This window comes from Trichomycterus rosablanca, chromosome 23, assembly GCF_030014385.1.
Source record: "Trichomycterus rosablanca isolate fTriRos1 chromosome 23, fTriRos1.hap1, whole genome shotgun sequence".
Classification (NCBI taxonomy): Eukaryota; Metazoa; Chordata; class Actinopteri; order Siluriformes; family Trichomycteridae; genus Trichomycterus; species Trichomycterus rosablanca.
In genome coordinates this window covers 766,580-870,000 of record NC_086010.1, presented here as the reverse complement: position 1 = coordinate 870,000, position 103,421 = coordinate 766,580, and the positions used below count along the sequence as shown (strand labels likewise).

The 103,421-nt window shown below is 39.9% G+C and overlaps 4 protein-coding genes across 11 annotated transcripts; 2 read left to right on the top strand and 2 right to left on the bottom strand.

The window, feature by feature from the left end:
* The first annotated feature begins 4,979 nt into the window (after positions 1 to 4,979).
* si:ch211-225p5.8 (uncharacterized protein LOC555567 homolog) lies at positions 4,980 to 18,147 on the top strand. 3 transcript variants are annotated; one of them, XR_010007393.1, is made up of 6 exons: positions 4,980 to 5,141; positions 13,731 to 13,897; positions 14,292 to 14,529; positions 15,375 to 15,534; positions 15,631 to 15,730; positions 17,935 to 18,147. XR_010007393.1 is itself a non-coding variant. In XM_062985448.1 (5 exons), the coding sequence occupies exons 1-5, from the start codon at positions 4,985 to 4,987 to the stop codon at positions 15,674 to 15,676; spliced, it is 768 nt and encodes a 255-aa protein (XP_062841518.1). In that variant the 5' UTR covers positions 4,980 to 4,984; the 3' UTR covers positions 15,677 to 16,322. The 3 variants fall into 3 exon arrangements, 2 of the variants coding, with proteins under 2 accessions (XP_062841518.1, XP_062841519.1); XM_062985448.1 differs by lacking the exon at positions 17,935 to 18,147 and having other exon boundaries at positions 15,631 to 16,322; XM_062985449.1 differs by lacking the exons at positions 4,980 to 5,141; positions 17,935 to 18,147 and adding an exon at positions 12,202 to 12,461 and having other exon boundaries at positions 15,631 to 16,322.
* Positions 18,148 to 59,320: 41,173 nt separating this feature from the next.
* LOC134300887 (uncharacterized) lies at positions 59,321 to 100,313 on the top strand. 6 transcript variants are annotated; one of them, XR_010007381.1, is made up of 5 exons: positions 59,321 to 59,448; positions 62,452 to 62,589; positions 63,444 to 63,811; positions 64,621 to 64,670; positions 65,149 to 65,429. XR_010007381.1 is itself a non-coding variant. In XM_062985345.1 (4 exons), the coding sequence occupies exon 1, from the start codon at positions 61,248 to 61,250 to the stop codon at positions 62,397 to 62,399; it is 1,152 nt and encodes a 383-aa protein (XP_062841415.1). In that variant the 5' UTR covers positions 61,158 to 61,247; the 3' UTR covers positions 62,400 to 62,589; positions 63,444 to 63,811; positions 64,621 to 64,670; positions 100,066 to 100,313. The 6 variants fall into 6 exon arrangements, 4 of the variants coding, with proteins under 4 accessions (XP_062841415.1, XP_062841416.1, XP_062841414.1 ...); XR_010007380.1 differs by lacking the exon at positions 62,452 to 62,589; XM_062985345.1 differs by lacking the exons at positions 59,321 to 59,448; positions 65,149 to 65,429 and adding an exon at positions 100,066 to 100,313 and having other exon boundaries at positions 61,158 to 62,589.
* LOC134300890 (apoptosis-associated speck-like protein containing a CARD) lies at positions 67,296 to 76,969 on the bottom strand. The gene is made up of 3 exons (XM_062985349.1): positions 76,949 to 76,969; positions 68,117 to 68,147; positions 67,296 to 67,880 (listed from the first exon to the last, which is right to left on the bottom strand). The coding sequence occupies exons 2-3, from the start codon at positions 68,145 to 68,147 to the stop codon at positions 67,603 to 67,605; spliced, it is 309 nt and encodes a 102-aa protein (XP_062841419.1). The 5' UTR covers positions 76,949 to 76,969; the 3' UTR covers positions 67,296 to 67,602.
* LOC134300888 (uncharacterized) lies at positions 87,566 to 102,186 on the bottom strand. Its single transcript, XM_062985348.1, has 7 exons — positions 102,137 to 102,186; positions 94,140 to 94,161; positions 93,634 to 93,902; positions 90,282 to 90,303; positions 89,775 to 90,043; positions 88,089 to 88,110; positions 87,566 to 87,845 (listed from the first exon to the last, which is right to left on the bottom strand). The coding sequence occupies exons 2-7, from the start codon at positions 94,159 to 94,161 to the stop codon at positions 87,619 to 87,621; spliced, it is 831 nt and encodes a 276-aa protein (XP_062841418.1). The 5' UTR covers positions 102,137 to 102,186; the 3' UTR covers positions 87,566 to 87,618.
* Positions 102,187 to 103,421: the final 1,235 nt, after the last annotated feature.

Sequence of the window (103,421 nt, the reverse complement as noted above, 5' to 3'; positions counted from 1 at the left end):
TCTTCACACAATCCGTAACACACCTGAGATCATAAAATTAATTGTTGTACAGTATTTAGTTGTTTGCAGTTTATTCCTTCATGCTAACACGTCGTTTTTTAACACTTTTATATTATTGAAGTCAGAATCAGCAGCACAAGAAGAGAGAATAAATACAAACAACAGCAGTGTTCAAATTCATTCAGAAATATAATTCGTTTTCAATAAATTAACTTCAAAGAACATTCTACAACTTCTGTTTTACACCTTTATAGCAGTGGCACAAATTTTGGACCAAAATCTAAAAATTTGGGGCGTTCGAATCTCAGCTCTGCTATCGGCCAGTCGGGCACATACACGACTGATGATCGGCCTGTTTATGGGTGGAAGTGCTAAGCGCTTCTTTTCCCATGCACCAGAGTTCATATGGAGATCCGTATAGCGCGTATAGAGTCACACAGTATCCCCCGTCTCTGTGCAGCGCCATTGATCGCACAGCAGAGGGCATAACTGCTGCAGTTATGAGGAATCCCCTCCCGGAGTTACACCCTCCTCATAACTGCAGCAGTTACGCCCTCTGCTTGACGATCAATGGCGCTGCACGGAGACGGATAACAGAGATCAGTTTAACAGTTTGATCAGTCACGACCCTCAAGATATGACTAAACTGAAGAAACAAACTGCTGCTAAGGGCTCACCCAGAATCCACCAACAGGAGGAGAGCAGAGGAAAACAAATGTGTGGAACACTGTGACTTCATGATACGAAATATAAAAGTGTTTTATTTAATCTGCTATAAATAAACGTTTGGTACTGTTAGCTTAAGTGCTATTAAACTCTGTAAGCGCATATTAGTGCTAAAATACTAAAACAAATAATAAAATACTTTAATATTTAAATACTTCATAAAGAATTTCAAGCAAAAAGTAATATATTATTTAACATGTAAATTTCACTCATTTAAGTTCATGATTTGGTACAAATTACGGCCTGATCCTGGCCGTGGTGGGACTGGAGCCTGTACCGAACACACTAGCCGTTGGGCAGTGCACGTCCATACCCACCAATCCACCTACTAAAATGTTTTCAGGATGTGAGCGGTAACCAGAGGAAGCACATGCACAGTTAAACAGGAGACGAGACTTAAACCCAAAAGGCTGAAGCTGGGCAGCATCCACCCTCCCTGCCCTCCCTGCCCTCACTGCCACCTCACACGCTCGTGTTTTTTGGACCGCGGGCTCCGTGCTCGCCCCCGGCTGACGTCTCTGCTCCGAACTTCGCACGCCACCTCGTAGATTCCGTCCCCGTCCTCGTCCCTCTCGTCCTCGCCCGTTTCGCTCGGCTCGTCCTCCTCGGGCGGCCGGGGCCGACTCGGGCCCCTCCTCGTCCTTAACCGGTCGACGAACTCGACGTCCAGGTCGCGCTCCGCCGCCGCCTGCAGATCCCTGTAGAGCTCGACGGCCAGGGAGGCTCCGGCGAGGAGACATTCGGGTTCGACACCGCTCATCAGCTCACGGGCGACGCAGTGCACCAGAGAGCCGCAGTACAACCTGGACTCCACCGAAACACAGCGAGAACAGACAAGATCAGATAAAATCTCATGACCAAGTGACTGAGTGTGTGTAGAAACAGGAAGTGTGTGTAGAAACAGGAAGTGTGTGTACCAGGATAGTTCTGGTTCAGGTACTGGATTATTCAGCAGCTGGTTCAGGATGTAAGCGTCCTTCAAACATCTCTGCCACTGACTGTAGGCGTGAGCTAACTCCAGACTCAAAATCTTTTTCCCCTTACGAGAGCGCAGACCCTCCAGCCTCCCGATCACCGTTCCTGCCTCTACAGCCGGGAACAGAGAATCAAAACAGAACCACCGGAGATAAAGAGCTTCATCAGGCTCAAGCCACGTCATGCTAGTGCATGCTAGTCTGGTCTTTCCCACACAGCAGACTGGAAGCCAATTGATTTTGTCTGCTTAACCAATTCTGCCTGCTAATGCCAAGTTCACACTACACGACGTCACAAAAACACACGCGAGAAGTGACGAGGGGTTTAATGATACCACGTCCAAAATTGCACGTCAACAAGTAGCAAAAGATCAAAGTTTGTGTGCTGATGTGCAGCGTAAAATCAAGGAGTGGATTTGGCAACGTGACCAGCAGGGATTGTTCTATAGTGAGTTGGAGGTTAATAAATATTGTTTTGCAATGCAGCGTGGGTGTTTTGTAGAGAACAATCAGGTCAGAAATACTGTAAAGCTTGTGTGAGTGCTGATGTATTCTGATATAAACTATATTACAGCCCTGTACCACCTTATTACACTCCTCCCCTGCATTTCCCCTCACACCGTATCTTCATTCTCATTGGCTATTTGACACAGCACTCATTGCCAGTCGGGCAACTCAGATCCAGATATCTGACATGCTAGAAATCTCGCTTCGGTCTCCAAGCCGCTCGGATCGAGTTGTTGAGTAGTTCACACACAGCGATTGAGAGCCGAGTTTCGATCGCCGAGCGAACGCCGAGTTGCTCCCGAGCCGGCAAATCTAGCGCCGACCAGTCGCCGAGCGAAAATCTGGTAAAACATTGTGTCGTGTGAACCAGGCATATGGACCCCCCAGTAGACCAGTAGCAGAGCCAATATTCCAACCCGTGAGTTTAGAATCTGGATGTACCGGTCAGTACCTATCTCAGTACGATGTTCTCTGCGCAGCTGCCCATAGACCAGGACGATCAGTAACGCCCAGAAGGTTTCAGCTCCAGGTTCAGGCTGCGCGTGCTGGAGCCAGAAGCTGGTGACGTACACGGCGAGCTGCAGATGTTCAGGAATGAGAAGAAACTCCGGGAGTGGAGAAACACGCAGAGCTTCCAACAGGACGTGCAGGCGCGAACAGTGAGGGGACTAGAACAGAACACCACCAAACATGTTAGTCTTTATTACTCCAGTGCAACAGAGGGCAACCTTGAGTCAAATCCTACTTTTATATATGAGAGGCATGATTGTGATGGTGCTCGAGATTTCAATCATTTTTCTGACCTCTCTGTGCCCATATAAATATGGTTACAAAGCATATGGAACAGTGAACTCTAACCAGGGTCAGAAAGAAAACCCAAACTGTTCTTTTATTCTGAGCTCAGGAGGTCTGATGTGTTCCAGGAACCAGCTAATAAAAAAAAGCAGCTGGAACGTTGGTGACATTGTCCACAGCCGAGCAAGCTTTACATGGCTGTGGGCTTCAAGCCTGTGGTGCGACACAGTAAAACCACAATTCTGCTTTTTAACAAACTGTAGTTGAACGTAATGTGCTGTTTTCAGTACAGAAGCGTCTTTATGGAGCAGGACTGTGGTCATTTCCTCTGACCACAACATACTCAGACAGGAAGTCTATTTTATTTTCTAACAAAGACGTGTGTGTTTCAGTCCTTCAGTGACAAAAACATCAGAAAACTGCATTTTTAAATCTCAGGACTGCCATGAGATGAATCTCCATTACACGTGTAGACTGAGTGTGTGTACATTTATAACTCTAGCTTCATATAATGATAAACACACTGTATTTTTCTCTGGAAATTATATTAATAAAATTCAAGGATGTGGTATGTAGGTGAGTGGTAGAGAAGTGGTTAAACAGCAGTCCTGGGGCGCCCAGGTGGAGCGGGATATTACGCTAGGTCACCAGCGCTGAGATTCTGAAAACCTCGGTTCAAACCTTGGCTCTGCTACCAGTCGACTGGGCACCATCTAGCGGGCACAATTGACAGTGCCTGAAGCAGACACAAATTTTCCACCATGTCTGCTGGGTGGGATGACCGGACTATGTGGGTGGGGTCTTCAAATGCTGTGCAAGGACCCTGGTTAGTAGACCGAGACGCCTGTGTAGAAGCGCGTGCGTAAAGAAGGGGTCCGTTAGGACTGCACACGGGTCGGAGGGCACGTAAGCAGCAATATACCTCCCTCGAACGCACCTCTACACTAGTCGGAAGAAAAATGGAGAAAATGCAGAAATAAATGTTTAAAAGCAGTCGCTCTGGGCTTTAAATCTGACCTTATAGGGTTCAAATCCTGTTGCTAAGCTGCCACTGTTGGGCGCTTGGGCTCCTTGATCCTAAATTCATTTAATTTAATTTTCATCAACCGCTTTATACTGGGAAACACCAAGCGCAAGCCCCCCCCCCCATACATCCAGACATAGCTAAATATATTGATGTGTAGACAAAGAGCTTGTTGATAATTTGAAAGCGGACCTCAGTGGAGGTGGGCGAGCGTAATAGACCGCTATACCACCCAGGAGCACAATACTACAGTACCACAGTATAGGTGTGTATGATAATTCTACTTCTATTTTCCAATGGATAGATTTCATGGTGACCTCAACACCCTTGCTGGTCAAGAAGGGCTCAACCGGACATGTCAGTCACATTGATTTCAATGCATATAATTCATTACATGTAATAAATGATGAAGTAACTCTAGTTAAACTAATAAATAAATTGTACTGTGTATGAAAGTAAAAACTGTAATGAAGTCGACCGCTCTACCTCCCACAGTGTCTCCAGGTAAAGGTCCGATCCAGCACATCTCGGTAACACGGCAGGAACCATAAAGCACGCCAGCTTCGTTCCTTGGCGGTCATATTCCTCAACTTCATACTGATGATTGTACTTTGAATTCCGACTCCTCGTGCACAGCAGAACTCCGTACTTCACTTGACGGATGAGCCAGGACGCCTCGCTGCTGCTGCTGAGTGTAAAATCCTCCACCTGAAAGCGCACCGTGACTCTCCGAAACGTCAGGACGTCGATGATCGAGGAGCTTAATTCTCCCTCTGCGAAAGGTTCCAGCATCCAGTCTGGTAGGTTCTGTAAGGAACCTGGAGGTCTGATCTGAGGTTCTACGCTTATAAAGAACTGCTCTATGGAGCTGGAACGCTGGAGTCGGTACTTCTGCATTCCCCGGTGTATTTTTTTCTGAATGCTGTCGTTTGGCTTTTTCCTGCTCAGAAGGGCGGCGATGGCTCGTTTTGGACCATTAAAACGTGACAACCATTTTAATAAGCCATCCATTTTGGCGTGTCTTCCAGGCGTCGTTGAGAACTCGGCCCAGGTGGGAAACGTGTTCTTATCTAGGCTGCAGAGGTTACTGTCTCCCAAGATGGTCGCAAAAAGAGGTAGAAGATTCCTATTCATGCGGTTATAAAAAGTACATACATTTAAATAACCGTAGCATTTGGTGGGAATGTAAGGTTCTGTAGAACATCTACGCGCTACACGGCTTACATTCTTCCACTGGAAGTAATCGATGGGCAGAACACCACCTCTGATGGGTAAAATGTAGAAATAACTGTTGTTTGATAAAACAGGACAGTTCCAGTCGTTGGCCAGAGCAGCCAGTTCCCAATCCGCCTCGGTGAGACACTGAATAAACAGCACTTTGAGTTTGTACAGGATCTGTTTGAAGACTTTTTTAATGAGGACCGGTAGCATTTCTCCCGGCCGGCCCCTGGTCAGAGCGACGGCCTTCCTTATTCTTTTTGTGAATGTTTTTTCTGTCTTGTGTATTTTTCTGTCACTCAGATAATTCCCTCCATCCAGAACAACGTACGGCTCTATACTGCACACCTCCAGGTTTTTAAAGAACTGCTTAACAATGTCCTCAAACGCAGCGTAATCTCCTCCATATTTCTGGTCCAGCGGAGATTTTAAGTAAAGCTGGATGCACAGGCCGTATCCATCGATAATGAGCCTGCTTTCTCTAAAGTTACGTCCCCTTATAAAAGCTCTGTTGCTCTCAATAAAGCCTGCGAGTCCTTCCACTCCCATTACAAACACTGACTGGCCCTTTAAAAAAACAATGAAAACATTGTGAAATAATGGACATTTATATTTATACAAAAATCTGAAACTGGCCGTTTTAAACCCATGAAACATAAAATAACACTAAAATGAATAACTAGGTAAATAGGCTCTTTAGTTTTATTCAGCAGGCTTAAAATGTACTTACTCTGAAGAATACCCAGTTTGTATATTATTTGGGTGTTATTGCTGATCTTGGTATAGTGATCACTGTTACACCTGCTCCTATGTGTGCATTCAAACTAGCCCTGTTTATATGCCGCCATCTGCACTTTAAAAAGCTCGGTCACGCTATCCGCACTTAAAGTTTTACTGCGCGTCTAAACTGTATTATACAGTAGCCGAAGCGTTGAAGACAGAAAAGCTGCTGTTTACAGATTAATAAACATAATCTACCGTATTCTGATGCACGAAATCCACTACATTAAACACGAGCATTCATTCTGTTATTAATGAAATACATTTCAGATGTTTTTACTGTGAGTAAAGTGTCTATTTAATTGTGTACAGAACGCTCTTTGACGTCCAATAAAATGAACAAATCAAATTGTTATCAAGTGCCACCCATACAGTCATGAAGAACACTTACTCTAGTACTCATGGTGTGATTTTGGGACAATTTTACTGTAGGATATTGGAGTAATGTGGTAACAAACTTGAGTAAAGTGTCTATTTGGTCGTGTACAGACCCCTTTTTGAAGATCAACAAAATTAATAAATTAAATTGTTATCAAATTCCACCCATACTGTCATGAAGAACACTTAGTCTAGTACTCATGGTGTGATTTTGGGACAATTTTACTGTAGGAATTTGAAATAATGGCATAGAAAACTTATGTAAAATGTCAATTTGGTGGTGTTTACATTTTAAGTCCAATAAAATTAACAAATCAAATTGTTATCAAGTTCCACCCATACAGTCATGAAGAACACTTAGTCTAGTACTCATGGTGTGATTTGAAGACAATTTTACTGTAGGAATCTGGTTTAATGTGATGGCAAACTTATGTAAAGTGTAAAATTACACCAAAAGAACCACGATGAACACTTATTGTAGAGTAATCGGATGGCAAACCTATGTAAAGTGTCTGTTTGTGTTAACACCACATTTTGAAGTACAAATAAAATAAGCAAATCAAATTGTAATTAAATGCCACCACTACATTCATAAAGAAAATTTACTCTTGTATTTATGTTGTGATATTGAGACAATTTTACTGCTAAATTTGGAGTAATGGCATCACAAATTTGCATAATTGGTTTTGTATAGACCTGGGGGTCCAAAGTGTTAATTATCTGAACATGGTGATCAAGCCTTAACAAATAATGAAATAATTTTAATACGACATGCTTTTAATAGTATATTACTTAAAGTAGTACGTGTGTAAATAATAAATAAATAATTTATTCTTGTAACCGTTGACATTCAAGGATTAATGTAATTTTGTCAGAAACTAATTACAAGTTTGCCATCCCATTATATCAAATTTCTACAGTAAAATTATCCCAAAGTCTAAACATATAAGTACTGGACTAAGTGTACTTCATGAATCTAGAGGTGGCATTTGATAAACATTTGATTTTCTTTTTGTATTGATCTTCAAATAGTGGTTTAAAAACAACCAAATAGACACATTACATAAATTTGCCACCCCATTATTTTAAATTCCTACAGTTAAATTGTCCCAAAATCACATGATGAGTACTAGACTAAGTGTTCTTCATGGTCATTGGGGTGGCATTCAATAACAATGTGATTTGCTTATTAGACTTTAAAATGTGGTCTTAACACAACCAAATAGACACTCCAAATTCCTACAGTAAAATTGTCTCATAATTATAATTATAGTACAAGAGTAAGTGTTCTTCATGATCAGAGTGGATTTGCTAAATGTATTGATCTTCAAATAATGGTCTTAGCACAACTGAATTGACATTTTACACAAGTTTGCCATTCCATTATTTCAAATTCCTACAGTAAAAATTTCCCCAAATCACACCATGAGTACTAGAGTAAGTGTTCTTCATGACTGTATGGGTGGCACTTGATAACAATTTGATTTGTTTATGTTATTAATCTTCAAAGACAGGTCTGTACACAACCAAATAGACACTTTACTCAAGTTTGTTACTACATTAATTCAAATTTGTACAGTAAAATTGTCCCAAAATCACACCATGAGTACTAGACTAAGTGTTCTTCATGACTGTATGGGTGGCACTTGATAACAATTTGATTTGTTAATTTTATTGGACTTTAAATATAGTGTAAACTCAACCGAATTGACATTTTACATAAGTTTGCCATCCCATTATTTTAAATTTGTACAGTAAAATTGTCCCAAAATCACACCATGAGTACTAGTGTAATTGTTCTTCATGACTGTATGGGTGGCACTTGATAACAATTTGATTTGTTTATGTTATTAATCTTCAAAGACAGGTCTGTACACAACCAAATAGACACTTTACTCAAGTTTGTTACTACATTAATTCAAATTTGTACAGTAAAATTGTCCCAAAATCACACCATGAGTACTAGACTAAGTCTTCTTCATGACTGTATGGGTGGCACTTGATAACAATTTGATTTGTTAATTTTATTGGACTTTAAATATAGTGTAAACTCAACCGAATTGACATTTTACATAAGTTTGCCATCCCATTATTTTAAATTTGTACAGTAAAATTGTCCCAAAATCACACCATGAGTACTAGAGTAAGTGTTCTTCATGACTGTATGGGTGGCACTTGATAACAATTTGATTTGTTTATGTTATTAATCTTCAAAGACAGGTCTGTACACAACCAAATAGACACTTTACTCAAGTTTGTTACTACATTAATTCAAATTTGTACAGTAAAATTGTCCCAAAATCACACCATGAGTACTAGACTAAGTCTTCTTCATGACTGTATGGGTGGCACTTGATAACAATTTGATTTGTTAATTTTATTGGACTTTAAATATAGTGTAAACTCAACCGAATTGACATTTTACATAAGTTTGCCATCCCATTATTTTAAATTTGTACAGTAAAATTGTCCCAAAATCACACCATGAGTACTAGAGTAATTGTTCTTCATGACTGTATGGGTGGCACTTGATAACAATTTGATTTGTTAATTTCATTGTATTGATCTTAAAATAGCGGTCTGTACACAAACAAATACACACTTTTTTTATAAAAGAGGTCTGAATTTCTAACTTTTTAGATTGCTCTATACATAGATTGTAACACACTTTTGTTTCTGTTACACTTTATGTGCATCAGAACTCGGTAGTAATGTATATTAAGCTGTAAAGAGATGATTTCATCTTCGCAGCTGTATTACCGTATAATACGGTTTAGACGCGCAGTAAAAAATGAAGCGCAGATAGCGTGACCGAGCTTTTTTAAAGTGCAGATGGCGTGACCGGTCTCTAACCGTGCATTCAAACTCGCCCTGTTTATATGGGCATGAAAAAAATCACCAGATTTAGATATCATTATTAATAAAGAAGCCATACCAAGAAATTACAAGACAACTAATGAATCATCTGTATTTCTGTATTGGAAGAAGTCATTCGGATTGAGTGACGAAACGTATCTCTACAACAAACTAGTGTCCAGATGAACTGATTCAACTTTGTGGATCTGTATTTCTATTTAGATTTGTTTAAAAAAATCAACAATAAAGTTAATAATAGTCATTGCAAACTTAAACTTAAAGCTTAAGCCAAAAATTCAGTTATAGAAACAGAAGAGTTGCAGAAGTGATGAAAATTCCAGCTCCACCATGGACTACATGTCACATGTAAGTGTGTAATCCATTAATTTCAACTGTTAATATAATTTCACAGATTAATAATAGTGCACGTTCTACAAAATGAATAAACTATTTAAAAAGAAAGTAAAGTTTTAATATTTGCAAATAAAATAAACATAATAATGTTGAATTCTGAAATCTTTACCTTAACCGCATCTATACTGAGTTTTCCCGTGTGTTCTGTTTATTTAAGATTGTAAATATTCCGTCCCAAATTGGGTTCTAATTGCTTACTAGCACCCTACATCAGTACAGAAGCCCACGGTCAGAGTGCTACTATAACAAGGCTGCAGTGGAGAAGTTAATTTGGAACGCACCCGGTGAGGAGCTCTTCGGGTTGGACTTGGAAAATGAAACTGATCAGCTCAGAGGAAAGCGGAAGTCAAGTCAACTTTATTTATATTTATATAGCTCTCTTTACAATAGACATTGTCTCAAAGCAACTTTACAGAATTCAGGACCAACAGACACAAAAACCCCTGTTGAGCAGGTCAAGGGTGACAGTGGCAGGAAAAACTCCCTTATAATTACAGGAAGAACTTTGAGAGGAACCAGACTCAGCAGGGACCCCCGTCCTTCTCGGGTGGCCTGGAAACTTTAAACATATAGGATTTACACAGATCATACAAACACAGAATTAAAATGAACTAAAAGTTATAACTAGCAATAATTAAATAAATAAATAATAGAGTTATTATTCAGTCTAGTCTGTAATAAAGTCTGTAGTGAGTTCTTGACATTCTTGGTGCAAACACGCCAGGACCCGTCACATCCGGCAGGAGCAGCATTGTTGGCACGGCAGTCTCGAATTAATTTCTTAACCTCGGGCGGGTAACCAGGTTTCCATCAGAACCAAAGTCACATTAAATCACTTTATTGTTCCAGGATTCAATAAAACATTTTTATAAATGCTGTAATTCGATTTTAATTTATTTATTATTTGATGATTTCATGTTGGCTTTATTACATTTACATTAAAACTGGTTTTGTTGTTTTTGGAATAATGGTTCCTTCAAGAGCACCATGATTTTACTCAAACCTGAATAACGTTTTTGCAAATGTGTTTATCAATAATATTTGTTAGATTTGTCTGTCAGAATTGTCTGTTATTACAGTTATATTTATATACCATTAAATGTAGTTATTTAATTCTCCCTTTATTGTTCTGGCATGAATATAATTCAAGTAGATTTTGATTTGTTATCAGCCCTCAGTAAATATAGATAGACAGACAGACAGACAGGTAGATGTAGTGAATGCACAACAATATACGGTGTGCAAAAATGTTATGTAAAAATAGTGCATCTGGCATAATAATAGAAGCAGTAGTTTATTCTTATAAATAATATATACAGATATGTAGGTATAAATACAGATAAAGATATCATTATAGTATAAATATATACAATATACAATATATTAATTATAGGTATAGGTATATACAGTACTAGCAATAATTTACATTGTTTTATATATAAAGATAAATATTAAATATAAAAATATATATCAGATATAGGTATGAATTAGTATAATAGTGGTAATATACAGATAATATCAATAATAATAATAGATTAATTTAGATTATAAGTGATACATACATATAGGTAAAGGTATGTAGGCTTGGATATGATGATAAAAATGTGTGTCCTAGTTTGAGTTTAGTTAGTTTAACATTCGTGCTGCCGTGTGGTGTTAAACAGTCTGACTGCCTGGGGTACAAAAGACTTTCTCAGCCTGTCTGTTGAACAGGACAGACAGACAGTTTATCACTGAACACACTCCTCTATCTGGTGATGGTGCTGTTCAGAGGGTGCTGTGTGTGTGTGTGTGTGTGTGTGTGTGTGTGTGTGTGTGTGTAATAGTCAGTGATGCAGATTTCACAAGATTTCAGTGATAAATTTAAGAACGTTTTCATGTTAAGTGGGGTTTTCTACAGATCTTCTGGGTCATATTCTAGATCTGAGTGATTTTTAGGTGTCTCCTCTAACCCTGTTCCGCACCCTGTGCTTCCATGTAGCGCTGGACCAACCACAACCCTCAGAGCAGGGTCACTAAACACATGGTTTGACTAATCTAGATGTGATCGCCTGCACAGAGCCCTGAGCTCAACCCTATTAAATATCTTTGGGATAAATGGGATGTTAATTGTGAGCCAGGACTATTCTTCCTTCATTTATTTTTAATAGGCACAAACAAGCTACAAAATTTTAGCCACAAGGGGCAGAGCAACTCCACATCAAATCTCATAGTTTTGATGTCCAACTCATGGTCAGGTGTCCACATACTTTTGGCAACATAGTGTACCAAAGACAAACAAAATTAAATAAAAACATCTCTGAAAAAAAAAAAAAGTAAACGTATAAAAGATAAGTGAATGTAAATTACGTGATGGTTCCAGTTCAGTGAAAAATCTCAACCTCTCATGTTACGTCTTGATCCCACAGCTAGATGGTGTCACATGAACAAGCTAAACTTAGTTCTCATAAACACACTCCCAGTACAGGGACACACACACACTCCCAGTACAGGGACACACACTCCAGTACAGGGACACACACACACTCCCAGTACAGGGACACACACTCCCAGTACAGGGACACACACTCCCAGAGAACTGCACTGAATTTACTGGAACTTTACTGGAACTTTCACTGACTGTGTGGATTTCTTAAGAAAGAACCCTGAAGGCAGGTCCAGTCCTGCAGAGCTGAGAAGTGCACAAGAGTCAACAAGATTTAAAGTTTGTATTTAATAATTTAAAGCTTTTTTGATAATGACACTGCCGGTCAGAGCACTTCTCACTGTCTGGATCATTGTTATGGTCGGTAAGTTTGCACATTTCACTTCAGTCCTGTATAACCGCTCCTGTAGAGGGTAAATAAACTCTTGTAGGATTTTGGAAGTCTGTTATCATGTATTAGACTTTTTGTGGTGCTCTTGTGCTTTTGTAAGAGTCTCATTTATTCTGGTTTGCATCACTAACCAAGAAAACAATCATCTGAAAGAAAAAAATCACGACTAGTTTGGAACACGATCGTTGTTTAGCTAGAGGAGATTATACAGGTAGAAACTGAGCTCCTGGAAGCCATATTAAAAATAGCAAGTTATTATTTCAGCTATTCCAGAACAAGCTGTATTTGTTTTACATGTAGAAGTTTCTTCTAAATTCTTGGATTATAATTTGCTTCATCACATTTTATAAATAATGGGTTGGATTTTGGGTTGATTCACTCGAGCTAAAGTCAGAATATGATTGGATGAATGTTTTACCAGCTTTTACTGACTGGCTCTTTTTCTTCTATAGTATTTTTAATGTCTTACCTGAGTTATAACCAGTGCCCCTTCTCTTGTTAGCTTAATTTAAAAGTACTTTATGGTCTAATTCAAAAGTTTACATACACCTGAAGTGAATTGCAGTATTATTATTAGTAGTAGCAGTAGTACTATTATTATTATTATTAGCAGTAGTAGTAGATTATTAACAGCTGTTTTTAATCTTGCCAGTGTTTACAATTCCTGCAATGTTCACTTATTTACAATGCATGACTTTAACTGCAATTTCTTACATATATTTTTCTATATTGTTCTTTTTCTTGTTTATATTTTTATATACATATATAAGCCTGTTTATTATATACAGTTTTGTAAGCCAGTGACTCAAATCAATTCTTCAGATGTTAAATGAAGCATTTAAATTGGGCCTCTAAAAGTCCTGACCTCAACCCCATCAAGAATATGACGACTGTACTGAAACGACTCCAGATTCAGTGGTCAAAGACTCGAGTTGGACAGACTCCTGATGTGAGCTGCAACATCTAATCCATTATTACTGGTTTTGTCTGCAGAATTTATCTGAATAAAGTCCTAAATTAGCAGTTACAGCTGCGTGTCCTCCAGTCCTAATTCAGTCATGTTATATTCTGCCATGTCCTTGTGTGTCTGAGGCGTAATGGTGACGAGATACAGGTACGATCATGATCAGGGCGTGGTCAGGGTGCAGTCAGAGCACTTGATGTAACAAGGCATCTTCCTTTATAATTCCCACAACATTTACAATGATGAGATGATTTGTGTCTCTCCGTGTCTCTCTGTAGCGTGGCAGTGCCAGGCCGGCTGTGCCGATGTGGACTCCATGACCGAGGCGGTGGCGGGTAACGACTTCATGCTGGGGTGTATCTCCTGCAAACGACGAGCGGAAGTGAACGCCGCTGCCACAGTGGACTGGCACTTTAAACCTTCTGGAGAAAATGATTCCTACCACGTGAGTGCTAATGGATCAGCTTATAACCAATATGCAGTTAGCATGATGCAAACTGGTTATCAAACCCCGGATCCCAGCGGTAGTGGGCTAGTGTACTTTACAATCGCAACAGCTGAGCGGCTAATTCTTCTAGCTGCACGATTAAATCAATCAAACGTCACAGTTTCGGCCTCGTAGGTTTAGTGCACAGCCAAGGAAGCAAACTGAACACCAACACTAACACATGCTAACTGATTTTCCTTCTGGAGGACTGGGGTTCGATTCCTCACTCAGTTCTTTTTGAATTCCGGCCTTGGGGATCGATAAAAGAATTTTATCTTAATGTGAGAACATGGTTCACATGTAGTTTTCTGAATGTTCATTACTATCTGATATTGATCTGAACGTTCTGCAGATTTTCCGGTATGATTATCCAGATGCTAACCCCCTGCACGAGGACTTTAAGTCTCGACTGGACTGGGCTGGAACTGAAGGAACGGCTGATATTCAGATCGGAGCCATTTACATCCGTAACGTCACCTTTAACGACTCCGGCACTTACACCTGTACGTTCCATCGTACTCTCTACATATCGTTCGGAGAGCAACAGGTTACCATCCAAAAAACAGTGGAGCTCACAGTCCTGGCCATAGGTAAGGTTAACATTTATTTACTATCATTATTTTATGGATTTTCCGGTGGCACCGTCCCTGATCTGATCACGGAGACCCGGATCACCACACACCCTCTCCGCCACGTGTCCGGTCCAGTGTTTGGTTTGCACATAGAACCGTATGAGACATGCTAAGCTCCATAAGCCGCACCCCCACAATATTGACCAAATATTGCAGGATTAGCAGGAGGAGACTTTTGAACCTGTATGTTGTGTGTCAGCACGGGCGGCACGGTGGCTAAGTGGGTAGCACTGTCACCTCACAGCAAGAAGGTCTTCAGTTCAATCCCCAGATGGGGTGGTCCAGGTCCTTTCTGCTCTGGTTTCCTCCCACAGTCCAAAAATGTGCAGTTAGGCTAATTGGAGACACTGAATTGTCCTATAGGTACCGGCCGCTAGGATAATAAACCAGTGCATTGTAGTGCCGGTCCCAAGCCCGGATAAATAGGGAGGGTCGTGTCAGGAAGGGCATCCGGCGTAAAAACTGTGCCAAGTCGGCGACTCCTAACGAGTCCTAATAGATCAAGAGATGTGGTCAACACGTTAGACTATCGTGTTCTGCAATTTTATTAAAAACTAAATTTAATTTAAAGTCCGTTCCACAAGTATCAGGATGGGAGATGCTGAAAAGCTCTGTACGGACCTCAGAGTGTCAGGAACGTTACTGCGGTGTCTCAGGATCACCTGAATTCACTCTGAGTAATGATTATAAACGTATCACTGTCAGCAGGACATGGGTCTGGACTACCAGTCACACTAGTCCTACTTATATGGGCACAGAAAAGTCACATAAATGGTACCAACTTCTTCTCTTTGATCCTGCAGCAAACCGTGAGTTGACAGCGGTGATTTCGGAGATCATGATGTACGTGCTGATCGTGGGGCTGCAGCTCTGGATGATCGGGGTTCTGGTCTACTGCTACAAAAAGATCTACGCTGAGAACGAAGCTCGTGAGGCCAGAAAAGCTCTACGGGACAAAAAGAAGTAACAAACTTTCCTTGTTCCTGATTATTTCCCTCTCCTCTGGTCTCTGGCGCTGCGTTCTTGACCTGTTTTCTTTCATCTGTTCTTATTTTTCAGACTTATCGACCCAATGGACTCGTGTGATGGAGTTCACATGGAGTAGCTGCAGTTTTCATCATTATTCTTATACATTATAATTTACTGCAGTTTTATAAAGGTCAGGAGCTCCAAATCTTATATTTATCCAACACAAATTCCATAAAGGTTTGGACATGAGTTAAATATTAATCACTTAATAGATCTTTTACTTTAAGAGTTAAATCATTCTGGAGGAAGAGATCTGGGGGGGTTTCTCAGTATCTCATGAATGCATTATTGTTATGGGGATTTTTTCATGACATTTATGGGTGGGATGATGGAACACAGTCGTGTCCCTTTGAGAGGTCTTTCTTTAGGACTATTCTTCTGTAGAAGTTCATAACGAACTCGTTTCTAATGTGTCTAATGTTTGTTTGACTCTACACCACGTGTCGTCTAACACTAAATACTTATGATTGTGCAAATCTAGTAGTGGACACCAGTAGTGGACACTGACTCTCCGTGATGGACCTCAAATGATGTCCAGTAGAGGGCAGCTTCTATCTTCAGCTCTACATGTATGGGCACAGAGAAGTCACCAGCGTATTCAGTTCTTATCAGTAATGAGGAATTAGGAACGTTCTGCACCACCAGATCAATCATATCAGCTGCTGTTTGTAAATTCTCACTCTGATTTGTAGAAAAGACACAATAAACTTATTTTTTAGAAATTTTTGATCTTTATTTATTTTGGACAAAGATGCTTGTGTTCCAATTTAAAGTAACATTTACTCATGAGTCTGTCGCACACAAAAAGTACAATTTAATACAAAGATTTTTCACATGATTCACAAATTTATTCATAGTGTTTAATCGATGCATCCAGAGGAGTCTGGGGAATAGATTCTTAAATGACATCAATTATAATATTTTTTGTTTACTATATTTTCCCAGATTAATGTATGTTCAGACTCATGAGGAAGAATCTGCAGTTTAACACAGATTTCAAGAGTCAGCTTGGAGATCTTTCATCAGGTGTGACTGTTCCAACAACAGGATCTCATACAGCTTAGCTTTTCCTGAATCTCCAGCTGCCCTCATAGGGCCTGTCAATAAAGCTCTCATTTTTCCCTGAGATGTGCTCTTCACCTGGATTTCACTGTATTCCTCATCATTAATGACCTTTAAACGTAGGAGCTGGTCCAGGATGGCATCCATACCACTTGCTCTCTGGATGAGCATGGCCTGATGCTTATCAATGAATTCAGCTTCTGCAACACAACAGATTTTTATTAGCACTTCTGGAGAGCGTGAATCTCTGTTACTGAGCCCATGTGCTCCTTTAAATTGTAAATAAAAATCATATCTGGAATCATGAACTGATGAAGTGTTTGAGAAAGTAAAATTTTGTGATGCAAAATTAATTATAGTGAATAAGTAAGAATAAGTAACAGAATAAGTAACTCCCTAAACCACTGCTTTGTAAACTTGGTCCCCACAATTTGCAGATGAAGCCTTCAATGCACTTGAAAAAGATCCTGATCGTAGTGGCCTAGCAAAGATTTAAAAGCCTTAAAATTGGTTCATTGATGAGAAGAGTTTGCTTTAAAATTTATTAAAGTTAAATGTTCCTTTTTGCTAATCAGTTGAGTTTTTGCTTGTGATGCCAACATGCTGAAATAAATCTTTATTTACCCCGTCGAGAAGATTTGGCTGTTCGATCCATCTGCAAAATAAAAAACAATCAATTCAATAATTTTTAATACGTTACCAACAAACATACTGCAAACATAAACATTTGCAAATAAATGAAACAATTCCAGGAATGCACTGGAACAGCAGGTTCACTTTATAAGTGGGTGTGACTGGAGTAGTTGGTACTCACCATTGCCTGGGCATCCATGAGCTGAAAATAAAAAACAGAACAAAATGATTTTATTTCCTTTTGTTTTTTGGCAGCTCTTGATTGTTTAAAATGTTTTAAATATACACAAAAAACTGTAACCAGATGAGTTTTTTATCTAAATATTTATAGCTTTATTTGATTAACACATTTTAGAGGGCCTTAGAGAGTGTTGTTCCTCAATCACAAAAGCAGAGGTTACAGCTGTGCTTGGTTATACTAATGTATGGTACATTACATTGGTTGTTGGTTAAATGTTGGTTGTGTGTATACATATAAGAAACCACTGGTGCAATAAAGCTTTATGGAGTTTCACTCAAAGTGAAAATGAAAGAAAATACACCATAACAGCATGTGTAAAATACTAAATACTAACTTTTTAAAAGTAAAATACTCAATGATTTTGTTAAAATACTTACAGTTTTTATGCTGATTTGCAGTTAGATTGGAGAAGAACCCACAGGAGAACCCAAAGTTCGTGCTTGTCTGAAAATCTATCAGAAGAAGACGCACAGAGAGAACGTTTCCTCCCCCACACGGAAATATGTTACCTGTAATTACCTGTAAGGTGATATATTATTATAACATACATGTATCATCTGGATATGTGTAATATATGTAGATATACTGTATGTTCATAACATACATGAAATACCCACAATAAAATGTGTATCTACACATTAAAAAAAAATCTATAGGATAAATGTTTATATTTGCACTGAAACAACAGGTTCACTTTATAAGTGGGTGTGACTGGAGTAGTTGGTGGAGATTTTTTATATGATATGTTGTATTCATATATGCCAGCATAAATATTGAATTTATATATGCAATTTTATTAACGTAACATATACTGTATATATAGTGAGGAAAATAAGTATTTGATCCACTGCCGATTTTGCAAGTTTTCCCACCTACAAAGAATGAAGAGGCCTGTAATTTTTATCGTAGGAACACTTCAACTGTGAGAGACAGAATCTAAAAAAAAATCCAGATAATCCCATTGTATGATTTTTAAATAATTAATTTGCATTTTATTGCATAAAATAAGTATTTGATCACCTACCAACCAGCAAGAATTCTGGTTCTTACAGACCTGTTAGTTTTACTTTAAGAAGCTCCTCCTATTCTGCACTCATTACCTGTATTTATTGCACCTGTTTGAACTCGTAACCTGTATAAAAGACACCTGTCCACACACTCAATCGATCACACTCCAACCTCTCCACCACGGCCAAGACCAAAGAGCTGTCTAAGGACACCAGGGACAGAACTGTAGACCTGCACAGGGCTGGGATGGGCTACAGGACAATAGCAAGCAGCTTGGTGAGATATTAGAAAATGGAAGAAACACAAGATGACTGTCAATCTTCCTTGGTCTGCTGCTCCATGCAAGATCTCACCTCGTGGGGTAAGGATGATCCTGAGACAGGTCAGGAATCAGCCCAGAACCACATGGGAGGACCTGGTCAATGACCTGAAGAGAGCTGGGACCACAGTCTCAAAGATTACCGTTAGTAACACACTACTCCACCATGAATTAAAATCCTGCAGGGCACGCAAGGTCCCTCTGCTCACGGCAGCACATGTCCAGGCACGTTTGAAGATCACCAATGACCATCTGGATGATCCAGAGGAGGCATGGGAGAAGGTCATGTGGTCAGATGAGACCAAAATAGAGCTTTTTGGTATCAACTCTACTCGCTGTGTTTGGAGGAAGAAGATGGATGAGTACAACCGTCCCAACCGTGAAGCATGGGGGTGGAAACATCATACTTTGGGGGTGCTTTTCTGCAAAGGGGACAGGACGACTGCACCGTATTGACGGTAGGATGGGGTCATGTATAGCGAGATTTTGGCCAACAACCTCCTTCCCTCAGTAAGAGCACTGAAGATGGGGCGTGGCTGGGTCTTTCAGCATGACAATGACCCAAAAACACACAGCCAGGGCAAGGAAGGAGTGGCTCCGTAAGAAGCATTTCAAGGTCCTGGAGTGGCCTAGCCAGTCTCCAGACCTGAACCCAATAGAAAATCTTTGGAGGAAGCTGAAACTCAATATTCCCCAGCGACAGCCCCGAAACCTGAAAGATCTGGAGAAGATCTGTATGGAGGAGTGGGCCAAAATCCCTGCTGCAGTGTGTGCAAACATGGTCAAGAACTACAGGAAACGTCTGACCTCTGTAAAGGTTTCTGTACCAAATATTAAGTTCTGTTTTTCCATTGTATCAAATACTTATTTTATGCAATAAAATGCAAATTAATTATTTAAAAATCATACAATGTGATTTTCTGGATTTTTTTTTTAGATTCTGTCTCTCACAGTTGAAGTGTAACTACGATAAAAATTACAGGCCTCTTCATTCTTTGTAGGTGGGAAAACTTGCAAAATCAGCAGTGTATCAAATACTTATTTTCCTCACTATATATATATAGTGTATATAGGCTGTATGCCAACATATGATTTATGTACATGTTTTATATAATGTTGTGTAATATCCATATTGTAGGAACACACATAACATGTAGTTATAAAACCTGATTTAAAGCAATATATACTTGAAAATATATTTAAGTCTGCGCTACAGTAGGACACATCCACACCGGTTTTGGTTTCTTCAGGTGAATCCCTTTCTGCTTCCTCCTGCACATCATTGGTCTCCTATAAAATGCTTCGAGCAATGTTCAGATACTGTTGGAAAATTGTTTTGCACTTCATTTACAGGAATGATTTACACTTTGTGTAGATGTTTGCATTTCTGTAATCTGTTTCAGAAAGAATTTAACAAAATGACTGTGTTTAGTTTTTAATAAACATTATAGGCTCAGTCTCCAGTTCTTCAAGAATTATCCACACAAGACCTAAAAAATAAAAGCATTGTATACATTTAGGAGTGCACCATGGCTACAGGGTTCAGTTAGCAGGTGATATAATGTCACTCTTGATGAATTCTGTTAAAATTGTGAAGAATCAGGGTGAGCCATTTATATGGATACACCTAAATAAAATGGGAATGGTTGGTGATATTAACTTCCTGTTTGTGGCACATTAGTATATGGGAGGGGGAAAACTTTTCAAGATGTGTGGTGACCATGGCGGCTATTTTGAAGTCGGCCATTTTGGATCCAACTTTAGTTTTTTCAATGGGAAGAGGGTCATGTGACACATCAAACTTATTGAGAATTTCACAAGAAAAACAATGGTGTGTTTGGTTTTAACGTAACTTTATTCTTTCATGAGTTATTTACAAGCTTCTCTTGGTTTACAGCCATTGACATGTCGCAGAGGTTAACACGTGAGGAGCGGATAGAAATTGTGTTGATGTCTGGTGAACGCAGTACCCGGGTCATTGCAGCAGATTTCAATGCAAGACACCCTACGAGACCACCCATCTCCCATGCTACAGTTAGCAAACTGCTTGCCAAGTTTCGTGAAACTGGTTCAGTGTTGGATTTGCCAAAATGTGGACGCATGAAAACTGTCACTAATGAAGAAACATCAGTGGCTGTCCTAGCTTCATTCAGCAAGAGCCCACAGCGTAGCACTCGCCGCATGTCACTGGAGAGTGGCATCAGTCGAACATCCCTTCGGCGGATATTAGCTACTCACAAATGGCACCCTTACAAACTCCAGCTGCTGCGGCATCTCAACGAGGATGACCCAGATTGGCGCACTGAATTTGCAGAATGGGCAAAACAAAAATTGGAAGAGGAACCTCAGTTTACACAGAACATTTTGTTCAGTGATGAGGCAAACTTTTATGTGAATGGTGAAGTTAACAAACAAAACCACCGCTATTGGTCTGACAGTAACCCACATTGGATAGATCCCTCCAAGACTGTTGGAACACAAAAATTGATGGTATGGCGTGGTATATGGGGTACAAAGATAGTGGGGCCATTCTTCATCAATGGAAACCTCAAGGCCACTGGATATTTGAAATTGCTACATGATGATGTGTTTCCCTCTTTATGCACTGAAGCTGGCACGTTCCCTGAGTTTTTCCAGCAAGATGGTGCACCACCACATTATGGGTGTCAGGTCCGAGCATTCCTAGATGAACGGTTTCCTGGAAAGTGGATTGGTCGTCGTGGGCCAGTTGAATGGCCCCCGAGGTCTCCCGATCTGACCCCCTTAGACTTTTATCTTTGGGGTCATCTGAAGGCAATTGTCTATGCTGTGAAGATACGAGATGTGCAGCACCTGAAACTACGGATACTGGAAGCCCGTGCTAGCATTTCTTCTGCAGTGTTGCTATCAGTGTGTGAAGAGTGGGAGAAGAGGGTTGCATTGACAATCCAACACAATGGGCAGCACTTTGAACACATTTTATAAGTGGTCAGAAACTTGTAAATAACTCATGAAAGAATAAAGTTACGTTAAAACCAAGCACACCATTGTTTTTCTGGTGAAATTCTCAATAAGTTTGATGTGTCCCATGACCCTCTTCCCATTGAAAAAACTAAAGTTGGATCCAAAATGGCCGACTTCAAAATGGCCGCCATGGTCACCACCCATCTTGAAAAGTTTTCCCCCTCCCATATACTAATGTGCCACAAACAGGAAGTTAATATCACCAACCATTCCCATTTTATTTAGGTGTATCCATATAAATGGCCCACCCTGTATAATTGAATATAGGTGACATCTAATGTAAATATTGAACACAGACATGACATGGAGCTATATCTCTGACCCACTGCAGTCCCTGGGCAGTGTGAGCTTGTGAACCACAATTGGTTTGGTGGCTGATATGATCAGTTCAGGCGTTGAAACGCACATGTAAGTTTTTAAGTGCTGATTTTATCCAGATTGATAGACCATTATAAAGCCCCACTGATCAACAATTTTTTATAAATTATTCATTATTGGTGGGATGATGGAATACAGTCGTGTCCCTTTGAGATGTCTTTCATTAGGACTATTCTTCTCTAGAAGTTCATAACGAACTCGTTTCTAATGTGTCTAATGTTCGTTTGACTCTACATCACGTGTCGTCTAACACTAAATACTTATGATTGTACAAATCTAGTTGTGGACACCAGTAATAGGCAGCAGAAGTGAGCAGCAGTAGTGGACGCTGACTCTCTGTGATGGACCTCAAAATATCCAGTAGAGGGCAGCAGCACCATAAAATTTGGGACTGGACCAGAAAAACATCACAACATCTGCAGCAAGAAGTGGAACCTGGCTCAGATAAGGCCTTCTATCTTCAGCTCTACATGTATGGGCACAGAGAAGTCACCACTGTATTCAGTTCTTATCAGTAATGAGGAATTAGGAACGTTCTGCACCACCAGATCAATCATAAAAGCTGCTGTTTGTAAATTCTCACCCTGATTTATAGAAAAGACACAATAAACTTATTTTTTAGAAATTTGTGAATATTTATTTAAAGACGGTTGCTTGCCTGGTATTTGATTATTTGGATAAAAGCTTCTGCTAAATGCCATAAATAGTAACTGGTACCTTTGGTAAAAATTGCAAAAAATGTTTATTTAAATTTCATCTTTAAATCAAGTAAATCCATTTAAAAATTCTAAAAATACTTTTAAACAAAATCAGGCAATTGAAGCTGTTATATTAGTGTTTAGAGCATCCATGATCTCCTGTTTCACTGAAGTACAGTGGTGTTCAAAAAAATAGCAGTGATTTAAAAAAAGCGAATTATGCACAAAATCATTATAATAACTTTTATTTCCATAAATGCAAATGCACTGAAAATACTACACTTTCAATTCTAAATCAAAACATTAACAAAATTTAGTCAGTTTGTGTTCATCCTTTACAGAAAATTAAGAAAAATGAATATTAGGCTGTTCAAAATAATAGCAGTGCAGCATTTTTCTTTAAAAACTTAAAAAATTTATCTATAACATGAAAAAATGTTTGAGGTTTCACTTTACTTTAAATGACTGAACTAATATTTAGTGGCATAACAATTGTTTCCGAGATCTGTGTTGCATGGAGTCGACCAACTTCTGGCACCTCTGAACAGGTATTCCAGTCCAGGATGATTAGACGACATTCCACAGTTCTTCTGCAATTTTGGGTTTTGCCTAAAAAAACACAATTTAGATATCAGCCCACAAGTTCTCTCTGGGATTGAGGTCAGGGGATTGTGCTGGTCACTCTATTACCTCAATCTTGTTTGTCTGTAACCAAGATGTTTTGGGTCATTGTCATGTTGAAACACCCATTTTAAGGACATTTCTTCTTCGACATAGGGCAACATGATCTCCTCAAGTATTCTGATATATTTAAACTGATCCATGATCCCTCGTATGTGATAAATAGGCGTAACACCATGGTATGAAAAACATCCCCATATCATCATTTTGTACCACCATGCTTTACTGTCTTCACAGTGAACTCTGGCTTGAATTCAGTGCTCGAGGGTCGTCTGACATACTGTCTACGGCCACTAGACCCAAAAAGAACAATTTTGCTTTCACCAGTCCACAAAATGTTGAGCCATTTCTCTTTGGGCCAGTCAATGTGTTCCTTGGCAAATTTGAACCCATTCAGGACACGTCTTTATCTTAACAACGGGACTTTGCAAGGAATTCTTGCTGGTAAATTGGCTTCATTTAATCATCTTCTGTACTCACTGGGAACTTCAGATGTTCCTTGATCTTTCTGGATGTGATCATTGGCTGAGTATTTGCCATTTTGGCTATTCTTCGATCCTTTCGAACAGTAGTTCCACGCTTCCCTCCGCATCTTTCAGGTTTACTTACTACTATACTTTACTATACTTTCCCAAAAATTTATTTTCAGGATCACATGACATGAGGAAGAATCTGCTGTTTAACGCAGAATTCCAGAGGCAGTATGGAGATCTTCCATCAGGTATGGCTGCTCCTTCATCAGGATCTTGTACAGCTTAGCTTTTCCCTGATACTCCAGCTGCCCTCATAGGATACTCAAATAAAGCTCTCATTTTTTGTTGTTCTCTCCACCCGGATGTTACTGTATGCCTCATAGTTAATGACCCTTAAACCCAGGAGCTGGTCCAGGACGGCGTCCACACCACAGGCTCTCTGGATGAGTTGGTGCTGATTCTGATCTATAAAAGCAGCTTCTGCAACACAACAGATTCTCATGAGTACATGTGAAAGAGAAAATCTCCAGTACTGCGCCCCCTTGTGCTCATTTGAAATGCAAATATAAATCCTGGCTCAGTAAAATGTCCTGTAGTTTATTAAAATCACCCAGAACTTTTAAGTCTCTGCAGAACTGATGAAGAAATGGAGAAAATCAGAGTTTGTGCTTGTGATGCCAACATGCTGAAATAAATGAGAAAAATTCAATCTTTATTTACCCTGTCGAACAGATCCATCTGCTTGATCCAACTGCAAAATGAGAAACAATCAATTTAATCATTTTTAATACGTTACCAATCCATATACTGTACAAACCTAAATATTTGAATAAAAATGAAACAATTCCAGGAATGCACTGGAACAGCAGCTTCACTTTAGAAGTGGGTGTGCATGACTGGAGTAGTTGGTGCTCACCGGTTCCTGGCGATCCATGAGCTGAAAATAAGAAGCAGAACAAAATTAATTTATTTCCCTTTTTCGTTTTTATTGGGAGCTCTTGATTGTTCAGGTCAAAATTTGTAATGAGATTTTATATATTTATTGTTTTATTGATTAACACATTTTAGTGGCCTGGGCCTTACAGAATGTTATTCCTGTCCCACCTCAATCACAAAATCAGAGAATATTGCTGTACTAGTGAAACTATTAAAACATTAGAATTTATTTGAGATACATTTCTTCTTTTTGGATGTTTGTTAAATGTTGGTTATGTCTAAGAATGAATGGGATAAACAGTGAGCCTTTACAGACTTCTAAACATATTTGAAGTTTTTTACTGCTCTGGTTTACATTTATTATCATGTTCATAATTGATTTACTTAACTTATATAATAATGAGTTTGAATAAAAAACCACCCATCTAATAGTTTGCTTGACGTTCGGCATTCCGATTCATCTCACGCAAAAATACTCAAAATACTCAAAATACTCAAAATACTCAAAATACTCACTCAGTTTAAAGTTGTGTAGATGGATGAAAACAAGTAAACGCGCTCCAATCCAATTTTATATAATAAACAGGTTTAAATGAGTTTATTTGAGGAAAAACTCAACAAAGCGAACCGACCAGAATGTAAAAGCTCTGACCGCTGCTTCAGCTTTAGGGAGCGTCGTAAAACTACCGGAACACAAACCCTTAATGACCCATGAAGGTAACTACATCCATTTAAGTTTTCTACTATTTCATTTCATAATGTCAAACCGACTGATAAACACACAAATACATCTTCCTCACATACTACAAAACCTAGATTTTACAATATGTATCATTTCCTCAAAAAATAAGTTTTGTTTTACGAAGGAAGGATTTATCTGTAAATTGTATTGCTAAAGACTTTAATGTATTTGTTTGTTCATCCTCTGAAGGATGGTTCTTTTATTTGAAGCCTCTTTCACTGAGTGTAGAAGAACCACTGCTGTGAGTTTTACTCAAAGTGAAAATGAAAGAAAAAACTATCACAACAGTCTGTGTAAAATACTAACATTTAAAAAGCAACATGCTCAATGTTCTTGTTTAAATACTTAAAGTTTTTATGCTGATTTGCAGTTAGATTGGAGAAGAACCCACCGGAGAACCCAAAGTTCGGAAATCTATCAGAAGGAGCACAGAGACGTTTCCTATTAACTCTTTTACATCAGGTTTATATAAATGATAGGATTTCAGTTTCTTTTCTGTAATCTGTTCAACTAAAATACAATTAAAGTAAAACTTTACCAATATTTTCTTCAGGTGTGGCTCTGTGTCCTGAAGCCACAGTAAATAAGCGGGCTGCTTCTTCAGGTCGAATCCCTTTCTGCTTCTTCCTGCACATCATTGGTCTCCTATAAAACGCTTCGAGCACTGTTCAAAGTACTTCAGATAATGTTGTAAAATTGTGTTACACTTCATTTACAGGAACGATTTACACTTGTGTAGATGTTTGCATTTCTGTAATCTGTTTTAGGATGCATTTTTAAAAAATGACTATGTTGACTTGGATGAGCGGCGAAACGTTTCTCTACAACAAACTTGTGTCCAGATGAACTGATTCAACTTTGTGGACTTGTGTACCTGGATTATTGAGCATGCATCAAGAGACTGTATGTGTAGTTTTTAATAAACATTATAGGCTCAGTCGCCAGTTCTTCAGGACTTATCTTTACAAGCCCTAAAAAATAAAAGCATTGTATACATTTAGGAGTGTACCATGGCTACAGGGTTCAGTTCAGTTAGCAGGTGATATGATGCCACTCTTGAGGAATTCTGTTAAAATCGAGAAGAATTCTGTTCAAAATGTAGAAATGTATACACTTTCAGCTTACATGTCACGACTGACCCTCTTCAGTCCAGCTGTGGGCAGCTGTGAGCTTGTGATTTTCCTTTATAATTTCACCCAGAAACTTGTTTTAATAATAAGTGGTGACTATGTTCTGTCAGTCCAGACGTTGGGAAACCCACGTTGTAAGAGCCAGTAAAGCCAGTTTTAGGTTTTAGGTGTTGGTTTTATCCAGATTAACAGGCCATCATAAAGCCACACTGATAAATTAATTTTTCGGAGTGTCTATTTGCACCCGGGTACACATAGCATTCCCCACACAGTACAGCTATTCGTACCCCAAAAAGAAAAAGAGCAAACAAACTCAACTGCGCATGTCTACCAACGACTGCTCTGCTGTAGGGCGGAGTTGCAGAAAAAGCGCCACTTTGAAAGTTTGAACACTTCCAACAAAAGCTCTTTGGAATTATCAGTGTCACCACTGCTAATTTAAATGTACTTTTTTTCATGTGTGACAAGCCTCATTGTCACAAAGCAGCTTAACAGAAATAAGGGTTCAAGCAAAAGGATAGCTAAAAAGCTTAGTCTTATTATTAGACAGTTACACAAAGGTGTGAATGGTATATATTTCTCTTTATATTAGGGTACAAACAAATACATCACTTTTTACACATGGATGTATAAATTGCTGTTTGCTTCAGGTTGTATATTTTTCAGTTTCACACCAGTATATAAACACTATACATGGACATGCTAAAGGTCAAGAGATAGCAGTAAATTGATCATGAAGTGGCATTACCTGGGGACGACTTGGGAATGCCCAAGTTGTGAGGTATTATCTTGTAAGTAAGGCTGACCACTGGCCAGTGTGCTCATGGCAAGGCGATGCGAATTTTTACATTTCATTTACATTTTCAGCATTTAGCAGACGCTTTTATCCAAAGCGACTTACACAGTGAGCGGAACACAATGAGCAATTGAGGGTTAAGGGCCTTGCTCAGGGACCCAACAGTGGCAACTTGGTGGTGGCGGGGCTTGAACCGGCAACCTTCTGTTTACTAGTCCAGTACCTTAACCACTGAGCTATCACTGGCCCGAATTAATGGAGTTTGAGTGAGGCAAGATTGTGGGTACCAGACGGGTGGTAGGTCCCAGTGTCACATGTACTGGGAATATGTCATAGAGGGACCAGAGATCCTGCACCTACAAATACTGACCCCTCCAGATATTTCCGTCCACTTGTGGAACCAATGCCTGCTGCACTTAGCCAGGCTAAAGGAGTACCTAACATGATACTAGTTCCTGTACCAAGACTTTTTTTACATTTACATTTACACTTTTGGCATGTCAGTATATATTGCTATTTTACACCTGAGTGTAGATAATGTATAATGTAAATAATACAATCTGAAAATATTACACAATCTGAAAATAATATAAAAAATAGCGCAATTATTTGTAATCTTGTGATATTTACACCTGGGTGTAAATAGTATAAATTGCTGTTTACACCAGGGTGCAAATAGCATCTGCCTTAATTTTATTGTCTGTTGATTACTACCTAAATTTTATAATACTTAACTATCCAAAAAGGTCAGCGACCACTGTAAAATAAGGCCTTCTATCTTCAGCTCTACATGTATGGGCACAGAGAAGTCACCAGCGTATTCAGTTCTTATCAGTAATGATGAATTAGGAACGTTCTGCACCACCAACTCAATCATAAAAACTGTTGTTTGTAAATTCTCACTCTGATTTATAGAAAAGACACAATAAACTTTTTTTTTTTTTTTTAGTAATTCTTGATCTTTATTTATTTTGAACAAAGATGCGTGTGTTCCAATTTAAAGTAACATTTCTTTTTATCATTAAGGAAAATGCTGCATCCCTTCTTCTTTAAGAATATTTTTCTATTTCATTCCCTGCCTCCCTTTCTTGCCATTGGTATCTATACTCTGTGTATTTATTGCAGTTAAATAAGATCTTCTTGGACGTGACATACATTACATAACCCATTGCATTTCCCTATTAACCGTAGTGTGCTATTAAGACCTGTGTGACCCATCCTTAATCTACTATATACAATCTCTTCCCTTCTGTTGAGACCTATTGATGTTGTCATTTTCCCCCCATACCCTCTCTTGAATTGAATAATAGACCATCCTGTTGGCAGAGCTCACAGTTCCGTGGGAGGAGGGTATGGAGGCTGCCAACGAGCGGAAGCGTTCCAAGTATGCAGACCTTGCTGAAAACTGCAGGGAGGCTGGCTGGAAGGCCATTACGTGCCCCGTCGAGGTGGGATGTAGGGGCTTTGTCGGGTCTTCAACTGTTCGCCTGCTCCGCGACATGGGATGCACGGGAGCAGAGGGTCGAAAAGCAGTTAAAGAATTGGCTGAGGAGGCAGAGAAGGGCAGCTTTTGGCTGTGGCTAAGGAGGAGGCAGACAAGTTGGGGGCCAAATAACATCTAGGGCATCAGCAGGGGGTGGCAGTGAGAGATCACTGTCATCGCTCCGCCACCAGGAGATGTACTGGGGTTAAAGGAGCGAAACATCCATGACTGGTGGTCCCCAGCTGATGACCCGGTCATGCCCAGAGAGGTGTCCAAAGGCACCTGCACTAAAGGCACCGGTGGAGGTGCGTCAGGCAGAAATGCCCAGCAGGCAAACCATCAGCCTGTATTCTCGTAAGCTCAACCTGGAGGTATCCAGTGACTACTGTGAAAGGGCAGTTGGCATCCAGGGAAGACTGGAGGACAGCCAGGAGAGACTGGATGACTGCAGGAAAGTCTGCATTAGGGGTGGCAGGCTAGTTACCTTACCCACCGGTCCTTAACGGGACACCTATAACAAACTACAAAGATGAACAAAGGAAAACAACCCGATGGCCCTCCGAGAGGCGGGGTGGAAGAAGGGCCAAACCAGACTGACTTCTTGGCAAAGACTGGAACGGATATAGGAAATGATTCTAAGATTATGAGAAGATGCAGGTGTGGATGGGAGAAGGTGACCACTTTTAGGGGTTTAAGGATTCACCAGGGGAAGAAGAAGTGTGAAGGAGAAGGCCAGCAGCAACATTGCACTGCAACTGCAGGTCAGACAAGAGGAGCCCAAAGCCAGGTCGCTAACCACAGTGCTGAGGGTTCCAACGTTGCCAAGGGAAGGCAGGCGGAGGACATAGGAGGGCCCGTGGTGGACACTTATCCCATAGAGGGTGTCGCAGAGGAGAGCACCCCTGGAAGATCTTCCAACCCAAGCTGTCAAGAGCCAGGCCAAAGGACAGATAGGAAAGAACCTGGGCGGAAGCAGCCAGTCAAATGGCCTAAAGCAAACGAGGTGGCAGTTTGGCAGCAGCTTGACAAGGAACTCAGCATCATATTAGAGCATGCTCTGCGTGGCCAGGTGGAAACCAAGCTAAACCGCATGGGAGACATCCTGTACGAGGAGTGCAGAGGCAGGTTCGGAGTAGTGCCAGCAAAACAGAGCAGGGGCCCAAAGCAGAAGGGAAGGAGGGAGAGAGAGATCGAGGAATTGGTAAAGAGGCGGCGCCAGCTTCGAAAGCAGTGGAGGAAGGCAAGTCATGAGGAGAAGGAGGGCCTAAAGCCACTGTGGGAAGAGGTGAAAAAGAACCTTGCCAGCCTGCGGAGGGCAGAGCGCATCAGAAAACGCAGAAGGCGGAAAGAGAAGGAGAGGAGCAGCTTCTACAAAGATCCCTTCAAGCATGCGAGACAGCTCCTGGAGGACAAGAGAAGCGGGAAGTTGGAAATCACGCAGCCGGAGCTAGAGAGTTACATCAAAGAGCAGTACAGTGATCCAGCAAAGTCAACTCCTCTGGGTTCACCAGGTTATGTTCCTCGCCCAGCCCCCCCATCCTTTCTGTTCAATGCGGCTCTCCCAAAACTCAGTGAGGTAGCAGAAGTCATCCGGAAAGCGAGAGCAGCCTCAGCCCCAGGCCCCAATGGGATACCTTACAAACTGTACAAGTACTGCCCAGGGGTCCAGAGACATCTGTGGAACCTTTTGAGAGTGGCCTGGAAGAACCAAATCATCCCTTCAGAGTGGCAACGAGCGGTGTCAGTTTTCATCCCAAAGGAGGCGAACTCCACCACCATTAGCCAGTTCAGGAGTATCGCGCTCCTGAATGTCGAAGGGAAGATCTTCTTCTCCATCTTGGCCAAGAGGTTGACTACCTATCTTACAAGCAATGGGTACATTGACACCAGCTGCCAGAAGGCAGGCGTGCCAGGCTTCCCAGGGTGCGTGGAACACTCTGCAGTCATATGGGAGCAGATCCAAAGAGCAAAAAGAGAGAAAGGTGACCTACATGTGGTGTGGCTAGACCTTGCCAATGCGTATGGGTCTGTTCCCCACCAACTAATCGATTATGCTTTGGACTTCTTTTATATCCCTGTCTGCATTCGTGCCCTGGTAGCCAAGTACTTCGAAGACCTCAGGATGTGTTGCACCCATCAGGACCTCACCACAGGCTGGCAACAGCTGGAAGTAGGCATTGCCATGGGATGCTCAATCTCGCCCATCCTGTTTGTTGTAGCCTTTGAGATCATCCTAATGGGGGCAAGGAAGATGGTCGGAGGAATAAAGCTACCATCAGGCCAAAGGCTACCACCAGTGAGAAGCTATATGGATGACATCACCACCATTCTTCAAACAGCAGCATGTACATCGAGACTGCTAAAGAGGATCAACGAGCTTCTAGGGTGGGCGAGGATGAAGATCAAACCTGCCAAATCGCGCAGCCTGTCCCTTAGGAAAGGGGTCAGAAGTGACCATACCATCTTTTTTGCAGGCGGTGAAGAGATCCCATTGCTCTCAAGCCAGCCCGTCCGTAGTTTGGGTCGTACCTACACAGCAGACCTCTCTGACAGTCAGATGGGGGAAGCAGTGAGGAAGCAACTCGCAGATGGTCTGGCTAGTATCAATCAGAGCCAGCTCCCTGGAAAGTATAAAGTATGGAGCTACCAGTTCATACTATACCCAAGGGTAATGTGGCCTCTGAAGATAAGCGAAGTCCCCTCCTCGGTGGCAGACAAGATGGATAGATTGGCCAATTCATTTATCAGAAAGTGGCTGGGACTGCCGAGATGCCTATCAGAGGTAGGCCTGTTTGGCAGGAACGCGTTACAACTGCCACTGCGATCCATTGGCCTGGGATATAAGCAGGAGAAGGCGCGGATGGTGCTGGAGCTGAGGGAATCCACGGACCAACTGGTGAGAGCAGCTGGATCCCAGGTACGAACAGGGAGGAAATGGAAAGCCCAGGAAGAGGTTGATAAGGCTATCAGCAGGCTAAAACACAGCGAGATAGTCGGCCGAGTCCAGGAGGGTCGAGCAGGACTTGGAAGGAGCGAGACCCCCCTCTTCTGGTCAAAGGCATCCAAGGAAGAACAGAGAGCTATGGTGGTGGCAGAAGTGACAAGAACAGAGCAGGAGCGCCTTAAAATCAAAGCGGTGTCTCAGAGCCGGCAGGGGGGATGGTTGTCATGGGAAGGCATAACAGACAGGTCTCTGTCATGGTCGGATCTGTGGAAGATCCCCCAAGCCAGGCTCAGCTTCCTGATTAGGGCCACCTACGACACCCTTCCTTGTCCCAGAAACCTCCATCAGTGGTTCGGCACAGAAGAGGTCTGTCCCCTCTGCAGTACCAGCAACGCATCCCTCCAGCATATCCTGTCAGGCTGCAAGACTGCATTGTCCCAAGGCCGCTATAGGTGGCGACATGACCTGGTGTTGAGGAAGCTGGCAGAGGTGGCAGAATCATGCAGACAGAAGGCTAATAGCAGATCTGCTGCTCCAGGAAAACATCCAATTCTGTTTGCAAGGGCTGGAGAGAACGTCAACCTCTCTCGCCAGCGGGTAACATCTAGAATCCTCACAGCTGGTGGTGAGTGGACCATGAGGGTCGACCTGGGGAGGCAGCTCCAGTTCCCCAGGGAGATTGTAGAAACATCACTGCGGCCAGACCTGATTATGTGGTCTGAGCCACAAAAGACCATCCTGTTGGCAGAGCTCACAGTTCCGTGGGAGGAGGGTATGGAGGCTGCCAACGAGCGGAAGCGTTCCAAGTATGCAGACCTTGCTGAAGACTGCAGGGAGGCTGGCTGGAAGGCCATTACGTGCCCCGTCGAGGTGGGATGTAGGGGCTTTGTCGGGTCTTCAACTGTTCGCCTGCTCCGCGACATGGGATGCACGGGAGCAGAGGGTCGAAAAGCAGTTAAAGAATTGGCTGAGGAGGCAGAGAAGGGCAGCTTTTGGCTGTGGCTAAGGAGGAGGCAGACAAGTTGGGGGCCAAATAACATCTAGGGCATCAGCAGAGGGTGGCAGTGAGAGATCACTGTCATCGCTCCGCCACCAGGAGATGTACTGGGGTTAAAGGAGCGAAACATCCATGACTGGTGGTCCCCAGCTGATGACTCGGTCATGCCCAGAGAGGTGTCCAGAGGCACCTGCACTAAAGGCACCGGTGGAGGTGCGTCAGGCAGAAATGCCCAGCAGGCAAACCATCAGCCTGTATTCTCGTAACCTGGCATTATATTCTGCTTGCCATTCAGTTTGCCATTTCAGTAGAACTTCAGATTTAATTTTAGTTTTGGCTGAGTCCATTCATCCCAATAGGTCCGACCTTTTATAGTGTCCGTGTTGCTCACCTTCAATCAGCCCAGGTTCCGCCCCACCGTTCTACTCAGTCTCTTCATTTAATCAGTTCATTACATGCTTATGATTGTACAAATCTAGTAGTGAGCAGCAGTAGTGGACACTGACTCTCTGGGATGGACCTCAAATTCGGGACTGGACCAGGGAAACATCGCAACATCTGCAGAAAAAATTAAAAACTATGGAGAAGCACCTGGCTTTCTATCTTCAGCTCTACATGTATGGGCACAGAGAAGTCACCAGCTATATTTAGTTCTAATCAGTAATAAAGAATTAGGAACGTTCTGCACCACCAAATCAGCTGCTGTTTGTAAATCTCACTCTGATTTATAGAAAAGACACAATAAACTTATTTTCAGAAATTTGTGAATATTTATTTATTTTGGACAAAGACAGTTGCTTGCCTGCATGGTATTTGATCATAATTGTGAATCGCTTTGGATAAAAGCTTCTGCTAAATGCCATAAATCGTAACTGGTACCTTTGGTTAAACAAAATGCATAAAAAAGGTTTATTTAAATCATTTTGTGCTCAGTTTGTTTGATCTCAGTAAAAACTAAATAAATCTCATCTTTAAGCCAAGTTAACCCATTTAATAATACTTTTGAACAAAATCACACAATTGAAGCTGTTATACAGTGGCTTGCAAAAGTATTCATACCCCTTGAACTTTTCCATATTTTGTCACATTACAACCACAAACATAAATATATTTCACTGGAATTTAATGTGAAAGACCAACACAAAGTGGTATACAATTGTGAAGTGGAAGGAAAATTATACATGATTCAAAACATTTTTTACAAATAAAAAACTGAAAAGTGCGGTGTGCAAAAGTATCCAGCCCCCTTTTCTCTGAGTGCATTCAGAAGTTGCCTGATGACTGCTAATGACTAAAAAGAGTCCACCTGTGTGTAATCTAATCTCAGTACAAATACAGCTGCTCCGTGACGGCCTCAGAGGTCGGTTAAGAGAATATTGGGGAGTAAACAGCATTATGAAGTCCAAAGAACACACCAGACAGGTCAGAAATAAGGTTGTGGAGAAGTTTAAAGCAGGCTTAGGCTATAAAAAGATTTCCCAAGCTTTGAACATCTCACAGAGCACTGTTCAATCCATTATCCGGAAATGGAAAGAGTATGGCACAACTGTAAACCTACCAAGACAAGGCCGTCCACCTAAACTTACAGGCCGAACAAGGAGAGCACTGATCAGAGATGCAGCCAAGAGGCCCATGGTGACTTTGGACGAAATGCAGAGATCCACAGCTCAGGTGGGGGAATCTGTCCACAGGACAACTATTAGTCGTGCACTGCACAAATGTGGTCTTTATGGAAGAGTGGCAAGAAGAAAGCCATTGTTAAAAGAAAACCATAAAAAGTCCCGTTTGCCAGGAACAAGGTGCTTTGGTCAGATGAGACCAAAATTGAACTTTTTGGCCTAAATGCAAAACGCTATGTGTGGCGGAGAATTAACACTGCACATCACTCTGAACACACCATCCCCACTGTCAAATATGGTGGTGGCAGCATCATGCTCTGGGGCTGCTTCTCTTCAGCAGGGACAGGGAAGTTGGTCAAAGTTGATGGGAAGATGGATGGAGCCAAATACAGGGCAATCTTGGAACCTGTTGGAGTCTGCAAAAGACTTGAGACTGGGGCGGAGGTTCACCTTCCCGCAGGACAACGACCCTAAACATAAAGCCAGGGCTACAATGGAATGGTTTAAAACAAAACATATTCATGTGTTAGAATGGCCCAGTCAAAGTCCAGACCTAAACCCAATCGAGAATTTGTGGCAAGATGTGAAAACTGCTGTTCACAAACGCTCTCCATCTAATCTGACTGAGCTTGAGCTGTTTTGCAAAGAAGAATGGGCAAAAATGTCAGTCACTAGATGTGCAAAGCTGGTGGAGACATACCCTAAAAGACTTGCAGCTGTAATTGCAGCAAAAGGTGGTTCCACAAAGTATTGACTCAGGGGGGTTGGATACTTTTGCACACCGCACTTTTCAGTTTTTTATTTGTAAAAAATGTTTTGAATCATGTATAACTTTCGTTCCACTTCACAATTGTATACCACTTTGTGTTGGTCTTTCACATTAAATTCCAGTGAAATATATTTATGTTTGTGGTTGTAAAGTGACAAAATATGGAAAAGTTCAAGGGGTATGAATACTTTTGCAAGCCACTGTATAAGTGTTTAGAGCATCCATGATCTCCTGCTTCACTGAATATAAATATCAGATAAAGAAGCCAGATGAGGAAGCACGTGGTGGTCACTAGACACTACTGGAATGTACCAGGACCACCAGTTCCTTGGTTTAAACCCTGTTGCTTCGAAACTGTGAAGTAAGACCAAAAAAAGAAGGTCCAGAGGAGTCTGGGAGATCTGTGAAGGCTCTAAAGTCAGGAGCTGGTTTAACATTTTTTTTTTAAAACATTTTAAAAATGTATTTTCAGGCTCTTTAGGAAGAATCTGTATCTTGGAGATCTTTCATCAGGAATGGCTGCTCCCTCCACAGGATCTTGTATAACTTAAGTTTTCCTGCATCTCCAGCTGCCCTCATAGGACCCATTAATAAAGCTCTCATTTTTTCCTGAGGTGTGCTCTCTGCCCGGATTTTACTGTAATCCTCATTGTTAATGACCCTTAAACCCAGGAGCTGGTCCAGGATGGCGTCCACACCACTGGCTCTCTGGATGAGTTTGTGCTGATTCCGATCTATGAATTCAGCTTCTGCAATACAACATATTTTCATCTGTAATTTTTAAAATGGTGCTCATTTTAATTGTAAATAAAAATCCTGGCTCAGTAAAATGTCCTGTAGTTTAATAAAATCACCCAGAACGTTTATGTCTCTGCAGAACTGATGAAGTGCTGGAGAAAGTTAAAATGTTTTAATGTTTAGTTTGTGATTTAAAATTATTAAGGATTGCAAACTCTTTAAACCACTGGTTTGCAGCCTTGGTCCCCACATGGGGTCGCTCATGATGCAGATGGGAACTTAAATGCAGTGTTTGAGAACCTTAAATCTAAAATCTTAATTGATTAAAATTGTCAATCCATTAAACTGACATTAAATTGTTCTTTCTTTTGCAAATCAGTTGAGTTTTTGCTTGTGATGCCAACACGCTGAAATAAATGAGAAAAAATGTCATCTTTATTTACCCTGTCGATCAGATCCGAATACTTTATCTATCTGCAAAATGAAAAAAACAATCTAGTCAATCATTATTATTATCAGTGTTGTTGTTATCAATCCGTAAAGTGAACCATTCCAGGAATGCACTGGAACAGCAGGTTTATAAGTGGGTGTGACTGGAGTAGTTGGTGCTCACCATTTCCTCGAGATTCATGAGCTGAAAATAAGAAACAAACAAAAATAAATGTCACTTTTTATATACACATTTATTGTTTTATTTGATTAACACATTCTAGTTATGGGCCTTACAGAATGTTGTTCCTGTCCCACCTCAATCGGATGTATGATTCTAAATTCAGACTCTTAAAAGATTAGAGAGTTTATTTCGGCGAAAATTGTTCTTTTTATTCTTGGTTAAGTGCTGTTTTTGTCTAATAATTCCAGTTCTTCTTAAAATAACTTGTTTATAATCCCCCACCTATTATTATGAATGAAACAATTTGCCTGTACAGACTTCTAAACATCTTATGAAGGTTTTTACTGCTCACTGACATCAAGTACAATTTTACAAAAATCAGTGGTAGGTTTACATTAATTATCATCTTTTTAATTTATATGATAAACGTATACTGTATAACAATGAGTTTAAATAAAAAGCCACCCCATCTTCAAGTTTGATATTTGACGTTTGCTTGAGGTTTTGTCATTCACCGCGGTAAGGTTAGTTTTATATTGGACATTCAAGTTTCTTTCGGCTCGTTCTCGGCTAATAAACATCCAAAAATTAATAAAACAGCACGAACTGATTCTGCTCTTTTTAGACGCTCCCTTAGCATTGATGTACCTCACATTTAAGAAATAACGTTAAATAAAAATTAACAGAAAAAAACTTTTAAAACATATTTGATTGAATTTTGTTCCTTGTTTACTGCAGAATCAGTACGTGCAATTTTATTAATTTTGGGATGTTTATTAGCCGAGAACCAGCCGAAAGAAACTCGAATGTCAGGTGAATGTTTAAAATAAAACTAACTTGACCGCGGTTCGGCATTCCGATCTATCTCACTCAAAACACTCAACATACTCAACATACTCAAAACACTCAACATACTCAACATACTCAAAACACTCAGTTAGTTGAAAGTTTTATAGGCGGATGAAAACAAGTCAACGCACCTAGATCCAATTTTATATATAAATAACAGGTTTAAATGAGTTTATTTGAGGAAAAACTAAACAAAGCGAACCGACCAGGATGTAAAAGCTCAAACTGCTGCTTCAGCTTTAGGGAACGTCGTAAAACTACCGGAATACAAACCTTTAATGACCCATGAACTACATCCATTCAAGTTTTTACCATTTCCATTTCATAATGTCAAACCGACTGTTAAACACACAAATAAATGTTCCTCACATACTACAAAACCATTTTTCCAGGCATGGTACAAAGCTTAGTATTAAAAATATTTTTTTTAATTTTATTTCTATGAAGTGAGGAGACCTAAAAAGATTGTGTGGTAAAAATATCTCCTGGAGAACTGTAAACATCAAAATAAGTTTTGTATTAAGAAGGAAGGATTAATCTGTAAATTAAAAATTGTTAAACGACGTTAATGAATTTGTTTATCCTCACAACTCACTTGAGCAGTCTGAAGGTTTAGTGAAGTAGTTTTACGACCTTCCCTAACACTGGCGGGTTGTTCTGCGGGATTTTTTTCCCTTTTCTCTTTAAACACATTTTAATGTTTAATGTTTTTTCCTCCAAATAAATACATGAAATCTTGGATTTTATTATAAAATTGTAGTTGGATTGGAGTGTGTTTACTTCTCTTATGAATGTTAAATGTTACCGCGGTGTAGCACCGGGTAAAAATCGGACAACACTGTAAATGGTTCACTGGAACTGTTTATGTAAGACTGCACAATTCAAAGTAAATGTTTTATGCAATAAATATTTTCTCTTGGAACAAAGATGCATCTAGAACTTTACTGGTTCTTTTATTTGTCTTCGAGGAAGACAAGCATCAAGGCTGTTCTCTGTTCTAGCGCCGAAGTGGTGGAATGAACTTCCTCTATCTGAGTCTCTTGCTGTCTTTAAAAAACGATTAAAAACCTTCATCACCTTTTTACTAAACACATAGGCTGACTTGTACTTATTTACTAACATTTTGTTCCATTCTTTTCCATTTCAAAAAAAAAAAAAAAGAAGGCAATTGGGTTCTAACAGGTTTTAGCAGATTTATGTTCTTCGACTGTTGTTTACCTAAACTTGAGAAATGAAATGTTCACTATAGAAGCACTTCTGTAAGTCGCTCTGGATAAGAGCCTCTGCTAAATTCTGAAAATGTAAATGTAAATTTGAAGCCTCTTTCACTGTGAGTGTAGAAGAACCACCGGTGCGAGTTTTACTCAAAGTGAAAATGAAAGACAAAACTATCACAACAGTCTGTGTAAAATACTAACATTTAAAAAGCAACAGACTCGATGTTCTTGTTCAAATACTTACAGTTTTTATGCTGATGTGCAGTTAGATTGGAGAAGAACCCACCGGAGAACCCAAAGTTCGGAAATCTATGGAGGAGCACAGATACATTTCATATGAAACTCTTTCACATCAGTTTTATATGAACGGATTTCAGTTTTTACAAGGAACTCAGTTTCTTTTCTGTAATCGGTTAAACTCAAATAAAATTGAAGAAAAACTTTACAAAATATTTTCTTCAGGTGTGGCTCTGTGTCCTGAAGCCGCAGTAAATAAGCGGGCTGCTTCTTCAGGTGAAGCCCGTCCTGCTTCCTCCTGCACGTCACTGGTCTTCCATAAAATGCTTCGAGCAATGTTCAAACTACTTCAGATAATGTTGTAAAATTGTGTTACACTTCATTTACAGGAATGATTTACACTTGTGTAGATGTTTGCATTTCTGTAATCTGTTTTAGGATGCATTTTATAGGGCTGTTGTTTAACGCGTTAATTAACGCGTAAAATTTTTTATCGCGATTAAAAAAATTAATCGAGATTAAAAAATTTTAATCTAACTATTTTTATTTGGCTGTTTGTGCCACGTAAATCTGTGTCTCTGTGGTAATGAACTGTATTTCAGATGAATTAGGATGTAAAGCGCATGAACTGTACACAGAACTGTACAAACACTGCTGTTAAATGGATCACACTGGACTGTTTATAGCAGGATGTCCAAAGTCCGGGGTGTTCTATCCACACCGGATCTGGTTTTATACGGCCCGTATCTTCTGTTTTAAACTGCATTACTTGTGACCTGCCAGCGCAGTCAAACAGAAAAAAGTAATAAATTATCGTCGCTGTCCGATGAAAAACTACTTTTAGCGGTTTTCTACGGTGGCCGAGAAGTGCAAAACAAATTTACATTTCAGAAAACAAAATTACAAAAAAACAAAAACAAATTTACAACAAAAGCAAAAACAAATTTACAAGTGCTCGGGTACCCAGTGTTTGTAAATTTGTTTTGGCATATGTAAAAGTGTTTCAGCACTTGTAAATTTATTTTCGGCATATGTAATTTTGTTTTCTAAAATGTATATTTGTTTTGCACTTCCCGGCCGCACATATTTGACGGAAAAGGCAGGGACAATAAACCGGAAGTGCGTGTTGCTTACCTGCTGTCAATCAAACTGTTTCTCAGCGATAAAGTGAACGGAGTTTGTGATGGTGACGATAAACAAGGTTTTGTCTAGTTTGTGGAAATCATTTTATCCAGTTGACCCGCTATTGTTTTTCTTGTGGAAAGTTTTGTGCAGATGTTTAGACGTGGCGTGTGCATCTCTATCTACCGTCCGCTCTTCTAAACATCTAAGGAATTCCCACAAGAACAACAAAAGCGAAATAATGAAAATCATTAACACAAAATGGACAAAACATTGTTTATTAGGGACGGAACATTTGATACCGAGGCTTTAAAACTTGTTTCACTTTTGTAACACTGGACTCAGTGTATCGGAGCTTATATTAAAGCAGCATGTGCGGGACTGATGAAGCTTTGTGCTGAGTTTTATCTCACTCACTATATAAGAGACAATCAAACCAGGGTTACCCACCGTCCTGTAACATACACAATCCTTCTTTATCTGGAGACTAAACACCGCGTTCAGTACTGAACTGATACAGGACGCTTTGTTCTGTATTTTTATCAGTGGGAGACTGAGGGAATTATATTAAGTAGTGTTCACTTTTATTCTTAGTAACGGTGTGTGTGCGCTGGTTATAGCAGCAGGGGGGGACCTTACACAGTCATGAGAACAAAGGTTTTATTTATGGTGTTTAACATTTATTATTTTCATTCTTTATAATAATAAGTCAGAACCATATTTTAGGCAAAACAACGCACTCCGCCCACTGTGCTACACATACAGCGGTTTATTAAACAGGTTATGTCACGTTACTAAGAATAAAAGTGAACACTATTTAATATAATGAATTAAGCAGCAGTTTCCTTCTGTTTCATACACCACACCGTCTCCCATTGATAAAAATACGGAACAAAGCGTCCTGTATCAGTTCAGTACTGAACGCGGTGTTTAGTCTCCAGATAAAGCAGGATTGTGTATGTTACAGGACGGTGGGTAACCCTGGTTTGATTGTCTCTTATATAGTGAGTGAGATAAAACTCAGCACAAAGCTTCATCAGTCCCGCACATGCTGCTTTAATATAAGCTCCGATACACTGAGTCCAGTGTTACAAAAGTGAAACAAGTTTTAAAGCCTCGGTATCAAATGTTCCGTCCCTAATAAACAATGTTTTGTCCATTTTGTGTTAATGAATTTCATTATTTCGCTTTTGTTGTTCTTGTGGGAATTCCTTAGATGTTTAGAAGAGCGGACGGTAGATAGAGATGCACACGCCACGTCTAAACATCTGCACAAAACTTTCCACAAGAAAAACAATAGCGGGTCAACTGGATAAAATGATTTCCACAAACTAGACAAAACCTTGTTTATCGTCACCATCACAAACTCCGTTCACTTTATCGCTGAGAAACAGTTTGATTGACAGCAGGTAAGCAACACGCACTTCCGGTTTATTGTACCTGCCTTTTCCGTCAAATATGTGCGGCCGGGAAGTGCAAAACAAATATACATTTTAGAAAACAAAATTACATATGCCGAAAATAAATTTACAAGTGCTGAAACACTTTTACATATGCCAAAACAAATTTACAAACACTGGGTACCCGAGCACTTGTAAATTTGTTTTTGCTTTTGTTGTAAATTTGTTTTTGTTTTTTTGTAATTTTGTTTTCTGAAATGTAAATTTGTTTTGCACTTCTCGGCCACCGTAGTTTTCACTATTTTTACGAGTTGATGAAAAGATAAATGAAATCACGCAATCTTTGTAACGAGTATTTCCATTGGCTGCTACACCTGTCCATCAAAACCGTGTAGCTCCGCCTCCTTCCCTCAGGTACTGTTTGATACAGAAGTGAAACTCTGTGTGATGTTTCATCTCTACAGTTTATTCAGGTTATTCTATCACATGGTTATAAACATGATTTATATTTGTGATGTTTGTAGTTTTTTAAAAACACATTTGTATCTGATATTTATATGGACTAAGCGTGTACATGTACTGTACTAATTAACACTTTTTATAGCTACAGTCAATAACTTATATATAATGTTTGGTAACTTGACTGTTTTAGGTATTTATAGATGTTTAAATGGTAATTTAGAACAGTATTTCCCAGTCATGTTTCTGCACAACACAGTATTAAAAGCTTTTCTTAATAGATCTATGAAATAATCGTATCTGTGTTTTGTTATTGATGCATAATATTAGATTACAATTTTTTGATAGCATGATTTCTGGGTTAGCCAGAAAGCTTAAGCACCAGGGCCCAGGGGAAGGGGGGGGGGGGGGGGGGGATTCTGGGGTCCTCCACGACATGAACTCAACCACTCACCTCACTCTTATTAAGGAAGCCTAGAATGGTATAAAGTGGTTTTAATATTTAAAAATAATTTTTAAATATTAAAAAGTCAGTATAACAATGTCATTGTCAATTTAGTGCAACAGCAAAATTCTGTTGCACTGAATGACTGTTGTTGTACTGAATGACAGATATTTTACTTTAGCACATTTTACAGTTATCCCAGTGGTTAGCAAAAGCTAACATTGACCTTAGCTCAAAGACATTTCTACACATATTCACATTTAAATGTTAATAACCTTGTTTGTTTACAAGATTAACCGTAATATTAGGTTTTCTGTGTTGTACTGAATGACACTCAGTTTTGTTCTTTAATGTACTGTGTCAGTAAAAAGACATTTTTATCAAATGATGTTAAAATGCATTGACCTCGTGTGTGTGCTGAAGGGTCCCCAGGAGTCTTTTGTTGTTATAATTGGTCACATTACTGCAGTAACTTGATCGCATTTTAAAGTAAGGCTTTTTATTAACGTTGTACTGAATGACAACTGAAAATTGGGAAAATGGGGACTGAAAGTGTCTTGAATATTATTAATATTAAAAAACACATCTGATGGAATATCATTTAATATGTCACACATGACATTTGTACAATTATGCCAAAGCAGTAAATTTTAAGTTTTACTTAAGATTAATTCGTTTTTCTTAATGTTTTATTCCTTGAAGAGGTAGGGGGACTGTTGCACTGAATGACATTTTGGGGGTTTCAAGGGTTATTTTTTCAAAAATCATACATTTTCTGTAAAAATAACTTTAAGTTTCAGTAAACATGTACAAATGGAGTAGATTGAAGGTATATCCACTTATATTAATATAATTTTATATTATTTATCAAGTGGGGACACTAAAAAGTTACGTCTCGTCTTTGACCCAAACACGTGATGGTTCCAGTTCAGTGAAAAATCTCAACCTCTCATGTTACGTCTTGATCCCACAGCTAGATGGTGTCACATGAACAAGCTAAACTTAGTTCTCATAAACACACTCCCAGTACAGGGACACACACACACACACACACTCCCAGTACAGGGACACACACACACACACACTCCCAGTACAGGGACACACACACACTCCCAGTACAGGGACACACACACACACTCCCAGTACAGGGACACACACACACTCCCAGTACAGGGGCACACACACACACTCCCAGTACAGGGACACACACACACTCCCAGTACAGGGGCACACACTCCCAGTACAGGGACACACACACCTAATACAGGGACACACACACTCCAGTACAGGGACACGCACTCCCAGAGAACTGCACTGGATTTACTGGAACTTTAATGAAACTTTGCACTGAATGTGTGGATTTCTTAAGAAAGAACCCTGAAGAAGAGTCCAGTCCTGTAGAGCTGAGAAAAGTGCACAAGAATCAACAAGATTTATTTTAAAGCTTTTTGGATCATGATGCTGCCGGTCAGAGCACTTCTCTTCCTCTGGATCATTGTTATGGTCGGTAAGTTTGCACATTTCACTTCAGTCCTGTATAAACGCTCATGTAGAGGGTAAATAAACTCTTGTAGGGTTTTGGAAGTCTGTTATCATGTATTAGACTTTTTGTGGTGCTCTTGTGCTTTTGTAAGAGTCTCATTTATTCTGTTTGCATCACTAACCAAGAAAACAATCATCTGAAAGAAAAAAATCATGACTAGTTTGGAACACGATCGTTGTTTAGCTAGAGGAGATTATACAGGTAGAAACAGAGCTCCTGGAAGCCATATTAAATATAGCAAGTTATTTCAGCTATTCAAGAACAAGCTGTATTTGTTTAACATGTAGAAGTTGTAGCCCTCTTGCTAGGCAGAAGAGGGGAATGTTGTAACCTGGGCTCGTGGGTGTGGTTCTCACCTGTTGAGCTAATGGTGACCACCATATAACTTAACTACCCATACAAACCTTGTACTACATTAACCTCAATACTTACATACCCAGTGAGTGGAGACAGACTCAAGCTTTAACAATGCGAAGGTTTATTTTAACAAATTATAATAAAAAGATTTTTGCCCCTAGTTCGCAATGTCCTTTACACAAAAATGAAACTCACCTTATTTGGTTATAAAAATAAATAAATAAAATATAACACAGAGGTCTGTATAATTAGTTAATTCCCTCAAATATAACCATATTATTACTTAAAATAAAACTCTCATTACTACACAAAGGTAATGAACTGTTACAGCTTTGGTTTTCCTTATACAGTAATGAAATCACTCAATAAAGTATATAACCAAGGACGGATTAAGGATAGTCTGGGCCCCTGGGCAAAGAGTTACAAAGGAACCCCCCCCCCCCCCCCCCCCCAACCCCCACCCCGCGCGCCATCCCCCTCCAAAAACATAAATAAATTAATACATTAAACAACCTGTCAATAACTAACCCTAACACAAGAATCTATTTTATATAAGTTTCTTTCTACTCTTCTTTCTTGCAAAGTCATCCACTAATTCATCAAAATTAAGCTGTCTGACCAAATCTGATTCAATGGCCAGAAGTGACAGTGAGTTCAGGCGGTTTTGGCGCATCCTAATCCTGAGTTCATTCTTAATACGAGCCAGTTTGGAGAATGAACGCTCCCCTTCACAATTTGTGATAGGCACAGTCAAAAAAAGTCTAAGTGCTATGTAGACATTTGGAAAGGTTGACTGTAAATTCAAATTTATCATGGTTTTGAGCATTTTACTAGGACATTTTTCTTTTTCTGTTATGAATGATTTGTATTGTATCAATTCATCTGCCAGGCTCATGTTCAGATCTGAAGGATATGCTGCAGCGAGTGAGTTAGCCTTTAAAGTGAGCTCACTGTTGGACATATTGTCAGGCATGAAAAGAACATCAAATAGCTCAGTTAAGTGTGTGTATGCATTCAAACGGCGGTTGAGACAGGACACAAGTTTGTCAATGACAACATTGAAAGTTTCGATCCGAAACTTGTCCTTTCCGTTAAATGCTACACCTGGCTCTGCACTATCATCAGACATAATTTTGCGCTTCTTTGTACGCTGGAGGTCATGCCTGTACTCTTGGGAGACAGCAGTGGTGACATTTAAAGCTGCCCCTTCAAACACCTCAAAGTTATCTCTCTGTACTGCCACAAAGTCTCGTAAAGACGAGAGAAGTTGTGTAGCTGTACATATGTCAATATCATGCTTCTGCAGCTGCAGGCTTGTGACTTGGAACCTCTGTAGTATTGTGTCCGAGAAGTATGCCATGAAGGCCATCTCCAACGTGCCCAATTTGTCACAGAGTGCAGAGGCTTCACTTCGAGTTACACATTTCTCCTCCATATCTTTAGACATATCATTCAATGCCTCTCTCAGTTGTGCATAATATTTCCAAAGAGCCTTAGTTGACTCAGCTCGTGCGCTCCATCGAGTACCTGACAGTGATTTCAGTGTGAGTTTGATATCAGTATCACGGAAAACCTTTCCCCACCTGTGTGTAGATGATGCACAAAATGTGTACATTGCCTGTACAAGGTCAAAAAAACGTCCAGCTTCTGGGCTACTGTCAACAGCATTGACACCAACTAAATTCAGTGAATGTGCTGCACAGGGGACATAACAAATCAAAGGGTTTCTTTGTTTAAGATGAGCTTGGACTCCATTGTACTTCCCCCACATGTTACTTGCATTATCATATGACTGGCCCCTACAGTTGGATAAGTCTAGGCCCAGATTCTCCACCATAGCAACGACACACTCTGCCAAACTGTCCCCACTATGGTTTTCAATAGGCTCAAAAGCTAGAAAACGCTCAACTACATGTCCGTCATTATTAACAAACCTGAAAATAACAGTAAGTTTGTCCACATGAGCAAGGTCTGGAGTGGAGTCAACTATAACAGAGAAGTATTTTGATTCTTTGATCTCATTAACAATTGCCTGCTTTGTTCTCTGTCCCATCAAATGGATAAATTCTTCACACACTGTCGATGATAAGTAGGACACAGAACCTTTTCCCTTACCTCCAAACCTTTGGAGGTGCTCAGCTAGGAATGGGTCAAATTTGGCTAAGAGTTCTATGATGCCCAAAAAATTACCATTGTGGGCTGATCCTAATAGCTCATCATCTCCCCTGAAAGCAAGTCCCCTCTCCCCCAAAAACTGGATGACTGCAACAACTCTTTTCAAAACTTCCCGCCAGTATTGTCTTTCTGCATCAATTTGTTTGACAATATCAGAATCAATTGTTGCTGTGCCTCTGGAGCGATTACATAATGCTAGCATGCAAGCCCTATGCTCCACACTCCCCTCATGCTCACCAATCCGCTCTGAATGTTTCCAGTCAGAAAATCCATGAAGAAAAGTATTGTGCTTACTGAAAAACAGTTTGCAAGCAAAACAATGCACACAGCCAGTTGAAGGAGAGTAAAGTAGCCACTGCCTAGTCACAGTTTGCCCGTTGGGTAGAGAGCAACTGAGTAGAGCATTTGTAAAGCTCCTACTGGTACCCCCAATGCCTCTATCCCTGACTGAGGCTGGGTACTTAGCACTTCTGTTTTGAAATGCAGCTTCTCCTCTACTAACAAGAATCGACTTGGCTTGGTCGGTAATGGTACTGGGCCATAAAGCAGGGTCGTTGACCGTTTCACACCAGGAGTTGGGGTCCTTGCCCTCCTCATTTGAAAAACGACACTCACACGATGCAGCTGGCTGGTCTGATTGTGGGTCTGACACACCTGCAACTTTCCTTTCATGGTCTTTCTGCTGCTGGTCTGTGGTAGCCTGGCAGGGCTGGCATTCCTGCTCTGCACCTGACTGGGTCTGCAAAGGTACATAGTCACTGACAGGTGACACTAAGCCAGTGGTGATCACATCTTCATTGCTAGAACTCTGATCACTGCTAACATTAGCAATACTTGTCTCACTCATATCCAGCGGTTTCTCAAAGAAGTTTGAGATCAAAGGAACGCTTTTCAGGAAATCTGCCTGATTTGCTTCCTTAATCTTTTTTTCTTTTTCTTTTTGAGGCACCACTTTTTTGTTTGGGATCCATGTTATTAATGGCAAGTGTTTCTTAAGATGCAAATATAGAAGCTTGTCTTGCAAATTCCTATTCCTATCCAATACTTACTATGTTGTTTCTATGTTGTATGTTCAGGAAAAAAAATACAATCACAAAATTGTAGAACCAGATACAATATGTAATAAAAAAAAAGGCTGACCTATAACTATTTAGCTATAAATTGTTGTTATTGTAAATGTATTTTATGTATGTACTAATATTATAAAGCTTACACTTCTACTATTATCAATAATGTAATATGCAAATAACAATTAGCTTTTAAAAAAGCTGTGAGTTGCTAGTTGGCAACGTTACACTAGCCTTGAAAAAGGCTGTGAACCTTTCAAAGTTTAATATATTATATATAGTAATATAATATTATATCATGTAATATAATATAATATAATATATAAGCCTTTGAAAAGACTATATAAAGAATGTAACAGAATATATGCAATATAGTATAGTATAATATAAAAATATTTATATACAGTGTATCACAAAAGTGAGTACACCCCTCACATTTCTGCAGATATTTAAGTATATCTTTTCATGGGACAACACTGACAAAATGACACTTTGACACAATGAAAAGTAGTCTGTGTGCAGCTTATATAACAGTGTAAATTTATTCTTCCCTCAAAATAACTCAATATACAGCCATTAATGTCTAAACCACCGGCAACAAAAGTGAGTACACCCCTAAGAGACTACACCCCTAAATGTCCAAATTGAGCACTGCTTGTCATTTTCCCTCCAAAATGTCATGTGATTTGTTAGTGTTACTAGGTCTCAGGTGTGCATAGGGAGCAGGTGTGTTCAATTTAGTAGTACAGCTCTCACACTCTCTCATACTGGTCACTGAAAGTTCCAACATGGCACCTCATGGCAAAGAACTCTCTGAGGATCTTAAAAGACGAATTGTTGCGCTACATGAAGATGGCCAAGGCTACAAGAAGATTTCCAACACCCTGAAACTGAGCTGCAGCACAGTAACCAAGATCATCCAGCGTTTTAAAAGAGCAGGGTCCACTCAGAACAGACCTCGAGTTGGTCGTCCAAAAAAGCTGAGTGCACGTGCTCAGCGTCACATCCAACTGCTGTCTTTGAAAGATAGGCGCAGGAGTGCTGTCAGCATTGCTGCAGAGATTGAAAAGGTGGGGGGTCAGCCTGTCAGTGCTCAGACCATACGCCGCACACTACATTAAATTGGTCTGCATGGCTGTCACCCCAGAAGGAAGCCTCTTCTGAAGTCTCTACACAAGAAAGCCCGCAAACAGTTTGCTGAAGACATGTCAACAAAGGACATGGATTACTGGAACCATGTCCTATGGTCTGATGAGACCAAGATTAATTTGTTTGGTTCAGATGGTCTCAAGCATGTGTGGCGGCAATCAGGTGAGGAGTACAAAGATAAGTGTGTCATGCCTACAGTCAAGCATGGTGGTGGGAATGCCATGGTCTGGGGCTGCATGAGTGCAGCAGGTGTTGGGGAGTTACATTTCATTGAGGGACACATGAACTCCAATATGTACTGTGAAATACTGAAGCAGAGCATGATCCCCTCCCTCCGGAAACTGGGTCGCAGGGCAGTGTTCCAGCATGATAATGACCCCAAACACACCTCTAAGACGACCACTGCTTTATTGAAGAGGCTGAGGGTAAAGGTGATGGACTGGCCAAGCATGTCTCCAGACCTAAACCCAATAGAACATCTTTGGGGCATCCTCAAGCGGAAGGTGGAGGAGCGCAAAGTCTCGAATATCCGCCAGCTCCGTGATGTCGTCATGGAGGAGTGGAAAAGCATTCCAGAGGCAACCTGTAAAGCTCTGGTAAACTCCATGCCCAGGAGAGTTAAGGCAGTTCTGGGAAATAATGATGGCCACACAAAATATTGACACTTCAGGAACTTTCACAAAGGGGTGTACTCACTTTTGTTGCCGGTGGTTTAGACATTAATGGCTGTATATTGAGTTATTTTGAGGGAAGAATAAATTTACACTGTTATATAAGCTGCACACAGACTACTTTTCATTGTGTCAAAGTGTCATTTTGTCAGTGTTGTCCCATGAAAAGATATACTTAAATATCTGCAGAAATGTGAGGGGTGTACTCACTTTTGTGATACACTGTATATTATAAAATAATATAATGCAGTATAAAGGGCAATGAGCCTTTAAGAAGGCTGTTGGTTGCTGATCTGGTAATAGCAAGGTAAAAGTTGTAGTAAAAGCACAGAGCAAGTTTGCAAGCTGAACTGTCTGAATGTGAGGAGTTTTGATACTGGCAGGAGGTTTTATATAGATCTTGCATATTCACTTGGAAGTTCTCGCTACACCTGATTGGCTCAGCCCCCGTGGGAATTTAGGGCAATGTAACAATTTTTCACCACTGAGTGAGAGAGGAGGGGCAGCCACTATCTACTACAAAAAATGCTGTTTTGTGTGTGTGTGTGTGTGTGAGAGAGAGAGAGAGAGAGAGAGAGAGAGAGAGGCATGGAGAGGGAGACAGGGGGAAGGTTTTGAGTATATTAAAAATGCTGTGTTAATGATATTAAATCAAGTTTAATTATTGTCGAGACCCCTTCACACTGCCTTGAAACATAATTGAATAACAAGCTGAATAAAATATGTTTTCCAATAAATAATCCTCAAACAAAATATCAGGGTTACACGCATACACAGCCACAGCTACTACAACAAAACCACTTGCTGTTTCATCATCTGTCACCAAACCAAAATTGTGCTATTCAGTAAAATTAGCTTGCAGTTCTGTTGTATGAAAAGGCACTTTTCCTTTCATGCATTCCTTTAGAGCTAGAGTGACCACTGGTCTCTTTACTGTTGTTTATTAAAGGGGAAACATGAAACTAGTCCAATGGCTTGTTGTTTTCACATAAGTGAAACCACACCCTTGGCCAAATTCACTCAATTTAATCGGTGTCAAAGATAGCATTCATCAGACAAATTGCTTGTCTTAAATTTAAATAGTTGCAAAATTGCTAAATTAATTTGTGTCTCTGCGCTTAAGAGAAATTGAACATAATAATTTTGAAACAATACAAATTCAGAAACATTAAGTAAGGGCCTGAATCGCATATTTGCAACAAAACATCTGTTATGAAATATGGTAGCTTGCCTGGCAATTTGTAGGTCCCTAGAAAGTCAAGGAGCCATGGTAAACGACTTCTATGGAAGTCAAGGGCCCCATAGCAGGGGCCCTCGTGATCAAGGGCCCTCTAATGGTATGCCCTGCTCTTCTCTAGGGCCCCCTGGTAGGGGCTCTCATAACCAGGGCCCTCTAAAAATATGCCCCCCTCTTTCCTAGGACCCCTAATAGCCAGAAGTCGAAGTCAGAGCAGTGCCACAACGCCTCATCCATTTTCATAAGGGGCCCAAAAGCATGGCTAGGGCCCAAAAGCATGGCTAGGGGCCCAAAAAGCATGGCTAGGGCCCCCAAGAGGCCCTGGGGTCAAAGTCCCTAATAGTCAGAGGATCCTTAAAATATAAAAATATAAAAATATATAAAAATATATTGTATCATAAATGTTGATAGGCATCGCAAAATGTTTTGGGCCAGGGCCCCTTTATTTCCCTTTTCCTACACATATCACTGTCACTCCACTACAACAGTGCCATCTATCGGAACAATGAAGCAATGATATGAATAATGAACACAACATCTCCCCTCTCTGTAAAAGATTACACTCCCATATAAAATAAGAGCTTACAGTAAAGAACAGATCACAAAAGTAAATTCCTTCAGTAGAAATATAATGTAGTAGTTAACTTAAATAACTAAACCCAATACACTCTCTCTTAAGGTACCATTTGCATAAAACAAGAGGAATAGAGTAACTTCACATAAGGCACATCAACAAGTAAACAGTATATATGAATCAGGAATTAAATTTACTCCCAAGCTAAACCTGTATGTTTCTACAATTTCTGTAGAACATTAACAACAATGTTTTGAACCATGTTAACCATTTTTGACAGCAATAATCAAGTTATCTTTAAATTAATTTATACCCTTATAGTGTAACATAGTCCTTAAGCCAATTGGGTTTGTATTTAATACGTGGTTGTTTGTGAGTTGTGCGATGATCAGTATGACCATTCTGTGATCTTGAAGCATCACAGCCTTGTCCAACCACACAAAGAAAAGGAAGCTAGGCAAGACGCATTCCAAGTCTTCCCATCACTCAGTAAGAAAGAGTTTGGGCCAACTGTCTTTCTTACAGTTGCTGGGGCAGTGAACCTCGGATGTGCTTTAGGGACGTGGTGAGGCTTCTTTATCCTTACCCTCTCCCCTGGTCGAAAAGAAGGAATGCGAGCACCACGTTTGGCATCAGTATAATGCTTCATTTTGTACTGTTGTCTCTGAACTACATTACGGGCAGAAACGTCCAAAGAAGACATGGCGGATGGCAGGGGAAGAATGTCCAGTTTAGTACGCATCTTTCTGCCATACAGGAGCTCATGTGGTGAGATTGTAGTTGTAGCATGTGGTGTTGCACGATACACTTGAAGCCAATTCATAACAGTTTCTTTCCACGGCTGTGACTGTTGGATTGCAGTTTGGATGCAACTTCTGAGGGCACGATGGAACCTCTATAGCAATATAGAGCACCTCAATAGCACCATTAGCAGCTGGGTAGTAGACAGACGTTTTGCTATGCCATATGCCTCGGTCATGCAGGAATGAAGAAAAAACTGCCGATGTGAATTGTGGTCCATTATCTGTAACAACATTCTCTGGGTTGCCATGACGACTGAAAACAGAAGTCTGAAGTTTGTGAAAAGGCAAGTTCAGGCCACTTGGAGTAATAGTCTGTCAATGTAATTGCATACCTGCAGGCAGGGACAGCTGTTTCGAATGGTCCAACAATGTCAAGACCAAGTTTCTTCCATGGTCCATCAGGCAATGGGACAGGTTGCAAAGGAGCAGGACAAGTGCATGCTGTTTTATCATTAAACTGGCAGACTGTACATGAAGCTATACAGGACTGTACTTGTGTGTAAATTTTTGGCCACCAGTAGAGATCTCGTAGGCGTTGTTTTGTGCGGACAATCCCTTGGTGACTCTCATGTGCTAGTGTAATCAGTTTGTGCCGCAGGGAGAGTGGAGCAATGAGTCTCGAGCCTCTGAGGATGTAGTGGTCCTTGACTGAGAGCTCATCTCTTATTTTGTAGTATGGAGACAATGATTCACTCACCGACTTAATGGAGGGAGGCCATCCACTTTCCATTTGTGAGCGTAGGGTTGCCAGTTCAGGACAGTTCAGGAGCAGGCAGAGATCTGTGCCACCAACTCAGGTTCTGCATCTAGAGTGGAATCAGGAGGCACAGGCAATGGAAGGCGTGAGAGGCAATCAGCGGTGTAGTTCTGGGAACCAGGTCGGTAGATGACATCGTAGTCGAAACAGAGCAGGCGTGCAGACCATCGAGCAACACGCATTCCAGCTCGACCAATACCTTTTGTGCTGAGCAGTGTTGTTAGTGCCTGGTGGTCTGTACGAAGAGTGAAACGACGTCCCCAGAGGTATGTTCTGCAGCCCACATGCAGGCGAGAGCTTCTTTTTCAACAATAGAATATTTCCGTTCTGTTGCAGTCAGTGTGCGAGAAGCAAAAGCTACGGGCTTCTCAGTGCCATCAAGCTGTACTTGTGCAAAGACAGCACCCAGTCCATAATCAGGTTGAATAAGGCAAGTGCAGGGCTGGCCACAAGGAGTTGCTTAATTTCCTCAAAGCTGGTCTGTGCTGCGGGAGTCCATGTGAAGGTGTTCTTGTCACTGGCACATGCACGCATAGGAGCCACAACTGTTGCAAAGTTAGGCAGAAACTTTGAGTGCCAAGAGACAAGGCCCAGGAAAGATCGTAGAGCAACAATGTCAGAAGGAGAAGGAGCTTTTAGGACAGCATCAATATGCTCTTGGTCAGGCAGGATGCCATCTGTAGTGATGATATGACCTAAGAAGCGTAAAGAGGGTTTTCTGAAGTGACATTTATTGTCATTGAGCACCAGTCCTGCTTCTTTCAGCTTTTGGAGGACACTTCTGAGATTTTTGTCATGTTCAACAGGAGTGCTACCATATATAATTAGGTCATCCAAATAATTTTGGACACCAGGGAGTCCTGTTAGAATGTCAGCCATCATTTTTTGAAAGGCTGAAGGAGCAGAAGCAAGGCCATAGGGAACTCTACAGAATCTAAAAAGACCATCATGTGTAATAAATGCTGTAAGGTCTTTGCTGTCTTCATGGAGGGGCAGCTGGTAGTATGCATTAGCCAGGTCGACTGTAGAAAACATCTTAGCACCCTGTAAACTTGCAAATAATTCTTCGATATGAGGCAAGGGGTAGGAATCTGTGACTACAGCTTTGTTTGGTTCACGAAGATCTGCACACATACGTATTCCTCCAGTTTTCCGTCCTGTGACTATGATAGGCGAAACCCAGGGTGAAGCATCAATCTTTTCAATGACGCCAGCTTTCAGCAAGCGGTCCAATTCTGCTGAGATGGAAGCCCTCACGGCAAATGGTAGGCGTCGTAGTTTCTGACGTACTGGTTTCACAGTAGGGTCAACTTTTACCTTATGTACAAAGTTGCGTGCACAACCAATGTCAGGAGCAGCGGGAATGCAGGAAGCAGGAATAGCATCGGTAGTCAACACAGGAGCAGGTGGAGCAGTGGAAGGAGAAGCAGGTGGAGGAAGGACTGTATTGCCTTTGATGCAAATATTTAATGATTCCAGTAGATCTCTTCCTAGGAGAGGGGTGCCCTTCTTTACTACAAAAAATGTAACTGTGGCAGTTGATACACCTCTACTAGTTTGGACTTGCAGACAGCCAAGTACTGGAATTATTTTTCCTTTGTAAGTCACTAAACGATTAACAGGTGGAAGCAGTGGTGAACTATTAAAGTACTGAGCATATATGTGATGTGGCAAAATAGACACTGCAGAGCCAGTATCCACTACTAAGTCATGTTCAGAGGGAAGGGAAGCAGGTGCATTGATATGTATTTTACACTTAAGTGTCTCTGGTGCATGGTAAGGGTCTTTTAAGTATAGCACAGTCAGTTCAGGTAGCTGTATCTCACCCACATCAGTGGTCTTAGATGAGCGACAAACACGAGCAAAATGTCCAACTTTATGACAAGTCTTACAGGTTACCTTGGCAGCAGGACACTGAGGGAAGTTAGCCAGATGTTTGTCAGAGCCACACCTGAAACAGGTACAAGAGAAGGAAGCAGAAACTTCTTTTTAGAGTACTGTGGACGGGGCTGAACAGCCTGTACTGAGATTCTACCATCTGTTGAAATTGCTTTGGCTTGTTGAACAGCAGATTCTACTTGTATTGCAATTGTAACTGCTTTGTCCAGTGTCAGATCTGGTTCAAGCCAAAGTCTCTCTCTGATGTTTGGGTTAGCCACGTGCTCAACTAGCTGGTCACGGATCATTTCATCTGTTTTATCATCAAATCCACAGTTTGAAGCAAGGTCAGGCAGTGCAGCCATATACTGTGCAATAGTCTCATGAGATGCTTGACTACGTTTTCTGAAGGTGTGCCTTTCCACAACAACATTAATTTTGGGTGTAAATTGTTTCTTTAATGCAGCAACAGCAGAGGAAAAGGTGTCACCTGTATCTGGCAATGTGTAGAAAATTCGTTGACCTTCGGCCCCGAGGCAATGAAGTCGCTTTCTTACGAACATCAGGCCACGCATTTCCGGTTGCATTAATCGCCACCAAATATTTGTTGAAAATCCACATCCACGTATCGAAAGGCATCTGTGGGTCTCCCGGGCAAGGCAAAAACAGGAGAGGCGGAGGCACGTTTGCCGACATGCTGACTCAGTAAAAAATACGTAGGTCCACTCGTCGCCAAAATGTGGTATTGACTTATGAATTAAAAAGACTACACCGAAGTCTCAAAGAACAGTTTACTGAGAAGGCAAACAAATATCAATAACACAGTCTCGTCTACAACATCACATCATACACTATGCACATACACATACAGTGTATCACAAAAGTGAGTACGCCCCTCACATTTCTGCAAATATTTCATTATATCTTTTCATGGGACAACACTATAGACATGAAACTTGGATATAACTTAGAGTAGTCAGTGTACAACTTGTATAGCAGTGTAGATTTACTGTCTTCTGAAAATAACTCAACACACAGCCATTAATGTCTAAATAGCTGGCAACATAAGTGAGTACACCCCACAGTGAACATGTCCAAATTGTGCCCAAATGTGTTGTTGTCCCTCCCTGGTGTCATGTGTCAAGGTCCCAGGTGTAAATGGGGAGCAGGGCTGTTAAATTTGGTGTTTTGGGTACAATTCTCTCATACTGGCCACTGGATATTCAACATGGCACCTCATGGCAAAGAACTCTCTGAGGATGTGAGAAATAGAATTGTTGCTCTCCACAAAGATGGCCTGGGCTATAAGAAGATTGCTAACAACCTGAAACTGAGCTACAGCATGGTGGCCAAGGTCATACAGCGGTTTTCCAGGACAGGTTCCACTCGGAACAGGCTTCGCCAGGGTCGACCAAAGAAGTTGAGTCCACGTGTTCGGCGTCATATCCAGAGGTTGGCTTTAAAAAATAGACACATGAGTGCTGCCAGCATTGCTGCAGAGGTTGAAGATGTGGGAGGTCAGCCTGTCAGTGCTCAGACCATACGCCGCACACTGCATCAACTCGGTCTGCATGGTCGTCATCAGAAGGAAGCTGACGCACAAGAAAGCCCGCAAACAGTTTGCTGAAGACAAGCAGTCCAAGAACATGGATTACTGGAACGCCCTGTGGTCTGACGAGACCAAGATAAACTTGTTTGGCTCAGATGGTGTCCAGCATGTATGGCGGCGCCCTGGTGAGAAGTACCAAGACAACTGTATCTTGCCTACAGTCAAGCATGGTGGTGGTAGCATCATGGTCTTGGGCTGCATGAGTGTTGCTGGCACTGGGGAGCTGCAGTTCATTGAGGGAAACATGAATTCCAACATGTACTGTGACATTCTGAAACAGAGCATGATCCCCTCCCTTCGAAAACTGGGCCTCATGGCAGTTTTCCAACAGGATAACGACCCCAAACACAACCTCCAAGATGACAACTGCCTTGCTGAGGAAGCTGAAGGTAAAGGTGATGGACTAAACCCAATTGAGCACCTGTGGCGCATCCTCAAGTGGAAGGTGGAGGAGTTCAAGGTGTCTAACATCCACCAGCTCCGTGATGTCATCATGGAGGTGTGGAAGAGGATTCCAGTAGCAACCTGTGCAGCTCTGGTGAATTCCATGCCCAGGAGGGTTAAGGCAGTGCTAATAATGGTGGTCACACAAAATATTGACACTTTGGGCACAATTTGGACATGTTCACTGTGGGGTGTACTCACTTATGTTGCCAGCCATTTAGACATTAATGGCTGTGTGTTTAGTTATATTCAGAAGACAGTAAATCTACACTGCTATACAAGTTGTACACTGACTACTCTAAGTTATATCCAAGTTTCATGTCTATAGTGTTGTCCCATGAAAAGATATAATGAAATATTTGCAGAAATGTGAGGGGTGTACTCACTTTTGTGATACACTGTACATCATATTACCAGTTATAACTTTTAGTTCATTTAATTCTGTGTTTATATGCTTTGTGTAAATCATGTATTTATTTAAAGTTTCCTCCAGACCACCCAAGAAGGACCTGCTGAGTCTGGTTCCTCTCAAGGTTTCTTCCTGTAATTTTCAGGGAGTTTTTCCTTGCCACAGTCGCCCTCGGCTTGCTCAACAGGGGTTTTTGTATCTATTGGTCCTGGATTTTGTAAAGTTGCTTTGTGACAATGTCTATTGTAAAAAGCGCTATATAAATAAAGTTGACTTGACTTGACTATGCAGCAGCCATCATCTCTTATCCACTTTATTTTCCTTTTCCTACACATATCACTGTCACTCCACTACAACAGTGCCATCTATCGGAACAATGAAGCAATGATATGAATAATGAACACAACAGTGGTGTTCCGTATTGAACTGATACTGGACGCGCTTTGTTCCGTATTTTTATCAATGGGAGAGAAATGCTGCAGAGTAGACTGTTCAATACTACTAGAGCTGGGCGGTTCCTGAATCACCCGGGTTAATGATTCGAATCTTTGTACTGAATCAGGAATCAAGAGTCCGAAATCTCAACTAACCCGGATCCTACGAGTCGTCTGACTGGCTGCAGCTCAGTACACAAGGCGAGTGAGCCGAAACACCGGGACTCAGATGATTTGGCTGAACCGACTTTACTCCAGTCTATGAATGTAAGTAATAAGTTAAATATTCCAATAAACAGCGATTAAACACACTGGTGTTCGTTATGTGGCTGATTTTATGCACATGCTATTATTATTATTATTATTATTATTATTATTATTATTATTATTATTATTATTATTATTATTATTATTATTATTATTATTATTAATCAGTAGTAGTGGAAGAGATTAGTAATGCAGCATATTTTCTTGTAAGCAAAATAACAAAATATAGTTATATTATTATTAAAATGCAAATGCTTACAGGCTACTTTAGTACTGTACCACTTATAGCCCCCATGGTAATTTTAAACCCTTGACCCAATAATATACCCATCTGATTGGTAGGTGAGTCCACCCTCCTCTCCCCCATGATCAAGATTTTACTTAAAAAAAGTGTCAACTTGTCACTGATAAGAGAAGTGTGAGGGGCCAAGAGAATAAAGAGTGACTCAGATTAACCCGAGTGCATAAATTGAACCGAATTTACCACCACTATAAATACACCGCTGTTTGAGTAGCGCAGTGGGCAGAGCGCATCACGCATGTTCTTCTGCCCTAGGTTCGAATCCGGCTTAGGGCGAAACTAAAGTAACTCAAGCAGGGCCGGCGCTATGGGGGCTCTGGGGTGGGCATTGCCCCAACCCTCGCCCAATTTTCTTACTGCCCCCCTAAGCAACGCAGTCCAGAACCGGGGCTGCATGTCGGTGTGAAGATGGATTATGTAAAAATGTTGTTTTCACTATTGAGAAAAAAAGTTACATGATGTTCTTTATGCATGTTGTTGTACCTACAAGATGGTTCTGATTTATTATTATAAATAATTAAAATAATAAATGTTAAACAGCTTAAATTTAACATTTTGATAATGTTCCTATGATGGTGTAGAAGCAGGCTGATAGCGCCCTGAGCTACCGGAACGCTCGAAGTTCCCCGGGTTAGCCATCGGTCATCTCCTCATTTGTGCCAACCGGAGAGAGAAGCGGTGAACTGTTAAGGAATCGTGTGTCGTGGAAGCGAAGACTGTGAGTCCATTTCATCACGGGTGACGGAGCCCGTTCGCTCTGGACCGTAGGATAACAGGCCTGCAGCTTTTATTATTTTGTTTATATGTTGGGCAACTTTTATAAAGTAACTTTGGTATGGTTAGAGAGTGACCGGTCATCTCAGTAGTAGGGCTGCAACTAACGATTATTTTAGTAGTCGACTAATCTGACGATTTTTTTATTTTTTTTCGATTAGTCAACTTGTAAATAACACCAAAGAATAACAATGTTTTTGTATTTGTTTAGTAAGTGCTAATTATTTTGTATTTTATTGCCTGTGAATTTAACCACCACATATGTTTGTGTGAGGGACTTTTATTGTGAAACTAGGTGAACTCAGGTTAACGGTAAAAAACAGATTAGTTTGGCGGCAGAGCAGCAGCTGAAAGGAGCAAATAAAGCAGCTTTTATATGGTTTTAGCCCCCCTTTAAGAGGCACAAGGTGTGTAAGTTATGTTTTATTGTTAATTAGTATGTTTATATTATCTATAAGTAAAGTTTGATAAATGCGTCTGTCGGAAGGATCCGCACATTAGCGCGAATGCTAAAGCTAACATTGCCCAACGTATGTATGTAATGCAAGAGGGTAGTTTTGTATGTTTGCAAGGGTATGTAACGAATTGTTATGTTAGTTTATGTGCTTATGGACATGTTTATATGGAAAAGTTGTTATAGAAGAATGCGTCATGACAATTGTTTGTATGTTTTATTTCTTTCAGCTCTTACGGTGGTTTATTTTGTATAATTACTCGGAAGGTTTAACGTTAAAAGTCAAGGAGAAGCAATGAATGCATTTTATACCATCAGTCAAGTCTCAAGCCATCATTTAAAGGGGGATGCTACAGTAAGAGCTTGTCTTTCACCGAATTATTGTGCTGCAAGATAAAACGGCTTTTACGGATACAGTGGGGTCAAAAAGTATTTAGTCAGCCACTGATTGTGCAGGTTCTCCTACTTAGAAAGATGAGAGAGGTCTGTAATTTTCATCATAGCTACACTTCAACTATGAGAGACAAAATGAGAAAAAAAATCCAGGAAATCACATTGTAGGATTTTAAAAGAATTTATTTGTAAATTATGGTGGAAAATAAGTATTTGGTCAATAACAAACAAGCAAGACCTCCCTTGGGGTCAAGATCTCATCCCGTGGGGTCAAAATGATCATGAGAACGGTGAGCAAAAATCCCAGAACTACACGGAGGGACCTGATGAATGACCTGCAGAGAGCTGGGACCAAAGTACCAAAGGCTACCATCAGTAACACACTACGCCGAGAGGGACTCAGATCCTGCAGTGCCAGGCGTGTCCCCCTGCTTAAGCCAGTACATGTCCAGGCCCGTCTGAAGTTTGCCAGAGAGCATATAGATGATCCAGAAGAGGATTGGGAGAATATCATGTGGTCAGATGAAACCAAAATGGAACTTTTTGGTAAAATCTCAACTCGTCGTGTTTGGAGGAAGAAGAAGAACCCAAGAACACCATACCTACTGTGAAGCATGGGGGTGGAAACATCATGCTTTGGGGCTGTTTTTCTGCAAAGAGGACAGGACGACTGATCCGTGTTAAGGGAAGAATGAACGGGGTCGTGTATCGTGAGATTTTAAGCCAAAACCTCCTTCCATCAGTGAGAGCATTGAAGATGGAACGTGGCTGGGTCTTCCAGCATGACGATGATCCCAAACACACCGCTCGGGCGACGAAGGAGTGGCTCCGTAAAAAGCATTTCAAGGTCCTGGAGTGGCCTAGCCAGTCTCCAGACCTCAACCCCATAGAAAATTTGTGGAGTCCGTGTTGCCCAGCGACAGCCCCAAAACATCACTGCTCTAGAGGAGATCTGCATGGAGGAATGGGCCAAAATAGCAGCTACAGTGTGTGCAGACCTGGTGAAGACTTACAGGAAACGTTTCACCTCTGTCATCGCCAACAAAGGTTATGTTACAAAGTATTGAGTTGAACTTTTGTTATTGACCAAATACTTATTTTCCACCATAATTTACAAATAAATTCTTTAAAAATCCTACAATGTGATTTCCTGGATTTTTTTTCTCATTTTGTCTGTCATAGTTGAAGTGTAGCTATGATGAAAATTACAGACCTCTCTCATCTTTCTAAGTAGGAGAACCTGCACAATCAGTGGCTGACTAAATACTTTTTGGCCCCACTGTAAATACACGGACAGCACAGAGTCGGTGTGGTGGTCAAGAAAGTTTTAAGGCACACTGCTACATTAAGACCTGAAACATGTCCACGTCCACATCAAACACAAAGGACAACGAAGAGCAGATTATTACTCTTCAAAGAGAGATTGAAGAAGGCAGAGACATTCTCCAAAGAGAAACTACAGAGGGCGCAGTAAGACGTGAAATAAAGGAAAGCATACAAACTAAAGAAAAAATTCTAACTGAACTAAAAGGTAACGTTCAAAACACTAAAGAGCTGCCCAGAAGATCTGAACGCCCACGAGTTCTTACAGAAAAAATGCAAACTTATCAAAAGGAGGAATTTCATAAAAAAGAGAAAAGACTTCTAAGTTTGTATGAACAATGGAAAGTACAAGCCCGAAAGGCAAGGCAAGAATTGAAATTAGATATTTCAGAAAGTCATTTGACATCGCTAATAGACAGTCTCGAAGGGGCAAAGGGTGACATTAACAAACTTTATGACGAATTAAGAGAATACATTCCACCTGCTGCTGATGTAAGGCGTAAGGTTGATGCCTGTGATGCCGTGACTAAAGACATTATCAAAATAATTTATGAGAGATTAACTGGTGTAAATGGAGAATTTGATGCTGAAATCGAAAGGCAACGTCTGCGTGAGCTACTTGTTCCTGACTACGATTGTTCCATATATGGTTCAACAGCTTCACATTCAAGCATCAGTCATCACTCCGATTCCTCTTGCATTGCAGCCAAACGAGCAGATGCAGCTGCAGAATTAGCAGCAAAAGAGGCTGAATACAAGGTCTTACAGGAGGAAAGGAAAGTTAAGGAACGGATAAGAACCATGGAGGAACAACAGAAAAAGGAATTAGAAATTCACAAGTCCGAATTAGAATGCTTGCAAGCAGAAAAGAGCGTCAAGGCTGCTCACGCCAGACTAGAAGCTTATGACAGAGAAGTGAAACAAGAAAATGACATTTATTCAGTTCACAGGGATCCTGCAAGTCAAAGTCATGTGTCTCACTCTGCCAATCAGCAGTCTAATGAAGTCCGATCAACTTCAACAAACGACATATCTTTCTTAGTCCAAGCTGTTCAAGACAGCATAGCCATGAACAGACTGCCAGTTCCAGAACCTACAGTGTTTAATGGCAATCCACTTCACTTTATTGAATGGAAAGCTTCATTTATGTCACTAATAGATAGAAAGAACTGTCTAATGTTCCTTTGACTCTACATCACGTGTCGCCTAACACTAAATACTTATGATTGTGCAAATCTAGTAGTGGACACTGCCTCTCCGTGATGTCCAGTAGAGGGCAGCAGCACCATATAATTTGGGACTGGACCAGGAAAACACCACATCTGCAGCAAGAAGTGGAACCTGGCTCAGATAAGGCCTTCTATCTTCAGCTCTACATGTATGGGCACAGAGAAGTCACCAGCCTATTCAATTCTAATCAGTAATGAGGAATTAGGAACGTAGTGCACCACCGGATTAATCATAAAAGCTGCTGTTTGTAAATTCTCACCTTGATTTGTAGAAAAGACACAATAAACTTATTTTTTAGTAATTCTTGATCTTTATTTATTTTGGACAAAGATGCTTGTGTTCCAATTTAAAGTAACATTTACTCATGAGTCTGTCGCACACAAAAAGATTTTTCACATGATTCACAAATGTATTCATGGTGTTCAATCGATGCTGTAAACAAATGTTTTAATCTTTATGCATGTGATATAAAAACAATAATAAGATGTAATTCATCACATACAGTCAGTTCCTGGTACTTTGGTAATTTGTAGTGCAGTGGTAGCTCAGTGGTTATGGTACTGGATCAGAAGGTTGCTAGTTTAGTCTCTACAATCAACAAGTTACCACTGTTGGGCTCCTGAGCAAGGCCCTTGTATGTATGTTCAAACTCATGTGGAAGAATCTCCAGTTTAACACACAGTTTCAGGACCAGCATAGATATCATCATCATCATAATTAATGGTGGGATCACAAAGTTCTTGTATCTCGTCATATATTGAGCACTCAAACAACAGAATATATTCAAAAATAAAATACATGGTACTCTGTCACTTCTGCTTAAGATCAATCTTCTGACCATGTCTAAATATATGTTGCATTTATATACTGATACTCTCACCAAGTCTATGCCCTATGATACATCAGATGTAATGCATTGCAGATCAGATATATTAGGGCCCCTGTAGCTTACAGCTGATGGAGGCAAATGTTTGATTTATTTTTCTTTTTACATTTTCAAAGGTGGCCGAGCAGATTTTTCCCATGAAGAAGGTCCAGAAAGTGCTCTTCACCAGCACATTCAACAATGTGGACAAGCTAGATGTTACATGTATGGCATGTATGGGTTTATTATATTGTGAGATGTTTATGCTTCATGGTGATTGCCTCTCTTTCTCTGTCAAACTGCATGAGCTGTGTCTGAGATTGACATGCCTGGGATCGAAGTGAAGAGAGAAAGCGGGCATTTTTCAAAGACTTCATATGGCGTGTTGGCGTTGGTTTCTTCTTTGTCAAGAGCAAATGCTCATCCTGATTTGTGGATCCCAGGCATATCAACCTCACAATATAATAAACCCATACATGCCATGGCACACAACGCTAGGAAAACGGTATAATTCATGTCACAGTTCACCACCAACCCACACACACACACACACACACACACACACACACACACACACACACACACACACACACACACACAAAGGTTAAACTGTGAAAGTTCATAGTGAAACTGTCAACTACATTACCAAAGCTCTCAAGTCTCACGCATTGAGCATGAGACACACGCATTTCAACAAGCTCACACACCACACACGGCATTTCTCACACTGAGAAATGATTAACTTCGCCGCAGTTTGGTTTTGACGTTTGCTTGATGTTCGGCATTCCGATTCATCTCACGAAAAATACTCACAGTACTCAAAACACTCACAATACTCACTCAGTTTAAAGTTTCAAACATATTTTATATATAAATAACAGGTTTAAATGAGTTTATTTGAGAAAAAACTAAACAAAGCAAACCGACCAGAATGTAAACGCTCCGACCGCTGCTTCAGCTTTAGGAAACGTCATAAAACTACCGGAATACAAACTCTTAATGACCCAGTAAGGTACACTCTAAGAAGTAATGTGTCATTTTTTCTACACAGCTACTGTGTCCTGCGGTCTGTAACATGTGTTGTGTTATTTCTGGCCCCTTCTTACACAGACACGTGTAAAGTAACTCCAATAGTTAGTCTACACATTTATGAAAATACATTGTTTAAAAATATATATTTATTCAATTTTACTTAAATTTGTTGGATAAAATAATGGCATTTATGAGTAAAAACATAGATTATTTCACATGTAAGATTAAAAATAAATTAATAAATAAAAATATGCATTAACCAATCACATTTCTCCTATCAAGTATATCTCAGTGTTTCATGGTGGATTCCCTCCGTCCTGATACCCTTATTGGTAAGTTGCAAAAGGAACTAGTATTGAGTATGTTTTATTAATGTTTATTTAGTTCATGTTTATCAGTGTTTTGTTGTGTGTTTTATGAAGTCAAGCAAAGCTATAAAAAGTAGGTTTTAACCCTGTGACCTGTTTTAACAATCGACTTTTGACCTAGTTAAGTAAAAAAGGAGGCACTGAATTACATTAATATAAACCTAAGTTTGCTTTTCTGTTCCTATTCAGCAATAAGTGTTCTGTTAAACCTGACTAGTCTTTCTTTTTATTGGTATTATTTATCGTTAGCCAACTGGTTAACCTTCTGTTTACAAGTCCAGTATCTTAACCACTGAGCTATCACTGCCCTGAATGATCGGAATGTTATTCAAAATATTAAATGTTGTAAATGTTTAATTCAGTTAATATTTTGTATTGTGTACACAAGACTGAGAGAGAATCACAGCACCATGTAATGATATTTTTTTTGTCTTTCTTTTAGGACAGAGAAACAGATGTTTTACGAGTTCCTGTAACCATCTTTAAGAATGGGAAAGAACACGAAAGAAACTGCATTTGAATATTTAAAAGTGTGTTTGGGCCTTTACTATTTAGCCATTTGTAATTTCAATACATTCTTAATCCATTATTCATTACAAAATATTGAATATTTTTAAATGTTTTTGTACATTTACTGTTAAACTGTTTGTAATCTTGTTTTAATTTATTACTTGTCACAAAAAATGTTATTTAAACATTTGTAATATTATACAGTAAAATAAATTGGCTACACATTTTTACACCTGTTTCCATTTGTATTAGTCTTTATTTTACCCATTTTCTTGATTACACATAATCAACACACATTGTGTGTGTTAATTATCCTGACACAGTGGGTGTGCAAAAACAGGATGACACATTTACTGTGTTTAAATCAACAGTATGTGCCGTCCCTGAGCACACTCATCACGTGTTGAAATTCCACACAGTGTCATTTTTAACACGTCTTTTTAGAGTGTATTTGACAGCTTTTTCGGATCAACCTACTTCCCACATGAAAATAATGAAGTCTAAATATGGATCCAACACCTTAAAAACTGCTTGAGCATCAGCAGCTCCTGTCCAGATACATAAACCTGACTGATACCATTCAGAGCAAATCATCAGAATAAGCTCAGTGTGATTCAGTCACTTGCTCTGTAAAGCTGAATATCAATACAGGAACTGAAGCGCATTTAAAAAGCTTCGAAGCTTTTTTGAGAAATGATGAGTCCGACCTTAAAAAGTAGATCATGATGACCTGTAGACTGAAACAGTAGATCTCAAGCCATGTAAGTGTGTAAACCCCTGGTCTAGATGTACAAAACAGAGAGGTATTTGACAGTGATAAAAAGAAAAACAGCCACTAATACAGTGATAAGACTTAAACTCTCACAAATTATTTTTTTGCACATATTCAACTTTGTTATCTTTTTTGTAAAGTGTTTGTAAATTTTATTTCATTTTTTTAATTTTGATATAGCAGACTGATTGAAGGAGCAGTTCAGTGATATGTCAAACATGGTTTGATAAAGTCAAGTACAACAGAAAATACTGAAATAAAGGTAAAAGGAACATTCATGATTTCAACAAAGTTAAAATTGGGCTATTTTTGTCAGCTTTTGGGGGGGATTTTCATCTTCCAAAGGGGGGTGTGACAGAAACCACTGCTGTAATCTGTTACACTAAAATAAAATTAAAGTAAAACTTTACCAATATTTTACTCAGGTGTGGCTCTGTGTCCTAAAGGCGCAGTAAAAAAGCGGGCTGTTTCTTCAGGTCGAATCCCTTTCTGCTTCTTCCTGCACATCATTGGTCTCCTAAAATGCTTCGAGCAATGTTCAAAGTACTTCAGATAATGTTAAACTTCATTTACATGAATGATTTACACTTTGTGTAGATGTTTGCATTTCTGTCATCTGTTTCAGGATGCATTTTAACAAATGTATTTTTAATAAACATTATAGGCTGAGTCACCAGTTCTTCAAGACTTATCTTTAAGACCTAAAAAATAAAAGCATTGTATACATTTAGGAGTGTACCATGGCTACAGGGTTCAGTAACAGGTGATATAATGCCACACTTGATCGGAAATCGTAGAAATGTATACACAGACAGAACTTCCAGCTAACATGTCACTACTGACCCTCTTCAGTCCAGCTGTGGGCAGTGTGAGCTTGTGATTTTCACATATAAGTGGTGATTATGTTCAGTCCAGGCGTTGGAAAACCCACATTGTAAGAGCCAGTAAGGCCAGTTTTAGGTGCTGATTTGATCAAGATTAACAGGCCATCATAAAGCCACACTGATAAATTCATTTTACTATCTGTGGAATTTTATTATAACTAAATTTATTTTACTTAACTATCCAAAAAGGTTGTTGCAGTGACCACTATAAAATAAGGTCTTATATCTTCAGCTCTACATGTATGGGCACAGAGAAGTCACCAGCGTATTCAGTTCTTATCAGTAATGATGAATTAGGAACGTTCTGCACCACCAGATCAATCATAAAAACTGCTGTTTGTAAATTCTCACCTCGATTTATAGAAAAGACAATAAACTTATTTTTTATATTTAGTAATTCTTGATTTTTATTTATTTTGGACAAAGACGCTTGTGTTCCAATTTAAAGTAAAATTTACTCATGAGTCAACACACAGAAAGTACAGTTTAATACATAAGACACATAAGTTATCCCACACATGAATCCAAATCCCACACAAGCAGAATGATGTACCAGTACCACCAGTTCCTTGATTTAAACCCTATTAAAAAGCTTTGGAACTGCAAGGTGAAGCCAAATAGAAGGTCCAGAAGAGTCTGGGGGATCTGTGGAGGCTCTATTATTTTTTGTTTACTATACTTTCCCAGATTAAAAAATTTATGTTCAGACTCATGAGGAAGAATCTGCAGTTTAACGCACATTTCCAGAAGCAGCTTGGAGATCTTCCATCAGGTGTGGCTGCTCCTTCATCAGGATCTCGTACAGCTTAGCTTTTCCTGAATCTCCATCTGCCCTCATTGGACCCATTAATAAAGCTCTCATTTTTTCCTGAGATGTTCTCTCCACCTGGATGTCACTGTATTCCTCAGCGTTAATGACCTTTAAACCCAGGAGCTGGTCCAGGATGGGATCTACACCACAGGCTCTCTGGATGAGCTTGTCCTGATTCTGATCAATGAATTCAGCATCTGAAACACAACAGATTTTCATGAGTCCATGTGAAAGAGAGAATCTTCAGTACTGCACTCTCTTGTGCTCATTTGAATTGTAAATAAAATCATAGCTCAGTAAAATATCCTGTAGTTTAATAAAATCACTCAGAACGTTTAAGTCTCTTCAGAACTGATGATGTTTTGGAGAAAATCAGTTTTTGCTTGTGATGCCAACATGCTGAAATAGATAAGAAAAATAAATCTTTATTTACCCTGTTGTTCAAGTCCGTTTGATTGACCCATCTGCAATATATAAAAAAAACCAATCAATTCAATCATTTTTAATACATTAAGTTACAGCTTCACTTTAGAAGTGGGTGTGACTGGGCTAGTTGGTGCTCACCCAGGAAAAAATGTACTGTGAAGTTTAACAGTAAAACTCTTAAGTTTACAGTTGAACCATAATAGTTTATAGTTTTACTGTCACCTTTACAGTTCGACCATGAGTACAACTGTGAACTCTCATGTTACTATGAAGTTCATGTTCACCTCTACAGTGTTTAATAATATTGACTGTAAAGTTTACAGTTCAACTGTAAACATGATATTGTTGAACTGTGAGATTCAGTTTTAACAGTTTTACTCAACTTATAGTTTACAGTTTAACCACGCCAAATACAAACGTGGTGTTTTCAGTTCTTTCATTCTCAGAAACGAGTCTGTAAAAGTACGTGCTGTGTGTTAGCTTAAAGATGAAGTTCCTGCAACATGTGGTATTAAGTCAGAGCTCGTTACAGGAAACAAGAATCTGACGATGGAAGATCTCATCTGACCGCGGTCACGCCATCTGCACTTTAAAAAAGCTCGGTCACGCTATCTGCACTTCGCTTTTTACTGCGCGTCTAAACCGTATTTTACGGTAATCCAGCTGCGAAGATGAAATCATCTCTTTACAGTTTAATATACATTACTACCGAGTTCTGATGCACATAAAGTGTAGCAGAAACAAAAGTGTGTTACAATCTATGTATAGAGCAATCTAAAAGGTTAGAAATTCAGACCTTTTATAAAAAAAAGTGTGTATTTGTTTGTGTACAGACCGCTATTTTAAAATCAATACAATGAAATTAACTCTAGTACTCATGGTGTGATTTTGGGACAATTTTACTGTACAAATATGAAATAATGGCATGGCAAACTTATGTAAAATGTCAATCCAGTTGAGTTTACACAATATTTAAAGTCCAATAAAATTAACAAATCAAATTGTTATCAAGTTGCACCCATAGAGTCATGAAGAACACTTACTCTAGTACTCATGGTGTAATTTTGGGACATTTTTACTGTAGGAATTTTAAATAATGGCATGGCAAACTTATCTAAAATGTCAATTTGGTTGTGTTTAGACCACTATTTGAGGATCAATAAAATTAACAAATCAAATTGTTATCAAGTTCCACCCATACAGTCATGAAGAACACTTACTTTAGTACTCATGGTGTGATTTTGGGACATTGTTACTGTAGGAATTTGAAATAATGGGATGACAAACTTATGTAAAATGTCCATTCGGTTGTGTTTAGATCACTATGTGAGAATCAATAAAATGAACAAACCAAATGTTATCAGAGTTCACTCGTACGGTCATTAAATACACTTACTGTAGTACACATAGTGTGATTTTGGGACAATTTTACTGTACAAATTTGGAGTAATATGATAACAAACTTGAGTAAAGTGTCAATTTGGTTGAATACAGACCCCTCTTTGAAGATCAATAAAATTAACAATTCATATTGTTATCAGGTTTCACTCATACTGGCATCAAATACACTTACTTTAGTACACAGTGTGATTTTGGGACAATTTTACTGTAGGAATTTAAAATAATGGGATTGTAAACTTATGAAAAATGTTAATTCGGTTGTGTTTAGATCACTATGTGAGAATCAATAAAATGAACAAACCAAATGTTATCAGAGTTCACTCGTACGGTCATTAAATACACTTACTGTAGTACACATAGTGTGATTTTGGGACAATTTTACTGTACAAATTTGGAGTAATATGATAACAAACTTGAGTAAAGTGTCAATTTGGTTGAATACAGACCCCTCTTTGAAGATCAATAAAATTAACAATTCATATTGTTATCAGGTTTCACTCATACTGGCATCAAATACACTTACTTTAGTACACATAGTGTGATTTTGGGACAATTTTACTGTAGGAATTTAAAATAATGGGATTGTAAACTTATGAAAAATGTTAATTCGCTTGTGTTTACACTACACATAGTGTGATTTTGGGACAATTTTACTGTACAAATTTGGAGTAATATGATAACAAACTTGAGTAAAGTGTCTATTTGGTTGAATACAGACCCCTCTTTGAAGATCAATAACATTAATAAATCAAATTGTTATCAAGTTCCACCCATACTGTCATGAAGAACATTTACTCTAGTACACATAGTGTGATTTTGGGACATTTTTTCTGTAGGAAATTAAAATAATGGAATGGCAAACATATGTAAAATGTAAATTCTGTTTTGTTTACATCACTTTTCAAGTCCAATAAAATCAACAAATCAATTTGTTATCAAGTGCCACCCAAACTGTCATAAAGAACACTTACTTTAGTACACATCATGTAATTTTGGGACAATTTTACTGTAGAAATTTAGTCACAGGATGGCAAATCTACATAAAGTGTATATTCGGTTGTGTTAAAACCACATTTTTTAATCCAATAAAAAACCAAATCAGTTTGTTATCAAATGAGACCACTAGGATCATAAAGAGCCCTTACATTCATGAAGAACAATTAATCAAGTACTCGTTTTGTGATTTTTAAGACAACTTTACTGCTGAAATTTGGAGTAATGGCATCACAAAATTGCATAATTGGTTTTGTATAGACCTTGGGGGTCCAAAGTGTTAATGATCTGAAAATTGTGATAAACCATTAACAAATGATGAAATGAATGTAATACTACATGCTTTTAATCATGTAATATTTAATTAGTATGTGTGTAATTAATAAATAAAATATTTATTCTTGTAACAAAAAAAAGCAGTTGATATTTAAGTATTAATGTAATATTGTCAGTTACTAATCAGTAAGTGACTGGTGCTTATAATGATATTTAATGAATTATTATTATTCATTATTCATTATTATTTAATAAATAAAAAATATTTAGATATTATACTATATATATATACAGTGTATCACAAAAGTGAGTACACCCCTCACATTTCTGCAAATATTTCATTATATCTTTTCATGGGACAACACTATAGACATGAAACTTGGATATAACTTAGAGTAGTCAGTGTACAGCTTGTATAGCAGTGTAGATTTACTGTCTTCTGAAAATAACTCGACACACAGCCATTAATGTCTAAATAGCTGGCAACATAAGTGAGTACACCCCACAGTGAACATGTCCAAATTGTGCCCAAATGTGTCGTTGTCCCTCCCTGGTGTCATGTGTCAAGGTCCCATGTGTAAATGGGGAGCAGGGCTGTTACATTTGGTGTTTTGGGTACAATTCTCTGATACTGGCCACTGGATATTCAACATGGCACCTCATGGCAAAGAACTCTCTGAGGATGTGAGAAATAGAATTGTTGCTCTCCACAAAGATGGCCTGGGCTATAAGAAGATTGCTAACACCCTGAAACTGAGCTACAGCATGGTGGCCAAGGTCATACAGCGGTTTTCCAGGACAGGTTCCACTCGGAACAGGCTTCGCCAGGGTCGACCAAAGAAGTTGAGTCCACGTGTTCGGCATCATATCCAGAGGTTGGCTTTAAAAAATAGACACATGAGTGCTGCCAGCATTGCTGCAGAGGTTGAAGACGTGGGAGGTCAGCCTGTCAGTGCTCAGACCATACGCCGCACACTGCATCAACTCGGTCTGCATGGTCGTTATCCCAGAAGGAAGCTGACGCACAAGAAAGCCCGCAAACAGTTTGCTGAAGACAAGCAGTCCAAGAACATGGATTACTGGAATGCCCTGTGGTCTGACGAGACCAAGATAAACTTGTTTGGCTCAGATGGTGTCCAGCATGTGTGGTGGCGCCCTGGTGAGAAGTACCAAGACAACTGTATCTTGCCTACAGTCAAGCATGGTGGTGGTAGCATCATGGTCTTGGGCTGCATGAGTGTTGCTGGCACTGGGGAGCTGCAGTTCATTGAGGGAAACATGAATTCCAACATGTACTGTGACATTCTGAAACAGAGCATGATCCCCTCCCTTCGAAAACTGGGCCTCATGGCAGTTTTCCAACAGGATAACGACCCCAAACACAACCTCCAAGATGACAACTGCCTTGCTGAGGAAGCTGAAGGTAAAGGTGATGGACTAAACCTAATTGAGCACCTGTGGCGCATCCTCAAGTGGAAGGTGGAAGAGTTCAAGGTGTCTAACATCCACCAGCTCCGTGATGTCATTATGGAGGAGTGGAAGAGGATTCCAGTAGCAACCTGTGCAGCTCTGGTGAATTCCATGCCCAGGAGGGTTAAGGCAGTGCTGGATAATAATGGTGGTCACACAAAATATTGACACTTTGGGCACAATTTGGACATGTTCACTGTGGGGTGTACTCACTTATGTTGTCAGCCATTTAGACATTAATGGCTGTGTGTTGAGTTATTTTCAGAAGACAATAAATCTACACTGCTATACAAGTTGTACACTGACTACTCTAAGTTATATCCAAGTTTCATGTCTATAGTGTTGTCCCATGAAAATATATAATGAAATATTTGCAGAAATGTGAGGGGTGTACTCACTTTTGTGATACACTGTATATAGGCAAATAAACACAAAATAAAGAGCATCAATGGAATTTGTCTGTCTATAATAATTTTTATGATTATTTATGTATGAATATATCAAAATAGACATACAGTGTATCACAAAAGTGAGTACACCCCTCACATTTCTGCAGATATTTAAGTATATCTTTTCATGGGACAACACTGACAAAATGACACTTTGACACAATGAAAAGTAGTCTGTGTGCAGCTTATATAAAAGTGTAAATTTACTCTTCCCTCAAAATAACTCAATATACAGCCATTAATGTCTAAACCACCGGCAACAAAAGTGAGTACACCCCTAAGAGACTACACCCCTAAATGTCCAAATTGAGCACTGCTTGTCATTTTCCCTCCAAAATGTCATGTGATTTGTTAGTGTTACTAGGTCTCAGGTGTGCATAGGGAGCAGGTGTGTTCAATTTAGTAGTACAGCTCTCACACTCTCTCATACTGGTCACTGAAAGTTCCAACATGGCACCTCATGGCAAAGAACTCTCTGAGGATCTTAAAAGACGAATTGTTGCGCTACATGAAGATGGCCAAGGCTACAAGAAGATTGCCAACACCCTGAAACTGAGCTGCAGCACAGTGGCCAAGATCATCCAGCGTTTTAAAAGAGCAGGGTCCACTCAGAACAGACCTCGCGTTGGTCGTCCAAAGAAGCTGAGTGCACGTGCTCAGCGTCACATCCAACTGCTGTCTTTGAAAGATAGGCGCAGGAGTGCTGTCAGCATTGCTGCAGAGATTGAAAAGGTGGGGGGTCAGCCTGTCAGTGCTCAGACCATACGCCGCACACTACATCAAATTGGTCTGCATGGCTGTCACCCCAGAAGGAAGCCTCTTCTGAAGTCTCTACACAAGAAAGCCTGCAAACAGTTTGCTGAAGACATGTCAACAAAGGACATGGATTACTGGAACCATGTCCTATGGTCTGATGAGACCAAGATTAATTTGTTTGGTTCAGATGGTCTCAAGCATGTGTGGCGGCAATCAGGTGAGGAGTACAAAGATAAGTGCGTCATGCCTACAGTCAAGCATGGTGGTGGGAATGCCATGGTCTGGGGCTGCATGAGTGCAGCAGGTGTTGGGGAGTTACATTTCATTGAGGGACACATGAACTCCAATATGTACTGTGAAATACTGAAGCAGAGCATGATCCCCTCCCTCCGGAAACTGGGTCGCAGGGCAGTGTTCCAGCATGATAATGACCCCAAACACACCTCTAAGACGACCACTGCTTTATTGAAGAGGCTGAGGGTAAAGGTGATGGACTGGCCAAGCATGTCTCCAGACCTAAACCCAATAGAACATCTTTGGGGCATCCTCAAGCGGAAGGTGGAGGAGCGCAAAGTCTCGAATATCCGCCAGCTCCGTGATGTCGTCATGGAGGAGTGGAAAAGCATTCCAGTGGCAACCTGTGAAGCTCTGGTAAACTCCATGCCCAGGAGAGTTAAGGCAGTTCTGGGAAATAATGGTGGCCACACAAAATATTGACACTTCAGGAACTTTCACTAAGGGGTGTACTCACTTTTGTTGCCGGTGGTTTAGACATTAATGGCTGTATATTGAGTTATTTTGAGGGAAGAATAAATTTACACTGTTATATAAGCTGCACACAGACTACTTTTCATTGTGTCAAAGTGTCATTTTGTCAGTGTTGTCCCATGAAAAGATATACTTAAATATCTGCAGAAATGTGAGGGGTGTACTCACTTTTGTGATACACTGTATATATATATATATATATATATATATATATATATATATATATATATATATATATATATATATATACAGTATATGTATAATATCTATAGAATAAAATTATATAGATATAATATAGAATATAGTGGTTTGACTTGATAGCAATTTAATTTGAGTATTTTATTGGACTTCAAAAATTAGTCAAAACAAAACTGAATACAAACTTTACATAAGTTTGGCAAGTAATTACATTATCAAATTCCTAGACTAAAATTGTCTCAAAATCATAAGATGAGTACTAGCAAATGGGTTCTTCATGAAGCTGGGTGGTGGGGGGCTCTTGATGACAATTTGATTTGCTAATTTTATTGGACTTTAAACACAATGAAATAGAGACTTTAAGTTTACCATTACATTATTTTAAATTCCTATTTAAAATTCCTACAGTAAAAGTGTCCCAAAATCACAAGATACATTCTAGAGTAAGTGTAGTTTATGAATCTAGGGGTGGCATTTGATAACAATTAGATTACATTTACTTGTTAATAATTAATTGGATTACATAAACACAACCGAATAGACATTTTACACAAGTTTGTTATCACATTACTCCAAAATTCTACAGTAAAATTGTCCCAAAATCACACCATGGGTACTAGACTAAGTGTTCTTTATGACTGTATGGGTAGAACTTAATAACAAGTTGATTTGTTTTGTTACATTTATATAACAAGTTGATTTGTTTTGTTAATTTTATTGATCTTCAAATAGTGGTGTGTAAACAACCAAATAGACACTTTCCTCAAGTTTGTTATCCATTACTCCAAAATTCTACAGTAAAATTGTCCCAAAATCACACCATGGGTACTAGACTAAGTGTTCTTTATGACTGTATGGGTAGAACTTAATAACAAGTTGATTTGTTTTGTTACATTTATATAACAAGTTGATTTGTTTTGTTAATTTTATTGATCTTCAAATAGTGGTGTGTAAACAACCAAATAGACACTTTCCTCAAGTTTGTTATCCATTACTCCAAATTTGCACAGTAAAATTGTCCCAAAATAACAACATGTGTACTAAAGTAAGTGTACTTAATGCCAGTATGGGTGAAACCTGATAACAATTTGAATTGTTAAATTTATTGATCTTCAAAGACGGGTCTGTATTTAACCAAATAGACACTTTACTCAAGTTTATCATATTACTCACACCATGAGTACAAGACTAAGTGTTCTTTATCACAGTATGGGTGGAACTTGATAACAATTTGATTTGTTGATTTTATTGATCCTCAAATAGTGGTCTAAACACAACCGAATTGACACTATACAAAAGTTTTCTATGCCATTATTTTAAATTCCTACAGTAAAATTGTCCCCAAATCACACCATGAGTACTAGAGTAAGTGTTCTTTATGACTGTATGGGTGGCACTTGATAACAATTTGATTTATTTATTTTATTGTACTTTAAATATAGTGTAAACTGAACTTAATCGACAATTTAGATAAGTGTGCCATGCCATTATTTTAAATTCCTACAGTAAAAATGTTCCAACATCACACCATGAGTACTAGAGTAAGTGTTCTTCATGACAGTATGGGTGGCACTTGATAACAATTTGATTTGTTAATTTTATTGTTCTTCAAAGAATGGTATGTACACTACCAAAGACACTTTACTCAAGTTTGTTATGCCATTATTTTAAATTCCTACAGTTAAAATGTCCCAAAATCACACCATGAGTACTAGAGTAAGTGTTCTTCATGACTGTATGGGTGGCACTTGATAACAATTTGATTTGTTAATTTTATTGTTCTTCAAAGAGAGTTCTGTACACAATTAAATAGATACTTTACTCACAGTAAAAACATCTGAAATGTATTTCATTAATAACAGAATGAATGCTCGTGTTTAATGTAGTGGATTTCGTGCATCAGAATACGGTAGATTATGTCTATTAATCTGTAAACAGCAGCTTTATTTTCTTTAACGCTTCGGCTACTGTATAATACAGTTTAGATGCGCAGTAAAACTTTAAGTGCAGATAGCGTGACCGAGCTTTTTAAAGTGCAGATGGCGTGACTGAAACTGTTGTCTGAAAAGTGAGAAATGGATAAAAAGACGTTGGTGAAGCGGCGCTCTGCTAAACCCTGAAATTCGATGGTAAGTCATAAACTTAAACAGATTATAATAATAAACAAATAAAATAAGTGGCCATTTAAGAAAGCTGAAAATAACACAGGTCTCAGCGTTCTATGTCTTCAAATCAGTTACTTGGACGTTAGCTAAACGTTACCATTACGTTACCACCAGTCTGTTAGCTAGTTGACTGTGTGCTTTTTAAATGCCTAGTAATGCTTGCAGCATGTTAAGACTGGTGCGATTACTTAGTTTATAGTGCTGTTATTGTTCTGAACTGCACTATAATAAACTTATCTCTTTTTATGATTCTAAGTTTACAGATAATATTACTATAAATGAACAAATGAAAGTGCTAGTTGATTTTTGAGAAATATATTGTGTTTAAAATATATTTGTGTTAAAATATGTGAAACAACTCACTTCTTTACAGTTTTGGTGCTGACACTATCTATTCATCCATCCAGTCATCCACCTTTGTGTCCGCCTGTCCATCTATATATGCTTAAAGCCCTGACTGTGTTCAGCTTCTGTCGGGTGTGTTACTACGGGGTAAATGCTAAACTGTGTACTGATTACATAGCTGCTGATATTAATTAATTGTTTGATTCTTTTTCAGTCTACTAGTGAATCAGAGGATTCTGATGATTCAGATGCTCCATGCTGATCCATCTTAAGGCGGTCTGAGCTACTAAAATAATGAAATTAAAGAGAGAAGATCTGTCTGCAGCAGCGCATTAGTGCAGATGAAGGTAAGTCATGTTTTTATAGCAATACTTATTTTAAGAATTAATGGTGAGATCACAAAGTTCTTGTATCTCGTCATATATTGAGCACTCAAACAACAGAATATATTTAAAAATAAAATACATGGTACTCTGTCACTTCTGCTTAAGATCAATCTTCTGACCATGTATAAATATATGTTGCATTTATATACTGATACTCTCACCAAGTCTATGCCCTATGATACATCAGATGTAAGACATTGCTGATCAGATATATTAGGGTCCCTGTAGCTTACAGCTGATGGAGGCAAATGTTTGATTTATTTTTCTTTTTACATTTTCAAAGGTGGCCGAGCAGATTTTCCCCATGAAGAAGGTCCAGAAAGTGCTCTTCACCAGCACATTCAACAACGTGGACAAGCTAGGTGTTACGTGCCCGGGCATGTGTGGGTTTATTATTTTATTGTGAAATGTTTATGCTTCATGGTGATTGCCTCTCTTTCTCTGTCAAACTGCATGAGCTGTGTCTGAGATTGACATGCCTGGGATTGAAGCAAAGAGAGAAAGCGGGCATTTTTTTTTTGTGGATCCCATGCAGGCATGTCAACCTCACAATATAATAAACCCATACATGCCAGGGCATGTAACACTAGGAAAACGGTATAATTTATGTCACAGTTCACGATTAACTCAAGGTTTTGGGTAAGAATACCAGCTCTTCTTAGAACAACTTGTTTTGTAATCCCATAAACCCCCTTTTGGGATAAAAATGAGCCTTTACAGACTTTTTACTGCTCACTGACATCTAGTGAAATGATCCAAAGATCAACAGGTTTACATTTATTATAACGTTCATAATCTATCTGATAAACCTGTAATAATGAGTTTGGATTAAAAACCATGCACCCCATCTCCTGGTTTGGTATTTGACGTTTGCTTGACGTTCGGCATTCCAATTCATCTCATGAAAAATACTCACAATACTCACAATACTCACTCAGTTTAAAGTTTCAAACCAATTTTATATATAAATAACAGGTTTAAATGAGTTTATTTGAGGAAAAACTAAACAAAGCAAACCGACCAGAATGTAAACGCTCTGACCGCTGCTTCAGCTTTAGGAAACGTCGTAAAACTACCGGAATACAAACTCTTAATGACCCAGTAAAGTAACTACATCCATTCAAGTTTTCTACTATTCAGTTTCAGATTGTGGAACCAACTGTTAAACACACAAATAAATGTTTCTCACATAATACAAAACCTATATTTTACAATATGTATTATTTACTCAGATATGTAGGTTTTGTTTTACAAAGGAGGGATTCATCTATAAATTATAAATTTGCTAAAAGACGTTCATGGATTTGTTTGTTCATCCTCTGAAGGATTGGTGAAATAGTTTTACGACCTTCCCTAATACTGGCTGGATCTTCTGCTTTAGGTTCTGCCTTTTTTCTTTTTTCTCTTCAAATACATTTTCATTAGAATGTTTTTTACTGCAGATAAATACATGAAATCTTGGATTTTTTTTTTTTTTATAAAATTGAAGTTTGTTGGACTGGGGTGTGTTTACTTCTCTTATAAAACACTGTAAATGGCTCACTGGAACTGTTTATGTACAACTGCACAAAAGTAAATGTTTTATCCAATAAATATTTACTCTTGGAACAAAGATGCATCTAGAACTTTAATGATTCTTTCATTTGAAGCCTCTTTCACTGAGTGTAGAAGAACCACCGGTGCGAGTTTTACTCAAAGTGAAAATAAAAGAAAAAACTATCAACTAACAGTCTGTGTAAAATACTAACATTTAAAAAGCAACATGCCTGATGTTCTTGTTCAAATACTTACAGTTGTTATGCTGATGTGCAGTTAGATTGGAGAAGAACCCACCGGAGAACCCAAAGTTCGGAAATCTATCAGAAGAAGGAGCACAGAGACGTTTCCTATTAAACTCTTTCAAATGACTTTTATATGAAAGGATTTCAGTTTTTACAAGGAACTCAGTTTCTTTTCTGTTATCTGTTACACTAAAATAAAATTGAAGTAAAACTTTACCAATATTTTCTTCAGGTGTGGCTCTGTGTCCTAAAGGCGCGGTAAATAAGCGGTTACACTTCATTTACAGGAATGATTTACATTTTGTGTAGATGTTTGCATTTCTGTAATTTTTAATAAACATAGGCTCAGTTGCCAGTTTTTTAAGACTTATCTTTACTTAAAAAATAAAAACGTATACATTTAGGAGTGTACCATGGTCCTACTGCTGTTAATTTTACTGATGCCTGTGGTGTAGCTGCAGGATTCATGCACAAAGTCAGATTGCACTTAGATGTGTTACCTGTGCAACAAAAGCTGCGCAGGCTGCCATTTGCTGTGCGTGATGCAGTCTCACATGAGTTAAAAAGACTGGAATCGGAAGGCATAATTGAAAAAGTGGACTCCTCTGAATGGGTTTCACCCCTTGTTGTCATTCATAAGAAGTCTGGAGGAATAAGACTGTGTTGATCTGAGAGAACCAAATCAGGCTGTCGTGATTGATAGCCATCCTTTACCACATATTAAAGAAGTTTTTGCTGAGCTTAGAGGATCAGCTGGGTTTTCAACTATTAATTTGCAGAATGCATACCCCCAAGTAACTTTGCATGAGGTTTCTTTTTTTGGGCCATGTTATTTCAGCTGCAGGTCTGCGACCTGACCCAGAACATGTGCTTGCTGTGACTCAAGCTCCACTGCCATGGGACACACATGCATTGTGCTCCTTCCTTGGACTGACCGGATGGTACTCCAAATTTATTCCTAAGTATGCTATTTTGGTGGAAGCTCTCCATGCTTTACTGCAAAAGTCTACTGGATTTTTTTAGACGGATGATGCAAACACTAATTTCAACCGTGTTAAACAGTTCGTTGCTTCTAGTCCTGCCCTTGCCTTGTTCGATCCTTCCTGCCCAACTACTGTCACTACTGATGCCTCAGACTACGGTTTAGGTGCTGTGCTTACACAATGGCATGGAGACCCTGAAAGAACAGTTGCCTTTGCTTCAAGGACATTATCTGAGTGTGAAAGAAAATACTCTGCTACTGAGAAAGAGGCCTTGGCATGTGTTTGGGCTACAGAGAAATGGCGCACCTATCTCTGGGGTCGGCGGTTTACTCTGCAAACAGACCATAGTCCTATAACGACCTTGCTGTCTACAAAAGGCTTGGGGTGATAAGAAATGGGGGTTTGAGAAAACCCGTAACGTAGGGGAACCCAAGTATGGATGCACAAAAAGGAGCGAGAACTCAAGTTGACAATGAATATTTATTGAGATTCAGACAAACAGGGGAAATGGTGATAGGTCCAAACAGAGGACACTGAAGCGGCTGGAGCAATACTGTGGGTAAAGAGGAGCTATGATCTGAGTCCAGGAACAAGAGGGGTTGGTGTCCAACACTGTCCAGAGCTTAGGCAGAACAAACAGTGGCAGTGGGAGAAGAACCAGGGTCACAGGAGCTAGGAGCCAAGTCCAGGAACAGGGTGGAAGAGGCCACTGGTTTGAGCTGAGATATGTGGAATGTGGGATGGATGCGCATGTGGCGAGGGAGTCTTAAACGCACAGACGTGGGGTTAATAATCCTCTCAATGACGTAGGGGCCGATGTAGCGGGGGGAGAGTTTCTTGGATACCGAGCGGAGGGGAATATTCGTGGTAGATAGCCATACGACCTGACCGGGAGCGTAGGGGGGGCCAGGTCTCCGATGGCGGTCTGCCGACCGGCGGTTGTTGTCACGAGTCCGGAGGAGAGCAGCCCGGGTGGTCTTCCAGACTCTTCGGCACCTACGGAGATGTTGCTCAATGGAGGGAACTGCCACGTCTGCTTCCTGCTCGGGGAACAACGGGGGCTGATAGCCTAGGGAGGCCTCAAAGGGGGAAAAACCTGTGGCGGACGAGATCAGGGTGTTGTGGGCGTACTCGATCCAAGCTAGGTGGGAGCTCCAACCCCTGGGGTTGCGGGCGGCCATGCATCGTAGGGCGGCTTCCAAGCTCTGATTTGCCCTCTCCGCCTGTCCATTGGACTGAGGGTGGAAGCCAGACGAGAGTCTGACCGTCGCGCCCAAGGCTCTGCAGAAAGCCCTCCAGACCTGGGAGGTAAACTGGGGCCCACGGTCCGACAATGTCCGCAGGGATCCCATGCACGCGAATCACCAGGTTAACTAATAGCTCAGCCGTTTGGAAGGCTGTGGGGAGTTTGGGCAGGGCCGCAAAGTGCACAGCCTTGGAGAACCGGTCCACCATGGTTAGAATCACCGTATTCCCGCTTGACTCAGGTAGACCGGTGACAAAATCTAACGCTATGTGGGACCATGGGCGACCCGGGACTGGAAGTGGATGTAGTAACCCTGCTGGAGGTTGGTGGGAGGACTTGTTACGTGCGCATGTCGTGCAAGCGGCCACAAACTCCTTGACATCAGCCTCCATGGATGGCCACCAAAAGTGTCTCCTTAACAGCGACAGTGTGCGGCTAACACCAGGATGGCAGGCAATGCGGGAGCCATGGGCCCACTGCAAGGCAGGGGAGCGAGCTGTGGTAGGGACGAAAAGACAGGCTTGGGGTCCTGACCTGGGATCTGGTTCCTGCGCCTGGGCCTCAGTGACAATCCTGCGAATGTCCCATGTGAGTAATCCAATGACCCGGCTGGGTGGAAGAATGGTTGTCGGACTGGCTGGAGTTTTCTCTGTGGAGTATTGACGAGATAGGGCATCCGGTTTGATATTACGTGATCCGGGCCGGTAGGTCATAGCAAAGTCAAACCGACTAAAGAAAAGTGCCCACCTTGCTTGTCGGGAGTTTAGCCTCTTTGCCGCCTGAATGTAGGACAGGTTTTTATGATCCGTCCAAACGATAAAGGGCTGAGCGCCCCCCTCCAGCCAGTGTCTCCACTCCTCCAGGGCCAGTTTCACTGCCAACAGCTCACGGTCACCCACATCATAGTTGGCCTCCGCTGGGGATAAGCGACGGGAGAAGAAGGCACATGGGTGTAAACGGTTCTCGGGCCCCGCTCGCTGGGATAGGACAGCTCCCACCCCCGTGTCCGATGCATCGACCTCTACGATGAACTGCCTGTCGGGATCTGGTTGAATGAGGATGGGGGCTGAAGTAAATAGGGCCTTGAGATGGGAGAAAGCTTCTTCGGCCTCTGGGGGCCAGGTGAAAGGGATCTTGGTGGAGGTAAGGCGAGTGATGGGTGCTGCGACCTGGCTGTAATTACGGATGAACCGCCGGTAAAAGTTGGCAAAACCAAGGAAGCGTTGGAGCTCCTTACGTGAGGTGGGTGTAGGCCACTCAGTTACCGCACGAATCTTGTGGGGGTCGGCCCTAACCTGGCCGCGCTCAAGAATCACCCCCAGGAATTCCACAGAGTCCACATGAAATTCACACTTTTCAGCCTTGACGAAAAGTTTGTTTTCTAGGAGCCGTGAGAGGACCTGGCGAACATGAGCGCTATGTTCCTCCAGTGACCTGGAAAAGATGAGAATGTCATCAATGTAAACGAAGACAAACCGGTTGAGGTAGTCCCTGAGAACATCGTTTACCAATGCCTGAAACACCCCTGGGGCATTACACAACCCAAAAGGCATAACAAGATATTCAAAGTGTCCCAATGGGGTGTTGAATGCTGTCTTCCATTCGTCGCCTTCCCGGATTCGTACCAGATGATAAGCGTTACGTAGGTCAAGCTTGGTAAAGATGGTGGCGCACTGCAGTGGGTCAAAGGCAGAGGAAATCAAGGGCAGGGGGTAACGGTTCTTCACTGTGATTTGATTAAGGCCCCGGTAATCGATACACGGCCGTAAGGTTTTGTCCTTCTTCTCCACAAAGAAGAACCCCGCCCCCAAGGGAGAGGACGATGGGCGGATGATCCCCGCGGCGAGAGAGTCGGAAATGTAGGTTTCCATGGCGCTCCTTTCAGCCCGAGAGATGTTGTACAGCCGGCTGGTAGGCAGTGGAGCTCCAGGTAACAGATCAAGGGCACAGTCATAGGGTCGGTGGGGGGGTAGAGATTGGGCACGGTCTTTCCGAAAAACCTCACGGAGAAAATGATACTCCTGGGGAACGTTGGATAGGTCGGTGTCTTCTGTGTCAGAGGGAGTGTGAGTCGGATTTCCTGGCTGTGGGATGGCAGAGACCAGACAATTAGCATGACAAAAGTCGCTCCAGACCGCCACTCGTCCTAGGGCCCAGTCAATATGGGGATTATGGAGCGCTAACCAGGGGTAGCCCAGAACTAGGGGGGTCTGGGGAGCCTTGATTACAGCGAAAGAAAGGGTCTCCCGGTGATTACCCGAAAGAATAAGGGTCAAAGGTGTGGTGCGGTGGGTGACCCGAGCAATGACCCTTCCATCCAGGGCACACGCAGTGACCGGGGGATCGAGGGGTTCAAGGGTGCACCCTGTCTGGGCTGCCAGCCCCTCATCAAGCAAATTGTCCTCTGCACCCGAATCCACAAGGGCCTGGAGGGGAACTGAGCCGCCGTGCCAGCAGAGGGTGGCCCGAATCCGAAGGTGAAGTTCCCTGGGTGGTGGGGGTTGCTGAGAGTGGCCCGCCAGTACCCCCACGGCTACTGACGAGCCCTCTCTTTTGGTCGGGTAGGGCACACCTGCAAAATATGTCCCACCTCGCCACAATACAAACACTGCCCGGTTCTGAAGCGACGAGCTCGCTCCTCGGGGGTGAGCCGAGCACGCCCCAACTGCATCGGTTCAGGCTGTTGTATAGTGGATGAAGGCGTGCCAACGGGACTGCCAGAGGGCTCCAGGGGACAAAACAAGGAAACAGGTGGACGAGACCCTGGGCCAAGCCTGGCTGCCCCTTCGCGGCGCCGACCCCGGAGGCGGTTATCCAGGCGGATAGCCAGGGCGACCAGGGAATGAAGGTCAGGGTTTTCTTCCCTTACCGCCAACTCATCCCTCAGGGGTTCTATGAGGCCCCTTTGGAACGCCTCCCGAAGAGCCTCCTCATTCCACCCTGAGTCAGCAGCCAAGGTCCAAAACGCAATAGAATATTCTGCCACCGACCGGGAACCTTGGCGTAGGGAAAATAGGCGGGCTGAGGCACTTCCCGAGTGGTCTGGGTGGTCAAAGACAACCTTAAAACGGGTGAGGAAGTCAGAGAACGTCCCCCCCCGTGGGTCCTCTCGGGACTGAACCGCCTCAGCCCAAGAGAGTGCTCTGCCCCTAAGATGACCAATTATGAAGGCAACCTTACTAGCGTCAGTGGCAAATGTGGCGGGACGCTGACGAAAGATAGATTGGCACTGGAACAGGAAACCTCGGCACCTGTCCAAGTCCCCATGAAAGGGTTCGGGGTTGGGGATGGGTGTCTCCAAAGGGACCTCTGGGGCCCCAGGCTCTGTAGGAACAGCGGGTGACCCCAGAGGCACCTGGGGTTCAGCGAGAGGAACTGGCACTGGGGGGCTTAAACGGGCAACCTGTTGGGTAAGATCCGCGAGCCGCTGGGTGAGGGTGTCCAACATCTGGTTGTGCCGAGTCAGGACCATGCCCACAGTAAGGTCCTCGCCTGTTTGTGCATCCACGGGTTCCATGCTGGCCAGATTGTACTGATAAGAAATGGGGGTTTGAGAAAACCCGTAACGTAGGAGAACCCAAGTATGGATGCACAAAAAGGAGCGAGAACTCAAGTTGACAATGAATATTTATTGAGATTCAGACAAACAGGGGAAATGGTGATAGGTCCAAACAGAGGACACTGAAGCGGCTGGAGCAATACTGTGGGTAAAGAGGAGCTATGATCTGAGTCCAGGAACAAGAGGGGTTGGTGTCCAACACTGTCCAGAGCTTAGGCAGAACAAACAGTGGCAGTGGGAGAAGAACCAGGGTCACAGGAGCTAGGAGCCAAGTCCAGGAACCAACAGGAGTGCAGGGGTGGTAGTGGAAGATGAACCAGGGTCACAGGAGCTAGGAGCCAAGTCCAGGAACCAACAGGGAAGCCAGATGATGAATGGATCGCTGGGCTAGAATCAACAGGGAAGAAAAACAACAACGTTGAAAAATAGTTTGAACAGCAACAAGATAATGTCCTTCAAAAAGAGAGATCAGCTCAGGAGTCAGGTGTCACTGTACCGCGGTGACAAGCAGACAATCTGGCGATGCGTGGTGGAAAAGCCGGCGTTTATAAGCGGTAGCTGATTAGATGGAAAATGAGGCACAGGTGAGTGAGGTCCGCCCTCCAGCGATCCATTGGCTGGCTTCCACTGCAATTTCTGGGGACAGTACCGCTCCAAGCCGCTGGGGGGAGAAGGAAGCCGGGCAGGCAAAAACACACACACATATCTAACAAGAACAAAAAGCGAAAGTCCGAAATAAACTTTAACGAAAAATAAAACGGAGGACAACAGAACTAACAAAGTACACAAGCGGAAAATACAAATGAAAATATAACCATAGAAAACGAAAGTAACAAGGTAAGAGCGGATTATAACATGGGGAGAGCAGGAATGAGAATTGCTAGATGGTCTGCACGCTTGCTATGCTTCAATTACGACATTGTTTACAAGCCCGGAACAGAAAACTACACTGCTGACTGTTTATCGTGTCTGCCATTACCCTTTGCATCTGATGATCAAGAACTAGAACCTGAAATGGTTGCTGTGGTATCATCTGACTTTGCTGCCATTACAGCTGCTGAATTTCAACAGTCGGTGGACCAGTGTGCCTTGCTACAACAGGTCCTACATTATAAATAAATGGCAGTGTACTGCTAAAGGCATGGATTCAAATCTTGTGCCCTTTTTCCGCCTCAGATCTGAACTAACTGTACAGGAGGGGTACATACTTTGCGGTACTCACCGTATAGTGGTGCCTGCAGATTTACGACCTAAACTGATTCAACTGGCACATGTCACTCATCAAGGGATTGTCAGAACCAAACAGCGGTTAAGGGATCTCTATTGGTGGCCTGGTATAGACTTACAAGTGGAAGCTGCCATCAAAGCATGCACTACATGACTTCAACATGACCGCTCCAACCAGTACCTACTCCAGCGGCGGCGTGGGAAAAAGTTGCGACTGACATTGTGGGTCCTTTTCACCATTCTGCTCATGATTGCCGCTATGCTGTGACACTTATTGACTATTACAGTAGATGGCATTTGCTTCTGTAGTCAACTCTTCCACGATTATCACATTTCTGTCTACTGTGTTCAGTTGTGAAGGAAATCCACGTGAGATTGTTACGGATAACGGTCCACAATTTGTTTCTGCAGAGTTTGAACATTTTCTTGCAATAAGGGATATTAAGCATTGCCGAAGCTCTGTGTACTATTCTCAAGCAAATGGGGAAATAGAACGATTTAATAGGGTTTTTAAGGACTGCCTTCAAACTGCCAACATTAAGGGAAGGCCCTGGAAGCCTTTTGTCACTGACTTTCTGCACACATACAGAGCAACACCACATGCTATTACTACCTGTTCACCTGCAGAGCTGTTTCATAGTCGTTCAATCCACACAACGGTTCATGTTCGAGATCTGCCTACTATGGTCCCTCCAAAGGCTCAAAAGCTATGGGAACTCATTTTTCAAAGGAAACAGACTAAGGCAAAAGAGTATACAGACAAACGGCGTGCTGCTTCTTCACCTAAGATTCAAGTGGGTTCCTTTGTTTCCATTCGAAAGCCTGGACTGGTCAACAAAGGACATCCCAAATTCAGTCAGCCCTATAAAGTGGTTGCGCAACATAGTGCAGCTACTTACCTGTTGTCTGATGGGAAAGTGTGGAATGCTGCTCATCTTGCTCCTACACATTTGTCCACTGCTGATCCACCAACATTGGCTTTTCCTGAGGATGATTACCTTCCCCAAGGTACTCAAGCATCTGGAGCTTTGCTTCCTACCACTGAGTCCACAAACCGACAATGTAGAGTTTGTCGTGTTCCATTCTGGACTGAGGACTATGTTTTTGATTAATGTTGAAATAATGCTGTGTAGGTGAATTGCTGGTAATGTAATGAAAAGTGAAGTGTTGTGAATGTGTAGAAATGTTTAAGTAAAACCTATATCAGTTTCAGTACTGTCAATGCATATAAGTACCAAGTTCAACAGTTTAGTTTTGATAGCGTTGAAATGTATAAATACATGTGCCAGATAAGTGTTAAAGTTATTTACAGCTTTCAAGTAGCAAGTAATGTGCTTTCTCTACAAAAAGGGGAAATATGTTGTTCTATGGTTACTTCTGCCAGTAGATATCAGTGTGTATGAGATGTGAGAGAGTAGAATGAAGTGAGTAAAGTAAACGTTCAGAACTGTCCTGATTTATTTCTTTATTTCCTACAATTACATTTTACAAAATACAACATGACTGCTACTTCATCAGGATCTCGTACAGCTTAGCTTTTCCTAAAACTCCAGCTGCCCTTATAGGACCCGTTAATAAAGCTCTCATTTTTTCCTGAGGTGTGCTCTTTGCGTGGATGTCACTGTAATCCTCATGGTTAATGACCTTTAAACTCAGGAGCTGGTGCAGGATGGCGTCCATATTACTGGCTGTCTGGATGAGTTTGTGCTGATTCTGATCTATGAATTCAGCTTCTGAAACACAACAGATTTTCATGAGTCCATGTAAAAAAGAGAGAATCTCCAGTACTGCACTCTCTTGTGCTCATTTGGAATGCAAATATAAATCCTGGCTCAGTAAAATATTCTGTAGTTTAATAAAATCACCCAGAACGTTTAAGTCTCTGCAGAACTGATGATGTTTTGGAGAAAATCAGATGAGTTTTGCTTGTGATGCCCACATGCTGAAATAAATAAGAAAAATAAATCTGTATTTACCCTGTCGAACTGTTTGATCCATCTGCAAAATAAAAAACAATCAATTAAATCATTTTTAATACGTTACCAATCCATATACTGTACAAACCTAAATATCTGAATAAAAATGAAACAATTCCAGGAATGCACTGGAACAGCAGCTTCACTTTATAAGTGGGTGTGACTGGACTAGTTGGTGCTTCCCAGGAAAAAATTTACTGTGAAGTTTAACAGTAAAACTCTTCAGTTTACAGTTGAACCATAATAGTTTATAGTTCTACTGTCACCTTTACAGTTCGACCATGAGTACAACTGTGAACTCTCATGTTACTATGAAGTTCATGTTCACCTCTACAGTGTTTAATAATATTGACTGTAAAGTTTACAATTCAACCAAGAATAGTTCATAGTTACTTCTTCTAATGTTTGATGTTTACAGTAATTTACAGTTTAACTATGATCATATAGGTAAATGAAAGGCAAGAGAATATTAATGTATATAATATTTATGTACTTATTTAAAGGAGGAATGTGAATGAAGAGGTGAAGAGAATGAAAACGTCAAAAAAACTACATTATTTACATCTAAAAATACTAAATATATACAAATGTTCAATATATTCATAATATTCCAATGAGAAAGAATACAGCACAAATGTACATATTTATAATATTACAAAATACAAAGACCCCCATGCAGACAGGACAAATATTACATTATATATAGCTCAGACAGACTTTATAGCTCCTTTATTATGTCTATTCTGCTCAAACCTCTCTTCTACAGACACCTCGTCAGTCTCTATGTACGGACACGCCACAGATTTCTGCAAGCGCCTAAAGTTATTTTCTGGACTTGCACACTTGACCTGTGACCTTTATCTTAACCAGCCGTCTCTGCCTCCACACACACACAGAGCTTCACCTCAGGTTAACCACACCAAATACAAACGTGGTGTTTTCAGTTCTTTCATTCTCAGAAACGAGTCTGTGAAAGTACGTGCTGTGTGTTAGCTTAAAGATGAAGTTCCTGCAACATGTGGTATTAAGTCAGAGCTCGTTACAGGAAACAAGAATCTGACGACGGAAGATCTCATCAACGCCTAAACTGTTATCTGAAAAGTGGCCAAAATAATAGGAACAAAGCAACAACAACAAAAAATGCACACACCAATGGCAATTCTGGGAGGGAGAAACAATGATATATAGAAGAACATCCACCTGAACCGAATGATCACTTATGAGGGCACAATAGGCAAAATAAAATAGGTGTATTTCATTTGTACGCCCACTGTGGAGGATAGTTAGGAAGCCAAAACGTTCTTTAAAGATGCAATTATGGATATTTAGAATGTATTAGCATTTAAGGATCATCAAGTCTGTAAATCTACAACTGAACACCTCCATGCTCCAAACTACATGACAGGTAATGCCACATAAGACACAAAAGTTATCCAACACATGAATCCAAATCCCACACAAGCTGAATGATGTACCAGTACCACCAGTTCCTTGATTTAAACCCTATTAAAAAGCTTTGGAACTGCAAGGTGAAGCCAAATAGAAGGTCCAGAGGAGTCTGGGGGATCTGTGGAGGCTCTAGATTCTTAAATGACATCAATTATAATTATTTTTTGTTTACTATACTTTCCCAGATTAAAAAATGTATGTTCAGACTCATGAGGAAGAATCTGCAGTTTAACGTACATTTCTAGAAGCAGCTTTGAGATCTTTAATCTCGTATGGCCGCTCCTTCCACAGGCTCTCGTACAGCTTAGCTTTTCCTAAAACTCCATCTGCCCTCATAGGACCCCTTAATAAAGCTCTCATTTCACTCTGAGATGTTCTCTCCGCCCGGATGTTACTGTAATCCTCATCATTAATGGCCCTTATAGGTAGGAGCTGGTCCAGGATGGGATCTACATTATAGGCTCTCTGGATGAGCTTGTCCTGATTCCGATCAATGAATTCAGCTTCTGAAACACAACAGATTTTCATGAGTCCATGTGAAAGCAAGAATCTTCAGTACTGCACTCTCTTGTGCTCATTTGAATTATAAATAAAAATCTGAGCTCAGTAAAATATTCTGTAGTTTAATAAAATCACCCAGAACGTTTAAGTCTCTGCAGAACTGATGATGTTTTGGAGAAAATCAGAGTTTTTGCTGGCGATGCCAACATGCTGAAATAAACGAGAAAATAAATCTTTATTTACCCTGTCGATCTGTTTGATCCATCTGCAAAATAAAAAACAATCAATTAAATCATTTTTAATACATTACCAATCCATATACTGTACAAACCTAAATATCTGAATAAAATGAAACAATTCCAGGAATGCACTGGAACAGCAGCTTCACTTTATAAGTGGGTGTGACTGGACTAGTTGGTGCTTCCCAGGAAAAAATGTACTGTGAAGTTTAACAGTAAAACTCTTCAGTTTACAGTTGAACCATAATAGTTTATAGTTTTACTCTCACCTTTACAGTTCGACCATGAGTACAACTGTGAACTCTCATGTTACTATGAAGTTCATGTTCACCTCTACAGTGTTTAATAATATTGACTGTAAAGTTTACAGTTCAACTAAGAATAGTTCATAGTTACTTCTTCTAATGTTTGATGTTTACAGTAATTTAAAGTATAACTATGATCATATACAGTGTATCACAAAAGTGAGTACACCCCTCACATTTCTGCAGATATTTAAGTATATCTTTTCATGGGACAACACTGACAAAATGACACTTTGACACAATGAAAAGTAGTCTGTGTGCAGCTTATATAACAGTGTAAATTTATTCTTCCCTCAAAATAACTCAATATACAGCCATTAATGTCTAAACCACCGGCAACAAAAGTGAGTACACCCCTAAGAGACTACACCCCTAAATGTCCAAATTGAGCACTGCTTGTCATTTTCCCTCCAAAATGTCATGTGATTTGTTAGTGTTACTAGGTCTCAGGTGTGCATAGGGAGCAGGTGTGTTCAATTTAGTAGTACAGCTCTCACACTCTCTCATACTGGTCACTGAAAGTTTCAACATGGCACCTCATGGCAAAGAACTCTCTGAGGATCTTAAAAGACGAATTGTTGCGCTACATGAAGATGGCCAAGGCTACAAGAAGATTGCCAACACCCTGAAACTGAGCTGCAGCACAGTTGCCAAGATCATCCAGCATTTTAAAAGAGCAGGGTCCACTCAGAACAGACCTCGCGTTGGTCGTCCAAAGAAGCTGAGTGCACGTGCTCAGCGTCACATCCAACTGCTGTCTTTGAAAGATAGGCGCAGGAGTGCTGTCAGCATTGCTGCAGAGATTGAAAAGGTGGGGGGTCAGCCTGTCAGTGCTCAGACCATACGCCGCACACTACATCAAATTGGTCTGCATGGCTATCACCCCAGAAGGAAGCCTCTTCTGAAGTCTCTACACAAGAAAGCCCGCAAACAGTTTGCTGAAGACATGTCAACAAAGGACATGGATTACTGGAACCATGTCCTATGGTCTGATGAGACCAAGATTAATTTGTTTGGTTCAGATGGTCTCAAGCATGTGTGGCGGCAATCAGGTGAGGAGTACAAAGATAAGTGTGTCATGCCTACAGTCAAGCATGGTGGTGGGAATGCCATGGTCTGGGGCTGCATGAGTGCAGCAGGTGTTGGGGAGTTACATTTCATTGAGGGACACATGAACTCCAATATGTACTGTGAAATACTGAAGCAGAGCATGATCCCCTCCCTCCGGAAACTGGGTCGCAGGGCAGTGTTCCAGCATGATAATGACCCCAAACACACCTCTAAGACGACCACTGCTTTATTGAAGAGGCTGAGGGTAAAGGTGATGGACTGGCCAAGCATGTCTCCAGACCTAAACCCAATAGAACATCTTTGGGGCATCCTCAAGCGGAAGGTGGAGGAGCGCAAAGTCTCGAATATCCGCCAGCTCCGTGATGTCGTCATGGAGGAGTGGAAAAGCATTCCAGTGGCAACCTGTGAAGCTCTGGTAAACTCCATGCCCAGGAGAGTTAAGGCAGTTCTGGAAAATAATGGTGGCCACACAAAATATTGACACTTCAGGAACTTTCACTAAGGGGTGTACTCACTTTTGTTGCCGGTGGTTTATACATTAATGGCTGTATATTGAGTTATTTTGAGGGAAGAATAAATTTACACTGTTATATAAGCTGCACACAGACTACTTTTCATTGTGTCAAAGTGTCATTTTGTCAGTGTTGTCCCATGAAAAGATATACTTAAATATCTGCAGAAATGTGAGGGGTGTACTCACTTTTGTGATACACTGTAGGTAAATGAAAGGCAAGAGAATATTAATGTATATAATAGAGGTATGGGAATGAAGGGTGTAAGTGTATGTGTGTGGAGGGGGGGGGAGAGTAAGTTAATTACATGACATGAAAAACGTCAAAAAAAACTACATTATTTACATCTAAAAATACTAAATATATACAAATGTTCAATATATTCATAATATTCCAATAAGAAAGAATACAGCAGAAATGTACATATTTATAATATTACAAAATACAAAGACCACCATGCAGACAGGACAAATATTACATTATAAATCACTCAGACAGACTTTATAGCTCCTTTATTATGTCTATTCTGCTCAAACCTCTCTTCTACAGACACCTCGTCAGTCTCTATGTACGGACACGCCACAGATTTCTGCAAGCGCCTAAAGTTATTTTCTGGACTTGCACACTTGACCTGTGACCTTTATCTTAACCAGCCGTCTCTGCCTCCACACACACACAGAGCTTCACCTCAGGTTAACCACACCAAATACAAACGTGGTGTTTTCAGTTCTTTCATTCTCAGAAACGAGTCTGTGAAAGTACGTGCTGTGTGTTAGCTTAAAGATGAAGTTCCTGCTACATGTGGTATTAAGTCAGAGCTCGTTACAGGAAACAAGAATCTGACGACGGAAGATCTCGTCAACGCCTAAACTGTTATCTGAAAAGTGGCCAAAATAATAGGAACAAAGCAACAACAACAAAAAATGCACACACCAATGGCAATTCTGGGAGGGAGAAACGATGATATATAGAAGAACATCCACCTGAACCGAATGATCACTTATGAGGGCACAACTGGCAAAATAAAGTAGGTGTATTTCATTTGTACGCCCACTGTGGAGGACAGTTAGGAAGCCAAAACGTTCTTTAAAAATGCCAATTATGGATATTTAGAATGTATTAGCATTTAAGGATCATCAAGTCTGTAAATCTACAACTGAACACCTCCATGCTCCAAACTACATGACAGGTAATGCCACATAAGACACAAAAGTTATCCAACACATGAATCCAAATCCCACACAAGCAGAATGATGTACCAGTACCACCAGTTCCTTGATTTAAACCCTATTAAAAAGCTTTGGAACTGCAAGGTGAAGCCAAATAGAAGGTCCAGAGGAGTCTGGGGGATCTGTGGAGGCTCTAGATTCTTAAATGACATCAATTATAATTATTACTTTTGTTTACTATACTTTCCCAGATTAATGTATGTTCAGACTCATGAGGAAGAATCTGCAGTTTAACGTACATTTCCAGAGGCAGCTTTGAGATCTTTCATCATATATGGATGCTCCTTCCACAGGATCTTGTACAGCTTAGCTTTTCCTGAAACTCCAGCTGCCCTCATAGGACCCCTTAATAAAGCTCTCATTTTTTCCTGAGGTGTGCTCTTTGTCCGGATGTCACTGTATTCCTCATCGTTAATGACCCTTAAACCCAGGAGCTGGTCCAGGATGGCATTTACATCACAGGCTCTCTGGATGAGCTTGGCCTGATTCGCATGAATGAAAGCAGCTTCTGAAACACAACAGATTTTCATGAGTCCATGTGAAAGCGAGAATCTTCAGTACTGCACTCTTGTGCTCATTTGAATTGTAAAAAAAAATCATAGCTCAGTAAAATATCCTGTAGTTTAATAAAATCACTCAGAACGTTTAAGTCTCTGCAGAACTGATGATGTTTTGGAGAAAATCAGAGTTTTTGCTTGTGATGCCCACATGCTGAAATAAATGAGAAAAATAAATCTGTATTTACCCTGTCGATCTGTTTGATTCATCTGCAAAATAAAAAACAATCAATTAAATCATTTTTAATACGTTACCAATCCATATACTGTACAAACCTAAATATCTGAATAAAAATTAAACAATTCCAGGAATGTACTGGAACAGCAGCTTCACTTTAGAAGTGGGTGTGACTGGACTAGTTGGTGCTCACCCAGGAAAAAATGTACTGTGAAGTTTAACAGTAAAACTCTTAAGTTTACAGTTGAACCATAATAGTTTATAGTTCTACTCTCACCTTTACAGTTCGACCATGAGTACAACTGTGAACTCTCATGTTACTATGAAGTTCATGTTCACCTCTACAGTGTTTAATAATATTGACTGTAAAGTTTACAGTTCAACTATAAACATGATATTGTTGAACTGTGAGATTCAGTTTTAACAGTTTTACTCAACTTACAGTTTAACTAAGAATAGTTCATAGTTACTTCTTCTAATGTTTGATGTTTACAGTAATTTAAAGTATAACTATGATCATATAGGTAAATGAAAGGCAAGAGAATATTAATGTATATAATAGAGGTATGGGAATGAAGGGTGTAAGTGTATGTGTGTGGAGGGGGGGGGAGAGTAAGTTAATTACATGACATGAAAAACGTCAAAAAAACTACATTATTTACATCTAAAAATACTAAATATATACAAATGTTCAATATATTCATAATATTCCAATAAGAAAGAATACAGCAGAAATGTACATATTTATAATATTACAAAATACAAAGACCCCCATGCAGACAGGACAAATATTACATTATAAATCACTCAGACAGACTTTATAGCTCCTTTATTATGTCTATTCTGCTCAAACCTCTCTTCTACAGACACCTCGTCAGTCTCTATGTACGGACACGCCACAGATTTCTGCAAGCACCTAAAGTTATTTTCTGGACTTGCACACTTGACCTGTGACCTTTATCTTAACCAGCCGTCTCTGCCTCCACACACACACAGAGCTTCACCTCAGGTTAACCACACCAAATACAAACGTGGTGTTTTCAGTTCTTTCATTCTCAGAAACGAGTCTGTGAAAGTACGTGCTGTGTGTTAGCTTAAAGATGAAGTTCCTGCTACATGTGGTATTAAGTCAGAGCTCGTTACAGGAAACAAGAATCTGACGACGGAAGATCTCATCAACGCCTAAACTGTTGTCTGAAAAATGAGAAATGGATAAAAAGACGTTGGTGAAGCGGCACTCTGCTAAACCCTGAAATTCGATGGTAAGTCATAAACTTAAACAGATTATAATAATAAACAGAAATATCTACACTATGCTTGAAATTAAATAAAAATAAGTGGCCATTTAAGAAAGCTGAAAATAACACAGGTCTCAGCGTTCTATGTCTTCAAATCAGTTACTTGGACGTTAGCTAAACGTTACCATTACGTTACCACCAGTCTGTTAGCTAGTTGACTGTGTGCTTTTTAAATGCCTAGTAATGCTTGCAGCATGTTAAGACTGGTGCGATTACTTAGTTTATAGTGCTGTTATTGTTCTGAACTGCACTATAATAAACTTATCTCTTTTTATGATTCTAAGTTTACAGATAATATTACTATAAATGAACAAATGAAAGTGCTAGTTGATTTTTGAGAAATATATTGTGTTTAAAATATATTTGTGTTAAAATATGTGAAACAACTCACTTCTTTACAGTTTTGGTGCTGACACTATCTATTCATCCATCCATTCATCCACCTTTGTGTCCGCCTGTCCATCTATATATGCTTAAAGCCCTGACTGTGTTCAGCTTCTGTCGGGTGTGTTACTACGGGGTAAATGCTAAACTGTGTACTGATTACATAGCTGCTGATATTAATTAATTGTTTGATTCTTTTTCAGTCTACTAATGAATCAGAGGATTCTGATGATTCAGATGCTCCATGCTGATCCATCTTAAGGCGGTCTGAGCTACTAAAATAATGAAATTAAAGAGAGAAGATCTGTCTGCAGCAGCGCATTAGTGCAGATGAAGGTAAGTCATGTTTTTATAGCAATACTTATTTTGTGCACCATAAGAATTAATGGTGAGATCACAAAGTTCTTGTATCTCGTCATATATTGAGCACTCGAACAACAGATTATATTCAAAAATAAAATACATGGTACTCCGTCACTTCTGCTTAAGATCAATCTTCTGACCATGTATAAATATATGTTGCATTTATATACTGATACTCTCACCAAGTCTATGCCCTATGATACATCAGATGTAATGCATTGCAGATCAGATATATTAGGGCCCCTGTAGCTTACAGCTGATGGAGGCAAATGTTTGATTTATTTTTCTTTTTGCATTTTCAAAGGTGGCCGAGCAGATTTTCCCCATGAAGAAGGTCCAGAAAGTGCTCTTCACCAGCACATTCAACAACGTGGACAAGCAAGGTGTTACGTGCCCAGTCATGTATGGGTTTATTATATTGTGAGATGTTTATGCTTCATGGTGATTGCCTCTCTTTCTCTGTCAAACTGCATGAGCTGTGTCTGAGATTGACATGCCTGGGATCGAAGTGAAGAGAGAAAGCGGGCATTTTTCAAAGACTTCATATGGCGTGTTGGCGTTGGTTTCTTCTTTGTCAAGAGCAAATGCTCATCCTGATTTGTGGATCCCAGGCATATCAACCTCACAATATAATAAACCCATACATGCCATGGCACACAACGCTAGGAAAACGGTATAATTCATGTCACAGTTCACCACCAACACCTCACCCCCACCCACCCACCCGACACACCAACAGTTCATAGTGAAACTGTCACCTACATTACTATACAATTTCACAGTAGAACCATGAAGTGGTCAATTTACCATTAAAAATTCATAGTAAAAATGTAAAATAATTCACAGTTTTACTATGAACTTTCACAATTTCACAAATTGTGCTAAATTGCTTCTTTTTTTATGTTGGTTTTGGGTAAGAATGCCAGCTCCTCCTAGAACAACTTGTTTTGTAATCCCCTAAACCCACTTTTGGGATAAAAATGAGCCTTTACAGACTTTTTACTGCTCACTGACATCTAGTGAAATGATCCAAAGATCAACAGGTTTACATTTATTATAACGTTCATAATCCATCTGATAAACCTGTAATAATGAGTTTGGATTAAAAACCATGCACCCCATCTCCTGGTTTGGTATTTGACGTTTGCTTGACGTTCGGCATTCCGATTCATCTCACGAAAAATACTCAAAATACTCACAATACTCACTAAGTTTAAAGTTTCAAACCAATTTTATATATAAATAACAGGTTTAAATGAGTTTATTTTAGGAAAAACTAAACAAAGCGAACTGACCAGGATGTAAAAGCTCAAACTGCTGCTTCAGCTTTAGGGAGCGTCGTAAAACTACTGGAATACAAACTCTTAATGACCCAGTAAAGTAACTACATCCATTCAAGTTTTCTACTATTCAATTTCAGATGGTCGAACCGACTGTTAAACACACAAATAAATGTTCCTCACATACTACAAAACCTATATTTTACAATATGTATTATTTACTCAGATATGTAGGTTTTGTTTTACGAAGGAAGGATTCATCCATGGGTTATTCTATAATTTGGGGTACATTTCACATCACCAAAAAGTACAAAAACAATCTTCTCTCTCAATAGAACAATCAGGGGTTCATGTTAATATATTCCTTCAGTGTAACATATCCACTAGTTGCAAAGCTTAAACATGATTTTTTTAATTTTATATTAAAGGGACAGTAGATGTAGACTACTAGGTAACTTAGTTGACAGGTAACATAGTTGACAATTTCCCTATTTTGACCCATAACTTCAGTGGTAGACCTTACCTGGCTGACCACATGTCATTTCTTGAACAGAATAATGTCTAATTTGAACATACATTTAAATTAAAATTATTTTTAAAATTGTAACCATGACAATGTAACAAAGTTGACGGTCAATTAATATACTCATTGACAATGTTCTATTATAGATAAAATATTTTTAAAAATAAGAGGACATTCACCACAGTTTGTTCAATCACTCTAAGAAGTAATGTGTTATTTTTTCTACACAGCTACTGTGTTCTGCAGTCTGTAACACGCTTTGTGTCATTTCTGAGAAGCGAATTTAACATTTTTAGCTTAGTTTAGCTCAGTTCGTTTGACTGAATCGGTTCTTTTAAATCATCCGTTTAAACGAATCGATAAACTGAATCGATTGATTCATTAGGACTGTTAAGAGGCTGAGTTCATTCATAAGAATCGAAAGTTTGACTCCTTAATCACAGCTGCTTATCTGGCTCACATTCCACCTTAAACAGTATAACAGTGGATGCCTGGATTAGGGTTGCCAACTTTCAGAACTGGAAATAAGGAACACCCTGGGCTGGTGGGATCCCCATAGCGCCGGCCCTGTTTGTGTTACTTTAGTTTCACCCTAAGCCGGATTCGAACCTAGGGCAGAAGAATGTGCACGATATGCGCTGCCCACTGCGCTACTCAAACAGCGGTGTATTTATAGTGGTGGTAAATTCGGTTCATTTTATGCACTCGGGTTAATCTGAGTCAGTAATGTGATCCGGTTCACTTGGGTCACTTGAGTCAGTTGAGTCACTTATACTGACGTTCTGATTGCAACTGATTTACTGCATTAAAATGCATCCAAATATCACTTGTTTTCTGTGCATTTATCTTCTGTAAATAAATCCTTCTCTCTTAATTCTCTTGGCCCCTCACACTTCTCTTATCAGTGACAAGTTGACAATTTTTTTAAGTGAAATCTTGATCATGGGGGAGGAAGGGGGGATATGCTGCATTACTAATCTATACCACTACTGATGATTAATAATAATAATAATAATAATAATAATAATAATAATAATAATAATAATAAAAATAATAATAATAATAATAATAATAATAATAATAATAATAATAATAGCATGTGCATAAAATCAGCCACATAACGAACACCAGTGTGTGTAAACGCTGTTTATTGGAATATTTAACGTATTACTTATAAGTAATCTATAGATTCATACACTGGAGTGAAGCCGGTTCAGCCAAATCATCTGAGTCAGAGGTGTTTCTAATGAGTCGGCTCACTCGCCTTGTGTACTGAGCAGAAGCCAGTCAGAGGACTCGTAGGATCCGGGTTCATTGAGATTTTGGACTCGTGATTCTTGATTCAGTACAAAGATTCGAATCATTAACCCGGGTGATTCAGGAACCGCCCAGCTCTAGTAGTATTGAACAGTCTACTCTGCAGCGTTTCTCTCCCATTGATAAAAATACGGAACAAAGCGCGTCCAGTATCAGTTCAATACGGAACACCACGTTTAGTTTCCAAATACGGAACGATTCCGTATTTTACGGGACGGTTGGCAACCCTAGCCTGGATGTAAATGCTAAACTACTTAAGGTGGAACGAAAAATTCAAATAATTAGTTAACTCAAATATCACAGTCATAACTTGCATGAATTCAGAGAACTAATGTTATTTGTATTATTTATCCACCCTGAAAGGTATTCACTGAAACGAGTTGTTCGGAAGAATCGGTTCTTTAAATCGAATCGTTAGCAACATTGCCTAACATCATTAGCATTAAAGCTGTTAGTGGTGGATATATTTAGGGTAAAGAAACTAAATAAATAATAAAACTCTTCCAAAATTCATCATCCGATTTACTTTATTCTGGTAAAGGAAACATTTTAGCTTGTATTCTGTAACTGTAGTTTTCAAGTGACTTGTTTAATAATTTGTTAAACAGCCGATGTGAATAATTAGACAGCTGATGACAAATCTGGAGGAATATCGGAATGTTATTTAAAATATTAATAAACTGTTTAATTCAGTTAATATTTTGTATTGTGTACACAAGACTGAGAGAGAATCACAGCACATTGTAATGATATTTTTTGTCTTTCTTTTAGGACAGAGAAACAGATGTTTTACGAGTTCCTGCAACCATCTTTAAGAATGGGAAAGAACACAAGAAACTGCATTTGAATATTTAAAAGTGTGTTTGGGCCTTTACTATTTAGCCATTTGTAATTTCAATACATTCTTAATCCATTATTCATTACAAAATATTGAATAGTTTTACCTTTACTGTTAAACTGTTTGTAATCTTGTTTTAATTTATTACTTGTCACAAAAAATTTATTTAAACATTTGTAATATTATACAGTAAAATAACCTGTTTCCATTTGTATTAGTCTTTATTTTACCCATTTTCTTGATTACACATAATTAACACACATTGTGTGTGTTAATTATCCTGACACAGTGGGTGTGCAAAAAACAGAATAACACATTTACTGTGTTTAAATCAACAGCATGTGCCGTCCCTGAGCACACTCATCACGTGTGTTGAAATTCCACACAGTGTCATTTTTAACACATGTCTTTTTAGAGTGTACCCTCCACAGAGAGAAATGATATCATGTAATGCTGGTCACATAGTTTTAGAACAAACCATTTCTGAGTTGCTGAGTGGAGTTCTGTTAGTAACATAGTTGACAGACTTTTTGCGGACATTAATAAATAAAGATATTTAAATTATTTAAAAGAGAAACTCATTTTAAAAAAAGTATTATTTTTCTTTAGTATTTAAACTTGAAATGAATAAAAAATAGATTTTGTTGCCCTTAATGATTTTATTCATTATTTTGAAACAAAGGCATCCTCAACTTAAAAAACGGACACAACAAAAACTCTTCATTTAGGAACATCATGGCAAATTTCAAGCTAAATGAAGCAGTAGGAGGCACATCATGTTTTTTGTGATATTACAACATGTTTTCCATTAATAGGTAAAATATGACATTTTTAAAGAAAATAGTTAGAATAAATATAATTATTATCATTGGACATGGAATGTACCCCAAATTATAGAATGACTCCCATAAATTACAAATTTGCTAAAGGACGTTCATGTATTTGTTTGTTCATCCTCTAAAGGATTAGTGTTACGACCTTCCCTAATACTGGCGGGACCTTCTGCTTTAGGTTCTGCCTTTTTTCTTTTCTCTCTTCAAATACATTTTAATTTGAATGTTTTTTCCTCCAGATAAATAAATGAAATCTTGGATTTTTTTTTTTAATTGAAGTTTGTTGGATTGGGGTGTGTTTACTTCTCTTATGAAACACATTAAATGGTTCACTGGAACTGTTTATGTAAGACTGCACAAAAGTAAATGTTTTATACAAAAATATTTACTCTGGGAACAAAGATGCATCTAGAACTTTAATGGTTCTTTTATTTGAAGATTCTGAGTGTAGAAGAACCACCGGTACGAGTTTTAATAAAAGAACTACCGGTACGAGTTTTAATAAAAGAAGAACCACCGGTACGAGTTTTAATAAAAGAAGAACCACCGGTACGAGTTTTAATAAAAGAAGAACCACCGGTACGAGTTTTAATAAAAGAAGAACCACCGGTACGAGTTTTAATAAAAGAAGAACTACCGGTACGAGTTTTAATAAAAGAACCACCGGTACGAGTTTTAATAAAAGAAGAACTACCGGTACGAGTTTTAATAAAAGAAGAACCACCGGTACGAGTTTTAATAAAAGAAGAACCACCGGTACGAGTTTTAATAAAAGAAGAACTACCGGTACGAGTTTTAATAAAAGAAGAACCACCGGTACGAGTTTTAATAAAAGAAGAACTACCGGTACGAGTTTTAATAAAAGAAGAACTACCGGTACGAGTTTTAATAAAAGAAGAACCACCGGTACGAGTTTTAATAAAAGAAGAACTACCGGTACGAGTGTTAATAAAAGAACTACCGGTACGAGTTTTAATAAAAGAACCACCGGTACGAGTTTTAATAAAAGAACTACCGGTACGAGTTTTAATAAAAGAAGAACCACCGGTACGAGTTTTAATAAAAGAAGAACCACCGGTACGAGTTTTAATAAAAGAAAAACTATCAACTAACTGTGTAAAATACTAACATTTAAAAACAACAGACTCGATGTTCTTGTTTTAATACTTACAGTTTTTATGCTGATGTGCAGTTAGATTGGAGAAGAACCCACCGGAAATCTATCAGAAGAACAGAGAACGTTTCCTATTAAACTCTTTTACATCAGTTTTATATGAATTATAGGATTTCAGTTTTTACACGGAACTCACTTTTCTGTAATCTGTTCAACTGAAATACAATTAAAGTAAAACTTTACCAATATTTTCTTCAAGTGTGGCTCTGTGTCCTAAAGGCTCAGTAAATAAGTGGGCTGCTTCTTCCTGCACATCACTAGTCTATCAGGGCTGGCGCTGGGGTGGGGGGTGGGGGGCCGGCGCTGGGGGATCTCACTGCCTCATTCGATCAGTTCAGGGGTTGAAAAGCACATGCAAGCACCAGTCAGAGCAGTTTTTAGGTGCTGATTTTGATTGATAGACCATTAAAAAGCCCCACTGATCAATAATTTTCATAAATTGTTTATTATTGGTGGGATGATGGAACACAGTCGTGTCCCTTTGAGATGTCTTTCTTTAGGACTATATTCTTCTCTAGAAGTTCATAACGAACTCGTTTCTAATGTGTCTAATGTTCCTTTGACTGTACATCACAAGTCGTCTAACACTAAATGCTTATGATTGTACAAATCTAGTAGTGGACACCAGTAGTGGACACAGACTCTCCGTGATGGACCTCAACTTATGTCCAGTATCACTCTAAAAAAATAAAACATTGGGTCAACAAAAAAAATTAAGGCAACGTTTTGCATTAGTCTTTTCGAGTTATGCCAATTGCTCGTAGAATTACGCTGATCCAACACAATATTTTAAATTACACAAACTTAATAACTGTCAACATGAACAGATATTTTTAAGTTGATGTTATTTAAAAATGCTTTTTACTGAATTATGGAAAGCTAATCCACCAAACCTATAATATTGTGTTGGATTAACGTAATTCTATGAGCAGTTGGCATAACCCAAAAAGACTAATGCAAAATGTTGCCTTGATTTTTTTTTGTTGACCCAATGTTTTATTTAATATTCATTTAACTTAAAAGTTGTTAATATGAAATAAAACATTGGGTCAACAAAAAAAATTAAGGCAACATTTTGCATTAGTCTTTTTAGCATTTTACTGAATCTGCTGAATGTAAAACAATTTAAACAATGATACAAAAACATGGAAACATGAATTATTACCAAAAATCATTTATTACAGAACACATCTACTTTTAACAATTCCCATTAGTGGACAACAATAAAAACTATGAAAAAACAAATTCCACATATCAGTATTTGAAAAATGATATGCATTAA

Bases quoted from the DNA above. Each gene is read 5' to 3' on its own strand.
- LOC134300890 (XM_062985349.1), bottom strand. From the start codon at position 68,147: ATGGGTCAATCAAACGGACTTGAACAACAGG. The intron at 67,881-68,116 runs GTAAATAAAGAT...GTTGTGTTTCAG, and splicing joins AAACGGACTTGAACAACAGG to ATGCTGAATTCATTGATCAG.
- LOC134300888 (XM_062985348.1), bottom strand. From the start codon at position 94,161: ATGAATCAAACAGATCGACAGG. The intron at 90,304-93,633 runs GTACGTTAAACT...TTTATTTTGCAG, and splicing joins TCAAAGCTGCCTCTGGAAAT to ATGGATCAAACAGATCGACA. The intron at 90,044-90,281 runs GTAAATAAAGAT...GTTGTGTTTCAG, and splicing joins GGATCAAACAGATCGACAGG to AAGCTGAATTCATTGATCGG.
- si:ch211-225p5.8 (XM_062985448.1), top strand. From the start codon at position 4,985: ATGGCTCGTTTTGGACCATTAAAACGTGACAACCATTTTAATAAGCCA. The intron at 14,530-15,374 runs GTAAGGTTAACA...TTGATCCTGCAG, and splicing joins GCTCACAGTCCTGGCCATAG to CAAACCGTGAGTTGACAGCG. The intron at 15,535-15,630 runs GTAACAAACTTT...CTTATTTTTCAG, and splicing joins GCTCTACGGGACAAAAAGAA to ACTTATCGACCCAATGGACT.
- LOC134300887 (XM_062985345.1), top strand. From the start codon at position 61,248: ATGTCCACGTCCACATCAAACACAAAGGACAACGAAGAGCAGATTATT.